This window comes from Ambystoma mexicanum, chromosome 1p, assembly GCF_040938575.1.
Source record: "Ambystoma mexicanum isolate Mex_15411 chromosome 1p, UKY_AmexF1_1, whole genome shotgun sequence".
Taxonomy (NCBI): domain Eukaryota; kingdom Metazoa; phylum Chordata; class Amphibia; order Caudata; family Ambystomatidae; genus Ambystoma; species Ambystoma mexicanum.
The window spans coordinates 450,942,820-451,086,998 of record NC_090921.1 but is presented as its reverse complement, the minus strand read 5'-3'; positions in this window follow the sequence as shown (position 1 = coordinate 451,086,998).

The window sequence follows — 144,179 nt, the reverse complement described above, 5'->3', positions numbered from 1 at the left end:
GTCAAACAGAAGGGGGACCCCTAACAAGGATATTAATGCTTGGCCATGAAGTATGACTGTACTACTCCGAAATAAAATAAAGGCATTCATGATATATGAGACCAAATGTAGAAGGGCATGTCTTGCTTGAAAACTATCATTTGCAGCAAGGTGAAAAAAAAATAATTATATATGTATGTTATTGATGACATCACTGATGACATCACATATCTGGCCCACTTGTTTTTGTTCACTGACATATCTAGGCCAGGTGGTTTTGTTCAGTGATAGTCAGAATATTAAAATTCAAAAGGTGCTATATATCTAGACGTTCACCTTGTCATATTTTCTTAAAAAACTTTCCTTAGGGTTTGGTCTCAGGTCATGGAACTCAAACATGGGGCAATAAGCAGGCCTCAAACACACAATTAATTTGTATACATGAAGATAAACTTTAATGTTATTAACATTTATTGTTATTAACATTTTCTGATGACGCAGTTTCTTTCTTTCTTCCTTACTTCAGTTTCCCTGTATGTGCCTCTGATTTGTATGCCTTGTGGGTCTTCATATGTATTGTTTGTACTAGCACAAGTGTGTAGTAAGTCTTGAATTGTTAGCTAGTTATTACATGTTTAACATTACTCAGACTCTGATAAGGTAGCATTCTTTATTGTGCTATACAAATTTACAAGATTATAAATGTAGTTGTAGAGGTGGAGCCAAGGACCCCCACCCAAAGCTCCTCCCCCGTGCTGCCTATATGTTGAGAGCCAGAGTGTGAGACACGTGCAGTACCGGAGAAAATACTGATACCGACAAGGATCTTAGAAGTAAGATTCCCATTGAGGAAGCCATATAAGCATTCACGACAATATGATTTCCAGTTGAATAAAATCCCGGAAGCAGTGTGAAAACTGAGCAAAAGAGAAGCCTGTGATGTCATACAGAGCAGTGCTGAGGCACTCAGAGGAAGAGGCTGAAGAATATAGACATTCTATAGAAACAAAGGAGGAGGTGTTAAAGATGACCAACATTTCGGGCTTGAGATGAAGATGCTCATGCTACAGAAATAGTGAAGAAGATATCAAGTCATTTTACAAGTGTACAGATGCAGTAACTCAATTAGACAAAGTATTCTTAAAGGCTGGCCCCATAGTGAATAGAATTGTGGCAATGCGCCAACGTATATTCATAGGAATACATAGACTATGGAAGATTCCACAAAGCTAGATACAGTGAAAAGAAAGGCTTTCAGTGTGTCACAGTTGGAAAAGCAATGGACATTCAGAGGTGAATCAAGAGAGCCTTAGTTGGCCCAGTAATAGGAAATGAAGGCGACAGTGAACCTGGATGTCCATGCAGTAGTTACAGAACATGTGAAAATAACAAACTCCTGTCTTGGATGAGGAGTGAGAACATTGAAGACGTTAGAGGTTCATCATTTAACAGTATTCTAAATACAGAAAGACTCTATAACATGGTCTGCAGTCACATGGATGGATGGAAATAGATACTGAATTGAGCTGTTTGAAACCAAGAGATAGAGTATGCCTATACTCCCACTTATTCTCAGGCGCAGAGACCATTTCCAAGGCCAAGTTCAAAGCCTTAATTGACTGGCAGACTGCAAGAGTGATGATTGAAGACAGGCTAATTGGTGGGAAGCTATGGTTATGACCAGCCAACGAACACCTGAATGGTAGCCTGCGTGCTGCTTGCGTAGGTGGAATATTAGAGGGATACAAGAGTGACAACCAATTATAAAGGACCACATAGTAGAAGAGCCCTATAGTTTGTATAAACAGTGGGATGTCATGTATTTGACGACGTTCATAGAAACCTGCACTAGAGGAGGGCTTAGTTGCCCCACCTGACAGTAGAGACCCAATCACCTTCCCAACAAGTATGGAACATATACCCAGATGTTCCCGTTATGCCAATCACTTTCCCAAATATGTTTTTGTAGTTTGCAACATAGATTGACGTGAATGATGACGAGTTTTTAGCATATAAGCTATATTTTCTATGAAATGTATTGAGTGAGAAGATTGAGCGCGTTCGTTGATGTTCGTTATACTCCCTGTTTTAGATCATTGATATTAAACCAGACGCACTTTGCCAACTTCTTGAGACAGTTTGATTATTGATGTTCGAGTATATTCTGCATCCCCATCTATCTCAAAGTATTGTTAACTCATATTAAAGGGCTTGTGTAGGTACACAGTTCATTGTACTTCTATGGTGCATGCTGCAGCCATTGTCTATGTTTATGTATGATTAGGTTCCTGTATTAACAACAACACTCCAATACAATGTTGTTTAGATGAGTACATTCCTTAATAGATTAAGTATTTCATGATAGGTCTCCCCATCAAACCTCACATCTTATTACCAACATTATAAACACAACCCCTTGTAGGAACTTTTCATCAAAATTAATTTCACATGTGATGTCATCAGTGATGTCATCAATTACATCTGTGTGTCATCTTTGATGTCCTGGGTGTTAGTCTTAGCAGTACACGGTGGTGGCGTGAGTTATGGTTGCTTAGCTTTCCATAACTGGCGAATTTCTGGAGGTTTTTGTTTTTCTTGCAACAATGATATCCCTTTAACAACGTTTTTTCATTGAATTTAATAGGTTTTTATTAGTGCACTTAACCATAACGTCCCTTTAACAACGTTTTTTCAGTGAATTTCATGGGTTTTTACCAGTGCATGCTTTTTTCCTACAACTTACCAATATCATACTTACCCCAATATAGCAACATTTGTGTCCAATTCACAAAGTTTCACCTTCTAGCATCATTTTTAACACTTCTATACACTTTTTACAACTTTTTCCACAGTTTTTGTGTCCATTGAATTCCGTGAACATCTGACGTCATTGCAGACCTTCTGGACAGTGCCACGTGACCATGCACTCACGCGCAGCATGGTGATGTGTCTTTGAACACGTCCGCACTTCACGATCGGGTCCGTGCTTCAAGGACAGTTTGGAACTGCATTTTCTACCGATCTAGGAACTTTCAAGCTCAAGATGTACCCTTGCACAGCTCATACACCTAAACTTACTCACTATCGATTAACAATCCAGTACAAAGCACATACTTGGAAGAATATTAGCAACACTGGTATTTATCTTAAAAATGGCATCAGCTATTGCCATCCCTCCTCCCCAAGAGCCACCACCACCAACAGCTGGAGGATCTACACAACATAAAAAGTGCAGTACATCCAAAGACAATGAAGACGACCAAGAGCATGAAGTAGAGGAAGTGCCTACCTCTAACACCCATGGAGAATAATGGGTGTGGCAGTTCTTTACCACTGTTGGGAATGTACCAAAGACTAAAGCTACCAAAGTGAAATTCACTGAGTGCAACTTTGTACTAAGTCACAGACTACCTGGACAATACTCCTATGGGACCACCTCCATGTACCGCCACACCAAATCCAACCACTGCAATGCTCTCAGAAAGGTTGTTCCTTTTTTAGCAAGTAGTAGGGTGTCTTCCTCCCCCTCATCTTCCTCAACCAATACTGCAACCACTCAGCCTACTTCTGTGGGACTTCAAATCCCATCTGCTACCTTGCAAGCAAAAAAAGAGGCTGTTGGTCCATATCTTACGAAGACAACAGTCCTCTGTATATACTGCAACACATCACTCTGCAGAGGGAAGTAATTACGAATTGCTTTGCAAACTGTAATCAAGGAACATGAGCAACACTGCCACTACCATAGAAAAAACACACACGCAACATATTTCCCTGTCCACCTGCCCCCCATATTAGTGCTTGGTGCCTCTTTCCTCCTTTCCCTCCCCAGCTTAAGTTCTAACCTCTCCTGCAAAAAAATAAAATACATCAAACAACAACAAAAGGAAGGTTCATTTAGGAACCACCTTTCACAGTTAAAAAATAGCACTAAAAAGAAATCTTATAGACTCCATCTACTTTAAATTTCTCACTAAAGTACATAGACTCAATATGATTTTCCAACATTTCCATTAGCATTTTGTGTTATGCTAATGGGAATAATGTGGCGTTCATCCCCCGTTCCAGGGACTGGAACAGGGGATAACGGCTCAGCAGCCCAAGTTATTGGTCCAGGCGAAGCGAGGGCGGACTGTTATCCCCCGTTACAGCCCCTGCAATGGGGGATGAAGACCATTAACACCCCAGGTTCCCAAAGCGGTAACCCCGGGGGCTAAAAAAGATAAAGGATTTTTCTTCGTACAGCGGGACGCCTGCAGGGTCCCGCTGTTGGAAGTAAAATCCTTTTCCAAGATGGCCACCATGGAAAGGGAAGGCGGGTCTCCCTACAGAGCCCCTCTTTCATTTCAACGGAAGCATGCAGAAGGTGAAAAGAGAACCCTATGACCATATTACCACGAGTACAATTTATTTTCACTTTCAAACCTATCCCACTTTCGAATAACTTTACCACATAGTGGCGAGTGGTGACAAAGTTATAAACCATCCAAAAACTGTTTTTCACCAACCCAGTAATGCAGAAATAGGCATAGATGTCCCCGAATATCTGAAGTGTCCACGAACATCACAGGACTGTACCGAAACATCCAGACTATTCATGGACTTTGGGGGTGAAAACATCCGTTTTTTGGCTTCTTACAGCCATATCCCAACCCATCCTCATCACCCTTCACCTCCCCAGAGATTTTTTGATAAGATAGACAAGTGCAATGTTGTGTTTTGACAAGTGCAATATGTTTTTACTGCAATATTTGAGGACACTGGCGGCGATTTCCAAAAATCTGACACACTTCACACTTTTCGCCATCCAATCAGTGGACGCGTCCGATGTACGTGGACCCCAAGTCGTCCTCCCCCAGCCAATCAGATGCCGTCCACGGACCAAACAGGGAAGTGAGTCCGCAGACCAAACCCAGATATCTCTAATTCTTTTTTACCTGCTTTTAGTCAGTTTTAAAGACAACTACTGGACAGATTTACACCCAATTTACAAATGCACGCTTTCGGGGCCAAGCCGCCACTCCTGCTGCAAATTTGGTGAAAAGCTGTGCAGCAGTTTAGGCTGTAGGCATGAGCAACATTTTATTTTCCATTGCGTCTATGGAAAAAACAATTTTTTGGGAATCCCCTATAATATGCCCCTCCTTGACAAAACCTCACCAAACCTACCCAAAAAATTCAGAGCAGGCCATACACTTGGTTTGCAAAGTTGGTAAGGATTGGTTCATGGGGAGTGAAGTTATAAGCCACCCAAATAGTGCTCTTCTTATGAGTTGAGCAACTTAACCATAACTACACGGCCACTACCACAGGCCGTGTATTATATTATTTATTGCATACTCACATACCTATGGGTTTATACAAGGTCTTATACACATACCAACAGATCGGAAGTACATCCAACTCAAGATCACGTATCACATAGATGCAAGATATCAAAAACCACGTCACAACATTTTACAATGTGATAAATTAAGTTAAAATCATTTCCATTTAAAAACTCCACCCAAAGTGATTGCATGTCAGAAATAGATCCATCATTATACTTCTTTAAAAAAACATTGCCATGGATAGTTCATACTAGTACAGTGTGTTATGTGGTGCCTTGTAGTTTCTAATAGCTGATCTCTGCATAGACTACATGATCTACTTCCCCAAGGAATACCGAGGCACTGTAAGAAAGGCATGCTATCAAAGTAAGCCAGACACAAGTGATCACAGTTCAAGGGTGTTTATTAAACTGTAAACATGGGTGAGATAAATGCTTAATCTAAATCTAAGATGGGCGCAAGCTATGACCATCAAATAATAAAACAGTCCTAGTGGAGTCTAGTCAAATAAACAGGACCTATACAAAAAGAAAAGCTATTGCCAATCCTTACCACTATGCTACAAAAGAGTATGGGATAATGTTCCCAAGAAAAGAAAGAAGTGTTCACAAAATGATAGGTCAGGATGTTATGCCTGGGTTCTCTCTACCCCGTGTTTTTAGCACGGGACAAGGCAGGACTCTTGAGCACAGCACACTGTGGGGATTCTCCGGCACGAGGTTCCAGTTCCTTTTCTCAATAACAGGACCTTCTGTGTCCAAAGTTCTTTCATGCAAAGTCTCTTGCTTCAGAGGGCCTGATATGCCATACACAACAAAACAAAAAGTTCCTTCTGCTAATCTTCACGTCGGGTGATTACTCTTCAACCTTGGATCCCCCTCAGCTGGGCTGCAATCCTTCTCTCAATGTTAGCCTCCCTCAGTCGGACTCAGACCAACCACTCTGAACATTAGCCTGCCTCAGTCAGACTCAGACCAACCATTCCCTGTGGACATCCCTCAGACCGGTTCACACTTGCCATCACAATGTTCACGGGTGTATTACTGATCACCCTAATTCGCAGGCATCCCTCAGCCGGGTTTACATTTGCCAAAATACCCAGTTTACTTGGTTCTCTCATAACGCGTGATTCACTTCTCTTGACTTTCTCCTGGCATCCCTCCATCGGGTTCACATTTGCCCCAGTAACACAGTTCACTTTGCTTCCATAACGGGTCAAAGACTTTCGACTGTAAAAGGGCTTTGGCTTGATCCTCGTATGACCACTTTGACACCTCACGCTGGCCTCCCCATGGACCTCTTCGTACTTGTAGTTTCAACAATCTCAGTTGATTACTTTCCGTGTTCAGGAGAGGGGCACCAGCCAGAGACCTTTGAATGAGCGTCCACGTGGCACTCCTCTTCTGGGCTCGGACCCTTCTCCCAAAGTTCACAAGGGTCTCCCTATGCCAGGCTCGGACCCCTCTCACAAAGTTCCCAAGGGTCTCCCTCTGTCAGGCTCAGACCCTTCTCCAAGGTTCAAAAATGGCCCACCTCTTCCGGGCATGGACCTTTCTCAAAGGTTCACAAGCGATCTCCCTCTGCCGGGCTCGGACCCCTCTCAAGACTTCACAGTTTACAAAGTAGACTACCCTCCACCGGGCTCGAGTCTCCTCTCACAATTCACAAAAAAGTTTTTGAACTTCTAGTCCCAGAATGCGCTGTCAGGATTTTGCTCCCATATCTCAGCTCCCCAAAACAGCATCTTCTGGCATTGGGGACTGCCGGCGCTAAAAGGAGATATTGTTCTGAGGTCAGGGTCTCTTCTGCTGACCCTCAGAGACCTGGGTTGGCCTAACTGGCCCAGGGGAGGAGTCTTGCTGTTGGTACCACCAGGAAACCCCAGCTGCCCCTGGTCTTGCCATCTGGAGGTACCGCTCCCGCTCCACAGTGCAGTCTCCTCTGAAATCACAGGGTCTGTGTCAGGACGGTTTTCTCCTCCTCCAGGCCCCCCATGGTCTCTACAGCTCTTGTGGTCTTATTCCAGCTTCTTGCACCTTCCAGCATCCCCATCTCACTTCAAGTTTGCTCTCCTAATCTGCCTCTTATACTTCCTGAGAGTAGTGATTGGATCCAGCTGTGCATGGGTGTGAAGGGAGGCCTGACTTTGCTTGGCCTCATTAGTGAGACAGTCTGATCTAGAAAGGGGGGAGCCTATCTTCTGTGTCCATGTTTCTCTGTCGGTAATCCTCATCCTCCCAATCTCTCTCCTCCTCGCCCCAGTGGTTTCGGGGGAAAACAATGTGGAGGGATTATGGGAGTTGTAGTTTTTCCAAAGAATATGGAAAAACCATGTGGGTTTTCGTCAAGGTGAAGGGGGTAACTGTAGTGTTGTGTACAAATGGGTTGTTGTAGGGCACAGGGTGACATATGTACTTTCTTTATCCCAGTTCTCCTATGCTTCACTTCCGGTTTGGTATCTGTTGGAATTGGGGGCCGGGGTAACGGTATGGGTACTTAAATGGTGTATGGTAACAGAGGGAATGTTGGGTAGAGAGGTGCCCCTCACGGATAGGTGTCCTTGAGAAAGTGTCCGTGACAGGAAGGGGTAGGGGTGAGTTTCTCGATGTCCTACTGGGTAGGATGGGGAATTGGTGTCATAAGGAAGGATGCACTGCGTCTCACCATCGGCTGCCCTTATCGTACTCCCCGAGGGCCCCTTACTCAGGTGATCCTCCTGCACTCGTCCACCCCCAGCCACAGGGTCTGGATCCAAGGACGATGGTCATGTCCTGGCCACCTGAGAAAGGGAGTCCCAGGGTTCAGACAGGGACACCCCCTCAGGTTTCTCACAGCACCCGCGTGACACTTACATTGATGGCAAGCAATTACATTTAATGACCAGATATTCTCTAACAGTATTACCATATCAATATGCTGTTAAATACACAGCTGCAGGGCAACAACTGCCAATGTAACTCAAAAATGCACCACTGGTTGATTTAGTTGCTAATGACACAATTTGTTGCTCTCTATCATGGGTCTCCAGTATACCTCTTAGGGCGATCTTAAATTTGCTGATGGGATACTGTAATATCCCCTCATCCAATATAACCTCTCAGCGGGGCATCTAGGGCTCCATAATCCTTGTATCAGAGTATCCTCCTCAGCTGTTACCATCTTCTTGTAAATGGCAACACCTTTTGTAAGAGCACCACTCTGCAGCTTAGCATATTGAATTCCAAGGTGACACAATCCACTGAGAGCTTTGGTTGTAACCTAAATAGTTTCCTTAGACATTTACCTTCCAGTTGAATCAGGCATGTGGGGAACCTCCCACCCCATATTTAAGCCCTGAAGGTCATTATAGATATGATTTCTATTTTGTACAACATAACTATTGACTGAAAACTGTCGTAAGGTAGGTACAAAAATAGTGATATATCTTTGGGGGCTGAGGTATAGCCTGTGGCCATAGGTAGTGACCAGATTATCCGGGTCACCATGAACCGGACAATCTAGCTACTGTCCATGACCATGAGGGACCGGCAATGGGATTAAAGTGGGCATGGCCACCAGGGACCGGCTATTTGGTCAAATCTGTCAAAATTGGAATAGATTTGAGCAGGGAAAATAATTCTGTTTGTGGCTATGCCCCCAAGTGCTGGACAGGGTTGCAGCAAACATTGGCGAGGAGCATCAGCAAGGACCTCAAGCCATGGTTTTGCATATCTGCCCTGAGTTAATTGTTTTCTAAAGTGTCAAAATGTAAGTACAAACAAAACATTGTGATATAACTTTGCTGCATGGACTGTGGGCCTGGCCCTCGGCAAGGACGAATGCCTACTCTGATTTTCTTATTGGGGAATGCGGCATGGCCGATGCCCATTCCCATGATTGTGGAGACTGACCATGGCTGTAAGCCATGAGCACTGGCCATTGGTCACATTATGAGGGTATAGTGGACACTGAACTAGGATGCAGGGTAGGTGTAGTGGATAACGGGGATAGTTTGGTGGGGCTGGGGTCAGGGTCGGGCCTCATGCCCTAGGCAATTCACCCATGACTTGCATCCCCAGCATGCGCTGCTGATAACAATACACATCAGTGTGCGTTGCAAAAAATGTTTCTTAACAGAGGTTTAAAATTATTTGATATATTTTAAAAGAGGAATTATCAATAACTTATATACAGTGATGTAACATCATGAAACATTTTCATTCATAAAACCTATGAAATTCACAGAAAAAACTTTGTCAAAGGGACGTTATGGTTAAGTTGAACTACTAAAAACCCATGAAATTCAGTGAAAAATATTTGTAAAAAGGAATGTTAGGGTTACAAGTAAAACTGAAAACCTTCAGAAATTCCTCAGTTATGGTAAGCTAAGCAACCTTAATTCTCACCACCACCGTGCACTGATAAGACTAACACCCAGGACATCAAAGATGACATCACACATGTAATTGATGACATCACTGATGACATCAAATATGAAATTAATTTTGATGAAAAGTCCCTACAAGGGTTTTGTTTATAATGTTGGTAACACGATGTCACGGGTGATTGGAGACCTATCATGAACTACTTAATGTATTAGAAAATGTGCTCATCTAAACAAAACATTATACTGGAGTGTTGTTGTTAATGCAGGAACCTAATCATACAGATAGGCAATGGCTGCAGCATGCACCATAGAAGTACAATATTTTTAATCTGGTAATTTTGGATAGTAAAATACTGAATCCTACCTTGAGTTATGTTAAGCATGGAATAAATGGCTAATAATTCAAGACTTGCTACATACTTGTGCTAGTACAAACAATTCATATGAAGACCCACAATACATACAAATCAGAGGCACATACAGGGAAACTAAAGTAAGGAAGAAAGAAACAACATCACCAGAAAATGTCAATAACATTAAAGTTCATCATCATGTATATAAATGAATTGTGTGTTTGAGGCCTGCTTATTGCCCCATATATGTGCACCATGAGCCAAGACCAAAACATAAGGAAAGTACTTTAAGAACATACAAGAAGGTCAACGTCTAGACGTATAGCATCTTTCCAATGCCTAGCGTAGATATGTAAGTGAACGAAAGCAAGTGGCCCTGATGTTATCAGTGATGTCATCAATGACATTTGTGATGTCATCTTTGATGTCCTGGGTGTTAGTCTTAGCAGTGCACAGTGGTGGCGTGAGTTATAGGTGTTTCACTTACCATAAGTGGAGAATTTCTGGGGGTTTTCGGTTTTACTTGTTACCATAACATCCCTTTAACAATGTTTTTTCACTGAATTCCATAGGTTTTAATTGGTGCAACTTAACCATGACGTCCCTTTAACAACATTTTTCACTGAATATATATATATTCACTGAAAAAATGTTATTAAAGGGACGTTATGGTTAAGTTGCGCTCCTAAACAGCTATGCAATTAAATGGAAAAACGTTGTTACAGGGACGTTATGGTTACAGGTAAAACCGAAAACCCCCAGAAATGTGCAAGTTATGGTAAGCTAAGCAACCATGACTCGAGCAACCACTGTGCACTGCAAGGACTAACACCTATGACATCAAAGATGACATCACAAATGTCATTGATGACATGACTGATGACATCACATGTGTATATAGTTTTCATACAAAGCCTCCACGAGGAATTGTCATTGTAATGTTGGCAGAAAACTATCAGACATCATTGGAAGAACTATCATGAGATAAATAGTTCATTAACAAATGTATTGCTATAAACAGCATTGCATTACACAGTTCTTTCCAGTACATGAACCCACTCCTGTAGAAACGTAGCCATTGTCTACATCATGCATCATACAGGTGCAATAATAAAAATCTTTGCATGTTGATTAGTAAAATGATCAATGCTTTCGTTTCAGAGTTTTGTGTACTGTGAAACAAGTAATAAGTAGCTAAGAATGCCTCTCTTACTACCTAATTGTACTACTATACACAAAACATAAAGCGACCACAACATATACAAATATGAGCAAACACAGGGAAAGTAAAGTAAGCAAAAAAGTAGCAGTACTAACAGAAAGGATTCATACCGTAATTGCTTATTTTCATGCACAGAAATGATTGCTGTGTTTCAGGCTTGCTTCTTCCCCTATCTATATGTATCATAGGATGTGACTCAACCCTAAGGAAGGTAGTGTCAGAACATATGAGAAGCGTAAGGTCTACAAATATAGTACCTTTAGTTCCTGACTGTTAGTGAAGAAAAGCACATGCTGTAAATATGCCCCTGAACAAAAAAAGAGGGAGCCAGACATTTGATGTCATCAGTCATGTCATCAATGACATTTGTGATGTTATCTTTGATATCATGGGTGTTAGTCTTGCATTGCACAGTGGTTGCGTGAGTTGTGGTTGCTTATCTTATCATAACTTGCGCATTTGAGGGGGCTTTCGGTTTTACCTGTAACCATAACGTCCCTGTAACAGCGTTTTTCCATTGAATTGCATAGGTTTTTAGTTGCACAACTTAACCATAACGTCCCTTTAACAACGTTATTTTAGTGAATTTCATTGATTTTTAGCAGGATACCCTTAGTTTGTAAAGATGTACTGTGCAACATAGTGAAGCTGCTGGCACCATGTTAAGGCGCACACCAGTCGCGGACTATGCGTCTAGTTGCGGACATCGGGTGGCATCCAACATGCTCAGAAAGGCAGGTGCTCTCTAACATAGTGGTACCAATCACAAAAGAACATATACAAACAGCACCATGTACAATAATTACAAGGGAAAACAGAGTAGGTGTGCAAATTGTGTAATTATGAAGCAAACAAGACAAAGGCATAGGGACTACACCATGACGGAATGCACCAAGAGAAGTGACGTCTGCCTTCAACAATCTTAACGCAATGCTACTGTACATGGGAATAAAGAACGAACGGCCAGAGTAAGGACTGGAAAGTAGTAAGACCAGAACATCACTACAATGTAGTAAGCACACTAAAGTTTGTCTGATAATTGCACAGGTGCTGCAGTATACAATAGTAGAGAAACCTAACGTTTCTTTTTTTACACAGAAATGGCAAGCACCTTAGAGTGGCTTGAAGAACATTTCCCTCATGACGCAATGACTTATGATACTAACCCCATTGGTACTGACAGTAATGTGAAGTGTAAATTATGTAATATATACAGCTGCATGTACACCAGACACATTTTCTTTTCTGTAAGAGAACATATTGGAAAGGAAAGCAAGGCAGCAAAAGTGGCACCCCTTCCACAACAGCATACGGGCATAGGAAAGGAAAGAAACTGTGCATAGAAAAATGGACAGCCTGGAACCCAAAGCAGAAAAATTGGAGAACAATTGTGCCGCCTTAAAGGTTGCGTACAAGGGTATATTATGGACAAAATAAAACAGCATGGGCAGACCTGCACGTGTACCCCTTCCCCCATGCTGCACGTGAGCTCTTATTTCAGGGACAGGAGTCGCACCCTCGAACAGTGGGAAAGTACAGGGTTGAGCAAACTATGGAGTGTTTTTTGGAAAGTACACGCTTACAGACAGATCACAATGTGCCGTTGCACATGTATGTATGGGTTGGAACAATGTAGGCCTGCTTTCTAGGTGAAAGTTGTCCACAGCAACCCTACAAAAGGGCACAAAAGGTGCTGAGCAATCAGTTTGCAGCTTTTCTGAACAAAGTAGCAGGCCACATAGGTTTTCCCTGTTAGCAATGCTGCACCAAATCTGATGTGCTACAGTGCATCTGCAACTAATAGCAACCATCTTAGTCCGGCTGAGTAAGCACAGTAATGGACAAAATTATGCCACACGCAACCGCAGCTGCGATATTCCCCTTTGTACCAATTGCATGGGTAGCTAGCGGCAAAGGGGAGTAAGCACCCATGCGTTTCCCCAAGGACGGCGAGGACCATGTCCCAATAAAGGCGAAACATTCCTTCTTCCCATTCCAGTTTCTTCCTTGCAGCACGCCGTCATTGCGTACTGTAAAAAAGGTCTACACACTTCCACCAATGACATTGAAGAGCTCTCTATGTAACAGTATCAGTTCTATACAACAGTCCTCTGCGTACACACCCCGCCCAGGAACGTTATTGCGCAGTCCTTGTGGCTCCACTTTCTCATTTCTATCGCCGCCATCCTGAAAATCCCCGGATGTGGTTTTCGTGCTGCGTGTGAGCGTGGCGGCACAACGTGCAACCAGGGTAGGGGAAGTTTGTTATAAGGGGCGGCTCATAAAAGAGCTTTTTGTTTGGTTTTTATTGTATATGCTTCTAGAGGAATACCTTTTATTTCATTTTTTGGTTGATTTTGTGTTTTCTTGTGCGGACATTGTTACAGTAAACTCTTCACTGCATCTTGTAGACGGGCAAACAAAACAGCATTACCAATGGGCGACAAAGAAATGCCATCTGGTTGGAAAAATTCTGCATTTCCCCAACTAATGAGGTCATTGTTGCAGAAGAACATCCCAGCAGCAGACATAAAAGTATTCATGCTTCTGTTGATGAGACACCTTCCTGCATCTGGCTCGGAACAACATCGATGAGCAGTGGCCCACACTCTTTGTGGTGTTATCGATGAGAACAACACCTTAACAGTGGAAAAAAGCCTCTTCATTAGCTTTAGCAACCTCTTTAGTCGACGGAACAAGCCTAAACACGACATGTAACCCATATGCATACTGCTGTAGTTGATGATGATAACATCATCACCGGAAATTGCCATCAAAGTTTTTTTCCAGGGCATACTTGTGCAGATTGAGTAGAAAGGCATAACTTATAGGCAACACAATGGGTTTTGCCATGTCAGGCAGCCTCACTACACAGTTGCATTTTTCGCTGTATAGCTCCATTGCGGTGCAGAGTTTGGGTAGAAGTGCTGGTGGCAGAGGTGCGTATGTGGATTGTCGTAGTTGGTGACATGCTGATATGCATGGTTGCATTACGTTGCAATGAATGTGTGCAAGGAGCACACCCACTGCAGCAATTCAGTTTTGACAGTGCATCAGTCACAGGGTGGTGATCTTTGGAGAAAGGTTGTAGAGCACATTGTAGACGTGCTACAGCAGAAGAAGTGAGTTAAAAAGCATGTATTGGTCATTCCATGGTTGTGGCGATAGTTGGAATATGCTACAGTATTTGGTGTACGGCAGGAGATGGTGCAGTGAGAAGTTGTGCAGTGTGGCCACAGGGTGCAGAGTTTCTATACTGTGAGTATGGAAGAGGGTATGGTTGAAGTGCACCTTACATGTGCTTAGTTACTCTGCTGTGTGCAGATTTGTTGAAGTAGGCCCAATGTTGTGAAGGTGTTGTGGTTGGGTTGGCAGTGACACAATAGCACACGTGCCACATCCTGGCATTATGAGCATGGTGGCCATGGAAATGGAACTGTGAGAATTAGGCAATCAGGTGTTTAGGATGTGGTTGACAGGAAGGGGCGGGAGCATTATTTCCCAATACTGTGTCGTGAGGTTGGTAGAGATGGAGAGACGCACAGTGCTTATTGTCGGTGATACTTTTGTGCGTCATCTGCACAGGTGTTGTGTGCAAAGAGACGTTGTTGGTAATTTGGGGTTGGAAGGAGTGCACGCTTTCTGGCGCTGTCAGTATGACTGCAGTGTCGGCGAGAGGGTTCACCTTTGCAGATATGTGCCCTCCGTCACAAACGTTGATTTTGTCGTGGTGCACTATGGAAGTCTTCATTTGGGTTACATATCGTGTGGACATTTAATCTGTCACCTCAAGAGGTTGCTGAACACAGTGATGTGGACTTTTCCTACTGCCAAGGTCGTTTTCTCATGCATAACAGCAAGAGGAGTATGGGCCCATGCCTGTGTTAATTTGTCCCCATCCACAGGTCGGAAGGTGTGTTATAAACAGAAGCAGGTGTGACTTTATGCAGACTTCCGGGAAGTTCTCCACCCACTATCAGATCATGAGGTCGCAAAATATGCAGTGGTTTCGTAGAAATGGCATTTATTTGAGCGCCATTGGCAATGCCGTTTCCTTTTACACTGTGCAAGAAGCGGTGAGCAGAATTTGGTAAAAATGTGAGGAGAGGCAAACAGAAACGCATATAAAGAGAAAAAACAAAAAAGTTGCTCGACAGCATGTAAAAGAAAAAAACCTTTTGACAGTCACAATGGAAGACCCAATCACCTACCCGGCTTTAAATTGCTTCCCCTGCCCCCCCCTGCCCCCAACCCTCACTATTATGAAAAGGTTGCAGATTCTGTGGTACTTTCAAATGCCATATCCTGGGTGGGCATGTGGATGTATGTGGATGGAGAAATCGTGCATACCTTTACTGAAATTTGTAGTGGAAGCGCTTTGGAATGGCAAGACAATTGTAGTGTGAATGTGTAACGCTACATTTGAAGTGTTGTACAGAGGTGACAGTGTTGGATGATGGCGGCTTGGATACGATTGGTGGATGCGTGTGTCACTATTCAATAGTAGTCAATGAGGTAGTGATGGAGCAACACTAGTGGAAAGGGAAGAAGGACTGCTCCTGCTTTTCTGAGGGGCGACCCTTGTGGTATTTCGGAAAGCACACGTGCCACATTCTGCTCTTCTCACCATGCTGTCCAATGGAAATGGGACCATGGGAATTGGCCAATCAGGTGCTTGGGGTGTGCATCACAGGAAAGGGTGGCAACATTTTTTCCCATTACTCTGTGCAGTGAGGGTGGCAGGCAGAGATGGACAGCCGCACTGTTTTGGTAGTCGTGATGAGTTTGTGGAACATCTGTTCCAGTATGCAGTTGAAAAAGGCTTTTATTGTGATTTGGAGTTTGGATGCAGTGGACGCTTTGTGGTGCTGTGGCAATGTGTGCAATTTCGGCGGTCTACTTGCTGAATGTCGATGAGTGGCCACTTTCGCAACTGTGTTTGCTATGGTTGTGCACTATGGAGCGTTGCATTTGGGTTCCATGGCTTCTTCCCGTGTGTACCATGAACTCAGAAGTTGATGAAAGCAGTGAAGTGCATTTTTCCCACTGCCAAGATGCTTTTCATATCTATACCACCACAAATAATGTGGGACTATTCCACTGAATGTTGTCACCAGCCAGAGGTTGGAAGGGGTCTAATCAACCAAAGCATGTGTGACTTCTTGAATGCTGCTGGGATGTTCTCCTGTGAGAATGACAACATTGGTTCTCGCTATATACACCTTTTCAAAGCAAATGGAATTTCTTTGTCGACCAGTGACAATGATATTTTGTTTTACAATATACAGGCTGCACTGAAGACCCTACTGTAAGCATGTGAGCTCAACTACAAAACACAAAAATACTTATAAAAATCGCAAAAAATTGTGTTTCTAAGGAAGCAACTTTAAACATTTTTTTTTAAAAAAAGCCTCTTTTCTGAGCTGCCACTACTGACGAGGTCCCCTAGCCTGGTTGAAATGTATTCCCCCACTCCTGCGTGCACACACCTGGAAACATCTGCAGACATCGTGTGAGTTGCAGGTGTTGCACGCGTGACATACACCCCTTTTGCAGAAGGCAGCCATAGAATTGGGCCTGTGGAGGACACGGGATTGGTCAATAAGGTTTCTGGGTGTGGATTGCACACACAGACTGTGGTACACAGTATATTTGACGAGCGAAATGCAGAGGGTGCGCTTATGGGTGTGTGTTGCACGAGCCACAGCATATGCTTTGTGGGGGAGTTCTAAATACATTGATTGACAGTGAATGGAAAACAGAGTGCTGTGGGAGCTCATTGTGGTTTGTATCATGTGGATTTGTACTCATATGGAGTACCTACAATGAAGTGAATGATTTTGGTTTGTCTGTGTGAGACTTTGGTGACGCCTGATCACAACAATATTATTGTTGTTCATTGTGGAGGTAAAATTGCACAACATGTAGCACGATTTTCAGTGCCATTTGTGCTGAAGGAGGCACTTCGACAGGTCATGAGTCTGTTTCCGATCTCCTGCATAATTTTTTATCCCATTACGCAGACACCCATGTCGCAGCGTTATTTTTCATTTGGTCCGGAAATGGAGAAAGCACGGTACATTGTGAAGAAGTCTATTTGTACCTTTTTACGACATGTGCCAATGTCGTACTTTACAAATGGGAATCTGACGTTTCACAGCACGAAGACTTTTCCCCCAAATAGCGTTCCTCTTAATAATAGTGCATTTCCGATTTCTGTACGCCCTATACAAATTGCCTTGCTGCCCATTTTGGAAGTATAGGAAGAATGTTTGTGCTAGGTGTTGTACACTTGATCTCTTGAAAACACACTGCAACACGTAAAACAATCTCTTTTAACAGCGAGCCATTTCTACCTGATTTGACTGCAGTGTTTTCCACAGTACCACGGCTACTTTTATTTAGCACACAATCTGTGGAGGGTATATCATGCGCGGCGCCCTGCCTCCCTTCATTGTCACTTACATTGTTGAACTGTGAAAGTAGCTTTCTTTACTTAAATTTTTTCATTTTCCAATTCATTTCTATTTCTTTTGGTCTTGTAACACATGCCCCCGAAGGAACGAAAGGCAAGGGCGGGTACGGAAGGGCCAGCACCTACAGGGATACTATAGGGGATGTGCAGAGAGAGGAAAATGTTGGGTGACCCTCACTTAAATATCCGCCAATCATTGTCATGCTCCCGGACGGACTCTTCCCAAGCACTTCAAAGTAGCTTCCCTCTGGAGAGTACCGTATTGCAGTACATTGCGCATTACAATGCCGTTTGGAAGGTAAGGGTCATTAGCGCAGCATATGGTCTACAAGGGTGTTTTAAAGCTCCAGTGCCATACAGGAGTGCCCCTGTTGTAGGCCGCAGCCTATGTGGAGAATGCTGTACATGAAATTACCCTACTGCATTTTTGGTAGTATCTTGCCCACTGGTCCCTTTTGCTTGCATTGCTGTTCTTGTCACATGCGGTACGGACAGTTAATGGTAGGCCATTAGCCGTTGGACTAGCATGCACAGATATGAATGATTTGTGAAATACAAGAATGCTTACAGCAAGGAGAAATGCAGCTTCAATGCATGCAGAAGGAAGATATGTATTAAGCACGAACCATGCAGCTACCGTACTGTTCTAACTACCAGTGATAGTCTTTGCTCTCCAAAGAATCTGCTGTTTGCTTACTTCTCTGAACATGCTCTACTATGTTAGTGACCAAGCCACATCAGCTTTGCCATTTTGCAGACTCAGTACAAACTGTCACACCTGCAGTTAAATGCTATCTCCAACTCTACGACCTGCAGGCGAACCCTTTACACTTTCCGGCAAACTGCTCAGTGCAGAGACAGTGTGTCTATTTCATGGGTCATGGAAAAGCAAGCAGCACATCAATCAAATTATTGTGACATTTAGCACGCCCACCGTACACTCAATGTTGCTGTTCCTTGTTTTTCAGTGGGCCTCATACAGGCAGGCATGGCACAGCGCCAAATTGGTAGGTTTGCAGGTCAACCCACGTAGACGTGAGGAGTACTTGAAATGCGGTAGCCTACCATATCAATCAGTGCTGCTGGTGACAGGGGCGCTTTTAGCAGCACACAGAGGATGCCATAAGCATGGACATAGTTGTACAACGGATAGACGTGCGCTCCCACAAGTATTTAAAAGTGCTTTAGAACTTGCGGCCATGTGGCCAGTACTGTAGTCCTATGGATACCTGCATTGTGATTGCACATACGCCGGCCAGGTGCAGTCTGCATAGGAAACCTCCACAGTGCTTACCTGCAGCTATGTCGGATAATAATGTGCAGCACAGATTCACCATGCTATGTTAACACAAAAAGAAACACCGCTAACAGTCTCACCAACACTTAACATTCACGCCTTTCATTTGTAAGATACACTGACACTATTAGTCAAGGCAAGGGGTAGCACAAATAGAAAGATACACAGGGGAATTTGGCCTTTCCACAAGTTCGTGAGGAGAGCAGACAAGCTATCAGTGACAAAACGTTCTTAACGGGATGTTATGGTTCAGTTGCGGTACCAAAAACCTATCACCTTTACACAAAACACTATGCTAAAGCAATGTTCCGGTTACAGTGCCCTACTAAAAACCTATGGAATTCACTAACAAAAACATTGTGAAAGGGACGTTATGGTTAAGTTGTGCTATTAAAAACCTATCACCTTTACTGAAAACACTATGCAAAAGCCATCATTCCGGTTACAGTGCCCTACTAAAAACCTATGAAATTCACTATCAAAAACATTGTTAAAGGGACTTTATGGTTAAGTTGCGCTACTAAAAACCTAGCCTCTTTAATCAAAAACCTAAGCTAAAGGAAGGTTCTGATTACAGTGCCCTACTAAAAACCTATCAAATGAAGTGAAAAAACTTTGGTAAACGGACGTTATGTTTCAGTTGCCCTAAGAACAACCTAGCCAATTGAGTGCAAAAACTTTTGTTACAGGGACATTACAGTTACTTTGGCCTAACAACACCCTATCCACACTCTGGTTACAAGTAAAACCAAATAAAACCAGAAATTTGCCAGTTATAGTAAGCTAAGCAACCATAACTCGCGCCACCAACGTGCACTGCTAAGACTAACACTCATGACATCAAAGATGACATCACAAATGTCATTGATGACATCACTGATACTTTTTTTAGTTCTACTTGTTAACTATGAAAGGTGGTTCCTAACGGAACATTTTTTTTTTGTTGATATTTTTTTGGCAGGAGAGCTTAGAATGAAAGGTAGGGATGGAAAAGGGGGAAGAGGCACCAATCATTAATAATGAGGGGCAGTTGGACAGGGCAAGATGTTGCACATGTGTTACTTGTAAGGTAGGGGGCAGTGTTTCTCATGCGCCTTGACTACCGCTTCAAAAGCACTTCGAAATGGTTTCCATCTGCAGAATGATGTGTTGTAGTATATACAGAGGACTGTTTTCTTAAGAAAATATGGATCAACATCATCTTTTATGGCTTGCAAGGTAGCTGGTGGGATTTTGTGTCCCACAGAAGTAGGCTGTGTGGTTACAGTATTTGTTGAGGAAGATGAGGTGGAGGAAGATAGCCTCCTACTCACTAAGAAAGCAGCAACCTTTCTGAGAGCATTACGGTCATTGCATTTGGCGTGGCAGCACATGGAGGTATTCCCAACAGAGGTAAATAACTGCCACACCCATGATTCTCTCTGGGTGCTAGAGGTAGACACTTCCTCTATGTTATCTTCTTGGTCCTCTTCATTGTCTTTCGAAGTACTGCACTTTTTTTGTTGTGAAGGTCCTCCAGCTGGTGGTGGTGGCTCATGGAGAGGAAAGATGGCAATAGGTGATGCCATTTTTAAGATAAATAGCAGTTTTGCAAATATTCTTCCAAGTATGTGCTATGTACTAGATTGTTAATGGATAATGAGTAAGAATAGGTGTAGGAGCTGCGCAAGGGAAATTTTGAAGTTGAAAGTTCCTAGATTAGTAGAAAATGCATTTCCCAACTGTCCCCAAAGCACGGATCTGATCCTGAATTTCAGACACATTCTCGGACACGTCATCATGCCGCACACCAGCGTATGGTCACGTGGCAGATGTTCTCAGACATCTACGGACACAAAATCAGTTGAAAATGTTGCAAAAAGTGTATATAAGTGTTAAAAATGATGGTAAAAGGTGGGAAATGGCAGAGATTTAAGGGGAGACTTTGTAAATTGCAAACAAATGTTGCTATATTGTGTAAGTATGATATTAGTAAGTTGGAGGAAAATATCATGCACTGGTAAAAACCCATGCAATTCACTGAAAATCTTTGTGAAAGGGAAGTTATGGTTAAGTTGCACTAATAAAAACCTATGAATTCAATGAAAAAAACATTAGAGGGACGCCACGGTTAAGTTGTACTAATAAAAAGCTATGAAATTCATTGAAAAAACTTGTTAAAGGGACTTTATGGTTACAAGTAAAACCAAAAAACCTCAGAAATTTGCCAGTTATGGTAAGCAAAGCAACCATAACTCGCACCACCACCCTGCACTGCCAAGACTAACACCCAGGACATCAAAGATGACATCACAAATGTCATTGATGATATCACAACGTCAGATATTTGGCCCACTTATTTTTGTTCACTGAAATATCTAGGACTGGTGGTTTTGTTCACTGACAGTCAGAATATAACAAACAATTCAAAAGAGTCTGCCCTTTGACTGCAAATAGTGTAATAGTATGTGTACAGAAGTGGACAAGATGTGTGGCAGGTGGCTTATTGTACTGCCCCAAGATTCTTGGGTGTATGATAGTCTGTGCAGTGGGTGCGAGTAATGTAGTAGTATGTGAACTGAAGTCGACTCGGGTTTAGGTGGATGCCTTATGTGTGTGGGTTGTGGCCACTGGGCAGATTCTTGGGAAGTTCACTGTATTATGCTGTATTGGTTGTGGGCAGTCAGTAGAGTCTTGGGTGCATGGAAAGAGACTGTCCATTGGCTGGAAGGACCTTAAAAGTATGTGTATAGGGCTTCAGGTGGCTTCTTTATTGTACCCAAGAGTCTGCTCACTGGTTGCAAGTACTGCAGTAATATGTGTACAGAAGTGGACAAGGCTTCAGGTGGCTGGCTTATGTGTGTGGGTTGTGGCCAGTGTACAGATTGTTGGGTGCATGGCTGTATTATGCTGTGCTGATTGTAGCCAGCTACTAGACTCTTTGCACCTAAGAGTCTGCCCATTGGCTACAAGTAGTGTAATAGTATGTGTACAGAAGTGGACAGGGTGTGTGGCAGCTGGCATATTGGACTGCCCCGAGGGTTGTGGCCACTGGGCAGATTCTTGGATGCATGGTTGTATTATGCTGTGATAATTGTGACAAGATACTACAGTCTTGGGTGCAAGAGTCCAAGAGTCTGCCCACTGGTTGAAGTACTGTAATAGTATCTGTAGTGAAGTACACAGGGCCTCAGGCATTTGGCTTATTGCACCCAAGAGCTTGCTGACTGGTTGGACTTACTGTAGTATTACGTGCACAGCAGTGGACAGGTCCTCAGGCAGCTGGCTTATGTGTGTGGGTTGTGGCCAGTGTACAGATTGTTAGGTGCATGGCTGTATTATGCTGTAGCGATTGTGACCAGCTACTAGACTTGTGGGGCACCCAAGAGTCTGCCCGCTGGCTGCAAGTAGTGTAATAGTGTGTGTACAGAAGTGGACAGGGTGTGTGGCAGGTGGCTTATTGGACTGTCCCAGGAATCTTGGGTGTATTATAGTCTGTACAGTGGGTGCGAGTAATGTAATAATATGTGATAAGAAGTGGACAGCGGTTTAGGTGGATGCCTTATGTGTGTGGGTTGTGGCCACTGGGCAGATTCCTGGGTAGTTCACTATATTATGCTGTATTGGTTGAGGGCAGTCAGTAGAGTCTTGGGTGCATGGCCGGAGAGTGTGTCCACTAGCTGGAAGTACTGTAATAGTATGTGTACAGAAGTGGACAGGGCCTCAGGCGGCTGGATTATGTGTGTGAGTTGTGGCCAGTGTACAGATTGTTGGGTGAATGGCTGCATTATGCTGTGGTAATTGTGGCCAGCTACTAGAGTCTTGGGTGCATGGCACCAATGATTTTGGCAGTTTGCTGGATGTAATATTGTACTATTATGGTTGCAGTTAGATGCAAGTTGGCATATTCTAACTGTTTACAGTTTCTCAGTTTCGCAGGGTATGTCTTCAAGAATGTTCATTCTTGTTGGTGGATTTAAATTTGTCACTATTTTGAAGTGCCTTTTCACTACTGTCAGTGTAGTTACATGTAGTTGCATATTTCTTGCATTGTATGGGCATTGGTAGAATGCTGTTGTCTTATTCTACCAGTTGGTCATTTCATAGGTTGTTGAGGACAGTTTGTAGACCCTATTACTCACTAGTTTTCTTTTAAAGCACTATCTGGGAAACAATATTAGTGTGTCCTTTGTACAGTTGTTGTTTCTGTGACTATGATCATTAGGTCATTGGGGAAAAAACTGAATAGCAGCGCAACTGATGTCTTCATGGGCCAGTTGGTGCTTGCGAAGTTGTTCCAGTTTCACAGGGTAGATGGTTATTTTTCTTTTGCAATTACATATGTGATGGTGGGTATTGGGCAGTTGGCTATGCTACTTTTGTAGATCAGTGAGTACATTTGGTTTCAAGAATATTAAGTAAGCATTTGCAAGATTTGCTGGTAATCTCTGATTCAGAGTAATGGAAGTATCATTGCATTCAAACCACCCACATGTCTTTTTAATGTACGCACTATAGTGACCGGCAGTGGTTGTGGCACCTGTGTGGTAGATTGTGCCTACTGTTGTGAAGGTTTTCTTGCCAAGTGAAACTTGTCCATGTGTGAATCCAGTCAGCTTGCAGGTGTTTTTGGTACCATCTGCATTGTATCGTAAAAGCATTACTATTACGTATTGCTATGTTATTGTATCTGTAAAGTGGAACGATTGTCTGAATTGCAAGTAGTACATAATATGGCATGGTTTGCATTTTGTACCAGCTGCTGAAATGTAATGGATTCACAGTTAGGTATAGATACATACACAAAGCGCTCGTTATGGAGTTGTTCCTGCACCACATGGCTGCAGAGAGTGCATGCATGATTCCACATGTATGAAATCTGGAAGTTTCATTTATAGGTATGTTTTTGCTTTCCAGTACTTGCACTAAGTACATTAGAAATTCTTGTGGATCTTCTTGTGTGTTTATAGTGAATCTCACCAATTCCCGATTTTTTGTTGCATTCCTATGAAGGAGTAGCATTTACAAACACAACTGGTCCGCGCCGTTTAAATAAATGTTTTCAACAATTGGTGGCAATTGGAATAGAACATTGATTGCTACATTTTCATAGCAAATTACACCTGTTGTGTTGGAAAATTTGAATGGAACAGACGGTTCTGTGTCTGAGTCATTTGATGGAAGTCCACGTGTTTTTCTGAAGAGGTAATATGCTGTATTGGTTGTGGGCAGTCAGTAGAGTCTTGGGTGCATGGAAAGAGTCTGTTCGCTGGCTGGAAGTACTTTAATAGTATGTGTACAGGGCCTCAGGTGGCTGCTTTATTGTACGCAAGAGTCTGCCCACTGGTTGCAAGTACTGCAATAATATGTGTACAAAAGTGGACAAGGCTTCAGGTGGCTGGTTTATGTGTGTGGGTTGTAGCCAGTGTACAGATTGTTGGGTGCATGGCTGTATTATGCTGTGGTGATTGTGGCCAGCTACTAGACTCTTTGCACCTAAGAGTCTGCCCGCTGGCTACAAGTATTGTAATAGTATGTGTACAGAAGTGGACATGGTGTGTGGCGCTGGCATATTGGACTGCCCCGAGGGTTGTGGCCACTGGGCAGATTCTTGGATGCATGGTTGTATTATGCTGTGATAATTGTGACAAGCTACTACAGTCTTGGGTGCAAGAGTCCAAGAGTCTGCCCACTGGTTGAAGTACTGTAATAGTATGTGTAAAGAAGTACACAGGGCCTCAGGCATTTGGCTTATTGTACCCAAGAGCTTGCTGACTGGTTGGATTACTGTAGTATTACGTGTACAGCAGTGGACAGGTCCTCAGACAGCTGGCTTATGTGTGTGGATTGTGGCCAGTGTACAGATTGTTAGGTGCATGGCTGTATTATGCTATAGTGATTGTGACCAGCTACTAGACTTGTGGGGCACCCAAGAGTCTGCCCACTGGATACAAGTAGTGTAATAGTATGTGTACAGAAGTGGACAGGGTGTGTGGCAGGTGGCTTATTGGACTGCCCCGAGATTCTTGGGTGTATTATAGTCTGTGCAGTGGGTGTGAGTAATGTAATAATATGTGATCAGAAGTGGACAGGGGTTTAGGTGGATGCCGTATGTGTGTGGGTTGTGGCCACTAGGCAGATTCTTGGGTAGTTCACTATATTATGTTGTATTGGTTGTGGGCAGTCAGTAGAGTCTTGGGTGCATGGCCGGAGAGTGTGTCCACTGGCTGGAAATACTGTAATAGTATTTGTACAGAAGTAGACAGGGCCTCAGGAGACTGGTTTTTTGTACCCAAGAGTCTTCTGACTGGTTTCAAGTACTGCAATAGTATGTGTACAGAAGTGAACAGGGCTTCAGGCGGCTGCATTAAGTGTGTGAGTTGTGGCCAGTGTACAGATTGTTGGGTGCATGGCTGTATTATGCTGTGGTGATTGTGGCCAGCTACTAGACTTGTGGGGCACCCAAGAGTCTGCCCACTGGCTGCAAGTAGTGTAATAGTATGTGTATAGAAGTGGACAGGATATGCGGCAGCTGGCTTAATGGACTGCTACAAGGGTTATGGCCACTGGGCAGATTCTTGGGTGCAGGGTTGTATTATGCTGTGGTAATTGTGGCCAGCTACTAGAGTCTTGGGTGCATGGCACCAATGATTTTGGCAGTTTGCTGGAAGTAATATTGTACTATTATGGTTGCAGTTAGATGCAAGTTGGCGTATTCTAACTGTTTACAGTTTCTCAGTTTCGCAGGGTATGTCTTCAAGCACGTTCATTCTTGTTGGGGGATTTAAATTTGTCACTATTTTGAAGTGCCTTTGCACTACTGTGGATGTAGTTACATGTAGTTGCATATTTCTTGCATTGTATGGGCATTGGTAGAATGCTGTTGTCTTATTCTACCAGTTGGTCATTCCATAGGTTGTTGAGGACAGTTTATAGACCCTCTTACTCAGCAGTTTTCTTTTTAAGCACTATCTGGGAAACAATATTAGTGTGTCCTTTGTACAGTTCTTGTTTCTGTGACTGTGATCATTGGGCCATTGGGGGAAAAAACTGAATAGCAGCACAACTGATATCTTCATGAGCCAGTTGGTGTATGCGAAAGTTGTTCCAGTTTCACAGAGTAGATGATTATTTTTCTTTTGTAATTACATATGTGATGGTGGGTATTGGGCAGTTGGCTATGCTACTTTTGTAGCTCAGTGAGTACATTTGGTTTCAAGAATATTAAGTAAGCATTTGCAAGATTTGCTGGTAATCTCTGATTCAGAGTAATGGAAGTATCATTGCATTCAAACCACCCACATGTCTTTTTAATGTACGCGCTATAGTGACCAGCAGTGGTTGTGGCACCCGTGTGGTAGATTATGGCTACTGTTGTGAAGGTTTTCTTGCCAAGTGAAACTTGTCCATGTGTGAATCCAGTCAGCTTGCAGCTGTTTTTGGTGCCATCTGCATTGTATTGTAAAAGCATTACTATTACGTATTGCTATGTTATTGTATCTGTAAAGTGGAACGATTGTCTGAATTGCAAGTAGCACATAATATGGCATGGTTTGCATTTTGTACCAGCTGCTGAAATGTAATGGATTCACAGTTAGGTATAGATACATACACAAAGCGCTCGCTATGGAGTTGTTCCTGCACCACATGGCTGCAGAGAGTGCATGTATGATTCCACATGTATGAAAACTGGAAGTTTCATTTATAGGCATGTTTTTGCTTTCCAGTACTTGCACTTAGTACATTAGAAATTATTGTGGATCTTCTTGTGTGTTTATAGTGAATCTCACCAATTCCTGATTGTTTGTTGCATTCTATGAAGGAGTAGCATTTACAAACACAACTGGTCCGCGCCGTTTAAATAAATGTTTTTTAACAATTGGTGGCAATTGGAATAGAACTTTGATTGCTACATTTTCATAACAATTTACACCTGTTGTGTTGGAAAATTTGAATGGACCAGACAGTTCTGTGTCTGAGTCATTTGATGGAAGTCCACGTGTTTTTCTGAAGAGGTAATATGCTGTATTGGTTGTGAGCAGTCAGTAGAGTCTTGGGTGCGTGGAAAGAGTCTGTTCACTGGCTGGAAGTACTTTAATAGTATGTGTACAGGGCCTCAGGTGGCTGCTTTATTGTACCCAAGAGTCTGCCCACTGGTTGCAAGTACTGCAGTAATATGTGTACAGAAGTGGACAAGGCTTCAGGTGGCTGACTTATGTGTGTGGGTTGTAGCCAGTGTACAGATTGTTGGGTGCATGGCTGTATTATGCTCAGGTGATTGTGGCTAGCTACTAGACTCTTTGCACCTAAGTGTCTGCCCACTGGCTACAAGTAGTGTAATAGTATGTGTACAGAAGTGGACAGGGTGTGTGGCAGCTGGCATATTGGACTGCCCCGAGGGTTGTGGCCACTGGGCAGATTCTTGGATGCATGGTTGTGTTATGCTGTGGTAATTGTGACCAGCTACTACAGTCTTGGGTGCAAGAGTCCAAGAGTCTGCCCACTGGTTGAAGTACTGTAATAGTATGTGTAGTGAAGTACACAGGGCCTCAGGCATTTGGCTTGTTGCACCCAAGAGTTTGCTGACTGGTTGGACGTACTGTAGTAGCACGTGTACAGCAGTGGACAGGTCCTCAGGCAGCTGGCTTATGTGTGTGGGTTGTGGCCAGTGTACAGATTGTTGGGTGCATGGCTGTATTATGCTGTAGTGATTGTGACCAGCTACTAGACTTGTGGGGCACCCAATAGTCTGCCCACTGGCTGCAAGTAGTGTAATAGTGTGTGTACAGAAGTGGACAGGGTGTGTGGCAGGTGGCTTATTGGACTGCCCCAGGATTCTTTGGTGTATTATAGTCTGTGCAGTGGCTGCTAGTAATGTAATAATATGTGATCAGAAGTGGACAGCGGTTTTGGTGGATGCCTTATGTGTGTGGGTTGTGGCCACTGGGCAGATTCTTGGGTAGTTCACTATATTATGCTGTATTGGTTCAGGGCAGTCAGTAGAGTCTTGGGTGCATGGCCGGAGAGTGTGTGCACTAGCTGGAAGTACTGTAATAGTATGTGTACAGAAGTGGACAGGGCCTCAGGCGGCTGGTTTCTTTGTACCCAAGAGTCTTCTGACTGGATTATGTGTGTGAGTTGTGGCCAGTGTACAGATTGTTGGGTGCATGGCTGTATTATGCTGTGGTAATTGTGGCCAGCTACTAGAGTCTTGGGTGCATGGCACCAATGATTTTGGCAGTTTGCTGGAAGTAATATTGTACTATTATGGTTGCAGTTAGATGCAAGTTGGCATATTCTAACTGTTTACAGTTTCTCAGTTTCGCAGGGTATGTCTTCAAGCACGTTCATTCTTGTTGCTGGATTGAAATTTGCCACTATTTTGAAGTGCCTTTGCACTACTGTGGGTGTAGTTACATGTAGTTGCATATTTCTTGCATTGTATGGGCATTGGTAGAATGCTGTTGTCTTATTCTACCAGTTGGTCATTTCATAGGTTGTTGAGGACAGTTTGTAGACCCTATTACTCACTAGTTTTCTTTTTAAGCACTATCTGGGAAACAATATTAGTGTGTCCTTTGTACAGTTGTTGTTTCTGTGACTGTGATCATTAGGTCATTGGGGAAAAACTGAATAGCAGCACAACTGATGTCTTCATGGGCCAGTTGGTGTATGCGAAGTTGTTCCAGTTTCACAGGTTAGATGGTTATTTTTCTTTTGCAATTGCATATGTGATGGTGGGTATTGGGCGGTTGGCTATGCTACTTTTGTAGATCAGTGAGTACATTTGGTTTCAAGAATGTTAAGGAAGCATTTGCAAGATTTGCTGGTAATCTCTGATTCAGAGTAACGGAAGTATCATTGCATTCAAACCACCCACATGTCTTTTTAATGTACGCACTATAGTGACCGGCAGTGGTTGTGGCACCCGTGTGGTAGATTATGCCTGCTGTTGTGAAGGTTTTCTTGCCAAGTGATACTTGTCCATGTGTGAATCCAGTCAGCTTGCAGCTGTTTTTGGTACCATCTGCATTGTATCGTAAAAGCATTACTATTACGTATTGCTATGTTATTGTATCTGTAAAGTGGAACGATTGTCTGAATTGCAAGTAGTACATAATATGGCATGGTTTGCATTTTGTACCAGCTGCTGAAATGTAATGGATTCACAGTTAGGCATAGATACATACACAAAGCGCGCGTTATGGAGTTGTTCCTGCACCACATGGCTGCAGAGAATGCATGTATGATTCCACATGTATGAAATCCGGAAGTTTCATTTATAGTTATGTTTTTGCTTTCCAGTACTTGCAGTAAGTACATCAGAAATTCTTGTGGATCTTCTTGTGTGCTTATAGTGAATCTCACCAATTCCAGATTGTTTGTTGCATTCCTATGAAGGAGTAGCATTTACAAACACAACTGGTCCGTGCCGTTTAAATCAATGTTTTCAACAATTGGTGGCAATTGGAATAAAACATTGATTGCTATATTTTCATAGCAATTTACACATGTTGTGTTGGACAATTTGAATGGACCAGACAGTTCTGTGTCTGAGTTATTTGATGGAAGTCCACATGTTTTTTGAAGAGGTAGTTCTCTTTGTTTGTGCAGTTGGGTATGCATTTGCCTTTTCAGTACATCCTTCTGTGGTTGTGGTAATTGATGGAGTACCAGCTGTTTTAAATTTCTTTGATGGTACTATTGGGAGATCATGTATAACTTGTGTTTGCACTAGTTGTCTTTTAAAAAGTTTTCCTTTTTGAGGAACATGGTACTTTTTGAGATGGGGTGTGTAGAGTGCACGTAGTCTGTTGTACTCTAAGATGCAAGGAATGTCAGACTTGATTTTGCTTTCATCACAATTGACTAGAAATAGTCCTTCAAGTTTACGTAGGCGTGACAGTGCTACTTAATTCATGCCTTCTTTAAAGACTGTGCTGCCAATGTCAATCAATGCTTGATCTAGGGTTAGACCTTGTGATTTATGAATAGTGACTGTGTATGCTAAAGACAGAGAAAACTGTTCTCTGCATACATATATGTCTTTGAAAAGAAGGAATCAGGCTCCTGAGCATCCTATCCTTTTAAATTCTGAAGGTTTGTCAAAGTCGATGTTGACAAATGGAATGCCGTTGTCACGTGGGTATGTCTGGAAGCCAACAACTGTACCAAATGCTCCATTATCTAAACCTTGCTCCACGTCAAGGTTACACTGTAGCATTACTCTACAGTTTAAACAGAATGTTAAAATGTTCTCCAAACCAGCTGAGTGGGAGTTTTCTAAAAGTATTTAGTCGTGCTGAGGCTTGTTGACACATAGCTACTGTCATGCCATGCACGCTCAGTTTATCTGTGGAGTAAATTTGCTCTATTGGTTGCATTTCTTTTTTCAACATTGTTTCATTGAATTGTGCAAAGCTTGCTAGGCTTTGTATTAAGGACATACAGTTTACATTTTTGTGTGCTAATTATTCCATGACATCAGTAGCACATGTCTTATGCCCCGTATAGCTCATGGATGCGCAGCTATTTAAGATAGGCTGTGCTTCCTTAGAAAGCACACCAATCCGAATGCTTTTCAAAATGTTAGCATATGTGAGGTCTGCAGACTGACGCATGTTTTCAGTTAGTTCTCTGTATTGGAAATGATGCTGCCAGAGATTTACATTTCCTAAGATGCCAAGTGTCTTACGCCAAAGTTTGTGTCCCAAGGTCTTAAAAATAGGTTCAACTTTCACTGGTGTTAATTGAAGAAGATCTCCAAAAACAATAACGTGTTTTCCTCCAAAGAGTTCTTCGTAGTCTCTTTTAAGAACCTCTTGCAATCTGAGGTGAATCAAAGCCAGCATTAGGTTGGAGACCATGCTCACCTCATCTATTAGGAGCATTTTCGTTTGTTTTGAAACTCTGCATAGCTCCATAGCAGCTTCTGCTGAAAGTTTGTAGTAGTCTAATTCATTTTGGTGTTCTATTGGAAGGACTAGCAATCAGTGTAAAGTAACACCACCTATGTTGTAGGCAGCTAAATCTGTGGGGGCAGTTACAGCAGCTGAAAGCTTGTTGTTTATAAATTGTTGGAGGAACATGCTGATCATTTTTTATTAAGAATGTTTTGCCTGAACCAGCTTGACCACTTACATACAGGAGTATAGGTTTATAGTTTTGACACGTACAAGTTTTAGTTTCGTGCTTCACACCATGTTCCATGTTTTTATTTTTTTTATTTTTTTCAAATTGCTCATACTGACACATGATGTTTTCTACTTCAGTCATGGCTAATTCTGCCTCATTTGCTACGAGTGGCTGTCTATGAGGTTCTTGCCTTCCTTTAAGAGAAGGTTGACTGCTCTCAGGAGTGTCTACATTTAGTTGTGCTTGAAGTTCTTCTTCCTGTTGGCATTCATTGTCCAACATGTTTTTGTACTGTGTAAAGTTTATATCTGTTATAGTCCTTTCACTTGAAGTGAATCAATGACATTTGTGATGTCATCTTTGATGTCATGGGTGATAGTCTTAGCACTGCACAGTGGTGGCACGAGTTATGATTGCTTGAATTTCTGGGGTTTTTCGGTTTTACTTATAACCATAATATGGATAAGTTGTTATTAGTACAAGGTAACTATAACGTCCCTTTAACACAGTTTCTGCACTGAATTTGATAGGTTTTTATTAGGGCAACGGAACCATAATGTCCCCTTAACAACGTTTATTCACTGAATTTGAAAGGTTTTTATTGCGCAACTTAACCATAACGTCCCTTTAACAAAGTTTTTCACTGAATATATATATAGATAGATAGATAGATAGATAGATAGATAGATAGATAGATAGATATGAGAGAGAGAGCGAGAAAATGGGTCTATGCAAATGTTTGCCTTTCCTGGCACACACAGAGTAAAATTTGAGTTATGAATATGTAATTTTGGAAGGGTTAGAACTTTGGTCCCAATGGACTGAACTATATGAAACTTTCCCAAAGGAAAATTATTGAAAGTTTCATGACATTTCATCACCAGTGGACATGATTATTTGGAAAGAACCCAAAAAGACCATTTCACATGTATCCTAGGCCTCCATAGACAGAACGGCATGAAACCTTCCACAGAAAATGGATACAACTTACTGTAATACATTTGGGAAAGTTTTGTGAAATTCTGTCAAGGTCCAATTCAAATTCCCATAACACATTTTTGATAAAGCGTAGTACAAAAAACACTATTTTATGACACTCTTGGAAGATAAGATAGAATCACTTTGCCTGGGGAATGGCTAAATGTCATGATCAGCTGACACTGTAGGTATGGTGCCTGCGCAACATGACCACAAAAGCTTTGCACAGTGGACAATGGGCTATGCCCATGGTGGAAGGGCTGTTATGGTTGTGGGTTAATGCAACAAATCTCAAATGTTACAGGTTACGGTAGCTATACAATCTTAACTCCTGGGCTCCCATTATCATGTACATGATTATCCATGATGTCTCATGCAACATTATAAATGGCATCACTGATGATAGCACATATGGCAAACTATCTGAATAAGGCTGTGCAACAACATATCAAATCACAAATACCACCAAATGTATCCCTCATGACATTAGAGGTGGCCTAGCCACAAAATTTGTAAGGTGAGCTGAGTCAATTTCAAGCCATTGTTCCTTTGAGAAATGGCATAATACAAGATCGTATTCAGATGATATGCCCCTCGGAGGTGGGCCGACCTTGTTGGCAACGACCCACAGCCCAAGTTAAGGACCTGAGTGAAGTGAGGGTCCTTTAACGAGGGCAGCTGTGCCATTGCCGAATGGGTCAGCTCACCGCTGAGTGGAATATTGCCATTTGCAACCATGTAGTTATCTACACGGTTGCTAATGGACTTTTTTTTGTTTAAACATACCTTTGCCTCGCTGCCCAGTGCCACGCAGTGCTGTCATCAACAAAGTCTGTTTTCAATGTTGATGATGTCGGATGTCATCAACATTGAAAACAGACTTCCTAAATGACAGCATTGCGCAGCACTGGGCCGCACAGCAAAGGTATATTTCTTTTTGTTTAAAAAAGATAAACACACTGTTATCACCTGCAAAGGAACCTACGCAGGCGCTAAGAGGTGAGGGGTTGTGGGAGAGAGGAAGGGAAGAGGGCACTGGCTATCCAGGCGGCTCAGAACACAGGCTTGCACCATAAAATACAGCATGCGTTCAGCGCATCCAGATTGGCTACCAACCCCTCCCAGGGTGCTAATGTTACTGTGATTCTAATAGGCAACACAATTATTCTGTGAAGCATTGTTTAGAACTGTTTGCCTCAATATAATGTTAAGCACTATATTTTCACAACATTTTGGGAACACTTCAATGGTCTTACATTATTTCTAATGAACTTGCAGACATTCCATCACCTCCTACTCATGAAGCAGATCCTCCTCGAGTTTACCAGATCCTTGGTCTACGTTAGAAGATGTAGTCAATTCATTGATTTCTTGCTCAAGTAGCTTTGTCCATAGGATTGATTAGAATGTCAATATCCTGAGTAGTGCTTCTTCTCTTGACTAGCATTTTCCAGAGTGCTTCCTGACATACAATCAACATGGTATGCCCCTTTTCTCAGTATTGAATACTCATCACAAATGTCCCCAATTTTCCTGTGTCTCATATAAACCTTAAAGTAATTAGATTATTCCATGCCTCCCTATGCTGTATACATGTATGTTCAAAGTAATCTGTCCAATTCATATTCTATTTAGTTCTGCATCACTTTGTCTCAGTGCATTATTAAATGTTTTTATAATGCTCTCCTTTTCGTGTCTCGGGAGGATAGCTCAGGGGCAACGCCCTCGCCTTGGAAGCAAAACAACGTGGATCAACATGGTTTGATCACCTGGTCCGTGCTTAGAAATCTCTGGGTATTAAGCGCATTATAAATAACCCATTAAAATTATGAAAATGCTCTTATCCCACTTTTATTGACTGTCTTCCTTTTCATAATGTTTCTATAATGTTTCTAATGTCTCATTTTTAACTTTAGGTATTTCAATATCAATCCTTTCTCTTGACAGAGCCAACTTGTCTGTTGTAATTACACATCTCGTTTCCAGTATTCCAGAGTGACCTGGTATCCAGAGTATTTCAATTTTCAAACCTAGCTTTTTACTTTTGAAATGCCACGGAATGATACCCAGAATACTATTAAATGTTTCACCCTTGTAATTCTGTATTATATAAACCCCACTTAAAGAAGCAGTACAAATAACACTGGGCATCATTTTACAGTGTGCCGGAAATGTGTTACTCTCTAGTTACAACCACCTTTTACGCTCTGCAGGACTTTCACTTATTTGGCAGACAGAGTTTGACAGCAGAGTGCATTGTACACGGCGCCTGCTCTTCCAGGTCCACCTTCTGAATCTGCTCGGTTCTATGCCAGGATGTATTTTCGTGCTGGCAGCACCATTAGATTCCTTTTGAATCTGGTAAAAGCTGGTTGATTCCAAATGAATCAATTGGAAATGCCTTCCGCAATGGTTAATTGATGGAGTGATTTGCACTTTTCATCACACGTAGTGGAAAAGTTAAGACTAACTCGCCTGTGTTTAACTTTTTTGCTTTTTCACTGCATGTTGAAAAAAGAAAGTGATGTGGGGGGGTCCGTTTTGCTTGAAAGTGCAACTGGAGTCAGCTCCCTCCATGCAATTGAAATGTAGGGGACAATAATGGGCCTCATTATGAGTTTGGTGGTATTTGGGCAGTAAATCTGATGCAATTAAACGAATTGCAAGGAGTATTGTTAAGAGCGATATCATGGGAGTGCTGCGTACCTGTTTGTTTTGCAGAAGATCTTGGATTGGAAGCCAGACTGTCTGTATTTCACCGAGGTAAGTGTGACGCGAGAAATCAGCCCAAACCTCAACCCAAGATTTAAACAGGGCGGAGGGTGAACCGACTCCCAACGTCACGGTGAGCTCACCCCTGATTTTCGTGACGTCAGGACAGTGCAAGCACTGGCAGGGGGAGCGTGAAGATGTCAGTCCCTCAGTAGCTGTAGTAGTTCCGAGGCAAATCCAACTGAGAAGGGAAGCTGAAGAGTCTTGTCCACGGTGGGAAGCAAATCCGGAGTAGGTAGCTGAAGGGAAGGTTCCACAAGGAAATCCAGCAGGCTGGAGAGGAGAGGGAGGCAGGACCCAGAAGACAGGCAGGAGAAGTGGAACACGAACAGAAGGCAAGGAGGAACCAGAGAAGGCAGGGAGGAAGGGAACCAAGGGCAGGCAGGACTGAAGACCACCCCGGGAACAGAAAAGGAACCAGACAGGGAACCAAGGGACCCAGAGAAGGACCAAGAGCAGGGAAGGCAACGGCAGAAAACAGGAAGCAATAACGGAGCGGGAACCCGATCAGAAACGAACCGTGTTGAGACGCAATCAGCTGCTGCTCATCGCTCCTCTTATAGCGCCGCCAGCACCAGAGAGGCCTGGAACGCAAGCCGCCTCGTTCCCAAGCGCTGGCGGGCCCAAAACGAGGCCTGAGAAGCAAGCTCTCATAACTCTGAGTGCCCAATCCAACGCGCATGCGCGGAAGCGTGGACACGGTCGCCCGCACATGCGCAGAGGAGCCTGATTCCAAACAGTGGAACCCCAAGCGCGGAAGCGCGAGTAGACCCGCCAAGAAGGTGTTGGTCGAAAGGAAGAGGAAAACCCCGGTCTCTGGGCAAGTGGCGTGACACTATGACCCCTCCCAGAAAGACCCAGAGCCCCAGGCTTCCAAGGGAACATACGGTAGAACTCGCAAACAAGACGGGGAGCGTGCGCATTATTGAATGGTTCCCAAGTGCGATCGCAAGCTGGATACCCTTTCCAATCCACCAAAAAGTGAAGCACTCCCCGACGTATGCGCAAGTCACAAATCTCCTGGACCTAAAATTCAGGAACCCCTCGTACCTGGACGGAGGCCATCGAGGACAGGCACGCCCGAAATTGTCAACCACATAGGGCTTCAAAAGGGAAACATGAAAAACAGGGTGGACCCGTCAAGAAAGGGGTAGGTGGAGGCGGAAGGCCACAGGGGACAGACACTGAATGACTTTAAATGGACCAAAATAACGAGGAGCCAGTTTGACAGGTAAGCTACGGACTGGCAGGTTCTTGAAGGATAACCAGACCCGATCTCCCACCCGAAAGCCAGGTTCCAAAGTCCGACCCCTGTCCGCCTGCCTCCTCATGCGTTCCTTAGCCTCAGCCAAGATTCCACGTGCCAGCTCGTGTTGTCTCTGTATGGTTGCCACCAGTTGATCAGCAGACGGAACCGCACTGGGCGGTACTGGACGAAAAGGCATTAACTTGGGATGTTGTCCTGCAGAACAATAAAACGGACTTACTCCAATGGAGGCATGAATGGTGTTGTTGTAGGAGACCTCAGCCAGGTCCAGATGTGATTTCCAATCGGATTGAGTGGCATTCGCATAGAATCGAAGATAGTCCTCCAGGGTTTGGTTTGTTCTCTCAGTTTGGCTGTTGGACTGCGGATGGTAACCAGAACTCAAAGCCCTTCGAATGCCAAGATGATCACACAACTTGCTCCAAAAAGAAGAAAGGAACTGAGTCCCTCTATCTGAAATGATCTTCTCAGGTAAACCATGCAGTCGATACACCTCGTGTAGAAAGGCTAAAGCCATCTGGGAGGCAGTAAGTATCTTGCAGAACAGAATGAAATGGGCATACTTGGTGAAGCAATCCACTACCACCATAATGCAGGTATAGCCTTCAGAGGGAGGTAATTCGACTATGAAGTCGGTGGCTATGGTGTGCCAAGGATAAGGCGGTATTTCAGTGGGTCTCAACAGCCCCAAAGGTCGTCTCCTGGGAGCCTTGACTCGAGCGCAGACCGGACAGCTGTCCACATAAACCTTGACATCTCTAGCCCAGCCGGGCCACCAAAACTGTCTGGACACCAGGTCCCGAGTGGCTCGAACGCCACGATGACCACCGACGTGCGAGTCATGGAAACCATGTAGTATGTTCTTGCGGAGAGTATCCCCGGGAATGTAAAGCCTCTTCTGAAAGAAAAGCAGTCCGTCTTTTTCCGTGACAAATGCTCGTCTGAGAAGAGCCATTCTTTCAGGGTCAGCCCCGGTCTCCCTTTGAATGTACTGAAGATGGGAAGACAGCGTCAACAAAAAATGATCAGGTGAGATCAAAGGTGAGTCTTGATTGAGATTCCCCTCCTCCTTTTCCAAAGAGCGAGACAAAGCATCGGCTTTCAGATTGGAAGTACAAGTATGTTATGTTGAATACATAAGGAGAGAAGAAGAAGGCCCACCGGGCTAGACGTGGTGTCCGACATTGCAAAGAGCATAAGTACTGCAGATTACGACGGCCGGTTCGTACTTCCACCGGAAAGCGGCCTCCAAGCAAATGGTGTCTCCACTCCTCAAAAGCCGTCTTAATGGCCAACAACTGCCTTTCAATTACTGCGTAATTCCTTTCACTGGGAGTCAATTTTCGGGAGTAGTAGGCCACCGGATGTTCAACGGCGGCGTCCCGATCCTTTTGCAAAAGAACGGCCCCCACAGCAAAATCTGAAGCATCTGCCTCCACAATATAAGGTAGCTCGTCCTGAGGATGGCATAGAATGGGAGCTGTACAAAAGGCAGTTTTCAGCGAGGAAAAAGCTACAGCGGCGTGTGAACCCCACACATATGGTACCTTATTGCTTGTTAATCTAGTAAGAGGAGCCGTGACATGGGGAAAATGTGGGATAAAACGCCGATAAAAGTTAGCAAACCCCAAAAATCGCTGAATAGACTTGACATCATGAGGCAGCTTCCACTCCTGATTCACTTGGACCTTTTTGGAATCCATCTGAACGCCCGTGCTACTGATCACGTAACCCAAGAATTCCATATTGTCTTGGTAGAATGAACACTTCTGCGCCTTGGCGAACAGCCGGTTCTGTGACAAGCGATGGAGAACCTCCCTGACGTGTCTGATATGTTCATCCAACGAGCAAGAAAACATCAATATATCGTCCAGATAAACACAGACAGAAAGGCCTATCAGGTCGCCAAAGATGTTATCCATTAGACGCTGAAAGACTGCTGGGGCATTGCACAGGCCACAGGGCATAACCCTATACTCATAATGCCCGAAAGGTGTCTTGAATGCCGTCTTCCATTCATCACCGTTTTTGATCCGGACCAGATGATAGGCTCCCCGCAGATCTAATTTGGTAAAAATCCGGGCAGAATGTAGTGTTTCCAGAATACTACGGATCAAAGGTAATGGATAGCGATCCTTCACAGTAATGTCATTCAGCTGTCGATAATCAATACAAGGACGTAGTGATCCTTCCATCTTCTTGACAAAAAACTACGGAAATCCTGCGGATGATTTGGAAGGAACTATGTATCCTTTTTTCATGCAATGGGCCAAGTAATCGTGCAAAACTTGTCTTTCGGTCTGAGTTAAAGCGTACACTTTACCATGGGGAATGTCGGTACCAGGAATTAGGTCTATGGCACAGTCAAAAGACTGATGTGGTGGCAAAGGAATGTCAACCGGCTCAGAAAATACGTGTTCAAAGTCAACGTATGCCTGTGGAATCTGAGACACAGAATTTAAACCAGACGTATTGCCATTGGATTCCAGAGAGGTGGTTATATTGGATTTTTGAGACAAGACAGTTAGATTGCAATGCTGAAGACAGAAGGCTGAAGTAAAAGTCAAGGTACAGGTTTCCCAATTGATCACTGGATTATGACGTTGAAGCCAAGACAATCCCAAGACCACTTTGTACGTGGGAGATTTAATCACGTCCAGAGCTATACATTCCTTGTGTTCAGCGACCTGGAGAGATAGTTCCATGGTGTGTAAACGGATGGGTCCAGAGGACAAGGGTGCTCCGTCGATTACTTCTACCGGTAAAGCAGTCCCTCTGGAGAAAAGCGGTATCTTATTTGTGGTAGCGAACACCTCATTGATATAGTTCCCCGAGGCTCCACAATCCAACAACCCATGGACCTCCAGAGATCGGTCAGGCCATTGTAAGTGGATCCTCATGGTCATCAAGATGTCTGGTTGCATAGGCTGGAGTACAGAACAGGAGTGGGAAAGGACTGAAAGAGGAGTTTCACCTGTCGTTGCCCTTCCATTGAACAACAGGTCCTCTAGTTTCCCGCCTTCTTTTGAGGATGAAGAGGGCATGTACCCAAATAATGACCGGCAGCCCCACAGTACAGGTATAAACGCAGGTTTCTTCTGCGTTTCCTTTCTTCCTCGGACAAAGGACCTCTCATGGCCCCCAGCTGCATAGGTTCGGGTCCAGGATCCGAGGAACCAAACGTACCAGTAGGCACACTAGACGTTCTGGGATTTGATCTCTCAAACGGACTCTCTCAGCCTTCCGTTCACCCAATCTTTGGTCAATCCGAAGTACTTGCTCAATGAGACGTTGGAAGGTATCCGGCTCCGGAATGTGTAGAAGCTCGTCTTTGTACTCTTCCCTCAGACCCCAGCGAAACAATGTTTTCTGGGTTATTTCTGGCCATTGTGAATCGGTTGCAAGTTGCCTGAAGCGACTTATGTATGATATAACATCTGCGTTCCCCTGTTTTATGTCCATCAATTGGTTTTGCGCGGCTGAGGCCAAATTGGGAGTTTGAAAGACCTCCAAAAATGCCTTTTCAAAAGCCACAAAGTCATTTAGTATGGGACTGTTGGTGGCTACCAAAGGAGTTGCCCAAGCCAAGGCATTTCCAGCTAGGTTTCCCAAGATGTACCCGATCTTGGCCTTGTCGTTGTTGAAATGAGTTGATCTGAAGAGAAAATGAATCCGACAATGATTGCAGAATTCGGTCACACGCCGCGGGTCTCCATCAAACTTGATTGGTGCTGAATGGGCTAAAGTATTTTCGGCTGAAGAGGCTCCCACAGTCCCCTGCGATACCAATTGCCGTAATGTTTGATTTTCTTGATGTAATACTGTCATTCAGCTCTAAGGGCACACAACTCCTCACGATGATCGTCCTCCATCTCGAAATCGGAAGGCAGGCGTCTCAATCTGTTAAGAGCGATATCACGGGAGTGCTGCATACCTGTTTGTCTTGCAGAAGATCTTGGATTGGAAGCCAGACTTTCTGTATTTCACCGAGGTAAGTGTGACGCGAGAAATCAGCCCAAACCTCAACCCAAGATTTAAACAGGGCGGAGGGTGAACCGACTCCCAATGGCACGGTGAGCTCACCACTGATTTTCGTGACATCAGGACAGTGCAAGCACTGGCAGGGGGAGTGTGAAGATGTCAGTCCTTCAGTAGCTGTAGTAGTTCTGAGGCAAATCCAACTGAGAAGGGAACCTGAAGAGTCTTGCCCATGGTGGGAAGCAAATCCGGAGTAGGTAGCTGAAGGGAAGGTTCCACAAGGAAATCCAGCAGGCTGGAGAGGAGAGGGAGGCAGGACACAGAAGGCAGGCAGGAGAAGTGGAACACGAACAGAGGGCAAGGAGGAACCAGAGAAGGCAGGGAGGAAGGGAACCAAGGGCAGGCAGGACTGAAAACCACCCTGGGAACAGAACAGGAACCAGACAGGGAACCAAGGGACCCAGAGAAGGACCAAGAGCAGGGAAGGCAACGGCAGAAAACAGGAAGCAATAACGGAGCGGGAACACGATCAGAAACTAACCGCGTTGAGATGCAATCAGCTGCTGCTCATCGCTCCTCTTATAGCGCTGCCAGCACCAGAGAGGCCTGGAACGCAAGCCGCCTCGTTCCCAAGCGCTGGCGGGCCCAAAACGAGGCCTGAGAAGCAAGCTCTCGTAACTCTGAGTGCCCAATCCAACGTGCATGCACGGAAGCGTGGACACGGTCGCACGCACATGCGCAGAGGATCCTGATTCCGAACAGTGGAACCCCAAGCGCTGAAGCGCGAGTAGACCCTCCAAGAAGGTGTTGGTCGAAAGGAAGAGGAAAACCCCGGTCTCTGGGCAAGTGGCGTGACAAGTATAAATAAATCAAAAATAATAAAAGATGTTTTAATTTTTCCTGCATTTAAGGTCAGACTTCCCAAAAGGATATTAGGTAGATTTAAAGGAATAGAAATTAAAAAAAATGTGTTGAAGGAAGTTCCATATCTGGTTTCAAAAAACGTTCACCGAAGAATATTCAAAAACATATGTCTAAAAGAACCGACTCATCATCGAAATCTTTAAAATAAACAGTTTCTCAGAAGTAATAAAGGGCCCATTCATGAAGTAATACAGAGTTTGAGTTAGGTTAGCAGAGACAGATACCATCTTAATCTTAGTCCAAATCATAGACCACATTCCATCTTCAAAATGTGTCCCACAGTTTTCTTCCCACTGCAATTCTGATGACCATTTAACATTAGCAGGCCTTTTTCCTTTTAAAATGTTCTAGAAATTAGAAGCTTTAAAAACATCAAGGGAGTCCATGAAGCGCAATCTAATAGGATCAACAACCATGTTATACGTATCATTTCTGCTCATGGAGTCCAAACATGCATTTATTAAATTAAAATATTGATTTAGGGGAAATCTTGCTAAAGAAAATGTGGTTTTAAATTCCTCTGCAGTGAGGATATCACCTACAGTAATAATCTGATTCCTTAACCAACTCTTTTGTTAACCCAAGTTTTCTTGAAGATAGGTCTATTCATTATAGTTATTTTTTTGTGCACTTTTCAGGTTTATTAGTTTGATGAAAAAAGTTATCCCTCAAGTAACAAATTGTGAGATTTACAGGCCGATTCATGGAATTAATGTGCGATGAAAATCGCAGCGCAAGCGTGCGAAACCGTGCAAATCGCAGCGCAAACGCGAAAATCGCAGCGCAAGCATGCGAAAGCCGCGCACATCGATTCATGGAAGTGCGTGCGCGTGTAAATCCTGGGATGTGCGCTAAAACTGTACGTGGCGCATGCAGGCGCACACGTCATCAACGCCGTGCGCAAAAGCGCACATAGTGCAGCGCACACAACAAAAGTGGGCGTAACGCGGGGCGTAACACGCGGAATGGGGAACAATGCGTGAAAATGTGGGCGTTACGGGGGAAGTACAGGAGGTAAATGCTCGCAACGCCCACACGCGTGCCTACAACACGTATTAATGGAATCGAACAGGAGAAACGCATGCGCCAAAAAAGACGCGCTATCCGGAAACACGTACGCCAGCAGGAAGCAGGTGTACGCGGCCCCGCACAGCATAAAACTGCGCGCAAACAACAAACAAGCTCAGACGCTACGATGAATATAGCGTTCCTCGCAGCAGTGGTCGTGGGACACCGCAGAAAGAGGAGGAGGAGGAGGAGGAGGATAGCCAGGCCCTGAATTTTTACACCCAGGACCAGCCTTTTTGGGATGCCTGATGACCAGCTGTATGGGAGGTACAGGTTTCCACCACACATAATACTCGACCTGGTGAGTGAGTGGGAGGATGACCTCACATCACCCACCCTGTGCTCCCAAGCACTGAGCCCCTTGGAAAAAGTGCTCAATGTACTGAACTTCTTGGCCACTGGTTCATTTCAGCAGACAAGTGCCATAGTGGGGGGGGTGTCACAGGCCATGCAGTCACGCTGCCTACACCAGGTGTTGGCCATCATGACTGCACGCCCCTCAGTCCGCAGTCCCTCAGTCCGCAGGCACATATACATGTCCAGAACACCTGCAGAAAGGCAGGCTGCCGTCCAGGACTTTTACTTCCCCAAAGTGCTAGGTGCCATTGATTGCACCCATATGGCTCTACGTCCTCCCAGGGCAACTGAGCACATCTATAGAAACCGCAAGCACTGGCATTCCATCAACGTGCTGGTAGTATGTGATGCCAAGGGAATCATAACCTCAGTATATGCCAACTATCCAGGATCCACCCATTATAGTTTCATTTTCAGAATGTCACACCTAAACCGGGACCTAGAAGCTGGGCGGCATGGCGATACATGGCTGCTTGGTGAGTATAAATGCCTCTGCACATGCATGCATGTCAGATACTGAGTAATGTCACAACCCCACTAATGATACCCATCATCACCTCCCCAGGGGACAGTGCCTACCCTCTGAGCACCCACATGATGATGCCAATTCGGAACCCCACCACACCACCCGAGGTAAGATACAACACAGCCCATATTGCATAGTGGAGCGCACATTCGGAGTGCTCAAGTCACGCTTTCGCTCCCTTGACTGCTCTGGTGGGCAGCTGCTATACGCGCCCCCAGTAGTGTGCCGGATCATAGTGGCAGCATGTGACCTGCACACCGTTGCAACCCGCCGGGGCCTGCTGGTGGACATGGTGATGCCCCCACATCCCCAACCACATGCACGGCTGCTGCGCATGGGAGGGGAAAGGGCACGTGGTGAGGCAGCCTGGACCCAGCTGGTGGCTAATTACTTCAAATAAAATCCTACCCCTGTGGAGTGCACACAGCCCTGGCACATACCAGCTGACAATCAATGATGATGACATAAGGGACAGTCAACTGTCACAACCATACCAGCCTGAGATTGGTCTCTGGAAATGTTACATTGTGTGCAGCCCTACCTACTTAAAGACAACCAATGCTGTGTGACAAAAAGACACACATTCATGCTGCATGAATGACTACCCCCTTGCAAAATACAACATGAAAATAGTGCCATGTCACCCAACCCCTCCCCATCTCAGCTACCCAACACACCATGGCATGTCATGCAATGTGAAAGCAACCAAATGAATGCACAACACATGACACAAGTGTCACAAAGTGCACTGTCCCAAATGGAAACAGGCCACAGACAATATGCTCCCAGTAATCAATAAGAAACAGCACACATGAACAAATACTTACCAGCAACACAAAACAGCAACACAGGATGAAACAGTGGCAAAATATGACAGTACAAAATCAAAGTAGTGCAAGTCTCACAACCTGAATAAGCCAGCACATCGACCCCTTCCAACTGCAGAGTGTTGCTGTCAGGCATATTGCTCAGTGTACTGCATACAACATGAACTGCATCTGCAAAGGAGATGGCCTTCTGAAAACATGAAGAAGGTACATGTGAATAAGGAGAAAGACATTGATGCACAAGCACATATCAATACACCATTCAGTGTTCATTCCAACAACAATCCCCACTAGGGATGAACACACAGTTTAGACTACAGACTGCCCACACAGCTCATGGGAGCCCAATGTCACTGTGTAAGTTACTGTCACTTGGTAACACCCTTTGCAAGCCCATGGAAAGGGGAAGCAGGAGGGGTGTGTGTGTCAGGAACCCACGCATCTAACCCAAAGACAGGACAAGCCTGCATGTGCCCAGCTGGAATACACAGTGGATGCACACGAGAGCCACACAAGGCAACACACTGTAAAAAAAAAATAATAATAAAATGGCCATGTGTGGACCGGGGGGGGCACCCAGGAGGTTCGAGGATAGGGTGAACACCAACACCCACATGCATGGATGTTGCGAAAAATAAAATACCTCCATGGGCTCATGGCCTGCATGGCTACGCTATTGTAGGAGAACTGCTGTCGCTCTCTTCACCCTCTGCTGCTACATCAGGAGGTGGCCGTGCTATGGGAGGCAGCCCACGCAAAGCCCTGGTATGGTCCTCCATGGCAGCAAGCATGCGGGCGTGGAAGGTTTCGTTCTGGAGGATGATGGTGCGGAGATCCCCATGCAGCACCTCACGGGTAGCCTGCATATCTGCCAGCATGGCCTCGCGTGATGCCCGGAACTCCACACGGGTTGCCTGGAGCTCTGCTGAGAGTGAACGTGTGAGCTGCTCCAGCTGCTGTTCTGACCTAAAATTTCGGGAAGCCTCAAGTTCACCCAGAGTCTCCCTGAGGAAATGGAGTTCTAACCTCAGGGCTTCCATTTGGCCCTGTGACTCTACAGATATGACTTCGCGCAGAGTCTCCAGTGCCCCCCGTCGGTCCCTGTTGGACGCCAACATGTCTTCCCTGTGTGATTGGCAAATGGAGTCTGTTGCCTGCTGTTGGAGCTCCATCTGCCTTTCAGGGGGGAGAATGGAAGTGGCCACCCTATCCATTACCTGAGCCATCATTTCAACCAATGCTCCCTGTTGTGCTGCTATACTGTACATGGAGTTTTCCCATACAATATTGCCTGGTGGCGTACGGCCACCGCGTCGGCAGGCACCACACCTGTTTGGGGCAAGGCGATCTGCACCCTGCTCTGCTGGCACTTCCTGAGGCTACAGGACTGCATTCCCCCTCTGATCTGCTGGCCCAGGAACAGGATCAGATGTTGTGCAGTGTGACCCTGCATCTGTAACCACCAAAGGCGGAGTAACCAACACTGACATCCCCATAGAGGGGTCTACCCCCGGTGCAGGTGGGTTGGACAGAACAGCATCCCTGCCAGAAACACTCACCTGCGACGACACATAAGTCCCACTGTCCCATTCAGCACCTGAATCATAGCGGTCTGGGGAGGTGCACCCAGAGACACCCGTGGACAGTATGGTCTGCAGGAGGATAGGGTTTTCAGCCACCACCACCCCACGTCCTCCACTGGTGCCGGGTCGTGGCTGAGATTCCTCCTGGGTCTGCACCATCTCCTCCACTTCAACAGCATCAAGTGCGTCATCACCTGCAAAAACATGAAAGACAACAAATGGAAACAGGCATGTGCACCATAGCACACACATAGGCCTGACAAGCCAGATATCCAGTACATGATTTACACATGTCCCACATGACTATAACCCTGGCATGCATGCACTGTCAATGAGTTGGAAGGGGAGGCAAAAAGCAGACACTGAGGACACCAAGATGGAAAAGCAACACATTGGCTGCATGCTAGATAGCACTGGCATCACACATTAGCCTGTGAGTGGCATGTCCAATACACATACATGACACATGCCAACACACAGATGGCATGTAGCATAGCCATGGTACATTTGACAAGTACAGCCATATGTTAGTGAATGAGTACTGTCACCCATCCATGTGAGCAGGACATGAAGAGATGAAAAATGCAAAATAGTGTGACAAAATATGCATGTGCCACACACTGCAACACATCCAGTGTACAATAATACAGTGATGGCAGTCAGATGCACACATCAATGGTTGGTCACTTCAACATGACAGGAAACAACAATCATGTTCCACATTCAAAGAGGCCCCAAAAATTAATGTGAGCTGGCCCTTATTCAATCAGCCTGAATGGTCAAATCATTCCCATAACAAGGTAATACATGTGGGCCAATGTGGGGTGTAATCTATGACAGAAGGATGTCACATATGTGGCATTAGGGCAGAAAAATGTGTTGCAAAAATGGGAGGATTGAAACAATCAGGCGGAATGAACACTGAAAATTCAGAACAATGTTGTTGCAAGATGACAGTTCAAGGGCAACTGCAGTAATGTGGCGCTAATTGGCTACTGTGGTCAGAAGGGATACTGTCATACCCAAATCCAAGGCCGGTGAATGGTTTGGAGGAAGCACATGGGTGACCCATACCACTCAGGAGTACACACCCTCACCTGACACTCAATCATTACACATCACCCAAGAAACATACACATGGATTACACACACTTGCATGGGCACTCACCGGACAATGCTTCATAATCTGCTAGGTCTCCCTCGCCTTGGATCTGTTCCTCTGTGACGAAGGTTCCAGCAACGGACTCATGTGCAGTGAGTTGGTCATCATCTGGGGAAGACCCACCCCCAGTCACCAGAGTAGAGGCATGATTGGAAGCCAGCTTGTTCTTTGCTCTGCGTTTAAGGTCATTCCACCGCTTGTAGTAATCATCAGCTGTGCGCCTCACAAATCCAAGGGCACTAATGTGGTCCGCGATGGTCTGCCAGTGGGCCCTACGTTGAGCAGGTGTAGTCTTACAGCCTGCAGTCACCACCATTTCACCGCTATGTGCCATCCCATAGGCCACAAGTGCATCTAGTTCGGCGTCATTGAAGCTAGGCTTTCTTGACGTGCCGGAGTGTGTAGGTGTGTCTGGGGTCTCAGCCTGTAGTGCAAGAGCACCATTATTCTTCTTCTTCGAAGGTGGTGCGGATCCTGAGTGGCTAACGCCGCTCTGGTCAGTCGGGGCAGAAGCGCAGGTGGACTGGGTACTTCAAGACTGTAAAGGCACAATGACCAAAGGTCTTGGTGCAGGCATTGGCTGCAGGGTGATGTTGGCAGGGCCAACGTCGGTGTGATGGACCTGGACCGACACTGTCCCGGCTGGGAGACTCGGAGCTGGGGTGGATTGAGCTGCAGCTGCCCCTGCAGCCTCCCCACCCTGGCCACTTGGGGCAGCAGATGACATTGCTGCCCCAGATCCACGTGGCCTGGTGACAGCAACTTTCACCGCCACACGTGGCTTAGACTTGTTGACCTGGAAGTCAGCCTGGGAGTCATCCTGTGCCAGTTCAGTTGACAAAATGGGCCGGTCCAACAAGGGCTGAGCTGGAATGGTGTCAGCTACAATTCCCACAACCATTGGGGGGGCATAGGTGGCCCCGATTGGTCCTCCACACACTGGGCTCTAGGGGCACCCTGCAAATCCTGGCCACGTCCCCTACCGCACCCAACTTTGCCTCCCTTACTGCTTGGTCACCTCCCAACCATGGCACTGATGTTGTTGTGCGTATGGGAGTTGCAGTAAACAATTGTCCTGGGCAATTGGGGTGAAAGGGGTAGGGTACTAGATGGAAGACCCCTGGGGGAAGATGACGGGTCACGCAACGTACAGGCACCCAAAAAACAAAAGTACACGTGCACGCAACCCCTGGCAGACTGGAAAAATTAACCCGCACTACGCTGTGGCACCCAGAAACACAAAAATAACTGAAGGGGTACACGACACACGGAACACAGTTGGAAAATAAGTGCACGACTCACCGTCTGCCGTCTGCCTTGAAAAAGAATGTGAAAAATATGCGCATGTGCGCGTTGGCAACGCCTCCGCCAAAAGAAGAAAAGAACGCAGTTTGAGGAAACAGGGAGTACGAACTGGAAATGTTGTGAAGTAATCACTTGTGAACCGAAAAGAAGTACAAGAATCACCCGCTCGCTCTCCACAAAAAGCACGTACAAGTAAATAGCGTCATACTTGTACCTTTTAAGCCAGCCCACACGTGCAACGTCACTTACGCGCTTATGCGCTAAGGCCCTTTCCTCGGATTTCACGCTGACGTGCAATTTTTTCACGTGCCAAATCACTCCGTATCAAGCTGGCCACGCGAAAACACACGGAAGACTACACTCCTGCCCAAAAGGCCATTTTCCTGCCCCCGAGAGCCCCGAGCACACTCCCACCAGCCATCTGCTGCTGCCTGTCTGCTGCCCACGTGCCCTGCTATTTGGTGCCTGCACGTCAGCCATCTGCAGGGGTCCAGTTGCTGTGTCCACCCCTGCTGGAACAGAAGACTCCCGACTGGGATACCATCGCTCCACAGCCAAGCCCCAGGACCCAGTTGCCCACCCACGCCTGCCTCAGAGGTCGCCATGTCGGGGCAAACACCATCCGAGACCACTGGCGACCCCCAGCCAGAGAGGCAGAGGGCCACCAGCTTCAGTGAGAAGGAAGTTGGTGTCCTGGTGGAGCATGTCCTGGGGCATTATGATGCCCTCTTCACACCATCGTGCGCCGACAAGGAAGGACGGAGGAGGATCTGGATGGACATCGTGGGTGCCATCAACGCAGAGGGTTTGGCACCCCGAGACCTGAGACACGTCCAGAAGCGCTGGGAGGATTACAAGTCCAGGACCCTCAGGGGCCAGCTTACCAACCAGCAGATGAGGGTCCTGGAGCACATTCGCCCAGTGCTTCACCGCCAGATCCTCAGGATGCAGGCCCGTCTGGAGTTGAGCGGTAAGTGGCCATGCATTGCTGTGTGAAACAGGGCATGTTGCAGTGTGCTGGTAGTCAGCTACTTGCCTGTATGTGTGTGATCCGGGACATCATGGTAGTGCATGTGAGACCAGTAATGCGTAAACCACATGGATGGTACATGTGTTCCAATGAGACATGGGGAGCTGCATGCGAAATGCACACATGAATGCATGCCAGCCCCTCTTCTTGGACATGGGTGGTGGGTGAGAGAAGGGTGCTGCTCTCATGTACTTGTATGGTGTGCATGTCTGTGTGTCTTAGAAGCGTGTGTGTGACTTTGAAACGCCATGGATGCATGACCCTCCGGTGATGTGTGTGCATGGGGTCAGTATGAGTCATGATGCATGTGAGTTAGAATGCAACACTTAGGTTAACAGAGGCCCTTGTACATGGATGCTGATGTTGATTGCATGCGCCGTGCCTGTTTCTGCATGTATGTTGTGTGCATTGACCCATGTGTTGTGGAGGGACAGGATGGAAGTGACGTCTGGCAGTGCCACTCATGTATTATGGCTTCCTGTATAGGGGACTATTGTACAGTACCCTGATGCTTGTGTTCTATGTCTCCCTCTACGCAGCGTCGAGTGAAGAAGAGGGCAGAGACAGCGCTGTGAAGCTAAGCGGTGGTGATGCCTCCACTGGGCGGCGATGCAAGGTCCACCCACCCTCCCAGGAATTGCCATCATTCGGGAGCGAGGGGACTGGTGCCGCGTCTGCCATTACGGCTATAGCGGAAGGGATGGGTGAGCCCCCACAGGGGCTTGCAATGGCAGAAGACGGTGCAGAGACATCCAGGTTGGTGGTCTCCACTGAGGAGCAGGAACCCGCTACTGAGCCGCACATGGGGCCTGGTGGGGTAGTACCACTGGTGCAAGTGGTGCAGTCCAGGGCCAGGAGGCAGCACAGGGCACCGCGGAGGGGCCTGTGCATGTCGCTGTCCCTGACCCTGTGACTGAACTACCATGCACGAGCATGGATGCCTCGTCCCAGGCCCATCCGCAGGTAGGGGGGAGGCCCATGTCATCTGCCTCTCCACTACCTGCGGACGCGGAGACCCATGACCGTATGGGCTCCGTCCTGATTGGTGTTGCGTTGCGCATGCGTGTCATTTGTGATGACGTGCGTGCTTCCTGGGGGAGCACGCATGCCATCACGAAGAGCAGCGTCGCGACGTGGCACTGTTGGGAGGGGCCCTGGTCGGTGGGTTCCTACATGTGTCGTGCATTCTGGCGGACCTCTCCTCCTCTGTGGAGACTATGCGCCAGTCGTTCTCCCTCCCATCTTCCGGTCCAGATTCCACCAGGGCCCCCTTTGGACCAGGCCTGACCAACACAGCCAGCTTGGTGGAGATCCCATCCCTGCCACAGTCGGGAGTCGGCGGTCCAGCAGGGGTGAACACCCCAACAACTGGAGAGCAGCAGATGGAGGATATGCAGGCATCATCGGACAGGGCACATGTGCAGCAGCAGAAGCAAGCTCTAGGTGGGAGCAATGATGGCTCGGGACCATCGACATCAGAGGGGCAGGCATCGGCCAGAGGGCAGGAGGACCCTGGAATGGGTGTGTCTTCCGTGTGGCTGCGGTTGGGCCAGTGTATAGATGCGGAGCGGCGGCGGGCGGAAGAGGCACGGCTCACAATGGTCAGGGCGGAGAACTCCATGCGGAGGGCACTGAGGCAGGCCGAGTGCCTCGAGGCTATTCGCAGGGAGTTGGAGTCCAACATGGCATCGTCCTTGCAAACCCTCGGGGCCATGGAAGAGGACCGCCTCCAGGACATTGAGCAGGAGTTCGATGATGCCCTGGCCCGGGACATCGGAAAGTGAGCCGTCGGACTAGCCTGCCTCCATTGTAAATAGTTTTTAGTGTTAGGTTTCATTTTCGTTTTCATTTCTTTTGGTGTGATTGGACTATGCCCCACACTTTTGTATATAGTTATTTCTTATTTAGTTTCTTAGATAGGTTTCAGTTCTTTTGTTGGGCTCATGGACCCTTTCAAAATTCTTTGTACATAGTTGGACGTTGGATTTATGTGCACATTTTCTTTGGATTTCACCATGGGGCAATGGATTTTGATTTTTACGTTTCCTTTGGCTTTGTTTTTGTGGACAGGGAATTTGGACAATTTTTCTTCAGGATTTATTTGGATTCTTTTTACATTTCATTTTTCATATTTTTGGCCATGCATTTAATTTCATGTTTGTTTTATTTTTTTGCCTTTCATTTCTTTACATTGATTTTGTTTATAATACATTTTGATATTTTAATTCCATGTGTGGGATTCTCTCATTGGGTTCATGCATGTAAAATTGTGGTTTTACACATCTATGGCAAACAGTGTGTGTGTGTGACGGACTTGTGTTGATGTACATGGTTGACTTTTGATTTTTGTACTGACATAGGCATGTCGGTGGGGGGTGGATTGGTGAAATCATTGCATGTTAAGACTGGGGTGGCGTGCAGTGGTATTTTGGTGCACATGAGGCCCATGATTTTGCAGCTTCCTTTCGTATTGCAAGGGGACATGAGTCGGGCCCTGACTCTCAATGCTTGGTTGGTGGGGGTGCTGGGGGACATGAGTCGGGGCCTGCTGGCAGGTGACCCTCAATGCTGGGTGGGTGGGTGGGGTTGCTGGGGGACATGAGTCTGGCCCTGACCCTCAATGCTGGGTGGGTGAGGGTGCTGGGGGACATGAGCTGGGGCCTGCTGGCAGGTGACCCTCAATGCTGGGTGGGTGGGGGTGCTGGGGGACATGATTCCGGCCCTGACCCTCAATGCTGGGTGGGTGGGGGTGCTGGGGGACATGAGTCGGGCCCTGACCCTCAATGCTGGGTGGGTGGGGGTGCTGGGGGACCTGAGTCGGGGCCTGCTGGCAGGTGCCCGTCAATGCTGGGTGGGTGGGGGTGCTGGGGGACATGAGTCGGGGCCTGCTGGCAGGTGCCCGTCAATGCTGGGTGGGTGGGGTTGCTGGGGGACATGAGTCGGGGCCTGCTGGCAGGTGACCCTCAATGCTGGGTGGGTGGGGTTGCTGGAGGACATGAGTCAGTGCTCACTTGTGCATGGTGACATGTGGGCTGGCTGGGGGGCTTCGCCAGGGTGAATGGGCTGCCTGTGGGGCATGGCCAGGGGTGCAGTGTGTACCCCTGTGTTGGGGTCTGCCTGCAGGCCCTGGGGAGTGGGGAGAGGGCACACCTGGGAGGACACACACTGGCAATTCGTTGGGGCACCCCTGAAATACATGTACCCCGCTCGCACAGGCCCAATTGCGTGTTAAATTTCCCTGCAGCCCCGAAATACATGTACTCCGCCTGCGCAGGGCCAATCGCGTGTAAAACTTTCCCCGCACCCCCGAAATACACATACCCTGCTCGCACAGGCGCAATCACGTGTTAAACTTTCCCCGCACCCCCAAAATACACGTACCCCGCTCGCACAGGGCCAATCGCATGTAAAACTTTCCCAGCACCCCCGAAATACAAGTACCCCGCTCGCACAGAGCCAATCGCGTGTAAAACTTCCCGCGCACCCCTGAAATACACGTACCCCGCTCGCACACGGCCAATCGCGTGTAAAACTTTCCCTGCACCCCCGAAATACATGTACCCCGCAAGCACAGGCCCAATCGCGTGTTAAACTTTCCTCGCACCCCCGAAATACACGTACCCCGCTCGCACAGGGCCAATCCCGTGTTAAACTTCCCGCGCACCCCTGAAATACACGTACCCCGCTCGCACAGGGCCAATCGCGTGTAAAACTTTCCCCGAACCCCCGAAATACACGTACCCCGCTCGCACAGGGCCAATCGCACGTAAAACTTCCCGCGCACCCCTGAAATACACGTACCCCGCTCGCACAGGGCCAATTGCTTGTAAAACTTTCCCCGCCCCCCCGAAATACATGTACCCCGCTCGCACAGGGCCAATCGCGTGTTAAACTTTCCCCGCACCCCCGAAATACACGTACCCCACTCGCACAGGCCCAATTGCATGTTAAACTTTCCCTGCACCCCCGAAATACACGTACCCCGCTCTCACAGGCCCAATCGCGTGTTAAACTTTCCCCGCACCCCCAAAATACACGTATCCCGCTCGCACAGGCCCAATTGCGTGTTAAACTTTCCCAGCACCCCCGAAATACACGTACCCCACTCGCACTGGGCCAATTGTGTGTTAAACTTTCCCCGCACCCCGGAAATACACGTACCCTGCACGCACAGGGCCAATCGCATGTAAAAGTTCCTGCACACCCCCGAAATACACTTACCCCGCTCATACAGGCCCAATCGCGTGTTAAACTTTCCCCACACCCCCGAAATACATGTACCCCACTCGCACAGGGCCAATCGCATGTAAAACTTCCCGTGTACCCCTGAAATACACGTACCCCGCTCGCACAGGCCAAATCACGTGTTAAACTTTCCCCGCACCCCCGAAATACACTTACCCTGCTCGCACAGGGCCAATCGCGTGTAAAAGTTCCCACGCACCCCCGAAATACACATACCCTGCTTGCACAGGCCCAATCGTGTGTTAAACTTTCCCCGCACCCCAGAAATACACGTACCCCGCTCGCACAGGGCCAATCGCGTGTAAAACTTCCCACGTAGCCCTCGAAATACACGTACCGCGCTCCGACAGGCCCAATCGCATGTAAAAATTCCTGAGCACCCCCGAAATACACGTACCCCGCTCGCACAGGCCCAATCGCATGTTAAACTTTCCCTGCACCCCAGAAATACACGTACCTGCTTGCACTGGGCCAATCGCGTGTTAAACTTTCCCTGCACCCCCGAAATACATGTACCCCGCTCGCACAGGGCCAATCGTGTGAAAAACTTCCCGCGCACCCCCGAAATACACGTACCCCGCTTGCACAGGCCCAATCGCGTGTTAAACCTTCCCAGCACCCCCGAAATACACGTACCCCGCTCGCACAAGGCCAATCGCGTGTAGAACATCCCACGCACCCCCGAAATACACGTACCCCGCTCGCACAGGCCCAATTGCGTGTTAAACTTTCCCCGCAACCCTGAAATACATGTACCCCGCTCGCACAGGGCCAATCGCGTGTTAAACTTTCCCTGCACCCTCGAAAAGCACGTACCCCGCTTGCACAGGGCCAATTGCGTGTAAAACGTCCAGTGCACCCCAGAAATACACGTACCCCGCTCGCACAGGCCCAATCGCGTGTTAAACTTTCCCTGCACCCCCGAAATACATGTACCCCGCTCGCACAGGGCCAATCGCGTGTAAATCTTTCCCTGCAACCCCGAAATACACATACCCCGCTCGCACATGCCCAATCGCGTGTTAAACTTTCCTCACACCCCGAAATACACGTACCCCGCTCGCACAGGGCCAATCGCATGTTAAACTTCCCGCGCCCCCCGAAATACACATACCCCGCTCGCACAGGCCCAATCGTGTGTTAAACTTTCCCCGCACCCCCGAAATACACGTACTCCGCTCGCACAGGGCCAATCGCGTGTTAAACTTTCCCCGCACTCCCGAAATACACATACCCCGCTCGCACAGGGCCAATCGCGTGTAAAATTTCCCGCGCACCCCCGAAATACTCGTACCCCGCTCGCACAGGCCCAATCGTGTGTTAAACTTTCCCTGCACCCCCGAAATACACCTACCCCGCTCGCACAGGGCCAATCGTGTGTAAAACTTCCTGCGCACCCCCGAAATAAACGTACCCCGCTCGCACAGGCCCAATGGCATGTAAAACTTCCCACGCACCCCCGAAATACACGTACCCCACTCGCACAGGCCCAATCGCCTGTTAAACTTTCCCCGCACCCGCAAAATACACGTACCCCACTCGCACAGGGCCCATCGCGTGAAAAACATCCTGCGCGCCCCCGAAATACACGTAGCCCGCTTGCACAGGCCCAATCGCGTGTTAAACTTTCCCCACATCCCCGAAATACACGTACCCCGTTTGCACTGGGCCAATCGCATGTTAAACTTTCCCTGCACCCCCGAAATACACGTACCCCGCTCGCACAGGGCCCATCGCGTGAAAAACTTCCTGCACGCCCCCGAAATACACGTAGCCCACTTGCACAGGCCCAATCGCATGTTAAACTTTCCCTGCACTCCCGAAATACATGTACCCCGCTCGCACAGGGCCAATCGCGTGTAAAACTTCCCACGCACCCCCGAAATACATGTACCCCGCTCACACAGGCCCAATCGCGTGTTAAACTTTCAACGCACCCCCGAAATATACGTACCCCACTCGCACAGGGCCAATTGCGTGTTAAACTTTCCCCTCAGCCCCGAAATACATGTACCCCGCTCGCACAGGGCCAATCGCATGTAAAACTTCCTGCGCACCCCCGAAATACACGTCCCCCGCTTGCACAGGGACAATCGCGTGTTAAACTTTCCCCGCATCCCCGAAATACATGTATCCTGCTCGCACAGGGCCAATCGTGTGTAATACTTCCCACGCACCCCCGAAATACACGTACCCCACTCGCACATGCCCAATCGCGTGTTAAACTTTCCTCGCACCCCCGAAATACACATCCCCGCTCGCACTGGGCCAATCGCGTGTTAAACTTTCCCCACACCCCCAAAATACACGTACCCCGCTCACACAGGGCCAATCGCATGTAAAACTTCCTGCACACCCCCAAAATACACATATCCCGCTCGCACAGGCCCAATCGCGTGTTAAACTATCCCCGCACCCCCAAAATACACGTACCCCACTCGCACATGCCCAATCTGGTGTAAAACTTCCCCACACAGCGGTGTACGTGTATTCGGAGGAGTGAGCAGGGAGTTTTACGGACGTTTTCGTGGTTGGGGGGCTGTATGCTGGTCCACTGGCCTGTGAGCCATGTATGGGATTTGTGCGCTGTTCATTGCCCACAGGGAGGGGTTTGGGGCGTAACTGGTGCTGCTGCAGGGTCGCTGCGCTACTCTGCACCGCGGCTGGTTATGGATGTTGAAATCCATGAATACGCTGTGCGCGGAAATTTATTTTGGCGCACGCGGCTGGCACAGATTGCTGCACGCGCACACTGTGCGCCAGCCGCGTGCGCCACTTCTGCACTGAATTCTATGAATCACCCCCATATTGTTTTGGAAAAATCTGCCTTAGATCCATAAAACAGATAAACTGTGTCCTTAATGTCAAACAGTAACACGAGACATTTTGCACTCATCAACCAAGAAGGTAGGTTTATCTTCTCATTAGGAAGAATCCCATTTTTGGCTTGCTTCAGAACAAAGGCTCTATGATTCTTCTTAAATCCAGGAAACCAATACCACCACAAGCATATGAGTTTTAAGCTTACTTCACGCAATTCTTTTCTTTTTCTTAAGAACCCATTGTAAATCAATAAGTATCGTAAATGGTGTAATATTACCGGTGTGAACATCATTTTGTTGGACACCATCTGAGGCCTAAATGATTTAAATCTTGCATCATACAGAAAACATTAATTGGAAGCATCTCAGATTTGTCTTTGTTCAACTTTTACCCCAAGAAATTGGAGAAAAAATAAATCATAGCTAGTAAATTAGGGAGTGTTGTGTTTGTATTTTCTAAAAAGATCAGTATGTCATCAGCATATGCAGCAAGTTTGATTTCAGAATTACAACTATTTAATACCTAAAATAACGTTATTTATTTGTATTAGCCTAGTAAGGTTTCAAGGGCCAAAACAAAAAAATAGGGGACAGGGGACAGCCTTGTCTTGTACCTCTATGACTTGAAAATCAAGGAGGAAAATTGACCATTGATAAATATAGATGCCTTTGGATTGGAATATAAAAGCTTCACCGATTGAATATAACCATCACCAATACCATGCCACTTCAAAGCTTGAAATAAAAAATCCCATTCTACGCGATCAAATGCTTTTTCAGCATCAAGTCCTATTGCCATGTAGCTTTTTGTTGGATGATTCTTTTTATTTATACAATGAAGACAATTCTTAAATAGTCTAGAATTAGCTGAAATAATTCTTCCTTTAACAAATCCTACTTCATCAGGTTTAACTAATTTATGAATTAAGCATTCTATTCTATTGGCTGGAGGAGGGATAGCTCATGGGCAACACGTTTGTCTTGGCAGCACAGCACAGGTTTGAATCCTGATCCTGCACTTAGAAACCACTTAACCTCTTGTTGATATTAAGCGTGTTGTAAAAGAACAATTATAATTGACTAGAATCTTTGCAAAAGTTTTCCAATCAGAATTAATGAATGAAATTACCCTACAAATTTTAGGTAGTTCATTATTTTTATTATGTTTGGGGGAATCAGAAGAGCTTCAGTAAACCTACCAATCTTAGCATAACAATTTTAAAGGAATCCCATTTTGGCATGAGGGTAGAAGGAAAATGTGTGAAACAAACCATTGAAAACCCATCAGGTGCAGGGGCTTTACCCTTCTTAAGGTTTTTAATGGCTTTGGATATTTCATTAACATGAATAGGCTCATTGAGGCTACTTAAATCAGCGTCCACTGGAAGATTCTGTTTTAAACAATCAAAACAATCATTAACATCAATATTAGAGTGTAAGTGTTCTGAGGAGTATAATTTCGGGTAGAAATTGGCAGACATTCAGAATATACAAATCAGAGTATACTACTTCTTCTAATTCATTCTTGATAGCAGATATTTTAGATCTATTTTCTTTTTTGACTTTTAGATATGAGGCTAGAGCTTTACTTGCCTTATTAGATGTTTGATACGTTTTAGACTTGAACTTCAGTCACACTCTGTCAATTTGATATCAATAGAGAAGCGAAGAGCAAGGATTTGTCTAAGAAGAATATCATTCCCTTTTGCATTGTATTTCTTCATTAAATCATGCAGTTGGTTGTAAAGAATATCCAGATCTTTTTTTAACCTCCTTCTTTTTCTTAGATACATATGAAATAAAAAGGTCCTGAAAGGCACATTTATACATATCCCACTTATTGACCGGAGAAGTTTCATCATCTTTATTAATTTGAAAGAAAAATTGGTGAGAATCATGATAAGACTTTTGAAAATAAATGTCCTCCAGTAGTGAGTTATTAAATCTCCATCTATTTATGCAATTTCTAAAGCTTCCCAATTCCAAATTTGTATTAAAGAGGGATAATCTGAAATTACTGGACATTCTATGGTGGAATCAATTATTGCAGCTAATAAGTATTTGGCAATACATATGTAATCAATGCGAGATAATGAATTATGTAATTATGTGGGAGGGAATAAAGGTGAAATCCAAGCATATACAGTGCGAAAACCTCCATGAATCAACAACACCAATTTCTAACAAACATCTTGTAAATTCAGTATTTGACTAGCTTTTTTCAAATTGACAGGAAGACCTTCTATCTAGAAATGATCTAACATGTTATTAAAGTCTGCACAGAGTACCAAATTAGGGAGGACTGACTGTAACATCTTTTGCTTCCAGTAGTCCAAAAGTTAGGGTCACGGTTAGTGGGTCCATAAACATAAAACATTGACAAAATCTGAGCATCATTGGATAATTTAGCTAAAATCCATCTACCTTTAATATGTGTATCTTTATATAGGATCTGATAGTTAACATCTTTTTTAATTGATATTGCCACACCATTATGTTTATCGTGTCATTGGCTAACCAATACATCACCCACCCAAAACCTTTTCAATTTCATGTCTTCTTGTAACGCTAAATGAGTTTCCTGTAAGAAAACAATAGTTGGTTTAACACTAATATTGTGTGCCAAAACCTTTTGTCACTTTATTGGATTGTTAAGACCTTTAACATTCCATGTCTTACACCTTAAGGTCATAGTCTAGGAAAAAACTGAAAAATAATCTTATCAATGAATAGAAACTTGAAACCCTGTCTCCAGTCAAGGTAATTCCTATACAGCTGATAACTAACATACAATCAAGCAAAAACATTCTTGCTTAGTTTGCCAAACAGTAGCAAAAATGGGGAGAGAAAACAAATAAAAGAAGGAAGAACAAACACTGAAAAACCTGAAAACAAAGTGTTAATATTCGGAAATATCTGACGTAACAACGATCAAGACATCCACATTCAAAACTTACATGAAAGGGAATTCTAACAAAGATAAAAAGTATAAGTATAATGTCATGTGCCAAAAAGTTGGATGGGCGTATCCCATAAAAGGATGACACAGCAGGTAAAACAAGCACCTGCCCACTCCTTATAGTCTCTGAATATAACTCTTCCAGAGGGTAACTTCATTAAAAATGACAATGGATCAAGCGGGAGACACACAAAAAAGTGAGAAAAAGCCTATATGGCTGGTAATTCCAGTGTCCATTGTCTCCATCTTTTGTAGTCTTTTGACATTCTTAAGGTCAGATGGATCCTCAAAGGAAGATGTTTTACCATTGATGGTAACTCTAAAAGTGCAGGGAAGAACCAGGCCATATCTTGCATTTAATTGGTTGACCACAGGATGATAGAGAGCAATTCTTTTCTCCGTTGGACACAGCTTGCGTAATAAAAATCCTGTGACCATTCCATACCAAATGCTCAATTCCTTTTGCCTCCTGCATAATCAGCTGAAGTTGCTAATACTCAAGAAGCAGAAACATTATCATTTTTGGAGCAGTTCTCGCGTGACTCTGCTTTTTTAAACCCCACTCTGTGTACCCTTTCTATTAAAGGCAGTGGAAGAGTGTAAATTAAGAATACTAGGTGAGGTTTTCTTGGGAAAGAGAGCAACGTCATCACCCCAACTCCATCTGCAATATGTGCAGATTATTTCTACTATTCCTATTTCCCAGATCTTAATTTTGCTTCTGAAGCGTATGCATAGATTTTTCCAGATGAACAAATCCAGTAGCAACATCTTCAGCCTCGCTAACTCTTCTCTCTTCCTCCTCAATTCTATTTTTACAATTCACCCATCGCTCGTCCAATTGTTGGATCTTAACGTTTGTAGTTTCCATGAAGTGTTTAAGTGCTTGTATTTCTAATAACATGGTCTCTACATTAGTCTCTATCAGTGCCTGAGTAGGAGGAAGGGAGTCATGTTTTGGCCTTCTTAAATTGGCCACTGCTGGCACCGAAGCTTCTGTATTTCCTAACCCTTTTGCTTGACCTTTTAGAGATTGCATAGTGAGATGTGAGTCTGATTAACCGAAAATCACTCCTGATTTACTGAATGACCTCCCCACCACCTCTTGCTTTTATTGTCATTAGTTCTTTACAAGAGAACAGCACACAGCTGAAATACTGCCTGGAAATGTAGCCAGACCAGTCTTGAGATATAACATTATCTCAGCACTTTTCAAAATGTACCTTAAATAGTTTAATTTCCTTGAAAAGCTCATATATTGACAAATAGCCATTGTTGTTGGAAAAATGTAACCTCCAAGGAAAGGAATGCATCAAACAACAGACGCGATCTGACATTGCTGACAGGAAATGTGGAGGCAGTTGTCACTTTTCATAATCCTAATAAACAGAATGTTGAAACAAGATTTATTTTCCACTTGCAGTCATTAATTAATAATTGGTCACAGTCCAGTTGAGTATATAGCATTAAATAAGTGAAGTACTCTCTGTAATATTCCTTGTCTCAGCAGCAAATATCTTGACAAAACACCCTATGGTGAAAGATGGTACTATACATTCCTGCAAATGATGTTTAAATGTGATGAAAAGTACCTTAAATGGTTTAATTCCCTTGAAAAGCTCATATACTGACAAATAGCCAATGTTGTTGTGGGAAACATGGAACCTCCAAGAATGTGACCGTGGCAAACAACAGACACAATCTGACATTGCTGACAGGAAATGCAGAGTCAGCTGTCTCGACGTCTCGATGTCGGGTCCCGAAGTCGCCTCACTAGGAAGTTGCTGAAAGAAGTCAAGAGTGGCTCCGTCATCTGCCAGGACACTGCAGTGAACAGGTAACACGAGGAAAGGTATAATTTTCCTTATAAAGCTCCTTAAAAAAAAGCAAAATGGAGCAGGAGCAAAGATTTAACCTGTCATTTCGTGCTGCGCCAGACCAGTCCCCCCACTGAATGGATATGTGTATATTGTGTATATATATATATATTGAAAAACCTTTGTTAAAAGGGACGTTATGGTTAAGTTGCGCTACTAAAAACCTATCAAATTCAGTAAAAAAAACTTTGTTAAAGGGACGTTACGGTTCAAAGTAAAACCAAAAAAACCCTGAAATTCGGCAGTTATGGTAAGATAAGCAACCAAAAGCAAAACATTTTTTTTTTTTGCAGATGCTTGACAGACACCTGTTATTTTGTATTTTTTTGTATTTTTTTTTCTTACTTTACTCCTAAATCTTCGCATAACCTTCTCCAAAGCAACCCGTACATTCCAAAACAGAATGGCATTTCCCATAAAAGATAAGGAAATGCCATCTTCTTTAAAATAAACAGCATTACTGGATGTTTATTACTGCTTGAACCAATTGTTCCAAATCTGCCAACAAAGTAGGGGCACTGACATAGCCCAAATGGAAAGCACCATAGTGCAAAACTACCACATGGGGACTGTTGATCCTGCCCATATCTTCACAAACTGTACAATTCCCTGTACATTGCAATCAGGCACAGTGCTCCACACCACCTCCACTCCTTTAACATCAAAATTCTTTGCAACATGCCTGCATTGAGCATACTGTTCTAAACCATGCACAAGCATATCTCCAAGCACCAACACCCTGACTTTCTCCACTTCTGCCATCTTCACTACACACAGTCTCTTTGAACACAAATCCACAACCTCAACATCTGATTGGCTGATCCCTACAGTCTTCTTTCCATGCTGGATTTGCTGGAAAGCCCCGGGTGTAGCACGCCCTGTCCGCGGACCGCATAACTTTTAGACAGCCCTTCTACCATTTCCACTTCATTCTCTGTGCCATTCCCTCATTGGATACAGCTAAGCAGGCACACAATACGGAGAACGTCCTCAGAACACCCCCATTTCAGGACACCGCAAGTGTTCTTGGAACACATTCAACTTGCCAGAGAACAATACGGACAACGTCCTCAGAACACCCCTATTTTTTCTTTATGTACGAACATTTCAGGACACCGCAAGTGTTCTTAGAACACTTTCAGCTTGACAACGAACAATACAGACAACGTCTTCAGGACACCCCCTGCGAACATTCCAGGACCCCACGAGTCTTCTTAGAACACTTTCAACTTGACACTGAATCCATTCTGTTTATTTACGAACATTTCAGAACAGCCGTGTTGTCCGCAGGAAAATCAAACACAACAAAAGTGTCTAGCACATAAAAAAAACATAACATTGAACCTATCTCATACTCCCCCACCCTCCCCAAACACTCTTACACACCAACACACTCCACTAAATACAATTTTTAATCCAGGTTTCACTGCGCTGTCCGCGGTCGTCCGCGAATGCAAGATGGCGGGTGCCACAGAAAATCTGACGCACTTCACGCACCACGCTGTCCAATCAGCGAACACGTCGCATGTCCGCAGACATCACGCAAGCCGCTCGGCCAATCAGGGCACTGTCCGCGGAGCGAACCGGGAAGTCCGTCCGCGGAGCGAACGGAGATATCACTAATTTTTTTGCGTTACATTTTGGTCATTTTTTTAAAAAGTACTGGACGGATTTACACCAAATTTGCAAAAGCACACTTTCGGGACCAAGCCCCTGCTCCTGCCACAAATCTGGTGTAAATACGTCAAGCGGTTTGGGCTGTAGGCGTGCGCAAAGTTTTTTCTCATTATGTCTATGGGAAAAAACAAAAGTTTTGGGACCCGCCCTATAACTTTGCCCCCCCTGGACCAAACCTCTCCAAACTTTGCAAGAAAATTCAGAGTGGGCCATATACTTTTTTTTGCAAAGTTTGGTGACGATTTGTCAAGAGGGAGCAAAGTTATAAGCCACCCAAAAAATGCCCTTCCTATGGAAACACCAACTTAACCATAACTACATGGACGCTACCGCGTCCATGTAATATATATATATATATATATGTGTGGTGAAAAAGAGGAGAGGGGCGCACTCCAGTTCCCTGCACAGTAAACCTTCTCAGCCACTGGTGTTCTCCTCCTACCGGTTTCTGTGCTCTTCACATCGTCAGGGAGGCAGTCTTAACTTGCAGCTCACAGCAAGTGCAGGTGTTAACAATCAGTGATGCTTCTGCTGCAAGGACTTCTGGTAGCTGTAGTAATCAGGTTTGCAAGGAACAATAAGATCTGTGCTTCGTGGACAGTTTGGAACTACATTTTCTACTGATGTAGGAACTTTCAACTTCAACATTTCCCTAGCAACAACCTAGTACACAGTACATACTTTTACCAAAACTGCTATTTATCTTAAAATGACATCAGCTAAGGCCATCCCTCCTCCCCAAGAGACACCACCACTACTGTAATCAAGCAGCATGAGAAACACTGCCCCCTAAACTGGCCAACTCATTGATAGTCTGTCTCGGGACACTTGGCCACAAGGCGGTGATGACGTCACTTCATTCACGTTTGACCCGCCTCTCTTTGATTTTTTTTTTTAATGGCTCTTAATTCCTGGCTTAATTTAAATACAAATGCTTTGTCCTGGGGAGGTGATGGTCACGTTTTTTAACTGCAAACATGACCATCACAACCCCAGTAACAAAGCATTACAATTTTAATTAAGGCAGGTATCCGAGCGTTACAGCTCGACCTGTAGGCTCAAAAGGATCCAGGCGTGCAGAGGCGCCCAGAGAAAGAAAACAGCAGGTGGCAGCGCCGTACTGAGCAGATGGCCACTTCAGTTTGCAGAGTGGCTGTGCTGGAGGCAGGTTGTCCGATGCAAGTCGGGACAACCTACGTCCCGCACAGCCACTTTGCTAACCGCGGGACGGAGTCCCTAATTGTGAGACAATCCCGCGAAATCGGGGATACTTGGCCACGCTAATATCCCCTACCTTAGAAATAATACACTCACAACATTTCCCCCTTTTCCATCTGCCACTCCATATTAGTGTTTGGTACCTCTTCCCTCATTTCCGTCCCCACCTTTCATTCTTAGCTCTCCTGCCAAAAAAAATCCATCCAAAAACAAAATAAATGTTCCTTTAGGAACCACCTTTCACAGTTAAAAAATAGAAGTAAAAAAAAAACGCTTTGACTCCATCTACTTTGTATTACTCCGTAAAATACATAGACGCAATAAGATTTTCCAACATTTCCATTTGCTTTTTTTGATATAGTAATGTGAATATTGTAGCGTTCATGTGCCGTTTCAGGGACTGGAATGGTGGATAACGGCCCAGTAGCCCTAGTAACCAGCCCAGGCGAAGCGAGATTGGATAACGAGGTCTCTGGACCATTACCGCCCCATTTCAGCCCCTAAAATGGGAGATGAACGCCATTACCAGCCTAGGTTTCCAAAGAAGTAACCCATGCTACTATAAAATAGGATTTCTCCTCCTATATTGGGACGCGGCGTCCTGGTTTAGGTTTAGAAATAAAATCCTTTTCCAAGATGGCCAGCATGGAAAGGGAAAGCGCCAGTTCCATACAGGGCCCATCTTCCCTTTCCATGGCAGCCTCCAAAAAGCAAAAAAAAAATCCTCTAACCATATTAGCATAAGCACATTTTTCTTCCCTTTCAAATCTATCCTAATTGCGAATAACTTTACGACAAAGCCAGTCCCAGGTGGACATGACCACTTTAATAATGTTTGTCCCTTCTGGTCATGGCCAGTAGCAACATTGTCCGGATCTTGACCTTATACAATGAGCCTGACATTCAGGCCACTGCCCATGACTACAGCCTACCCCTCAGGCACTAAAAAAACCATGCTTCTCGATCCTTGCCAATGACCCTTACGCAAAATTGCTGTAAATCCACCCATGGTTTATTTTTTCAAAACTGTCAAAATAATACACAAATCAATCATCATATAAACTATTTACAAAATTCCAACAAACTTTGTAAACTCATTCGAAATTACGTCTCAAATATTCCAACCATGATCATCATGCAAGTAGTAGCTTTGTAGCATAGCAGTCATTTCTGTGCATGAAGATAATCAGTAAGGTTATGAAGATTGTCGGGTAATGCTGTTTTTTTGTTTACTTCACTTTCCCTGTATATGCTCCATTTGTATGTGTTGTTGTGTGTTTGTGTTTTGTGTGCAGTAATGCCATAATGTAGTAAGTGGGTTTGATTCAGTACTTACTAAATGTTTCACAGTATGCAAGACTCTAATAAGAAAGCATTTATAATTTTATTATTTAACATGGCAAGATTATTAATATTGCATCTTCATCATGTCTGCTGCACACTATGCCTATGTTACTATATGTGTACCTTAGTATATTGGAAAAAATGTCATAATACAATGCTATTTGGATTAATGCATTACTTAATGCACTACATACCTCATGATATGTATTCCATTGATCCTTGACACTTTTTTATTAACATTACAATAAGAATCCCTTGTACAGACTTTTCATGGAAGGTAAATGAACATTTGATGTCATCAGTGATGTCATCAATGACATTTGTGATGTCATCTTTGATGTCCTGGGTGTTAGTCTTAGCAATGCACGGTGGTGGCTTAGCTTACCATAACTAGCGAATTTCAGGGGTTTTTCGGTTTTACTTTGAACCATAACGTCCCTTTAACAAAGTTTTTTCAATGAATTTCATAGGTTTTTAGTAGCGCAACTTAACCATAATGTCTACAAACATCTGACTTCATTGCACACCTTCCGGAAATGCCACATGACCATATGCTGGCGCACTGCATGATGACGTGTCCGAGAACCCGTATGCACTTCACAATAAGATATGTGCTTCGTGGACAGTTTGGAACTACATTTTCTACTGATGTAGGAACTTTCAACTTCAACATTTCCCTTGCACAGCTCCGACACCTATTCCTACTCATCCATTAACAACCTAGTATACAGTACATACTTTTACCAAAACTGCTATTTATCTTAAAATGACATCAGCTAAGGCCATCCCTCCTCCCCAAGAGACACCACCACTACTGTAATCCAGCAGCATGAGAAACACTGCCCCCTAAACTGGCCAACTCTTTGATAGTCTGTCGCGGGACGCTTGGCCACCCTACTATCCCCTACCTTAGAAATAATACACGCACAACAGTTCCCCCTTTTCCATCTGCCCCTCCATATTAGTGTTTGGTGCCTCTTCCCTCATTTCCCTCCCCACCTTTCGTTCTTATCTCTCCTGCCAAATAAAATCCATCCAAAAACAAAATAAATGTTCCTTTAGGAACCATCTTTCACAGTAAAAAAATAGAAGTAAAAAAAAGCATAGACTCCATCTACTGTGTATTTCTCAGTAAAATACATAGACGCAATAAGATTTTCCAACATTTCCATTTGCATTTTTTGTCATAGTAATGTGAATATTGTAGCGTTCATGCACCGGTTCAGGGTCTGGAATGGTGGATAATGGCCCAGTAGCCCTAGTAATCATCCCAAGAAAAGCAAGGGTGGATAACGAGGTCTCTGGACCATTACCGCCCCATTTCAGCCCCTAAAATGGGGGATGAATGCCATTACCAGCCTAGGTTTCCAAACCGGTAATCCGTGCTGCTAAGAAATAGGATTTCTCATCCTATATTGGGACGCGGCGTCCCGGTTTAGGAATAATATCCTTTTCCAAGATGGCCACCATGGAAAGGGAAAGCGCCAGTTCCATACAGGGCCCATCTTCCCTTTCCATAGCAGCCTCCAAAAGGCAAAAAAGAATCCTCTAACCATATCAACATAAGCACATTTTTCTTCCCTTTCAAATCTATCCTAATTGCGAATAACTTTACAACAAAGCCAGCCCCAGGTGGACATGACCACTTTAATAATGTTTGTCCCTTCTGGTCATGGCCAGTAGCCACATTGTCCGGATCTTGACCTTATACCATGACCCCGACATTCGGGCCACTGCCCATGACTACAGCCTACCCCTCAGGCACTTAAAAAACCATGCTTCTCGATTCTTGCCAATGACCCTTACGCAAATTTGCTGTAAATCCACCCACGGTTTATTTTTTCAAAACTGTCAAAATAATACACAAATCAATCGTCATATAAGCTGTGTACAAAATTCCAAGAAACTTTGTAAACTCATTCTAAATTACGTCTCAAATATTCCAGCCATTATCATCACCCTTCACCTCCCCAAACATTATTGCATAAGTTTCACAAGTGCAATGCTCACAAAATATTATTGTCCCGAGGGTTTGACCATGTATTTTTGTACATACGTTGATTTATCGCAAACATTTTGACATGAGGTTACCGCATTTGTCCCCTTTGAGAAACGCACGAAATCTGGCAACAGAGCGCGTCCATCTTGTGCTATTGTTAACCATTGCTGCATCCGCCTAAGGTAAACTGGCCGGATGTCACTAAATCATATGCCCCACCCCTGACCCTCACATAACCAACCCTAGTGATAATGAACACCTTTCTTGTTTCTACGTTCCTCTTCAGCGTAGCTAAATGCGACCATAACCACCTACGTGACGTGACGCAGAACCCAAAAATCAACACACAGCAACTAACAACATACCACGTCACAATTCAAATTTTTAAACCGCTCTTTAAAAGAAAACAATAACAGTATATAATTCGTAAAGTACTTTTATTTCACAATAAACTCTCTGAGAACATCCGACTGTTCCCATATTCAATCAAATTGCAAATTTGTTTCTTCACTCATGATCGAAAATGTTAATTGTGAGACACACGTTCTTCTTTTTCCATAAACAAAGTGTTCATTTATGATGAAGGAACCGCTTCGGTCCCACAGTAAATTCCAGGGCGTCTGCATCAACTGACACCTAGACCACCATAAAAGATGTTATGTTACTCCTAATCGCTAGTGCAGCGTACGGACACATGGGCCCTGGCCGATCGTCCCAAAAAACAGTCACAGTAATCCACCTGTTCACGACTATGTGGACCTGATGAATGAAGAAACCATCAGTTGGCATCTGGAATCCATGGCAATCACAGTAAGGCAGCATGGAGCTATTTGGAAAACATAACAGAAAATATGTATCAATACCCGACCTTTATTACACTTTATTGCAATATATGTATTATTTTCTCAATTCGGCATAGAGTTTAAACTAACGATTAGCACACACATTAAACAATCTCAAAAAATACAAAAAGAACCTAGAAACTGATACACAATTCCATATAAGCATACATGACATTTTAAAGAAATATTAGCGTTGAACCTGGGTGAATCTAGTTATAGTCGACAAACGCCTACATTCTGCACTTCCCATGACATCATTAACAAAAACAACCACACAGAAAAGTAGTACTTGAGTTACATTTCCAAAATTAATTTTCAGAGAATAATATGTTAAAGCTTGTTCCGGTATACAGTCGTCAAAACCAAACTTACTTAATATTCACTGTCTCCATTGTATTTGCGAAAATGTGTCAGTAATGCTCAATCCGCTTGCATGAAAGAATCTTCATGAACAGAATTGACATGTTCCGTAGAAACTTTTGGAATGCATAACCTTATCAAATGTTCTTTATTACAAACCTCCTCTCACTGACTTTTCAAGAAAAAATCAATTTCTCTCAAGGTCAAAAAACAATTGACCCTTCTACTTTCTGTCCCATGCGTAGGGTGCCTCAGTTTGCAACCAAAAAATCAATGCAACTGACCTTCACTCAGAATCTAAATACATTCTCACTTTGGAACAACACGCTCAACGTACCCATGAGAACTTGTATTGTCATACACGTGCACGGCCGCTGTTTCCATCAAACACTGGAGGTGGCTGCCTCAGATGCTAAACTCTAGGGGGCACCAATCTGACGCCAATATTATTTTACATACATTGTAACACAGACACATTACTCCTTCACCAGTAGTTTACGCACAATATATTGAGCAATACCTCCAAAATGGGGTGGCCAACTTTGTCACATCCCTTTGCGGGACAAAAGGTGGTGATGACGTCACAGCGTCATTCACCTGACAGAATGAATGCATTGTACCCAAAGCTACTGACATGACCGGCCTGCAAGCCTGTCACATCAGTAGCTGCGGTTGCAATGCAATACAATAAGATTCTTCTTTACAGATTAGCTGCCACTTGCCAGCCACTGTTATTCCCATTCACGGGAAATGTATGTATATGACCCCCCTCCCCGCTCGGCCCCAATGCTCAGCATGACTAATTGTGACTCCTAACTTACTCTGTTAGATCACAAATTGCGCGACCATCCCGCAAATTACAGGACAGTTCCTCACCCTACCTCCAAATATACCGTATGACTTTCGTGACAAAAAAACACCACTTTTTTTGCTTCTTGCTGCCACATCCCATCCCATCCTCATCAACCCTCACCTCCCCAGACAGTATTTGATAAGTTTAACAAGTGCAATGTTGTGGGTTTTTATACGCTTTTGCAGCGATGTCCGCGGACATCAAAACACGGATCAAAGATGGAGGGCGCAAATCGGAACAAACTGACGCACTTGACATCCTTCACCATCCAATGAGCGAACATATCACATGTCCACGGACATGACGCCCCTGATTAGCTAATCGTTATCTTGTCTGCGGAGCGAACAGGGAAGTGTGTCCGTGGAGCGGACATAGATATCACTAATCTTTTGAGACCTACTTTTTCATTGTTTAAAAAAAACTACTGGATGGATTTTCACCAAATTTACAAAAGCAAGCTTTCGGAATCAAACCGCTGCTCCCGCCGCAAATTTGGTGAAAATCCATCCAGCGGTTTGATCTGTAGCTGTGCGCAAAGTTTTTCCCCCATTCAGTCATGGGAAACCAGGTGTTTTTGTTCACTGACAGAATATGAAAATTCAAAAGGTGCTATATATCTCGACGTCAACCTTGTCGTATGTTCTTAAAGTAGTTTCCTTAGAGTCTGATCTCATCTCATGGTGCTCATACACGGGGCAATAAGCAGGCCTCAAACACACAATTCATTTGTATACATGACGATAAACTTTAATGTTATTGACATTTTCTGGTGGTGTTGTTTCTTTCTTCCTTATTTTAGTTTCCCTGTATGTGCCTCTAATTTGTATGCCCTGTGGGTCTTCATAAGCATTGTTTGTACTAACACAAGTGTGTAGTAAGTCTTGAATTGTTAGCTATTTATTCCATGTTTCACATTACTCAAAACTCTGATAAGGTAGCATTCATTTTTTTACTATCCAAAATTACTAGATTAAAAATACTGTACTTCTGTTGTGCATGCTGCAGCATTTGTCTATGTGTATGTATGATTAGGTTCCTGTATTAACAACAACACTCCAATATACAGCCTCATCATGAGTTGGGTGGTATCCCATAAATGTGGCGGTAACGCTATTGCTGCTGTATTTAAGGGCTGGCCCGATCAGGAGTTGGGTGAAATGTTTGGAGTTTTACATCTGGCTTTTTGCTGGAGGTAAAAATCTCCACATTCTGCCCATTTTTGGCACTATTAGCACGGCATGAACAGCTAATTTCTCTGGCACTAACAGTGCAGAATAACTCCATTGGTCCCAATTGACCCAATGGGTAATGGGGCTTAACCGCCTTACTGATCCTCATGATCAGGCGCAAATTGCACCTGACCGAGTAGCAGTAACGCTATTTGCGTTGGCAGTATCCCGGCAGTATTACCGCTGGGATACCGCCAAGCTTGTGATAGGGCCCAATGGCATTTGTGATGTTATCTTTGATGTCCAGGGTGTTATTCTTGTTATTCTTAGCAGTGCACACTGGTGGTGCAAGTTATAGTTGCTTCGCTTACCATAACTGGTGAATTTCTGGGGTTTTTGGTTTTACTTGCAACAATAAGCCCCCTTTAACAACGTTTTTTTCACTGAATTTCCTAGGTTTTTACTAGTGCAACTTCACTATAAAGTCCCTCTAACCAAGTTTTTTCTGTGAATTTCATAGGTTTTTATGAGTGAAAATGTTTCATGATGTTACATCACTGTATAAAAGATATTAATAATTCCTCTTTAAACATATATGGAAGAACTGTAAATCTCATTTAAGAAACTTATTTTTTGCAACAAATACTGATGTGTGTCGTTAGCAGCGCATGCTGGGGATGCAAGTCATGGTTGAATTGCTTAGGGCATGAGGCTCGGTCATGACTCCAGCCCCACCAAACCACCCCCGCTATCCACTGCACCTACCATGCATCCTAGCTCAGCATCCACTATACCCTCATAAAGTGACCAATGGTCAGTATGCATGGCTTGCAGCCATGACCAGTCTCCACAATCCATGAGGCATGGCCAATAGGCAATTCAGAGTAGACATTTGTCCTCGCCGAGGGCCAGGCCCACTATCCAGACAGTAAAGTTATATCACTTTATTTTGTACTTACTTTTTTACACTTTGAAAAGAATAAAACACAGGGCAGATTTGCAAAAGCATGCTTTCAGGTCCTTGCTGATGCATCTCGTGCAGGTTTGCTGCAATCCCGTCTAGCACGTCAGGCTGCAGCCGCAAGCAGAATTATTTTTCTCCATTTAAACATAGTGCTTCGGCCATGCTGCATGTCCCAATAACTCAATCATAGTAGGCATTCGTCCTTGCCGAAGGCCAGGCCCACTGTCCATTCACCGGAGTTATATCACTATTTGTTTGTACTTAAATGTTGACACTTTGAAAAAAGTAAAACACAAGACAGATTTGCAAAAGCATGCTTTCGGCTCCTTGATGATAATCCTTGCGCAGTGTTGTTGTAATCCAGTCCAGCACTTCACGTTGTAGCCACAAGCAGATTATTTGTGTCCCATTCCCATTCAAACATAGGGCTTCGGCCATGCCACACACCCCAATAAGCAAATCAAAGTACACATTTTTCCTTCCTAAGCGCCAGGCCCATTGCCCAGGCACCAAGTTACATCACAATTGTTTGTACGTACATTTTGACACTTAAAAAAAAAACATGGCAACATTTGCAAAGCCATGCTTTTGGGTCCTTGCCAATGCTCCTTGCAGGGGTTTGCTGCAAATCCGTCCATGTTTTATTTTTTGAAAATGTCAAAATGAATGTCCAAAAAATGGTCATATAATTTAGACACCACATGACAAAATCCATTCAGACATTGCACAAACATTCAAGGTTGGGTATATATTCTTTCTGAAAACAACATTATAAGTCATCTAAAAATGTTGATACCCCCCTCTAATTTTGCCACCTCTTGACAAAATCCCACCTAACTTTGCAAAAACATCCAAATCTGTGTCTAACCTTTGTGCAGATTCGTCAAACGGCACCACATTTATAAGCCTTTTAAATAATTTGGGACCCCCCTCTAATTTTCCCCCCACTTGGCGAAACAGCACCTAACTTTGCAGGACCATTCCAGGCCATGTCTATAATGATAATGCAATATTTCATGCAGTTTCATTGAGCAGTGCCAAAGTTATAAGCTATCCAAAAACTGCTTTTCACCTACCCTGTAATGTAGAAATATGTATGACAGGAATATCCCTGAACATCTGAGATGTCCGTGGACATAAATGAAAAACACCAGATTTATGGCTTTTTATGGCCATGTAACATCCCATTCTCATCACCCCTCGATCCCCCAGAGATAGTTTCATTAGTTTGACAAGTGCAATGTTGTGTTTTTTAATAAGTGTTTACCTCGATGTCCGTGGACTACAGGCGCTGTTCGCGAATCAAAGATGGCATCTGTTTCAAAAGCTTTGACCCACCTCATATTTTTTATTGACCAATCAACGAGATAGTATTATGTCTGCGAACATCACGCTGATCTCTGATTGGTCCAGAGGCATCCGCGGACTCCGAATCAGGAAATGAGTCTGCTGACCGGAACCCAATATCACTAATTGTTTTTACCTACAACTTGGCCATTTAAAAAAAAAAAAACTACTGGACGGATTTACAAAAACATGGTTTTGCGACCAGCCGACTGCTCCTGGTGCAAATTTGGTAAAAATCAGTCCAGCGGTTTGGGCTGTTGGCTCAAGTAAAATCTTTTTTCCATTGCTTCTATCAGGTTTTCCCCAAATTTTGGGACCACCCCTATAACTTTTCCCCCCTCTGGACAGAACAACACCGAACTTTGAATAATCATTGCGAGGGGGCCACACATTTTTTGTAAAGTTTGACCCCCCGGATTTGTCCGGGGGGACATAGTTATAGGCCACTGAAAAAGTGCTCTTTCCATGAATTGAGCAACTTAACCATAACTACAGGCCCTGAAATATAGGATATCTGCCAAATGGCGCATTGAAGTATAATCACAAAACCTGTCATATGGTGAGATTAGCTGAATATACCAACATTTCGAAAATGACATGATCCTCCTAGACTTGTAGTGGTGTGATTACCCATGGATATATTGCCAGCAACTTGCAAATAGTGGCAATGCCTTGTGTATGATGCATCTATAAGGGCAAGTTATCAAAATGTGTGGATTTCTGGCATCTGAGAGCAAAAACTAGCATTTGTTTGTGAGTATGTTGCTATACAATAGCATTCCCTGTTGTATGATGTGAATAGGTGAACATATGACAATATCCGGCAAATGAGGGTAACATGGTCATACAATCACATCTGTGCAAATTGTGTTGGTACCTAGGCCTGTGAAGTTTATACCTGGCAACAAACAAAACATTTTCGCAGTACACAATTAAAACTGTTGGCTTTGTTAATGCTTGTTTGCTACATGTGCATATAGACGGTTTCACAGTGAATAGCACACTTGCACGTGTGCACACAAACACACACACACACGCACAGAATTGCAGACTAATGTCTACAAGATGGTACAGGGGCAGTTATTCCCTTAAGAACAACCACTCGAATGTTCCAGTGTTTCCAACTCCTTGGCCCTTTACCTAAAATTTGAACAGCAGCAACACACATACTGGGTGCAAATATGTATTTGTTCATCTTGTTTACACAAACAACATTATTTCTCGATACCATTTAAGGTGGGCAGGTGACGGCTTAAGGTGGGCTGGTAGATCTAGTATAACTCCTTGTGGTGTCCTGTTCAACCCATTTTTTCATGGCATTTTTTATGAGGGGGAAAGCCCCCTAAAACCTCCTTCTATGACCTCCACTCCTCCTTCACCTATTACTACCCTTAAATCCATATACAACTATAACCTTACTTCACACCCACCTAAAAGATGCAGCAAAAAAACTATCAAACTAGCACACCTGTTTTTCAGCTATAAGCTCTCATCTAACAATTCAATGCATATTGGTGGTTGTAATTTTTGTTGGTTTCCGTGGACTTAACCTACCAGATAAGTGGTATTCTTATGACACTGAGTTTCGCTTCTAATCACTCTAAAAAAGCAAACTCAATGGGCCTCATTACGACCCAGGCGGTAAGTTACCGCCTGGGTCGTACCTTTACCACCATGGCGTAAACTACGTTTACGCCATGGTGGTTGGCAGACTTACCGCCCCATTCCGAGGTTGGCGGGGCGGTAAGTCCCCAATCCCCATTTACCCTTCCCCATTCCCATTTTTGCCCCATAGGGCATAATGGAAGTGGGGAAGGCGTTAATTACGCCACCGTAAATTACGGTGGCGTAATTAACATCAAGGTCCCTTAGCGCCATGGATTTTAACACCTGCTAAAAGCAGGTGTTAAAACTTCCATGGCGCTAAGGGACCTCGGAATCAGGCGGTAAGGGTCGGCGCTGATTACGCCGCCGTAAACCCCTTACCGCCTGAGTCGTAATGAGGCCCAATATAAGATAAGTCTGGTCACCTGCTTCAAGGCCATACATACATGCAAATCTCATATAATATGCTGTTCATTGGCCCATCACTTCATCTCATCCCCTGGACTCTAGCCCTCTGCCCTTCATGCAAGCTAGGAACAAAAAGCAGAACATGTCATTATGCACGCCCGTACTATCCTCCTGCTTCCTTCGCACACTCCCTACCCCCTCACTCAGCCTGCTTTCTCACTCGAGTTGTCTGCCCTTCTCTAATTTTATTCGTGTTTGTTGGCAGCTTTTTCCTGCCTCCATCTCCCCCTCTGCAAGACCTTAAAACTCAAAAATGGCGAGCAAGGGTCTCTAGGAGGATATTGTCACACATTGGCTGAGGTAGACAATGTTGCAGATATTTAGTTTCACACAGAGATGCAAATTTCCGGGAGATAAGCTGCCTCTAAAATGCTGAGCAGAGCAGTTAAAGATTTGGTTGCACCATGTGGAGCAAAAAAGCAAGCTTTTCAGCTAATTTGCATACCCATGATGCTTTGATGTGTGGCTCTGATATGGAAGTGAACTTCCAGTAATGGGTACTAGGCGGCGTGTATCAGTAGATCTTATTAGCTGAAATCTTCTATTCTGCTTTCACGTTACAGATAGAATGTGTTTTCCTTTTACCGTAAACATTTTAGTGTTTTGTCTGTATATAGACTCAGAACTGTGTAGTTAAGATTGAGACTTTACATAGGAAAATGAAACAAACATTTGCAAAGCCCACAGTGTTAGCTTTTGTGCAGGCATATAAAATGAGAATTTTCCCCTGGTCAATGCACATGCAACGCCACATCGCCAACCCATGAGATCCCTAGACCAACCTAGGCTACCATAAGGACACCCATTCCGCAACACACCAATTCACGGAACACTCAAATTCACAACACACCGAGCAACGGGGTCAATTTAGCCCCTGAAATACTCCCAAAATCTCTTAACACATCCGCCACAGCCTCTACACAGAAGAGGTGGAACACAACAAAGAATAATTGCAATGGTTATGTCACTGAGCGACAACATTTTCAGTTCCCATGTTGGAAATCAATTAAATGCAATGCTAATAAAAATACCATACAATGCTAAAAATGTAACTATCATCAACAAGTCCAACCGACCCACGAGTCCTTTAGTGGACCAACAACCCACTTGTCCAAACCCACCCGTGAGTCGGACCAACAAGCCACTGTTCCAAACCCACCGCGAGTCCAGGTCAATCAGACCAATCCGACCCCACCTGTAAAAGGAAGCAATGTTTAAATGTTTAAAATAGTGCATTACACCATGCTAGAACCCGCAACCCACAATCCAGGTACCCACTGATTAAACCCACCTCCAAGAAAAATAGGTTAATGAAAAAAATGCATTAACATACAATAGCACGTTTCCACATGCAACACACACGGGCCAAGACACACACACACACGCACAAGCACATTCATACTGCCCCAACTCTCACTCACAGGGTCACTACCCAACAAGCCACAACACTAAGACAAGACTCCTCACATATCGACCTCACACACAACATGTTGGCTCACTAAGATACCGCTAAAGCGCCACAGACCTCCTCCTCCTGTGGCGCTGCTGCCAAAACGAAACTAGACACCTCCTCAGTTCCACATCCGACACGGCAGCAGCCACGGAGTGACAGGTATAAATGCCCGTCGGATAGTTCGAGGACCCCAACAGCAGATACAGATAGCAGGTCCTGTTAATTTCACACGTCCTCCTCACTAGTTCAGGCGTAATATGCTCTGAAACAATATCATCCAAAACAACATCAACAAGTCCACGAAGGAAGGACCTCCTTGTCTTGAACATGACTCCCAAACACGCTCCATGAACCTGCGCTGTACACGCAGCGCTCTTGAATCCTCTTCCGCGTTCCAGCTCTGCATGCTGGAACGCTTCATGATGACCCCTTGATGTTATCATTATGCTACAGACGCTGTAGCAGGCACATCTACGACACTCAGGTCCCAGGAGACCCGCTGACTGTCTATGGCATCGGATAACTGCCTCAGCAATGCCCTCCATAGTCATGGACATGCTGTGCCAATAGACATCCCGCTTGATGCTCCTTGGGCGCAGTCAACGCCACAGATGGCTGCTCTATCACCATCTGCCCAGAACGGGGCTGCCGCAGACCGGACCGCCCAGCCTCCAGTCACTGCAGCAGCAACAGATGTCCGCTCAATCAGCCGCTGCCTGGGACGCACCTCCCGCTGACCGGACCACCCAGTCTCCAGTCAGTCTCTCCAGCAGGCAAGAACCCGACAGCTCTCCTCACCTCTTCTCCCTCAATTGCCGTAGGGATGTGCTTAATCCCTCACCAGACCGAATAATGTCACAAGCCTCCTCCGACCGCAAAGCTCCTTGTCCTTCTATGCGCTGCCCATCCTGACCTCCTCAGCTAACAGGCCACTGGCCAGGATAAAGACAGAAGACAACCACTGGGCCCTTGTCACCCGGACACACAGCTGTGCAAATGTCAACACAGCGCCGAGGTATAAATATGTTCTTTCAGCACCACCTGGCCTGCTGAAGACACACCCAGCACCCCGATTGGACAACTGGAGTTAAAACTTGCTGGCACCTTCAACACGTGATGTGAACTCAATGGAGGGCGATGTTCCTGGCTCTGCACTGTCCCCTCCTCGACACAATCCCATCCTCGTCGCCAGTGAAATAACTTGGTACCTGAAGTAACACCCAGAGCAGCAGGTAAGTTATTTGTAGGTTTATTGGTAAGTATATTCCAGGAAGACACTGGCACGTCCCTTCATGCCAGCTTACATCGCCAACTGTAACTCGTAGAACAGTACTTCAGAAAATAACACCTCAACACTCCACGCTCACTGACATCACCACATTCCACCCTCAGTGATGCCACCCACACTAAGAGACAAACTACAACACAATTCCTGGTCATAAGATTACAGCAGTTGGAAAAAGGTGTGAGAACCTGGACATTTGGTAGCTGTAGACCCTCCTGAGTGGGCACTTTTCCATAGAACCGGTCATTTGGCTGTGTTCGTTCTGGGTAGAGGGGCTCCCTGACCTGTTTGTGTATATGGTACCCTTGTCTTAGAAACTCAGAATAATACACTCAAAATAATACACTTGGAATAACAGATGCCAAATACAATTAATCACAATAGCAATCTAGAAGATACACTGCATGCAATCCTGCACCATTAGCACACCCTGACCAACAGAATATTACATTTCCAATAATATGCTTGGAATAAGTGAAATACTGCAATATAAAAGAAGAAATCAGTGAAAAAAGATCTGAAAAAATGTGCCTTATATACCTATAAAAAGATAAAATAGACATTGTGAATATCAATGTTAAGGTACCAACGGTCTGTTCAAATTAAGTATTTCCGAAATACAAAGTCTGCCACACTACAAATAAAGTTAGAGTGCACCACCAGTTCACAACACCCCTTTTAAATATTCAGTAGCTAACATCCATGCTAGAATTGAAGTGGGTCTGAAGAATTTTGAGATATGCTTCCTCCAATCGTGTTTTTCGAGTGTCTACAGAGCGCTCGAGGCAAAAAACACCTTTTCTCCAAGGTTCGTTTTCTACCTGAAAGCGTTTAGGAAACTTCTCCAACTTTCGCATGAGTGTTTGGATGTAGTCAAATCAGTTGCTTGCTAAATGTGATGGGATGGCCTTTCATCGATGAAGTCAAACGTTCTCATTGTCCTATGCATCGTGTTGTGTGACCTTAACTATAATGCTCTAGACCTGGACAGACTACACAATAAACAGAAACCCGTACAACCACAGGCGGGGGATGTTTGTTCCACACCAGTTGTGTAATGCAAATTTGAGAAGTAGCAGAGGGACTTTAGAATTACATGTTTGAAGTGCAATTCATTTAGATGTTTTAATAAGGAAAAGGCTAGAAACGAAAATACATATTTGAAAATAGCATAAACTAAAAAAAGGACAAGACATTTGGTGAAAGGAAGCATGCAGTTTGTTCATGCTTAAGGGTTAGTGGGGAGTACCCAAGTATTTGAACCTTACCCCAGTGCATTGGCATCACTAGAAATCAGTAATGGGGTGGCAGAACCAGGCGGCACAAATACAACAAGGGGGAGGGCAGAGTGGTGACACATCATGTAAGGGTAGGTTGACCAGACGTCCCGGAATTGAGCCCTCTGTCCCCCGGCCCCATGAGATTTTTGACTTTGAAAAAGTGGTCCCGGATTTAGGGAAAAGGAAGGTGACAGTCCCGAATTTTGGGTATGCGGGGCGGGGGACAACTTCACGAGTAAGAATAATAAACTAAATGAACATCATAAAACTATCAGAATTCTGACACTGCTTGATGGGCTCGAACCCCCGAACAACATTTCAGGTAACAACCACACACGTTTACTGATTGTGCCACAGAGACCGGCTTAGAAACAAATGAACAGCAAGGCCTGTAAAATCATTTAGAGCACAAGCTCATTTTTGATTAACATTTGTATTTATTGTGCTTATATAGTGCTTTACACCAAAGCGCTTGACATTTATGCATAAACTGCACAATTTACATTGTACTTTATTTATATAGAGAGGTAGTGCAGGAAATAGTTTGGGTTGGGGCCGTGCTGCGGCTGTTGGGGGAGGGGCTGTCATGGGTGAGTGGGAGGGGGTCTTTTTATATTGTTGTCTGTCTCGGTTTTACGTCTTCAAATTAAATTACCTTCTGCCTCAGTCCTTATATTTGTTTCCCAGTGCCGCAGCTCTTGTGTAGCCCAAACAGGACCAGGAACCAAAGCGTTTTTCCTGGTTCCTGCACATGCACACAACAGCCAGAGCGCTCATGACGAAGCACCCCGCTCCATGTGTATGTTCGGAAAGGTGCAGGAGTGCCACGTCACAAATGCAAACATGCAGTTCCCCGGCCATCATCCCCAATGGCCGTGCAAGGTTGGCGAAGCAAAACACCCTGGATTTGCATGGCCCATTGGATATATGCGGATGCGAAACGGAACTGCGTTTCCCTTTGACAATTCAAGCCTGGCTCCTCGGTTCCTACATAATGGGTGAGCGTGCCCGTTGGTCGTCATCACCCCCTTGCCCACTATGGACATGGTGCCACTGGGATACCCTCAATGAATCTATGCTCAGAGGCAGTGTGGCTGTAGATGAAAAATTGTTGACTTTGAAGTCATGGACATGAACTGAACTGTTGGTAATGCAGCAATTTTGAGTACATTGAGAAATCCATAGACACGTCCTGTTGTAGGCCCGGCATGGCCCCAGACCAAACATACATGACACAAAAAAGAGGGTGGTGTTGTAACTACCCACTTCCAGAACAGGCAACACCTTTTATTCAGGGATTCACATCACGTCCGCCTTACGTTGCAGTACGTAGGGGCGGACGATTTTACATCCCTTACCAACCTCATAACAAACAACATAATACAAACATTAGGTACTGAACTTCAGTATTATAGAACATGTTTTTCATTTGAACCCTTCTAAATAGTCATTTTCTCCAATCTTGCCGGCATCCTTCTATGTTCTCGTCGTGGGTATCTCTGCACCTGGCAACTATCTTCTTCTCACATCTCAACTCCTGATCTCCTTGTCTTGTGTTATCCTCGGCTACAACCTCCGGAAAGTGTAATTCCTCCCCTTTGCTGTTGTGGGCATCAGGCCCTTCATCAGCCTCACTCCTGGTGATCCCCGTCGCGAACCTCAGGATCACCTTCTTAAACCAACTGGAGTTTCGCGTTGCCTTTTCACTACCTTCCTGCCAATGACCATAGACCCTTTCTTCCTAGTGATTGTCCATGGGGCATTTTCATGAAGCAGATCTAACTTCTGAGTGATCTTTATGTTCTGCAGCAATGCAGTATCCCCACTTGGACCGTGGATGGCACTAGATGCCTGCGTCTGGATTCTCGGTCATTGTTCTCTCGCTGTGTCTCTGTTACTCCACTCACATCCAGCTTTCCCGCTACTCAGGACCAATATTCAGGAATCGTTGACTTCACCTTGCGATGGGGAAATACCTAAGGAAGTACCTATGTCCGGTCCGATAGCACAGCGAGTAGAGCACTTTTTTTGACATCTGTGCAGAGCCTGCTGACGCAGGTTCAAATCCCTGCAGGCCAAACTCATCCTTTCATCTTTCCGAGGTAAATAAATGATCACCACACACCGTAGGTAATAATAAGCAGCGCTCAGCTACCTGAGGGTTTGTAGCACTATATAAATGCTAAATTATTATTATTATTATGAGGTGCCGTCCTATATGCCATCATAAAAGTAGTCAGCGACTTCTCGAGAGTTATGCCTTCTTCCACCGCAATCCTGAACATCTCTGTGGAGTTGTGCATGAACCACTATACATCACCATTGGCCTGCGGCCAACATGGAGTAAATGCGCTTATGCTCCACATCCAGCAATTCCTTAAACCCTATTTCCTGGAACGGCGGACCATTGTCCGTCCTCACTGAACGCGTCAGTGCATGTGTTGCAAAGATATTCTCAAGGACAGGAATCACCAACTCTGCCAATTTTGAGCTAACGAATCGCACAGATCAGGGAAACAAACCTTATCCCGGAGGCTTGCCTTGGTCTTGTCCGCTCCATGGTGATCTATGTGTGCCTTTTTCAGGATGTCCGGGATCAGGGCTGGGGGAAATACTATCCTTGTGTTTCATAGCAGCACCCCTTCAGCTCCCACAGAGAGTTCAGCTCTCACTCTCCAGAGTCCTTTCATAAACGCCTGGGTTTCCGGTGTGCATTGGCCCACATCAGCCAGCAGCGTCTTCCACTATCCTCTACATAGTTGGTCTACTACCAGCTGCATTCCTCTATGCCTGCTTGTTGCTGCTGCGATCCCCTCAAGTAACAATGAGTTGTTCATTGCAGCCTTGTAACCATGTTAACCAGATCCTCAGACTCCAATGCCTGGACATCCTCGTTCAGATCCATAATCAGCAGATGTCTCAAAAGGTAACCAGCAGTATTTGACACCCTCGCCTCAAAATGTAGCGTGACTCCATTATCCTGCAGTTGCAGCATCCACCTCTCCAATCTCACTAGCAGGCACAGGGCAAAGGTATGCAGTATAGGCAGCAATGGTTTGTTGTCCGGAGTCACAGTGACAGGCCACCCATAAACATAATATAAACATGAAAATGCTGGCAGCCCCACGGCACGACCAGTGCATCACGCTCAATTTTTGAGTATCTTCTCTTCGTATCCATGAGCACCTGTTGTGAAGTTGCTTATTCAGAGTAGTAATGCATGATAAGCATGAATTAGAATGCTATGTTAATCTGGTTCACTCTGCTCTGTGATGTCATAGAACCAGCCTGCAAGTTTCTACGTTGTTCTCAAATGTTCTATGTTTGGCAGTTGGTGTCTCTGGACTGAAGCAGAAAGGTCCTCAGTTGTGGGGGGTCTTTTCATCCTGTTACTTAAATAAACAACCTATATGAAGACTTACCTGAGTCCCATTCGTCTTCATAACAATGGCGACGAGGATGGGATGACAGGAGACCTCCCACGACCTGTCTCCAGAGCGTAAGTCGCTCCGCTTCATCTAGCGTTGTAGCGACCTCCGAGGGAGCGAAGAACCGCCGTGCCCTCTCCTGCTGACTCCGGTTGACTGGTGCTCCGGGCCGCCCGACCTCTTGGCTGTGCAGGAGCGGGCCCTTGAACAAATTAATCGGACGCCGTTCCCCAGCGTGAGCTCCTGCTGCCCACTCCCAAGTAAGTGCTGCGCGCATTGCCCTGCCAGCGCCGTCGGAGGCCCGCAGCGCAGCCCCATTGATCCGAGAGCTTACCGGGCCAGTCGCGGTTGTTTCCCGTGCTGTACATTACGGGGAGGAGTGCGCGGGTCCCAGCAGCACTGCATCGCTCCGAGGTGTAGAGGCAAAGGAGTAGTTCACCCGCGTGAGACGAGGAGGCTCACAGCGTCGGTGTGTGGCAACGACTCTGCGTTTTGGACTTTCATACGCTGAGTTGGTTGACGGGCAGGCAGTGGGCAGGACACAGTTGAGAGCAATACCGTATTTATGGTAAAGCGCGCACGGCACAATTGAAAAAAAAAATATAAAATAAAATCGCACGGCCCAGCGGTCACACATGAGCAGTGCAACCTACCGTATGGACTAGTGAAGGTTCGGCATGCAGAAGAAAATGATGGTGGTCCATTGATACTCGGTGAATTCTTTATCAGTGCAAAATTTTTTTCTGTTGCAAAACTAGGAACTGTAATTTTACTGGGTACCTACTGCAACTATACGAGTGTGGAGAGTCGGCCAAGAGTTTTTTTTCTTCTCACAAGCCAAGAGGTGTTCATTGAAACTGTCTACTGTTCCAGCTAGGAGCGGTGCTCAGCAGCATGGCAGGATTACCGGGCATCGCAGGTCCACCAATTTTTATGCCAATTCCAGGACCTGTTAAAATTTTATGGGCCCAATGGCGCAAGGGGTTCTTGCACTATTTGAGAGCAGCTGGGGGAACATCTTACTCAAGTGAGAGAAAATTAGCTTTGTTACTGCATTTCTTGGGGTATGAGGGTCAGAGAGTATACGAGACGCTCCCACAACCCCATGGTGATGGCTCTGGAGATGACATGAACGAATTCGAAGTGGCTTTGATGAAGATGGATAAGCACTTCAACCCAAAGACCAGCACTATATTGGAGCGTTATAACTTTCGCATGCGTGTGCAGGCATCTGGAGAATCGGTGGAAGAATATGTAACGGCATTGAGACATCTTGCCTTGTCTTGCAAATTTCAAGAGAAATTTGATGAACACATACGTGATCAGTTTATGACACATTGCAGGGCAAACAAAATTCGAGAGGAGATATGGCTGAGAGATGAGCCTAATTTAGATGAAGTGTTGGACATTGCAAGAAGAGTGGAACATTCCTTAGCGTGTGTAGCCAAGTTATCTAAGAATGAGATGGGAGATCCAAAAGAGAACAAATCCGAAGTCTTAAGTGTGACTGATGGGAAGCCAAAGAAAAAGTCCAGGACTCGGCAGTCAAGTCGTGGAGTTGTGGAGGAGAAAAGAGGTCAAGAGACAGTGCAGAAGACTGAGAAGAAGGAGGAAAGACTATGTTTCCGTTGTGCTAGCAACACACATTTTGCATCGTCTGTTGTATGCCCGGGTCGCAGGGCTACATGTGCTAGGTGTAAAAGGAAGGGGCATTATGCGAATTGCTGTAAAAACTTTCAATTTGGACAGACTAATCAAAGGAAAGTCTTATATGTGAATGAAGAAGAAGATGGAAGATCGTCTGAGGAGGAAATGTCCATTCCATTGCAGAGTGTTGTTATTAATACTGTTAATGTTGTGTCGGAGAGCGAAAACATGGATGATTGTGAGCGTCCGTACGCGTTAGTTAAAGTGAATGGGCATGAGATATCCATGATGGCAGATTCTGGGTCCAAAATTACCTTAGTGCCTAAAAGTGTGTTTGAGAAGGACATGCAAGGAGAAGTGTCCAGCTTATCTAAACCTGATATAAATCCAGGTGGTTATAATCAAGATAAGATTGACTTATTGGGGTATGTCTGGAGCGAATTTGAGTTCAAGGGACGCAAGTGTAATGGCAAGGTTCACATAACAAAAAGGGGTCAGACCTTATTAGGATGGAGGGAGCAGAAAAATCTTGCCATCAGGCTAGATCCCAACAAAGTTGAGCAGGTTTTCCAGGTGTCGGAACCATGTGTAGGGTCATGCAAATATGCAGAAGAGCACAGAGGTGTGTTCAATGGGAATATGGGGAAAGTGAAAGGTTTTATACACCAAATTGTACTAAAGCGAAATAGTACAACCGTAGCTGCGAAACTCAAGCCAGTACCATTGTCCTTAAGGGAAGGGGTCAAAAAGGAGTTGATGAAGTTGTTACAGTTGGGTGTAATTGAGAAGGCAGGAGGTGTTGAATGGGTGTCCCCGGTAGTTGTTGTTAAAAAGAGTTCAGGGGATCTAAGATTGTGCATAGACATGCGTGAACTCAACAAATGCGTCATGGTGGACAGGCACCCTTTGCCTAACATGTGTGAAATGTTAATCATGGTTGGGCGGGGAAATTTTTTTTCAAAATTGGATATGGCCTCAGCTTATCACCAGATTGAGTTGGAGGAGGGATGTAGAAAATATACTGCTTTCATCACTCACGAGGGAGTTTTTCAGTTTAGAAGGATGCCTTTTGGATTAGCATCGGCCTCGTCGGTTTTTCAAAAAGTGATGGATCGGTTGCTCAGATGTGTGAAAGGGGTATTTTGTTTTCAAGATGATGTTTTAGTATGTGGGGAAACGCTGGAAGAACATGACAAAAGATTGCTCGAGGTGTTGAGAATCTTTGAGGAGAGAGGGATCACGTTGAGGCAGGAAAAGTGTAAATTTGCTGTTTCCAAAGTTGATTACTTAGGCCATGAAGTTTCACATGAAGGGGTGAAACCCAAGGAGAGCATTGTAAATTCGATAAAGGTGATTGAAAAGCCAACCAATAAAAGTGAACTGCGGTCATTTTTGGGCATGACGGAATTCTATCAAAAGTTCGTCATGAATTATGCATCCAAGGTGTTGGAAATGAGGAAGATTCTAAAAAAGGGTGCTGAGTTCATATGGAACAAAAAGTGTGATATGGAGTTTGCAAGGATCAAACAAGATATTGATATGGCCCGGCCGTTAGGATGTTTTGACACAAGGAGGTGTTCCATCATCACTGTAGATGCCAGCGAGGGTGGTCTGGGTGCAGTACTTTCGCAGAAACAGGATGATGGTTCAGAAGAAGTGATAGCACATGCATCACGTGGGTTGAAAGGTGCACAGTTGAGGTATTCCGTGCTTGAGAAGGAAGCTCTAGCATGCTTTTGGGCAGTTGAGAGGTTCAGGAATTTTGTGTGGGGTATGGAATTTATTTTACGCACGGATCATAAACCCCTAAAGGTTATTTTCGAAAGTAAAGGTTTGGATAAGGTGTCATGCAGGGTAGCCGGGTGGGTTACCAGGATGCAAGCGCACACATTTTCTATGGAGGTCATTCCCGGGAAGGAGAACATGTTAGCTGATAATCTTTCAAGGGTGAAAGTTGCAACCCAGGAAGGGTTAATTGAGGAGATGGAAATGGAAATGGTGTTTGTGAACACAGAAGGAATCGTGTCTAAGGAAGAGTGGTTGGCGGAGATTGGAAGGGACGAAATTATTAGCAAGGTAATCACTTATGTATTGACATCTGTCTGGCCCAACAAATCTGAATTGGTCGAGGAGGAAAGACCTTATTGGGAGGTTAGGGATGAATTGTCTGTTAACGATGGTGTGTTGTTCAGGTGGGAGAGAGCAGTTGTTCCGGCAGGGATACGGAAAAGGATTATTGACCTAGCTCATACTGGTCATATTGGTATTACCAAAACCAAGGGGGTTTTGAGATCGGATTATTGGTGGCCGGGATTTGACAAAGAGGTTGAGAATCGACTGGCAGAATGTCATTTTTGCATCAAGAGTGGGAAGGGGGTGGAGGCTAGAAAACAACCTCTTATTGATGTAGGTGTCCCAACCAAGGTTTGGAGTGAAATAGCAATGGACATTTTAGGTCCGGTTGATCTAGGATATGGACGAGGAAAGTATGTGGTTCTGGTGGTTGATTTATTTTCCAGGTGGGTAGAATTCAAGGTTGTCCGTGAAATATCAGGAGAAAACATGGTAAAGGTGTTGCAGGAAATTTTTGCGAATGAAGGTTTACCCGAAAGCGTTCTCACGGATAATGGAACTCAATTTGTGGGAGGTGTATTTCCTGCATATTTAAAGAAGTGTGGAGTAGCCCATAAGAGGGCAGCATTATATCATCCTGAAACTAACGGAATGGTAGAAAGGTTAAATAGATGTGTGATGGAGAGTGTGCGAATGGGTGAACAGTGTGGTTTCGACAAGTTGTAACCATTCAAAATAGAATGTGGGCTTTGCGCATGGCACCTCACACAACTACTGGATTATGTCCTTTTGAACTAATGAGGGGTCGAAAACCGTCCTCTATAGCATGTCCTCCATGGTTAGGGAGGAGCAGAGATTCGGATGTGGTTATTGATCAAGTAAGGCATGTTTTGAAGAAAAAGAAGAGTGAGTGGGTCATGCGGGAAAACAAGAAGAGAGGAAGAAAGGAATTGCATGTGGAACGAGGTGACTGGGTAAGGATAAAAAAAGGTGTGGTAAAGAGGAAGGGAGAGCCATTATATTCTGACCCAGTTAGGGTAATTGCAGTTATGAAGGGTGCAGTGCGAGTAGATGGTGGTCAGGTTTGGAACAAATGTAGAGTTGCCACTGTGAAGAGAGGTCTGAGGTGAGGAGAGTCAGTGGTGAGGAAATGGGGTAATGCATACACATACATTTAAAAAAAAAAAAGGGGGAGATGTGTTGTGAAGTTGCTTATTCAGAGTAGTAATGCATGATAAGCATGAATTAGAATGCTATGTTAATCTGGTTCACTCTGCTCTGTGATGTCATAGAACCAGCCTGCAAGTTTCTACGTTGTTCTCAAATGTTCTATGTTTGGCAGTTGGTGCCTCTGGACTGAAGCAGAAAGGTCCTCAGTTGTGGGGGGTCTTTTCATCCTGTTACTTAAATAAACAACCTATATGAAGACTTACCTGAGTCCCATTCGTCTTCATAACAGCACCTTACTGTCAAATGCAATGGGCTCTTCAAACACCTTCAGCATCTACCTGTGGCAGCACTGCCCCCAGTCCAGCTCGACTTGCATCAACCAAAATTTCTGATTGGCAATCGGAGTTGAAGAATGTAATTGTCGTGTCCTCCGCAAGGGCTGCTTTGGCCTTCTGAAATGCTATCGGAGTGGTCGCATTCCACTCCCTTCACTGCGGATAGGATTCCTCAGAGGTTTTGTGATTGTAGCCAAATTGAGAATGAAAACTATGCCACCCAGCACATGCTTGCGTAGGGGTTCCTCTTGCCATATCGTCCATATCGTCTTCCCATTGCCTAATAATACTGAGGATGTCGGAGTGGTCCACCACACTGGTCATATTATGATTTCACTGGATCTTGATGTCCTTGTTGTGGTGGAGGGGTTTCTCCATCCTTCTTCTCTTGCTCAGCCTAGGGGACGTAGACTTGATCGCATGCACCTGTTCGATCTTCATACCCTTCATTGCATTTTCAATGTGTGATGCCCACATTGAAAGAGACATAGAGAGAGAGAAAGAGACAGAGAAAGGGACAGAGATAAAGAAAGAACGAGAGTGCAGAAAGAGAGACAGAGAGAGCGTGAGAAGGGCAGAGAGAGACAGAGAGAGAGAGAGAGAGAGAGAGAGAGAGAGAGAGAGAGATGCGGACATGTTACAAAGAATGCAGTTTTGCAGCAGTTCAGTGCTTACAGACTATAACACGTATATTTGAGTGGTTCCAGTGAACTGACGTGTTTCGCGATTAACCCTTTTCACCCACACTCTGATCCGCCGGAGCTCCACTGTCTGCGTTGCGTGATTTAGGCAGCGTGCTTTGTTTGAATGGCGCCCTCTAGGATAGAAATGAGTTAAGAGCTTATACTGTATATATCACATTATGCTGCAACGTGCTGAGCGAAAAGGTTTGCATTTGTGTTCTGGCCACTCCTTCTAAGATTGCATGGACTGTTGGTAAGTGGCGCTCTGGCAATGTTTTCAATTGGGTGGGCCCAGGGTGAGAGTCTTTGAGTGCAAGAATTGCTCATACTTGTAATAACTGCACTGGCAGTGAAACAGTTAACCGGTTGCAAGACGCTTCTATTCTCTACCAAGCTTGATTGATGGTGAGCCCATCACCTTTTAAGCATTAATTAAGGAGGCAAATAGGAAACTGTGTTTCCCGGTTTCCTTGAGCAGTCTGAACATCTGGGGATGTCATTGCACCGTTGCATTGCAAAGCCTGTGCTTTTGCAGTGAGTGTATTTATATTCTCAAAGACCTCAATGATATTGTCTCGCAAATATATTCTGATTCTGGGAGCCATTTTACCAGAACGGCTTTCAGTCTGGATTACACCCTCCCCCACCCTCCGCAAAAAGCGAATCCACATTTTCTGACTTCATTCTGACGACTTTCCATATCCAGCATACATACATACATGTAGTTGGTATGGAAAGGTAATTAAAAGTGGGAAAAAGAGGAAAGAAATAAAGCGTTAAAAAGTAAGAACTGAAAGGGGGAGCATATGCATAGGGGCTATGGGGTGGATACGGGTCATGGAATCTCCCGTCTAAAAGGTGCAAGTGGTATTTTTGACATGCAACCATAAGAAAATGCGCAAATCATCAAAGAAGTGGGCCTACATATAGCAACATCCATACTTAACACCAGGTAAATATTTGTTTTGTTAATACAGCGGGGGGGGGAGGGGGTTGAGTGCAACTCTGATATGCATCTGCTGTTGCTATGAATCAAAACCAAATGAATCATGGTCTGGGCGTATAACAAATGCAATACATAAATAAATAAATAAATAAATAAATAAATAAATCATGAAATCATCAAATTATCATCATGAATCATCAAATAATAGTGGACCGGGGAGTCACCTGTAGATGGGAAAAGGCACTCACTGGAGGTCATTTTGTAGAAAAACGTAATTGCCAGTAGCGGACCCATTATGTTTACAGTGGCTCCTCTGTCTATGTGTCTGTTTTCAGGTGGGTGCGGCTCCATGTTAGTTCTCGGGACTAGCGGGAATCTCTCAGACTGCCATGCACCATACTGTTTTGAAGGTTTGAAGTACATTGCTGTCACAGTTGACGGTGTCTTGGGTGCTTCCATCACTGCAGCTTACAAATCCACACGCTCATATACTCAAGCTAAGTCAATGATTTCTGAAAGCGGGAGGGGCTTTTTGAGTAGATGCTTACGGAAGCTGGAGGACGTGCAGCCTCCTGAGTCTGATCGCTTCTTCGTCAGAAAACGTGTCAAATTGGCAGGGGCCCACTTGTTACTGTTGTGTTTGAACGTACTCACTCATCAACTCCTCCGATCTCTGAGAGCACTGGTTAAATGGGAACCTTTTATAGTCCCTGTTGTGTTGCGCCACAAACTTGTTGAGAGCAGCAATCAGCGTTGGATATGATACTTTGTCAGCAAGTTGTAATGTTTTCACTACAGACCTTAATTCTCTTCCCGCCAGATTCATGAATATGTTTGCCATATCCACTACCTCCATGTCTCCTAAAGCAGTAATACAAGTCTTTGAAATCTTCTTTCCAGTCCGTCCACCTCGAACCACAGTCCACAGGAATGATGCTCAATATGCTTGTGGAGCCCCTTGGGCGTGTGCACCATCTCCCTGTATTATATGCGGGGGTGGTGTGCTGATTTCAGCGAGACTCTTAAGTGTTTTCTTTTTTTGAAATGCGCCTCCCTTTGGTTGGCGTGTGTAAGGGACGTCATTTCACCAAAACGCTTGGGGGATGGAAGTGAAATCATATGACCCTTGACCTCTGCTGACATAACCGGAAGTGATATATTTTGACCCCACCCTGAAGTGACATCACAGGAAGCGATGGAACACAACCTTTTACCCCTTGACAAAACCGGAAGTGGCATCACATAGCATTGTTCCTAAGTACACTATGAAAAATATGGTTACAATATCACTGTAAAGTGATAAACATTTCATACAAGAATGGATCACCATATGTATCAGCAGAAAAACAACATACTATAACTGCAACTTGCAAAAAGCAAAATTCATAGTCCGAAAATGGATGCTTATTCTACTCTAAATGCTTTTTGGGGGGTTTTGTCTGCATTGTGAATTTTTGAGGTGTTTAAGAATAGACTAAATCAGTGACTCACCTCCTGAAGAATGCCTGAAATTAACCTTTAATGAGTCTAGCAATTTTTGTATAGAATTCCAAAAAAGACAAATCATTGTTATTCCAATTCTTTCTTGTTTAGGGTCACTGCTCAAAGTGTTCCACTTGTGAAACCCACAGTTTATTTTAAGAAGCCTGAACAAGAAAGCCAGCCACTCTAGAAACAAAGAGCCACATGGTTCTGGCCACAGCCCAGGAGCTTCAATTTGTTTAAAAAAAAAAAAACACACAAAAAATGTTTAGGGGTAGCAAGGGGGACCACAGGGTTAGTAAGGGAGAACTCCCAGCGACCCCTAAATGGCATCCCTTGAGTGTGAGTACGTGGATTCTGTGCTTCCACTCCCCTTTTATTTTGCAGTGTACTTAGGGGATTCGGGGTTCCTTACTTGCTTGTGGAGTGGTAGCTCAAAGGCCACAATTTCGGTGTGGTCCTCCCATGTGCGGGATATCTAGGAACCTGGTGGAAAAGGCTTTGTGGTTAGAGGAGGGCATGGACGCGTTGGAATGATCGCTCCTCACGCGCTGCATGTGCTGGACCCCTGTGGGGTTGGGGTTCATTCAGACGGCCGTTTGCAGCGGCAGGGCAGGCACGAGAAGGCGTGTCCAGATGATATGGATGGGCCCTGGGACACCAGAGGTGGTGTAGAACTGGTTGGGGGTGACCGGGGGCTACGAGGAGCCGTTGGTTTCACAACTGTCGTGCGCTCACCAGCCGTCAGCTTGTGCATGGGAGTTGGCAGCAGATATGGTGCGAGCACAGGTGTCAGGCATGGAAGGCAGGAGCATGTGGATGGGCACGCTGATGAGCTACTCCCTTGCGGCCAGCTAGGAGGTGGTGTGGAGCAGGATGGAAAGCTCCTGTGGGGGCAATTAGCCTTTACAGGGACGTGGGATCGTTGATCCACCCGTCGTGTTGATGTTCTGGCCCTTATGCCCAGACAGATGACACTAGCCGAGGTAATACATGACCTTTGCTTTAATCCTCCTCTTACAACAATCCCGTCCCTCCCCTGCCACTGTGCTGCTTCTCTTAGGAAGTGAGCTCAGCATTTCTGCATAGCTCACTCCATTCCTCCCTCACACTGGGACTCCCACGACTTGGGCAGATCAATAGATTCAAGTGTTGGTCAACGTTAAAATGATGCCACATAAAGGGCTTAGTTCGACCACTGAGTGCCTTTATATGGGATATACTCAATATAATACGCGGACTTGAAAGCTTGTACCTCTTTACTTAATTTTTTTATCCTCCTACATGTGACTGTTATCACTAATCTTGACGTCATTGTAGTAATCCAAAAATAACGATTAAACAAAAGGAAAGATGAATGTGCTTACAGTAATGACGTGTGTACAAGTGACACAAATGAAGCTATCAAACGAGGAGATCTGAGCTTTTCTAATACCAGTTGTACTGTTTCAACAAATTGTGTGATTCTGAGAAATTCACTTTAGCTGTCTTTTCCTTAGTTCTCGTATCTGCCAAACATTCCCCAGAATTAAACAATTTATATTAACAAATAATACCTGAACATTTACAAATGTTGATCCCAGTAGATTGAAAGGCTAAGCCTACTTTATAGGGTCTCTTACACAAAACTCATAGGTGATGCCTGCGTTAGTTGAGTTGTCTGCGTTAAAAAACGGCATGATGTGGCTAGGGTGAAATTCATATTTTTGTTCCACTTATTAGAGCTGATAAAAATGACTTCAAAGACATCCCTTTTGAGAATACAAAGGTGTTAGGAACATTAATGTAATTAAACGCTTTGAGCTGCACGATCACCATTCAGTATAGGCCAAGGGTACATTTAAATATTTTGGCTTTCCCAGATCTCTCTTATTCTGTACGGGCCGCAATCATCTCGTCTGGGAAATCTCTCTGTCTGCCATGTAATTATTCGGGTGGAGTTACAATGAAAGGAATGCGTTTGACTAGCTTTTGAGAAATATACATGTTTGATATTTATATAGCGCTATTGCCAAAGCACTGCACAAAGAACATTTACATATAATGATATAGACCAAATTAGACTTTGGAAGGATGAAAGGGTCATCTGGCTTTTTGTCAGGGTTTGAACCTGTAACCACTAAAATGACACGCAGATCTCAGCAGCCAGCACTTAACCCACTGAGCTCTCTTACTAGACCTTCCTTCTGTTGTCGGAGCAGATCCGTAGCAGAAGAAAAATCGGATTTGCATATAGAAACTGGTCCACGAAGTATTCACCCTTGACTACTTTGCTCTAGGATGAAATCTTTCTGTGCATGGGGAGAAGACTTCAAACACGCCGGCTAACTTATATGGTACATTCTGTAGCCACTCCATTGAAAAGAAAATACATAGATATATTGTGCCATACTTACATAATCTTTCCTTCCCATGATGCACCCCAGATTTACATGGGACGGGATTGATCAGAATGAATTATTTTCCGTATGACACCTCGATTTGCCATCATTATTAATATTATTATTTTTATTATTATTATTATTATTATTATTATTATTATTATTATTATTATTATTGTATTTATTGAGGGCAGACCTAGCTTCGAGAAGCATTGGAGCACTTTGCAGAGGTACACGACAATACAGATACATAATGGAGTGCTTTACTGAGGTATACAACAGTACAGATGCTTAGCAGAGCGCTTTTTAGAGGTAACAAACGATATACACCAGGGGTGGGATACAGAGGGGCACAGCTTTACCTCGGGGGGGAGGGGAGTGGCGGCCGGTGTCTAGCATAGCAAGTCAAGTAGCGCGAGGGGCAAAGTGATGGCCTAAGGGTTGAGGAGGAGAGATTCCTTGAAGAGGTGGGTCATCGATTTTGCAAAAAATCGTGCTAAGGTCAAAAGCAATAGCATGACGCAATACTACATTCGTCTCTCTCTTTGCTTACTCTAAATCTGGGCTCCTCTCAGCACCTCTTCTACAATTCGCAAATATGAGGGAAACGTTTCCAGAAAATAAGCTGTATCCATGGTATCCTCACATTGAAGTACTGGAGCGCTCCGAATGATTCATACTTACAAATACTTTAGTGGTAGGGGGAGCTTTGTGAAAAATAAAATAATGTCCCAGCGCTGTGCACATTATGGAATTAGGGATTCCAGCATGCAGCTCTTTCATCGCAGACATATTTGTCAAATATAAAGAGCTGCAGTAATTCTTAAGATCCAAAAAAGCTACTTGGTTTTATGCAAAGCGGCCAGGGACCCTCATTGCTACTGTATGTCCTCTCCCCTTTCATAGTAGGTATTTTGAAAGTGTTTGTGTGCATTTGTGTTTATTTGAAGAACAGGGATGTCAATTTCATTAGAAATGAATTGCAATAACACATTTATAGATGGCGTTCCCACAAAGGGTACCTCTACAATATCACAATTATGAGAACAAGTGGCGATCCAGTTTATAAGGGTGTACAAAAGTGGCATATATTAGCTAAGGTCCGCTTCAGCACTTCTCAAGTTTGTCACACCACCGCTAACCAACTAACTACATCTAGTAACATGCTTTGTCTGTTCTAGATATTGCCATCACAAAAAACTGTGCTCTAAACCGAGCTGCACACTCCTTAGTTCTACACTCATGCTTACTAATAGCGTATCACAGTTGAGAAACACAATCCCTACTTCAACAACCATATCTCCTCCCACTCACCCCAATTGTTATTCTCTCTGGTTTTGATCATCCCTCTGCCTAAATTCTCTTTCCTATCACTTCGACAGTCTACGGTCCGGGGACACCCTGGCAGGGTGACTACATGCCACCTTTCGGACAATGCCAGGAGCTGTAAAACTACTACAGTGGTGATGGAAGCAGTATAAATATTGAATAACATAACATTTATCAGGGACAAAGCAAAACAAACAGAAAAAATGTATATAAGAAAACCAGATGATTTTAACCTAAGTACTATATAAGAAGTTGCTTTATGAAGTGTCACCGGAGTGAGTGGTGGGGTCAAGTAGGGAGCTGGAGGAGAGGGCAGGGGGAGCTCCCACTTTAGCAAGTCAGTGAAACTTAAGCTGAGTTTTGAAGAGATCGTAGTTGGGCTAGCTTTGACTGTGATTATCAGCGGAATCAAGTAGAGCGAGGCGATTAGGGAGAAAGACCAGAAGCGAAAGGAAGGCCTGGGGAGGGTATGGGACAGTGAGGTTGAGTGCAGAGGTAGTTTGGAGGAAACAAGACGGTGAGTAAGCAGATATACAATCAGACAGGTCCTGAGGAGCAAGGCCATGGATAGTTTTGTAGATGAGGAGAACAAACTTGAAAAGGTGGCGGGTGTGCATTGAGAGCCAATGAGTATGTTGTTGGTAGGTGGAAGTGGGGGAGGTTCTGGGTAGGTTTTAGAGGGTGTGAGTAGCAAAGTAGAGGACTTTGTATTGGGGGAGAAAGGAGCAGAGCATCAGGCCAAGGAATGGTCTTGAGAAATAGTCGAATTTGCTGAGCACAAGAGTGGAGATTGGAGTTTTTGTAGAGTGGTTTGTAAGAAAAGGATGATAATAGTGATGAATTGTTGCAGTCAGCGATCGCTATTAAAGAGGCCCCCAAGTTGGCAAGCCTTGTGCAAGGGAGCAAGAAGCCCAGATGGGAAAGAGGTAGAATGTAAGAGAGGGAAGGGGGAGGGATGGCATTAGAAGCCGGGAGAAAGGTGACTCCCGTGTTTTGGAAAATTACACATGAGGCAGCATAGAGCCATTCAGTGACAAATTGCAGTGAGAAAGTTTGCAATCCATTCTGCCATGGCTGGGGTGCAGGGGGGAAAGGAGAAAACATGAGAGTGTCAAGTGTGAAGGTGACAGTGAAAGTCAAAGGATGAGATAAATGTTCCTAGGGCAGAGGTATATAAGGTGGAGAGCAGTGGGCTAAGGACTGATCCTTGGGGGATGCCATCAGTCAAAGATTGCGGTCAGATGTTTGCGGGTTGAAGGAGATTTTCTGGACTGACCTTCCAGTTAGGAGGCAATCCAGGCACGAAACGCTATGCGAACCTAAGGTACTCGATACTGAGAAAGAGACATGAATTGTTGGAGTGGTGAGCAACAGAGTGAAAGTTGGAGACATGCATGTGTACCATTTTGGTAGAGTGCTTCCTTCGGATGCCAGATTGAAGTGGATCTCCAAGGCCATTATCCTCAAGACCACCCGCTCAAGGACCTTTGAGTATTGAGGAAGGAGGGAAAGTGGGCGATAGTTTGGTGGGATGTTTGAGCCAGCAGAGGGTTTCTTTAATATGGATGAGACAGTTGCAGATTTGAAGAAGGCAGGGAAGAGTCCAGCGGAGAGAGAGAGGTTGAAGAGCTCAGATAGATAAGTGCAAGTGATTGAGACTAAGTCTTTGACCATTTGGGGAGCAAAGGGGTTGATAGGAGCATAAAATGGGTTAGTGCTGTGAAGGATGAGTTCTAATTCAATAGGAGGGCTGTAAGAGTGTCACACATTTTTGAGATTTTGGAGGAGAGGTAGTGAGAAACGTCATTATCAGAAACGGGGGAGATGAAGGATATTTGCTTGGGAAGTGTGAGTAGGGTAGATGACAGTTTGCGGGGATGATTGCGAAGGGAGAAGATTACGTTTGTAAAGTAGGATGATTTGGAAGAGTCCAGTGCAAAGGTGACGGCATTAAGGGAAATGTTGTAGTCTAGAAGTAGGGTAGTGGGCCATAATGTGTGCAAGCGTTGGAGGCCACGGTGCATGTTTATTTTGAATGTCTGAATTACGTAGGTGATCCAAGGCTGAGGACGGTTGTGGGAAGGTGTGAATGTGTGAGTGGGATAGCTTTGATCAAATAGAGTCATAAGTGCCTAGTAAAAGTCTGCAATTGAATGTGCATGACTAGGGGAAGGGACAGGAGAGAGGCCCTCACATCATCAAGGTAAGGGACAAGAGAGTCCTACCTGAATTTCCTCTTTGACATTCAAGAGGTGCGCTGAGGAGTAGTAGGTGTTGGGACCGAGATGTTAAGTGAAAAATTGAGTGATCAGAAGGAGAGATATCAATGGAGAGGTGAGAGGAGGAAAGTGAATTAGAGAGAAAGCCAAGGTCAAGAGAGTTCCCAGCAGAGTGGGTAGGTTGGTCATGCAGGGAGTAGAAGGAGTGAGCAGATAGGAGAGATTTAAGTTTATGACAGATGGCTGTAGAGCGCTTGGGAAGGTTAAAGTCCCCCTGCAAGACAATCGGGTAGGAAGTGATAAGGAAATTGTTCAGATCACGGTAAAGGATTTGAGATGACCAGGGGATAGAAGGGAGGATTTAAATAGTGGCATACAGTTGATGTCAGACCTGGATAGAGGGGCAGTGTTTATGGCCTTACTGATAGGTAACAACCCCACTGCCACTCTTCCCAACACTGTCAGGGAGAGTGCGAGAATGTAGATGTGTCAGTGTGGAGAGCCACTAGTGTAGCAGAGTCATGAGGGAAGATGCAGGTTTGTGTGATTGCAAGAAGGGAAACTTATGGGTGATAGAAGCCGAAGTGATTAGTGATGTAGGAAGACTTGTTGCACAGAGATTGTGCATTCCAGAGGCCAATTGACTCAGTGATAGAAGGTGGAGGAGAGGAGCAGGTATTGTGAGGTAGGCTAGAGGGATAGATGAGGTAGGATATCCTGGGAGAATGGGAGCATCTTGTTTCCAAAACATCAGGCTGAAGTTAGACCAAGTTGAAGCTGAAGGCTACGAGAGAAACAAAGGAGAAGAGTGGATGGAAGGGTAAATGTGAAGTCAAGATGCATGATGAAGTGTGGAAGAACTAGGCCAGTGAAGACAATGAAGAAAAGATGCAGCACAAAAGAGAGCGAGGGCAGGTGGGTGAACAGAAGGGGAAGGAGTGAATGGTTGACTGACGATAAGCAGATATATGTTCTGAGATGGGCTTGAATGGAACTATAAGTAACCAAAAGACAGTTACAGGTCCAAAACAGTAATGTTTCTTGATCATGAGAGGTAACAGGAGCTCTGAGGTAAATGAATAGTCAATGGGTTGGAGGAACCCTATGGGTGGAAACAGGAGTCAGGTAATGGGTGAGCTCGGAAAAGTCCTGGCTTGGCAGGGTTTCTGGCCCCAGGTCTTTTACAACCGTAACAGGCCTAAGCAGGTACTTGTCCTTTGCTTCTTTTGTCCCTTGGCTGCAGACCTCCTGGATGTTATAGGCTTATAGAGCTTCGTTTTTCAGGCAGGACCCTCAGATGATGCAGAAGGCCACCTGGTAAAGCAGGATGTGGCCAAGAAAACAAAATGGAAACAAACTTCCAATCTGTCACATGACGCTCTTAGTGTCCATTCCTGGCAATGGGCATTGCTTAATAAGACAAGTGCAACTTTCGTGTGACAATAGATACTGGAAGTGATCATTAGAAATGAACCATGTCCAATTTTAAAAGGAACCTGCAACCGGGTCCTCTGGCCCCTTACAAGGTCTATCAGAACTGCAGCACCCTTCCCCCACAGAGCCTATTTCCATTGACCTCACCCCCTCCCGTATGGGCAATGCACAGTGTGATGGCAATATTCTTGCAGGAAACACACATAAGAGAGAGGGCGAGAACCAGAGAGAGTGACAGTGAACCAGACTGGATTGGCAGAGCGCGAGAAAACAGAGAGGATGTGCCAACTCATCTCTCGCCAAGAGAGAGAGCACCGGATTGGCATAAATTACACAAGATACAGTTAGATATAACACATTTAGCAATATTGCAAAGACCTTTTTCTCCTTTAGAGTTATTAAGGAGCGCTTACAGCTTTCTACACCAGCCCTTCCAATGTTGCAGTCAGGCTTTGAGCAGAAGAGGCATGCCGATCAACCAGGAAATATAAACTATGGGACAATATGGAGATTCTAAGGCAGGCCTATGGTCTCTGTAATCCCTTACTTATAGTGGCCAGGTGGCTCATGACCAACAGATTGTTCTTTTTAAGAGAGGGCCATAGCAAGCTTTAAGAATGGAATTGTTTACCTATAGTTGCTATCCTATGTTTAGAATAAACAACAACCTCAGGGACAATCTAGGTCTTTTGACACCTCTAGTGGCAGATGCCAAAAATTACATAGGTGTCTGATCTTCTCAGAGCCACCTGCAAGCGCTGGTCCAAATAATAACAGCCTGGTACTGCAAATCATAACAGTTCAACATATGCCGGAGGACAGCGCTATTTTTATGCATGCAAGTCACAAGGCAGGGTTCCAGTGGCGTAGCAGAATTTCCCTACAGGATGGACCTGCACTGTGTATACACTGGCATAAGACATGGGTCCATATAGAAGAAGGTAGTTGCATTAATTTGATCAGAGTGCTTTCTTTTGCATACTCACAGGGACCAGTCCTGAGTTTGAGCTTTTATGTGCTATCTTCATTGCACTGTAAATACCAGATGTTGGTACCAATCCACAAAATGGCACTCATTGTATGACTGTTAGGAAGAAAGGCCAATAAGGCCATGATGAATTCAAACATATCCATGTCGGTCCACAACGATCTGTGCAAATGTGATTACATGTGACTCAGCACCCATGTAGTGAACTTTCTTAATTGGTCTCCACACCCCTGTCTCTCCCTGTTTTTCTCTATATATATTATTCCCCTTTGTATTACAATTCATTGCTTCCTAGCTATATCACACTACATACACATCATACATATGTCTTTATATATTTTGTCACTTGTAAAAAACCTGCTCAGTGTGAACCTTCTAAAACTATTAGCAGAGACAAACCAATGCTCTCTTTCCCCACCCATTTACTTCATTCACACTCTTGGTTCCTAAAAATATGCCGAACAAGAATTCGCAAATCATGTTCTGTAAGTCCATTAATTGGAAGTAAGTTATTTTATTTTATGTTTTGGTTTAATTAGATGCAAGCTCTGAAGAGAACTGCTTCAAGGCACCATTTTGCATTCCGACACGGGATATAAATAGAGGTTTACAAAACCCAGAATGTAATATGTGAGCCTAAAAGCCAAGACTGCTTGATTATCATACATGTGGAATGGGATAACCTGAGATCCTGCCAAAGAATTACACCACTTTCAAGACATAGACACCCCTCAGAGGAGCTTGTGTAAAACAGTGACATGCTTGAGGTCATTTTTGACATGGGTAAATCACTTGATCTGATGCATAACGTGAAGAACCCTTAAAGTTCTTCAAAGAATTTGCAGGATTTTGTGCATCAAATAATCAAATATATGCCCTCGCCAATTGTCAGGAACAGCTCTGAACACAGCTGTGCTGTTGCCAGATTGGCAGGTATGGCCCTGGGGTGATGAGGCAGGGCACCGCCCCATCATGCCACAGACTGTCAATGCCACTACATGAGTCAGAGATTCCAGAGCCTACATTCCTTCAACATGGATACTCACTGGTCTCACAATCACCGAAATTAAACGCAGCTCCAATCAATTTAATCGCCAGGATTCTCAATACTTTAAGGGAAACATTCTTGAAACTCAGAATGATTTTTTTTTTTATTAAAATGAGATAGTTTAAATGTAAAATTTTCATTTATAATCATTTATACAGATTTGTAAAATGTATCTTGGTATGTCTAGGTTCTATAGCATTGTTGTTAATGAGACTTTTTGCAGATGTTTATCCAGTTCCAGAATGTGGAGGATGTACTGTGCAATGGTGTGAATTAGTTTGTTGTTGGAGCCATGCAGTAGCGTAGTCCATCTTGTTTCCATGTCGAGTTGCGTATCAGCGATCTTGAAAAAGGCTCCAAAGAGATTTCTCAGGGGTGCCAGAGCAGTACATATCATAATGAGAGGATGTAGCATTTCAGGAGTTTCCAAATATTGGCAGAATTGACAAAATTGGTCAGCTATAGGAATTTGTCTGGTTTTTGCTAGTCGATATTGCGTAGGTATTAGGTTCACTCGAATTTTCATGAACAGTTTGCGAATACCGTGGTCTGGGAAGAGTTGCAGATATCGCGGTAGCTCATTCATTCTTCGTATATCAGTGTCACAATGCAAGTTCATAGAATACTTTGTTATTTCATTTGTAGTTGAAATTTAGTCATTTTGGTGTACCCTTGCTTTGGCGTGTTGCAGGCAATTTATTAGCATTTCAGATGATATGACTTCCTTTATCATCTTTTGTTCAATATCCTTTTTCCATGCTGTTAAGATGGTGTTAGTCATTGCTTTCGGGATGCACTGTGATATTTGTATGGCCGGGGTTTTGTCATTGTTTGTTAACTTGCGACGGAGGTCCAGTTGTTTCCACAGTACAATCGAATTTAATGACTGGATCGCTACTTCAAATCGTATCCTGGCCATAGGAAAGTTGTTAGGGAGTTTTAGGATTTTTCTCCAAAAGGAAGCTTCAAAGCACGACCAGTTTGTAAGAGCTACGTTGACCATTGCTTCGCTTCCATAGGTGATGATGGGAATCACTTTTTGGTGGTAAAACACTATGATAGGTTAGAAGGATAACTTTCCATATTGTTTATGTAGCAGACATCCTTGTCTGGCTAAGGATAGCATCTTCCCTTATATGATTATTGTCTACTCTTTTTTGGACCAGGATTGATTTATGATAATTCCCGGATATTTAAAGGAATTTACTTCTGTTAATTCCTTCTTCTCGACACTATAGGTCGCTTTTCTATTGGATTTGGATGCAGTTTTTGTTAGTTTCATGATCTTCGTTTTTTTCACATTGATTTGCAGTTCGTTTGATTGCATGTAATCTCCCATCATTCACAAGATGTTCTGAAGGCCGACAGGTGTTTTATCCAATAGCACAATATCATCCGCTTACATCAGAGCCAGAATCTATACAGAGTTGATCTTTGGAGGGTTTAATAAACAGGTTTGTAAATAGTATTGAAAGTCAGCTATAAAGAGATTATAGAGCATTGCTGCAAAGCGACATCCTTGCTTGAGCCCATTCCATATCTTAATTTGTGAGGATGTTGCTCCCTCTTTTGAAAGTCTGATCATCACTGCAGTATTAGAATATAGTATTTTTATCGGGATAATGATCTCGGATGGACATCTCCATGCCGTTAGTTTGGCCCACAATTTTCCTCTGTTTATGGCATCAAAAGCCATGTGTAGATCCACGAAAGCTGCATATACTTGGCTTTTGTTCCGTATTGCTTCATGCTTTACCAGATTTAGAAGTAGGAGATTTACAGTGGTTCCCACATTTGGTGTGAATCCTGTTTGTCGGATATCAAATCTGTTTTCTTTGGTTGCCCAACTTGTGAGTTTTTCAAAAGATAGGTGGCAAAGAGTTTGCCAAGCGGGTCTAGGAGGGCAATAGGTCGATAATTTGATGGATCATTCCGTCCACCTTGTTTGAAAACCGGTACAAGTGTTAGGTATCTGTGCTAAGTATCTGATTAAGTTTACTGATTAGAGTAAGTAAATGGTCCATCAGATTTCCCCAGGTGTTTGGGGAGGATTTGATGATGGCATTAGAGAGACCATCTGAGCCTGGAGCATGAGAAGCATTGAGTTGTTTGATCATGACCAGAAAATCTTGTTTGGTCCAGACAAGAGTCCATTTCGTGTCAAGAGCTGTAGCAGTCATAGTTTGATCTGATGATCGGGTTTGTATAAAGTTGAGAAGTGTTCAATCCATTTGTTTTCTGTTACGTTTGACTCCAGTTGTTGTTGTTGCGAGTTGTTATTAAGCAAGTTCCACAACTCTCTCAGATTGTGTTTTTTTAGTGTTGATAGGATAGTCTCTGCGTCAGTTTGTTGTAAAGTCATAGTATGTTTTTTTCCAATTTCTATGGGCTTGTTTAGAGTGTTTGATTTTTTTGATATTTTCTTCCAAATGTTTTTCCTTAGAAAGCATTGATTTTTCTGTATGATCTTTTTTTTCTCCTAATATAGGGTTATAGGAGTGTTTGTGGATCGTTTTTGGTCTGAGGCTCCGGTTGTCGGTATACGGAATCAGGAGCCAGTTGTAGTTCAATTTCTGTATGCCTTTCAAAGAGGCTTGTTCAAAGAGCTTCGGGAGCTGAATAATTTGGCTTGTAGTTAGCTTAAGCCTTGCATTTTTTCCTGTAATTTCGAGTACGGGGGCAGGTTTGTTTTTTTCCTGCTCAAAGACACCAAGTCCACGTAGTGTTACAATATGTTGGTCACTTCTTGTGGTTTTAATCGTGCACGCTTGTTTTACAGTTGTGCTCAAGCCAGCTGAGATATATATGTAATCTATTATTGCAGCCACGTTCCCTCTGGACCATGTCGGAATCAGGTGGTTAAGGGCATCAATGGGCTGTCCTGTTAATATCAAGTTTCTGATGGTTATTTCCATTTTCCACCTACGGGCTTGTTGGGAAAGTTTGTGATGGGCTAAGGGCTCGCCGTTGCTGTAAACATGTGGATATTTAGATCTCCACATATTATGAATTCAGTATTTTGGTATTTTGCTGCTGTGCTGTCTATGGTCATCAATACGCCATCTAAAAAGTTGTTATCGTTGATGGTGACAGGGTTCCAGTAGAGGTTAAGGATCGCTATAAATCCAGACCAGGGTAAACATGCAGAGAGTTGATTGCATTGATTGGCATCATTTTTCCTCTCTATTATCATCATTTGGATCCAAGGATTGGGGTTTCCAGTTTCTACCACACTCCAATTTTGGTCTATTTTGATCAGAGGATGGTCTGCCTTTGTTTCTTTGTATAGCAGGGTTTAAAAGTGTAATGAATCCATCACAGTATGGAGATTTTGTGAGCCATGTTTCTTGTAGGCATAGAATTTGGAAAGATTCAAGTTCTGGCGCAGGCAGGTCGAATAAGTGAGTGTGGCCGCACGTGTTCTATGAGCAGAGCGATCATCTGGAGTTTTGTTTCTGCTGCCACACATGACAAGTGCAAATTCTGCCTTTCTCTTCCACATTCTCCTATTACCCCCTCCTACCGGCTCAAACAGATCCACATACTCCTCTCTTTACACATCCCAATTTCACTATACCTTGCAAAGTGATTGTCTTTGAATAACATATTTTTGAAGATGTTGTAACGCTTTAGTCCATCCCTACTATTCTACTACAATATGGCTGAACATCTCCTTCTTTCAATGTAACGCTCTCAGCAGCTTAGTATTAGCCCCCTGTAACCCTATAAAACCAGCAGGTGGTGTGGAGGGAGTGGGTAGTGTAGTCCTGAACTTAACCAAATACGAATACACAACTTGAATTTGATGGTTAGTAGTCCAGGTGAAAAACCAGGGCTGGATTCTGTAGAGGCAAAGCAACTTTTGCATATAAATGGATACAGTTACTGCTACCATATATGTACAGCCCAAGGTTCACAAGAACTTAGAAAACTCCCCAGGCTTTGCAATTGTGATGGGAATGAACCCAGCCATAAAATTGTGTCCATATATTTGGACTTTATTTTGAGGCCTAGGTGACTGAAAAGTATTCCTCAGAGAGTGTACCCTAAAGATCAACATTATCAACGGCATGACTTTGGATCCAGGGAGGTAGAATCTAGTAACTTAGGACCGGAGTCACCATTCTCGGACATCCTACAAGATAGCGTCTTCAGGGTTATTTGATTGTTGCTCAACAACAGGAAAACCCTGATTATAGTTCCCACTCATTTCCTATTTGATTTGGTCTCATGAAAGCAAGATTTCTGTCTGTACAAGATCCTTTTATGATAATGGGTGTCACCTTTGTGCCTAGTGCAGCAAATTTGATATGCACTGGATTGATTCGGATGAGAAGTTAGACACACATCTACTTTGCCTTCACTGACAATACAGTACATTGATGTACATTTGAACAGATATGACTGATAAACCTCTTCAAGTTTTTTTATACGCAGCTAAACTCAGAAGGCTACTATAGAATTTCACTTTACAGAAACACAACAATTTGGCATACAGCTGGTTTCTTAGGTTACAGAGAAATGTTTCACACAAGTCCATGGCTACTCATCTTTGATTGTGAGAAGGGCCAGCACAAAGATATCACTCTATTTCCCTAGGTCAAAGCTACTAACCATCAGACAGAGAGACCTGTCACAACTCATTGTGTAGTCTGATTTCCAACTCCCTGGAGGAGGACACATCAAAAATATTTTGCGCTTGGTGGAACAATTTATCAGCCCTGGGACAACCCTCTTTTTTCTTTAAGCAGAGACTACAATTTACGAATACTCTTGGTGAAAACATAGAGCGATTAACTGGAATCTGGGACACGCTCCATTCTCTGAAGACTTCTTCAGCGTTGAACACACATAGGGGTGTTAAATGGATATTGTGTTCCTTCTCCATCATCAGAATCTCAGTAAAACAGATAAGAAATTAATGTTTGATTTACCTAATAATAATAAGGTAGTACGAAGAAAGCAGAAACGTTAGGGACAATAGTCCTAATGAATAGACACGATTATATTCTGCATTGTGAAAAATTACACAATGATGTCGGCAGCTATTTGGATTTAGATTATGGCCCTATAGAATCTCTCCAAGAAGTCTTACAATCTTCTGTAGACTGAAGCGTATTGTATCGTGCTAAGCTTTTAGAGTGTGATCTTTCTATATGTATGGATTATTACACATTGAATATTAGGAAGCATCTTGATTTTTTACATATGTTCTCTCCCTCCTTCCTAATACCATTTTTTCGTTTTACTTTCTATTTGTATGGCACAGAGTATTTTCTTTATATGTAAAAGCAATGTTTGTATTTTGCCTACCAAATGTTGAACTGCTGCAAGCAACCATTTAGTTAATGTTTGTCCAAATATCTGTCGGGTTTATTTTGGTCACTGTTGACTGATGGACATAACTTGTGATCTGCTTGACAATTGTAACTAATGACAGTTTGGTGCCCGTTAAAGTTACAATTTTAACGGGCACCTAACTGTCATTATTCCTAGACTTATATGTATCTATTTTAGTTACTGGACTTTCAGAAGCAGCAGCTTATTTGGGAAATCTCCATCATTTGGTTCTATCTGATGATATCTGTGATATAAATACAGTTTGTAAAATAATATGTATTTCCTGATGTCCAAAAGTGCTTCCCACATATTGTAGGACTGGGTTAATTCATTAATCAAACTAATGGATGTTATCAGTGGACCACCATATTTCCATATTGGCCAACTACTGCCCTAGCTCTACTACACCCTTCCATGGGAAACTCCTGGAGAAGTTGGTCTTCGCAAGTCTTGACTCTAACTACTGTTTTGATTCATCTTGACCTCTTTCCCGCCTTTGACACAGTCAACCACTCTATCCTCATTAAGTGGCTCCAAGATACTCTGGGTATCTCAGACCGGGCACTGAATTGGTTGACCTCCTTCCTCATTCTCCTCCTCAATGACTCACTCCACCTCTGGTGTTCCCCAGGGCTCTATCCTATCGCCTCCCTTTTCAACATCTACCTTGCACCTCTTGCTCACATGATCTCTGCCTTCTCTCCTCATTTTCAGTGTTACGCAGATGATACACAACTCAACTCAAATTCAAGACCCTCTGCATCATCCACAAGGCTGTCTGGGGCCTGGGGCCATGCTACCTGCAACTTTCTCGCACTAAATACTCTCCTTCCGATCCCTTCAATCTTCAAGCTCCAACTCTCCGCTGATCAAACGCTTCTCCAAGAAGAGAGCTGGGGCAGATCTCTTTCCCCAGCTGGCTCTCTCCTATGGAACAGCCTCCCTCTCTCTCTCCGATTTGTACTGGAACACCTCAAGTTAAGCAAACAACTCAAGACCTTTCTCTTCTTCTCCTCCTCCTTCCCTCTCCCCTCTCATGCGAACCATCCCCTCTGTCACTGAGATTGTCAGCCTGGTCCTTCAAGAGTTCAATAGGGTCCTGGCCTTCTTCAAAATCGCCCCCCTGTCCCCGTCTGCACTGTACGCTGGGCCCACACCCACCTGTCGAGTAGTTTTCCTCCGCTCTGCACTTACCTGTGGCGGTAGACCTCCATCTTCACCTGGGATGTCTCCACCCATGCACTTACCTGTTGCCTCCCAAAGGGCACCTCTTGCACTTCCACCCCCAGGGGACCCTAATAGTACTTACTCCCACCCACCAACTCCCCCCTTTTTTCACTGCACCTGCAGGCTCCGAATGTCACAAGGCCTTGTAGCACTGCTGTCTGTTTCTATCTCTTCATTGTCAATTTAATTGTTTATTTGCTCCCTTGTTCCCTCCCCTTGTGCCTTGTGGCACTTTGAAACACTGTCTTGCTGTATAAGCGCCTTATAAATAACCAATACAATATATATATATATATATATATATATATATATATATATATATATATATATATATATATATATATAAATATATATATATATATATTCACTACAAAAAAACTTGTTGAGGGGACGTTATGGTTAAGATGCCCTAAAAAAACCTGTACACTTCACTAAAAAAAAACTTTCCTCCTCCCCTTTATACTTCAAATTAAAACCAAAAAACCCCTAAAATTCGACAGTTATGGTAAACTAATCCCCCAACCCTGCCACCACCCCTATGTACTACTAACACTGACACAAAGACCATGAAAGATGTCATCTCAAATGTCAATGATGACATCAATGACAACATCACTTGTTTAGCCCCTTTCTTTTCCTTCCCTGCCATACATATATATGTACATTCAGTAAAAACATGCCACTAAAGGAATGTTATACTTCACGGTGCAACCAAACACCACTGCACATTCCCCCATTATAGTAAGCTAATAATAACACGCACCGTCTACGTGCTTTGCTAAGACTAACACCCAGGACATCAAAGATGACATCACAAATATCATTGATGACATCACTGATGACATCACATGTGGAAATAATCCACATTGCTTGGAGCAATGTTATCGTGGCTGCAAAAAAACATACCAGCTTGTAGCATGAATGCACGCATGCCACGATTGATGATACACCTTCTGATGCTTTGATCTGGACAGAAAACAGAAGTGCTGTTCCATTGTACTCTTGGGAGTAAAGCAGAAAAAATTATTTTTGTTGTTGGGAAGATGGTCATGAGTGCTTCAACCAACTGTGCCAAATCTTCCAACAAAGTACGTGAAGTCACGTACCCCAAATGGCAAGCACCGTAGTGCAAAATTACCACACGAGGAGTGGTCATTCTACGCATGTCTCTACAAACTTGCAGAACTGCCGCAGCATTGGCATCAGTGTCAGCGCTCCACACCACCTCCACTCCTCTCACATCGAAATGGTGTGCCACATGCCTACTCTCGGCACAGTGTTGTAAGTCTTGCACAAAAATGTCTCCAAGCATCAAAACCCTGACCCCCTCCACCTCTGCCATCTTCAGTGTGCGCACCGTCTTGGGACACAAAAGACTAATGTGAACATCTGATTGGCTGATGCCTACAGTCGCCTTTCCATGCAGGATTTGCTGTAGAAACCCGTATGTGACACGCCCTACCAGCGGACAAGCGTTGCCTATGTCCGGCACGTAACTCTTACCCAGTCCTTCCACCCTTTCTACAGTAGTACCAAAGCGAGTCCCTCATTGGACACAACTAAGCCGTCGCACAATCATCCACCAATTACATAGAACATTGCTAATTTTAACTCGACATCAACATTGCGCACTTCAAAATTACTGTCGATGATTCTGAATGGAAATCGCATAACATTGCAAAGCACCTACTTCACAAGCTGCTGTGCAAGGATTGCAAATTTCTACACACAGCTCCATGCATGTCCACATGTATAGAGTATAGAGTACAGGTATGTATATTTTAATCAGAGAACATGTGAAAGGCTTATGATATAATTTAGACAAAATAATGCTGCTATATGTCCATAGGGAATACATAACAGCGCTCCCCCTTTAAAGTGCAAGATTTCCGATTTGTCATTCACAAATCGCACGACTGCTTACTGTCTTCCTCATACCCTGTACATACGTTGCAAGCATGCCTATTTAGGGTTGTGTACTCTGTACGGCCTACAGTAATGCTACTTGCAATGTGATCATATGAGAATAGTAAGCGCTCCCGATTGTGGTGGTGACATTTCCTTCTGAGGGTCTCGCGATTTTTCAACATCGTGCTTTTCATTTACAAGTTGAAAATGTTTCCCCATCTAGTACTATGCCCTATCGCTTACAAACCTCTCTCCTATGCATAGTAAACTTTGTAAACAACAAGGCATTTCCATACCCTTAAAAGTTTTAGTTATTTTGAAGGACTTTCAAGTACCATATTGCAAGTACTATGCAAAGACTGCACAGAGTGAAGTGAAATGTACACGTGCACTGGGTTGAAATATGAAAGTTGAATGCTCTGACGAAAGAAGCACAAATAATGCCTGCAGTATCATCACTGCTGCAAACACACAAAGTAATTGATTTTGTTTTTTAATTCGCAGTGAAGACTACTCTCCTGAGAATCAACAGCATCTACACTGCAGACGACATAGCCGAAGAAACCTGGTCATCTTGCAGATAAAAGTAAGTACAGTACAACCTTTATATTGTAACTACTCCTCAAAGAGGCTGCGTGGGTTATTTGTTTCTTTTGGGCACCAAAGCAAGCATTGATTTGTAAACCATTCTACCTACAAATATCCATTTATTGAACAAAGAATAGCAGGCAGAATGGCTGACAAATCCCTGTGTGTTTGGTACTCAAATAACATACGTAATCCTTAGAAGGTTAGATTGTGAAAATAAGTTGCTGTAGCAAGCTTTTGGCATTTTGGTTATTAATAATGGTTCTCGTCACAAGTAGGGAACTTTATACTCCCATCTGAAGCACATTGTAGTGGTATACAAACAGTAAAGTAGCCTTACCAAATCATTGCTAGAGTTCACTGCACGTTGACATACCATGACAAAGAGCTTCCCCATCAGACTTATGCACACATGCACACTGCACAAATACATTGGACAACAGACCAAAGTATATATTTTTTTCTCAACAGACACCAAAGAATGCCTACCAAAAAGCAACTCCGTAGAAAGGAACGCAGAATTAGAGCAAATAAAAATAAAGGTGCCCAATGTAAGCATCCACCTGTTGTAGAGTTTGTAGAGAATATTGGTACAAACCAGCTAATGCAGTTAGGTAACAAAATAAAGGAAGTATGGATCAAAGGTGCACCTAAATTTGGGCACGACAGTGATAGCAGTTTATCCAAAAATATGTCACATGTGAAATCCCTTCACAACAGACACATAGTAAGCTGTATGGGCAGATTTTACAATTTCAAAGACACAAATGTGGCAAATATTGTCACAGCAAATACAAAAACAAAGGTAAATACTGCACCAAATGCCGCTTTTGTTCCCTAGACCAGTTACAGAAACAGGTGAAGTAAACAACTTCATGTCTTCAGTTCGACATAGTGTTAAAGGTAAATCACATAAAAACACGTATTACATAAAAAGAAGGGAAGAATCAAAATATATCAATGATTACAATGCAATCATTGCCCTGTTATGGAATGCAAACATAGATGTGCAGTACATTGCAGACAATTCAACTGCTGTTGCACGATATGTTGCAACCTACTTAACAAAAGCAGAAAAAACAGAGCTTCAAGACCTCTGGGATGACCTAGTATCAGACAAAACATTATCACAGAAATTGTACAGCGTAGACAAAAAAATGTTCTCTCATAGAGAATGTGGGGTCTAAGAAGCAGCAGATCGTTTAACCAGCACTGATTTGTATGGAAAATCAGACAACATAGTATGGCTCAGTCGTGGTCCTGCAAAATCTAGAAAAAGAGTGCTAAAATCATTTGAGGACATAGAAACAATTGCCAGAAATGATCCCAACAGCCAAGACATTCTAAAAAACAATTTACTGGACACATACTATCCGAACATGAGTACCACTCTGGAAAGCATGTGTCTGTACCACATAGCTCAAAACTTTGCATACAAAAATAATGTAAAACCCGATGAAAGCAAACGCAGATATAGAGTGACCGATTGTGAAGGGAGATTAGTGAAACTTAACAAACAAAGCTTAATTAATCATATGAAATTGTCATTAAAAACTCCTCAAGAGAAAGAACTATATTACATGTCTCTGTTACAACTTTTCAAACCATGGAGAAAAGAGGAAGACATACTAGATAATTATGAGAAAGCAAATGAAAGCACTATCACTGATGTGAACTTTCCGCAGTACAAAACAATGTTACACAAAGAGCAGCAACAGGAAGAAGAACTTCAGGCACAACAAGATAAAGACAGTAGTCAACCTTCTGTAACAGGAAGTCAAGAACCATTAGGACAACCACTAATAGCAAATGAGGCTGAAGTAGCTATGGCAGAAGTAGAAAACACCATGTATCAGTATCACGAAGATACAGAAGACTTAACTGTACAACAAGCAAAACTTAACAATGATCAGCGCACCATTTTTGAAGACGTACCAAAACAAATTGCACATGGTGTACAACACGAAAATAAAGAATGTACCTGCCAAAATTACAAACATATACTGCTGTACATCAGTGGTGACGCTGGATCAGGGAAAACATTCTTAATCAAAATCATCAGCAAGTTCCTTCAACAATTGACAAACAACAAACTGTCAGCTGTTGTAATGGCCCCCACAGGTTTAGCTGCCTACAACATAGGCAGTGTGACTTTACACCGATTACTACTGCTTCCAGTAGAGCATCAAAATAAAGTAGACTACTACAAACTTTCTGCAGAAGCTGCAATGGAATTACATAGAGTATTGAAACAAATGAAAATGCTACTAATAGACGAAGTGAGCATGGTCTCCAACCTAATGTTGGCTTTGATTCATCTCAGATTGCAAGAAGTACTTAAAAATAATAACAAAGAACTCTTTGCAGGGAAACACATTATCATTTTCGGAGATCTTCTACAATTGACACCAGTGAAAGGTGAACCGATTTTTCAAACCTTAGGCCACAAAATCTGCTGGAAAACTGTTGGTAGCATAGGTAATGTTAACCTTTGGCAACATTTCCAATACAGAGAATTAACTGAGAACATGCGGCAATCTGCAGATCTCACTTATGCCAACATCTTAAAAAGTATTAGAGTTGGTGTATTATCGCAAGAAGCACATCTTGTATTGAAAAACCGGCATATACATGCACTTTATGGCGATAATGCATGTGCAACTGATGTTATGGAACAAATAGTGCACAAAAATGTCAATTGTATGGCCTTAATGCCAACTCTTGCAAGCTGTTTCAAATTCAATGAAACAATGTTAAAGAAAGAAATGCAACCAATAATAGAAATTAGCACCACAGACAAACTAGAAGTACATGGTATGACAGTACCCATGTGTGAGGAAGCCACAACAAGACTAAATAGTTTAGAAAATTCAATCTCCAACTCAGCTGGGTTGGAAAAAATATTGAAATTATCCTTAAATTGTAGAGTAACGCTTAAACGTAACCTTGACGTAGAGCAAGGGCTAGTTAATGGAGCAGTGGGCACAGTTTTTGGCTTTCAATCATACCCACGTGATAGCAACATTCAGTTTGTAAATATTCGCTTTGATAAAGTTTCAGAAGTGAAAAGGATAGGGCGCTCAATTGCTTGATTCCTTCTCTTCAAAGTCATGTATGTACGTAGAGAGCAATTTTCTCTAACTCTTGCATATGCAGTTACCATTCATAAATTCCAAGGTCTATCTCTAGACAAAGCATTGATAGATATAGGAAACACAGTGTTTAAGGAAGGCATGAGTTACGTAGCATTATCACGCTTACGTACACTTGACGGTCTATTGCTAATAAACTTTGATTCAAGTAAAGTCAAAGCTGATATTCCTTGCATTCTAGAATACAATAGATTGCGTTCACTGTACACCCCTCATCTGAAACAATACCCTGTTCCAGATAAAGTGAAATGTGGTAAAAGAAAAGTAAATGAAACAGAAATGCAACAGAATGCAACAGCAAATTCTGCAAAGAAAAGAAAAGAAGCTAAAGTTTCATCAATTGCTGCAAACATAGAAGAACCTATTAGGGAATGTAAACCAGGGACGTCTGCAAAGAAGCAACAGAAAAACCAAAAAATGCACTCAGATACAGAACTTGCTGGCCCATTCAAATTTGCAAATGTAAGTGGGGTAAGTTGCTATGCAAATGTAGCAATGAATATTCTATTTCAATTGCCACCAATTGTTAACAATATTTACCTTCATAGTACAGACCAATTGTATTTGCAAATGTTAGTGCAGCATAGAAATGCAACAAGCAATCCTGACAACACATATAGCTGTATGTCTGTAGAACTTACATGAGATGGGTGTGCACTGTCTTCCATGTCTAGTACTTACCACTTTGTTCTTGGTTGCATTCGGCCATGCACCCAAGACTGCACGCACTCCCCACAACTTGCCAATGAAAACGCAACACTACGGGTGTATGCATGGGTGGCACATGCGGCGGTGGTTGTGGCCAGGGCCTACAGTCTTGGAAGTAAGGCCTTCAGCCTTCGGCCGACGGCCATGCATCCAAGACTGTAGGCCCTGGCCACAACCACTGTAGCATTTGACACCCATGGTGGCGTACTAATGTATATAATAATAGCCACTGGAAAAAATAACTGCAGGGACTGAAGTGCTATCGTTATTACACCCCACATTTACTGTGCGTACAAGGTGTCCATAGAAATTACATCATGACGACCGACCCCCAGAACAAATGCATTGATCACCCATGTCTTACTGTCTGAACCTTTCCCAATGCTCTGTGACACAGCAAAATAGTTTCATGAAAAGAGCATGTGTACGCTGGTTGTTGCTCTGCTTTTGCCGGATCCAAGATGTCGGGCGCAATCAAACAATCTGACGCAGAACATGTCTCTCAGCAGCCAATGGGCAGAGACGTTGTGTGTCCGCGGTCATGACGCCAGCCCCTAGTGCCAATCGGTATCTTGTTCGTCGACCGAACAGGGAAGTGTGACCGCGGAGTGAACGTAGATATCACTCATTTTTTCAGACCTACTTTTTGATCATTATAAAGAAAGATACTGCACGGATGGTGACCAAATTTACAAAAGCATGCTTTCAGGACCAAGCCCCTGTACCTGCCGCAGATTTCATCCAAATCCGTCCAGCGGTTTGACCTGTAGCCGTGCAAAGTTTTTCCCCCATTCAGTCTATGGGAAAAAAAGACGTTTTGGGACCCCCCTGGACCAAACATCTCCAAACTTTGCAAAACAATTCAAAGTGACCCATATACTTTTTTTTTGCAAAGTTTGGTGAGGATTCGTCCAGGGGGAGCAGAGTAATAAGCCGCCCAAAAAGTGTTCTTCCTATGGATACAGCAACTTAACCATAACTACTACACGGCCACTACCGTGGCTGTGTAATATATATTTATGGGATTGGGTGTGAGTCTGTTCCTTGCAAACCTGATGACTACAGCTACCAGAAGTCCTTGCAGCAGAATTATCACTAAGTGTTAACACCTGCACTTGCTGTGAGCTGCAAGTTAAGACAGCCTCCCTGATGACGTGTATTGGCACAGAAACCGGTCGGAGGAGAACACCTGTGGCTGAGAAGGTTTACTGTGCAGGGAACTGGAGTGCGCCCCTCTCCTCTTTTTTCAACACATTTGCAAGTTTTCTGAAGGGTGGAATCTTCAGAAATCTTATAGGGTGCTGCACCGGGGTAATTTATGCCCAACTTTGGAGTGCCTCACTGTAGGCTACTCCCCCCCCCTTTCCCCATTTATGGGATTGGGTGTGAGTCTGTTCCTTGCAAACCTGATGACTACAGCTACCAGAAGTCCTTGCAGCAGAATTATCACTAAGTGTTAACACCTGCACTTGCTGTGAGCTGCAAGTTAAGACAGCCTCCCTGATGACGTGTATTGGCACAGAAACCGGTCGGAGGAGAACACCTGTGGCTGAGAAGGTTTACTGTGCAGGGAACTGGAGTGCGCCCCTCTCCTCTTTTTTCAACACATTTGCAAGTTTTCTGAAGGGTGGAATCTTCAGAAATCTTATAGGGTGCTGCACCGGGGTAATTTATGCCCAACTTTGGAGTGCCTCACTGTAGGCTACTCCCCCCCCCTTTCCCCATTTATGGGATTGGGTGTGAGTCTGTTCCTTGCAAACCTGATGACTACAGCTACCAGAAGTCCTTGCAGCAGAATTATCACTAAGTGTTAACACCTGCACTTGCTGTGAGCTGCAAGTTAAGACAGCCTCCCTGATGACGTGTATTGGCACAGAAACCGGTCGGAGGAGAACACCTGTGGCTGAGAAGGTTTACTGTGCAGGGAACTGGAGTGCGCCCCTCTCCTCTTTTTTCAACACATTTGCAAGTTTTCTGAAGGGTGGAATCTTCAGAAATCTTATAGGGTGCTGCACCGGGGTAATTTATGCCCAACTTTGGAGTGCCTCACTGTAGGCTACTCCCCCCCCCTTTCCCCATTTATGGGATTGGGTGTGAGTCTGTTCCTTGCAAACCTGATGACTACAGCTACCAGAAGTCCTTGCAGCAGAATTATCACTAAGTGTTAACACCTGCACTTGCTGTGAGCTGCAAGTTAAGACAGCCTCCCTGATGACGTGTATTGGCACAGAAACCGGTCGGAGGAGAACACCTGTGGCTGAGAAGGTTTACTGTGCAGGGAACTGGAGTGCGCCCCTCTCCTCTTTTTTCAACACATTTGCAAGTTTTCTGAAGGGTGGAATCTTCAGAAATCTTATAGGGTGCTGCACCGGGGTAATTTATGCCCAACTTTGGAGTGCCTCACTGTAGGCTACTCCCCCCCCCTTTCCCCATTTATGGGATTGGGTGTGAGTCTGTTCCTTGCAAACCTGATGACTACAGCTACCAGAAGTCCTTGCAGCAGAATTATCACTAAGTGTTAACACCTGCACTTGCTGTGAGCTGCAAGTTAAGACAGCCTCCCTGATGACGTGTATTGGCACAGAAACCGGTCGGAGGAGAACACCTGTGGCTGAGAAGGTTTACTGTGCAGGGAACTGGAGTGCGCCCCTCTCCTCTTTTTTCAACACATTTGCAAGTTTTCTGAAGGGTGGAATCTTCAGAAATCTTATAGGGTGCTGCACCGGGGTAATTTATGCCCAACTTTGGAGTGCCTCACTGTAGGCTACTCCCCCCCCCTTTCCCCATTTATGGGATTGGGTGTGAGTCTGTTCCTTGCAAACCTGATGACTACAGCTACCAGAAGTCCTTGCAGCAGAATTATCACTAAGTGTTAACACCTGCACTTGCTGTGAGCTGCAAGTTAAGACAGCCTCCCTGATGACGTGTATTGGCACAGAAACCGGTCGGAGGAGAACACCTGTGGCTGAGAAGGTTTACTGTGCAGGGAACTGGAGTGCGCCCCTCTCCTCTTTTTTCAACATATATATATATATATATATATATATATATATATATATATCACATGGCCTGCGGTAGCGGCCATGTAGTTATGGTTAAGTTGCAAAACCCATAGGAAGAACACTTTTTGGGCGGCTTATAACTTCGCTCCCCCTAGACGAATCCTCACCAAACCAAAAGTATATGGCCCACTCTGAATTTTTTTTCAAAGTTATGTGAGGTTTGGTCATGGGTGGGGGCAAAGTTATAGGGGGGTCCCAACATTTCTTTTTTTCACAAATTTCTGTCGCGTCTACAGCCCAAACCGCTGGACGGATTTTAACCAAATTTGTGGCAAGAGCGGCAGCTTGGTCCTGAAAGAGTGCTTTTGTTAATTTGGTGCACATCCGTCCAGTAGTTTTTATTTAAATGACCAAACGTAAGGTAAACACATTTGTGATATCTATGTCCGCTCTGCGGACACTTCCCCCAAATAATAATAAGGTAGTACGAAGAAAGCAGAAACGTTAGGGACAATAGTCCTAATGAATAGACACGATTATATTCTGCATTGTGAAAAATTACACAATGATGTCGGCAGCTATTTGGATTTAGATTATGGCCCTATAGAATCTCTCCAAGAAGTCTTACAATCTTCTGTAGACTGAAGCGTATTGTATCGTGCTAAGCTTTTAGAGTGTGATCTTTCTATATGTATGGATTATTACACATTGAATATTAGGAAGCATCTTGATTTTTTACATATGTTCTCTCCCTCCTTCCTAATACCATTTTTTCGTTTTACTTTCTATTTGTATGGCACAGAGTATTTTCTTTATATGTAAAAGCAATGTTTGTATTTTGCCTACCAAATGTTGAACTGCTGCAAGCAACCATTTAGTTAATGTTTGTCCAAATATCTGTCGGGTTTATTTTGGTCACTGTTGACTGATGGACATAACTTGTGATCTGCTTGACAATTGTAACTAATGACAGTTTGGTGCCCGTTAAAGTTACAATTTTAACGGGCACCTAACTGTCATTATTCCTAGACTTATATGTATCTATTTTAGTTACTGGACTTTCAGAAGCAGCAGCTTATTTGGGAAATCTCCATCATTTGGTTCTATCTGATGATATCTGTGATATAAATACAGTTTGTAAAATAATATGTATTTCCTGATGTCCAAAAGTGCTTCTCACATATTGTAGGACTGGGTTAATTCATTAATCAAACTAATGGATGTTATCAGTGGACCACCATATTTCCATATTGGCCAACTACTGCCCTAGCTCTACTACACCCTTCCATGGGAAACTCCTGGAGAAGTTGGTCTTCGCAAGTCTTGACTCTAACTGCTGTTTTGATTCATCTTGACCTCTTTCCCGCCTTTGACACAGTCAACCACTCTATCCTCATTAAGTGGCTCCAAGATACTCTGGGTATCTCAGACCGGGCACTGAATTGGTTGACCTCCTTCCTCATTCTCCTCCTCAATGACTCACTCCACCTCTGGTGTTCCCCAGGGCTCTATCCTATCGCCTCCCTTTTCAACATCTACCTTGCACCTCTTGCTCACATGATCTCTGCCTTCTCTCCTCATTTTCAGTGTTACGCAGATGATACACAACTCAACTCAAATTCAAGACCCTCTGCTTCATCCACAAGGCTGTCTGGGGCCTGGGGCCATGCTACCTGCAACTTTCTCGCACTAAATACTCTCCTTCCGATCCCTTCAATCTTCAAGCTCCAACTCTCCGCTGATCAAACGCTTCTCCAAGAAGAGAGCTGGGGCAGATCTCTTTCCCCAGCTGGCTCTCTCCTATGGAACAGCCTCCCTCTCTCTCTCCGATTTGTACTGGAACACCTCAAGTTAAGCAAACAACTCAAGACCTTTCTCTTCTTCTCCTCCTCCTTCCCTCTCCCCTCTCATGCGAACCATCCCCTCTGTCACTGAGATTGTCAGCCTGGTCCTTCAAGAGTTCAATAGGGTCCTGGCCTTCTTCAAAATCGCCCCCCTGTCCCCGTCTGCACTGTATGCTGGGCCCACACCCACCTGTCGAGTAGTTTTCCTCCGCTCTGTACTTACCTGTGGCGGTAGACCTCCATCTTCACCTGGGATGTCTCCACCCATGCACTTACCTGTTGCCTCCCAAAGGGCACCTCTTGCACTTCCACCCCCAGGGGACCCTAATAGTACTTACTCCCACCCACCAACTCCCCCCTTTTTTCACTGCACTTGCAGGCTCCGAATGTCACAAGGCCTTGTAGCACTGCTGTCTGTTTCTATCTCTTCATTGTCAATTTAATTGTTTATTTGCTCCCTTGTTCCCTCCCCTTGTGCCTTGTGGCGCTTTGAAACACTGTCTTGGTGTATAAGCGCCTTATAAATAACCAATACAATATATATATATATATATATTCACTACAAAAAAACTTGTTGAGGGGACGTTATGGTTAAGATGCCCTAAAAAAACCTGTACACTTCACTAAAAAAAACTTTCCTCCTCCCCTTTATACTTCAAATTAAAACCAAAAAACCCCTAAAATTCGACAGTTATGGTAAACTAATCCCCCCAACCTGCCACAACCCCTATGCACTAACACTGACACAAAGACCATGAAAGATGTCATCTCAAATGTCAATGATGACATCAATGACAACATCACTTGTTTAGCCCCTTTCTTTTCCTTCCCTGCCATACATATATATGTACATTCAGTAAAAACATGCCACTAAAGGAATGTTATACTTCACCACTGCACATTCCCCCATTATAGTAAGCTAAGCAACCATAACACGGACCATCTACGTGCTTTGCTAAGACTAACACCCAGGACATCAAAGATGACATCACAAATATCATTGATGACATCACTGATGACATCACATGTGAAAATAATCCACATTGTTTGGAGCAATGTTATCGTGGCTGCAAAAAAACATACCAGCTTGTAGCATGAATGCACGCATGCCACGATTGATGATACACCTTCTGATGCTTTGATCTGGACAGAAAACAGAAGTGCTGTTCCATTGTACTCTTGGGAGTAAAGCAGAAAAAATTATTTTTGTTGTTGGGAAGATGGTCATGAGTGCTTCAACCAACTTTGCCAAATCTTCCAACAAAGTACGTGAAGTCACGTACCCCAAATGGCAAGCACCGTAGTGCAAAATTACCACATGAGGAGTGGTCATTCTACGCATGTCTCTACAAACTTGCAGAACTGCCGCAGCATTGGCATCAGTGTCAGCGCTCCACACCACCTCCACTCCTCTCACATCGAAATGGTGTGCCACATGCCTACTCTCGGCACAGTGTTGTAAGTCTTGCACAAAAATGTCTCCAAGCATCAAAACCCTGACCCCCTCCACCTCTGCCATCTTCAGTGTGCGCACCGTCTTGGGACACAAAAGACTAATGTGAACATCTGATTGGCTGATGCCTACAGTCGCCTTTCCATGCAGGATTTGCTGTAGAGACCCGTATGTGACACGCCCTACCAGCGGACAAGCGTTGCCTATGTGCGGCACGTAACTCTTACCCAGTCCTTCCACCCTTTCTACAGTAGTACCAAAGCGAGTCCCTCATTGGACACAACTAAGCCGTCGCACAATCATCCACCAATTACATAGAACATTGCTAATTTTAACTCGACATCAACATTGCGCACTTCAAAATTACTGTCGATGATTCTGAATGGAAATCGCATAACATTGCAAAGCACCTACTTCACAAGCTGCTGTGCAAGGATTGCAAATTTCTACACACAGCTCCATGCATGTCCATATGTATAGAGTATAGAGTACAGGTATGTATATTTTAATCAGAGAACATGTGAAAGGCTTATGATATAATTTAGACAAAATAATGCTGCTATATGTCCATAGGGAATACATAACAACGCTCCCCCTTTAAAGTGCAAGATTTCCGATTTGTCATTCACAAATCGCACGACTGCTTACTGTCTTCCTCATACCCTGTACATACGTTGCAAGCATGCCTATTTAGGGTTGTGTACTCTGTACGGCCTACAGTAATGCTACTTGCAATGTGATCATATGAGAATAGTAAGCGCTCCCGATTGTGGTGGTGACATTTCCTTCTGAGGGTCTCGCGATTTTTCAATATCGTGCTTTTCATTTACAAGTCGAAAATGTTTCCCCATCTAGTACTATGCCCTATCGCTTACAAACCTCTCTCCTATGCATAGTAAACTTTGTAAACAACAAGGCATTTCCATACCCTTAAAAGTTTTAGTTATTTTGAAGGACTTTCAAGTACCATATTGCAAGTACTATGCAAAGACTGCACAGAGTGAAGTGAAATGTACACGTGCACTGGGTTGAAATATGAAAGTTGAATGCTCTGACGAAAGAAGCACAAATAATGCCTGCAGTATCATCACTGCTGCAAACACACAAAGTAATTGATTTTGTTTTTTAATTCGCAGTGAAGACTACTCTCCTGAGAATCAACAGCATCTACACTGCAGACGACATAGCCGAAGAAACCTGGTCATCTTGCAGATAAAAGTAAGTACAGTACAACCTTTATATTGTAACTACTCCTCAAAGAGGCTGCGTGGGTTATTTGTTTCTTTTGGGCACCAAAGCAAGCATTGATTTGTAAACCATTCTACCTACAAATATCCATTTATTGAACAAAGAATAGCAGGCAGAATGGCTGACAAATCCCTGTGTGTTTGGTACTCAAATAACATACGTAATCCTTAGAAGGTTAGATTGTGAAAATAAGTTGCTGTAGCAAGCTTTTGGCATTTTGGTTATTAATAATGGTTCTCGTCACAGGTAGGGCACTTTATACTCCCATCTGAAGCACATTGTAGTGGTATACAAACAGTAAAGTAGCCTTACCAAATCATTGCTAGAGTTCACTGCACGTTGACATACCATGACAAAGAGCTTCCCCATCAGACTTATGCACACATGCACACTGCACACATACATTGGACAACAGACCAAAGTATATATTTTTTTCTCAACAGACACCAAAGAATGCCTACCAAAAAGCAACTCCGTAGAAAGGAACGCAGAATTAGAGCAAATAAAAATAAAGGTGCCCAATGTAAGCATCCACCTGTTGTAGAGTTTGTAGAGAATATTGGTACAAACCAGCTAATGCAGTTAGGTAACAAAATAAAGGAAGTATGGATCAAAGGTGCACCTAAATTTGGGCACGACAGTGATAGCAGTTTATCCAAAAATATGTCACATGTGAAATCCCTTCACAACAGACACATAGTAAGCCGTATGGGCAGATTTTACAATTTCAAAGACACAAATGTGGCAAATATTGTCACAGCAAATACAAAAACAAAGGTAAATACTGCACCAAATGCCGCTTTTGTTCCCTAGACCAGTTACAGAAACAGGTGAAGTAAACAACTTCATGTCTTCAGTTCGACATAGTGTTAAAGGTAAATCACATAAAAACACGTATTACATAAAAAGAAGGGAAGAATCAAAATATATCAATGATTACAATGCAATCATTGCCCTGTTATGGAATGCAAACATAGATGTGCAGTACATTGCAGACAATTCAACTGCTGTTGCACGATATGTTGCAACCTACTTAACAAAAGCAGAAAAAACAGAGCTTCAAGACCTCTGGGATGACCTAGTATCAGACAAAACATTATCACAGAAATTGTACAGCGTAGACAAAAAAATGTTCTCTCATAGAGAATGTGGGGCCTAAGAAGCAGCAGATCGTTTAACCGGCACTGATTTGTATGGAAAATCAGACAACATAGTATGGCTCAGTCGTGGTCCTGCAAAATCTAGAAAAAGAGTGCTAAAATCATATGAGGACATAGAAACAATTGCCAGAAATGATCCCAACAGCCAAGACATTCTAAAAAACAATTTACTGGACACATACTATCCGAACATGAGTACCACTCTGGAAAGCATGTGTCTGTACCACATAGCTCAAAACTTTGCATACAAAAATAATGTAAAACCCGATGAAAGCAAACGCAGATATAGAGTGACCGATTGTGAAGGGAGCTTAGTGAAACTTAACAAACAAAGCTTAATTAATCATATGAAATTGTCATTAAAAACTCCTCAAGAGAAAGAACTATATTACATGTCTCTGTTACAACTTTTCAAACCATGGAGAAAAGAGGAAGACATACTAGATAATTATGAGAAAGCAAATGAAAGCACTATCACTGATGTGAACTTTCCGCAGTACAAAACAATGTTACACAAAGAGCAGCAACAGGAAGAAGAACTTCAGGCACAACAAGATAAAGACAGTAGTCAACCTTCTGTAACAGGAAGTCAAGAACCATTAGGACAACCACTAATAGCAAATGAGGCTGAAGTAGCTATGGCAGAAGTAGAAAACACCATGTATCAGTATCACGAAGATACAGAAGACTTAACTGTACAACAAGCAAAACTTAACAATGATCAGCGCACCATTTTTGAAGACGTACCAAAACAAATTGTACATGGTGTACAACACGAAAATAAAGAATGTACCTGCCAAAATTACAAACATATACTGCTGTACATCAGTGGTGAAGCTGGATCAGGGAAAACATTCTTAATCAAAATCATCAGCAAGTTCCTTCAACAATTGACAAACAGCAAACTGTCAGCTGTTGTAACGGCCCCCACAGGTTTAGCTGCCTACAACATAGGCAGTGTGACTTTACACCGATTACTACTGCTTCCAGTAGAGCATCAAAATAAAGTAGACTACTACAAACTTTCTGCAGAAGCTGCAATGGAATTACATAGAGTATTGAAACAAATGGAAATGCTACTAATAGACGAAGTGAGCATGGTCTCCAACCTAATGTTGGCTTTGATTCATCTCAGATTGCAAGAAGTACTTAAAAATAATAACAATGTTTGCAGGGAAACACATTATCATTTTCGGAGATCTTCTTCAATTGACACCAGTGAAAGGTGAACCGATTTTTCAAACCTTAGGCCACAAAATCTGCTGGAAAACTGTTGGTAGCATAGGTAATGTTAACCTTTGGCAACATTTCCAATACAGAGAATTAACAGAGAACATGCGGCAATCTGCAGATCTCACTTATGCCAACATCTTAAAAAGTATTATAGTTGGTGTATTATCGCAAGAAGCACATCTTGTATTGAAAAACCGGCATATACATGCACTTTATGGCGATAATGCATGTGCAACTGATGTTATGGAACAAATAGTGCACAAAAATGTCAATTGTATGGCCTTAATGCCAACTCTTGCAAGCTGTTTCAAATTCAATGAAACAATGTTAAAGAAAGAAATGCAACCAATAATAGAAATTAGCACCACAGACAAACTAGAAGTACATGGTATGACAGTACCCATGTGTGAGGAAGCCACAACAAGACTAAATAGTTTAGAAAATTCAATCTCCAACACAGCTGGGTTGGAAAAAATATTGAAATTATCCTTAAATTGTAGAGTAACGCTTAAACGTAACCTTGACGTAGAGCAAGGGCTAGTTAATGGAGCAGTGGGCACAGTTTTTGGCTTTCAATCATACCCACGTGATAGCAACATTCAGTTTGTAAATATTCGCTTTGATAAAGTTTTAGAAGTGAAAAGGATAGGGCGCTCAATTGCTTGATTCCTTCTCTTCAAAGACATGTATGTACGTAGAGAGCAATTTTCTCTAACTCTTGCATATGCAGTTACCATTCATAAATTCCAAGGTCTAACTCTAGACAAAGCATTGATAGATATAGGAAACACAGTGTTTAAGGAAGGCATGAGTTACGTAGCATTATCACGCTTACGTACACTTGACGGTCTATTGCTAATAAACTTTGATTCAAGTAAAGTCAAAGCTGATATTCCTTGCATTCTAGAATACAATAGATTGCGTTCACTGTACACCCCTCATCTGAAACAATACCCTGTTCCAGATAAAGTAAAATGTGGTAAAAGAAAAGTAAATGAAACAGAAATGCAACAGAATGCAACAGCAAATTCTGCAAAGAAAAGAAAAGAAGCTAAAGTTTCATCAATTGCTGCAAACATAGAAGAACCTATTAGGGAATGTAAACCAGGGACGTCTGCAAAGAAGCAACAGAAAAACCGAAAAATGCACTCAGATACAGAACTTGCTGGCCCATTCAAATTTGCAAATGTAAGTGGGGTAAGTTGCTATGCAAATGTAGCAATGAATATTCTATTTCAATTGCCACCAATTGTTAACAATATTTACCTTCATAGTACAGACCAATTGTGTTTGCAAATGTTAGTGCAGCATAGAAATGCAACAAGCAATCCTGACAACACATATAGCTGTATGTCTGTAGAACTTACATGAGATGGGTGTGCACTGTCTTCCATGTCTAGTACTTACCACTTTGTTCTTGGTTGCATTCGGCCATGCACCCAAGACTGCACGCACTCCCCACAACTTGCCAATGAAAACGCAACACTACGGGTGTATGCATGGGTGGCACATGCGGCGGTGGTTGTGGCCAGGGCCTACAGTCTTGGAAGTAAGGCCTTCAGCCTTCGGCCGACGGCCATGCATCCAAGACTGTAGGCCCTGGCCACAACCACTGTAGCATTTGACACCCATGGTGGCGTACTAATGTATATAATAATAGCCACTGGAAAAAATAACTGCAGGGACTGAAGTGCTATCGTTATTACACCCCACATTTACTGTGCATACAAGGTGTCCATAGAAATTACATCATGACGACCGACCCCCAGAACAAATGCATTGATCACCCATGTCTTACTGTCTGAACCTTTCCCAATGCTCTGTGACACAGCAAAATAGTTTCATGAAAAGAGCATGTGTACGCTGGTTGTTGCTCTGCTTTTGCCAGATCCAAGATGTCGGGCGCAATCAAACAATCTGACGCAGAACATGTCTCTCAGCAGCCAATGGGCAGAGACGTTGTGTGTCCGCGGTCATGACGCCAGCCCCTAGCGCCAATCGGTATCTTGTTCGTCGACCGAACAGGGAAGTGTGACCGCGGAGTGAACGTAGATATCACTCATTTTTTCAGACCTACTTTTTGATCATTATAAAGAAAGATACTGCACGGATGGTGACCAAATTTACAAAAGCATGCTTTCTGGACCAAGCCCCTGTACCTGCCGCAGATTTCATCCAAATCCGTCCAGCGGTTTGACCTGTAGCCATGCAAAGTTTTTCCCCCATTCAGTCTATGGGAAAAAAAGACGTTTTGGGACCCCCCTGGACCAAACATCTCCAAACTTTGCAAAACAATTCAAAGTGACCCATATACTTTTTTTTTGCAAAGTTTGGTGAGGATTCGTCCAGGGGGAGCAGAGTAATAAGCCGCCCAAAAAGTGTTCTTCCTATGGATACAGCAACTTAACCATAACTACTACACGGCCACTACCGTGGCTGTGTAATATATATATATATATATATATATATATATATATATATATATATATATATATCACATGGCCTGCGGTAGCGGCCATGTAGTTATGGTTAAGTTGCAAAACCCATAGGAAGAACACTTTTTGGGCGGCTTATAACTTCGCTCCCCCTAGACGAATCCTCACCAAACCAAAAGTATATGGCCCACTCTGAATTTTTTTTCAAAGTTATGTGAGGTTTGGTCATGGGTGGGGGCAAAGTTATAGGGGGGTCCCAACATTTCTTTTTTTCACAAATTTCTGTCGCGTCTACAGCCCAAACCGCTGGACGGATTTTAACCAAATTTGTGGCAAGAGCGGCAGCTTGGTCCTGAAAGAGTGCTTTTGTTAATTTGGTGCACATCCGTCCAGTAGTTTTTATTTAAATGACCAAACATAAGGCAAACACATTTGTGATATCTATGTCCGCTCTGCGGACACACTTCCCTGTTCGCTCTGCAGACAGGACACCAATGGGATAATCGGTTTGTGTCGTGTCTGCGGACATGCAACGTGTTCTCTAATTGGCTGGGATGAGGTGCGTCAAATTGTTTTGGTGCGCCTGCCATATTGGATGCGCGGACATGCGTTGGAAGAGAGCATAAATCCAATTTTGGGGAGTGTGTTGGTGTGGATGAGTTCTTGGAGAGGGTGGGGAGTAAGAGATTGGTCAAATGCTGTATTTGTTTAGGTCAGAGAAGGCTGGGATGTGTTCACGGTGTTCACGGACATAATGAACACTGGGCGCACTACTGGCTATTTTAGTTTACTATGATGTTGGTTTTGGGTCGTTAGAAGAGTATTGGGTGAAGAGGGTATGTATTGAAGAGTTTCTACGTTGGTTGTAATTATTTTTTTGAATGTTAATGGAAGTGGGTAGGTTTTGAGGTGGATGTATTATGTTTTTGGGTTGTGGTCATTTGGTAGGTGTTTGTTTTTATGGGTGTGTTTTGCTATGGTGGTTGTGGGAAAGGGCCTAGAGTCTTGGGTGCATGGCCAAAGTGCCATAGGCCTTCGGCCATGCACCCAAGACTCTAGGCCCTGGCTACAACCACCGCAGCATAACACACCCATGTTACCAAAGATTTTGACTGTGGTATGTGGGCTGCTTAGGGGATATGTTTTTAAAAATGTGTGTACTGATTGGTAGTAGTGTAATAACTGATTGGTAGTAGTGTAATAGTGTTTATAGGACAGTGATATGATGTGTCTTAGTTGGTTTGATGGAATGTGTTCAGAATGTTGGTATTGAAGACTCTAGGCATTTTGGGTTGTATTTATTGGTGCAGTGTTCGTTTGCATGGCTGTGTTATGTTGTGGTGGTGGTGAGTTTAATTATTATATTGTTAGTGTTTCTTTTGGTGAGGCTGTATGAAGAGTTTTGGCCAGGGCATGCAGTCAAGATTGTAGTGTTTGAAAACAAGCGCTGCAGCATAAGATACCCATGGAAGCAAACCTTTTGGATTGTGGTGTATGGTCAGGTGTTTGCTTGAATGGGTGTATTATGCTGTGGTGTTTGTGAGTCCAATTATTATAACTTACTGTTTGACTTTTTGTGGTTGTATGCATTTTTTTCATGCAAATTACCAAGAGGGTTTCTGGGAGCCCCTCAGCTAGACATTAGTCCTGGTTACGAGAGACTTATTCAGAGTCTTCATCTCACTACCTTCCACAGAGAAGAAATATCCCAAACATATCAGTCTTTGTCCTGCCATGGGGCAGTCCAGCACCAGAATGCTAGGCAATTTTCCTCTGAAGAAGAGTACCAATAGCAATCCCAGGACATCCCTTGTTTTTTGCATATTTAAGTAACTTTGGGTCTCACCCTAAGTTACTGGGGTAAGCCAGATGTTGACCCCTTGGTCACTATTATTAGAGAGGCACAGCTCCACCCTACTGATGAGGTGCAACCAGAACGAAACACGTGTCTGGGTTGCTGTTGGTACTCTTGTTGGGAGTACAATTGTCTAGCTTTTAGGTGCTGGACTGCCTCTGAGCAGGGCAAAGAGTGATATGATTGGGATATTTCTCCTCTGTGAAAGATAGTGAGCTAAAGAATCTGGGTAAGGCTCTCGAACCCAGGACTAATGTGTGGCAGAGAGACTCCCAGGATCCCCCTTGTTGTTTGCATATTAACATAACTTTGGGTCCTACCCTAAGTTACTAGGGTAATGCAGATATTAATATTACGTATTTACTATGTGTTTGTGTTTGTAAGGTGGTAAGACCCCCACACAGTTCACCTCGCTAGTGACACAAATTGGGATAGTACAAACACACGTGTGCACATTATAGGACATTCTCGTACAAGCACATTTCATCAGGGCTCGAGATTTGCTCCTTTGTGAAAAATGTTCACGTGATTTGGCATGTGAATAGGAGATGGGCTGAGGTGACAGGTGGTCTGGCCTGCCTGTGGACGTCCCTGGGAGAGTGCGAAGTTCTGCATAGGAACAAAGTAAATCCGTAGAAATGGCGCCCGCATTGGTGAATGGTAGGAAAAAAATCATATCTGTTTAAAAAAGAAATTCTAATGCACTACGTTCTGAAGGGCTATTGGCTGCCATTGTGAGTGAAGGTCAGCAGCGTTGAATTTTTGTTTCCCAGCTGAGGAAACCCACACATCGTACACAGTATAAGGTTCAATTATTTTTTGTCCTTGAACCAAAGCTAACATTTGAAAAGGAATGTATGAAGGGAGGAATGTAACACTGCCAAATATGATAAGGTTCACCATTCCAAAACTGGACAAAGGAACTTTATGAAAATGTGTTGCCCTGAACGGAGTGTCAGCTTTATGCTGACAGAATGGAAATGCCAAATATTATGTAAGTTTCACTTTCGACGATTTTAAAGACCAACTAGTCAACTTATCATTCGCTGACCGTTATTGCTGCCTTACATTGTACTCGGATGTTGTTTGTGTCATATTGCAACGAAACGCAAATACAGCGTGTGTGTGTAGTGGCCTTTGTGTCGCCCACATGGGCAATTCAGTATCGAGATGCGTGTAGTCCACTTGTGGGTTCCCACACGTTCCACAAACGTGTAATTGAACGCTAATATTTAATTAAAATTCCATCTGTAGAGGAGGTCCCAAATAAAGCCTGCACTTCAATCGTCCATTTTGAAGTACCAGGAACGTTCACAATGAGATATGTGACATACGACGAGCAAATAAACAAGCAGAGAGCCGCAGTACTGCTCTACCCAGTACCCGTTAGAAGAACAGCACCTATTGACGTACCTATACCAAGAACACCATGGACAGTAAGGTATCCATTAAGAAAACCCTACCAGCAAATATGACAAAATGAAGATTGCTTAAGTACGTCCCGGAAGAACCCAAAAAGGCCTTAATGGAAGACAAATGGTGACATCACGAAGGCCCAGACTTGAAGATAGAAGAAATGACGACCAGAGAATGATGCAAAGAGACGAAACACCACAAATAAAGATATTGTGAACCTAAAAGAGAACGATGTTGAAACATGAAGGAGCTTAAGCTGTAAGCAAGAATGAAGATATCCAACTATTTAACGCCTGTACATATGCTTGGAACGCAAGAAAGCTAAGAAAACAGTATGGCTTGCTATGCTTAGTAGAAGAATAAAGCAGCATGTTTACATAATGTACCTCAAAACAAAGCACAGTATTATAAGTGCGAGTCCATTTTCCATTAAAAGCAGAATCAAGTAAGGTTACTATAGGCCAAGCACGACAAGCTTCGTATTCTAGCAAAACGAGGATAAACGGCTGAACCGAAACTCAGCAGATGCAGCTCATGCCAAAGGAGCCATGGTCATACCAATAGAAGAAGCGAACAGTAGCTACATCTAATTGAAACTTAAGAACAGAATATCCTGCCTCTGAAAGGTCAAGATAAGGAAGCGTAGGCAGGTGGCAAGCCGAATAAGAATTAAATGCACAAATAGAGAGAAACTAGGCAAATTCACGGTGTCTGCATCACGTGATCATCCGAGCGAGGAAAAGCACGAGTTCACAGCTACGCGTGGCATCCGCCCAGGAGAAGATAGCGGAACTTTCTCAGTCAGAAGAAACAGTTTCGAGGCCAACCACAGTAGCATTATTGACACATTGTTGTAGAAGCGATGATTGATTGTAACCTTAATTGGAGGAAGGCTGGGTGGATGGGAGGAGTGCCCTGCACCTGGCTGACCATTCTGTGTGCTGCTAAGCAAAGTGGAAGAATATGCATGGGGTTGGTGCCAACCCAATCACAGTGGACCAAATAATCTAGGGTCTTATAGTTAGTAGAACCAATGGGATGTCATACTATTAGTGATGGCGACAGCAGTCATTTTGAAGGAAGGGCTTAGATGCCCACCTGACAGTGTTTTACCCAATCACCTTACTTCGTTACCATATACAGATATAGCACCTATATTAAAGTTACCTTTTCTGAACCAATAGAAATGCTTATTAACTTTGGAGTGTTATACGTCAGCTATGACGAGTTTATAGTATAAATGATGTTGTTTTTATGAAGTTCTTTGGAGTTCAAGCGAGATGGACGATCACATCACTGCTGATTTCCATGACTCCCCGTTTTTTGTACTTGTCATTAAACGGGTCCCTTTGCCAAACCATTGAGTCGTCCTTATTGATTGGTGTTGGAGTAATAAATCTGCACCCCCATCCATCTCAAAGGTGCAGCTATCTCCTCTTAAAGTACTTCGGAGCAAACCCCGACTCTATGGGCCCAGCTGGGAGACTCCACAGTACATGTCTATGTGTTCTTCTTTCCTTTACCTTGCTCCCTGATTGTAGCGTCAGTGTCCGCATCCCATTTCGAATTCAACATACTCCATAGCACTAACCTCTGAAGCAAATTGTAGACTACTTTCCACATTGTTTTTTCTGTGTTCCCATTGTTTTGACATCCGATCATTGATCCGAAATCATTGATTTTAAAACGGCCAAACTAATGGGTAAAATGATAAACTTTACTAAAGATGGGCTACTGAGACACATTTCTGTTATCGTTTTATAAACAGCTACATCTTGCCTTTTTGCGATTTTCATTGATTCCAGTTACCAACTGACAGGTTTTTCAACCGCTAGCTGCAGGTACACCTGAAAGGCTGCATAACAATTACTCTTTTTTGGGACGATCGCCACTTATGCTGTACCAGTGATAAGGAGCAACCTGACATTGTTTACAGTGGCCTAGCGCCAAGCTGATGCCAAAGCCTTGCGTTTCACAGTGCTTCTAACACGCTTTTTATACCCAAAAGGAACACCATGTGACTCACTATAAACATTTGTGGATCGAGAACGAAAAAAAAATTACGCATTTGGGTGCGTTTGGCTACGCTGCCCAGTAACGTCCTGGAGATAGACGGAGAATATCACTAGGTTTGGTGATGTCAGCCTCAGTAGCGGGGCATATGAATTAGTGCCACCAGGGCAGTCTACCTTGGGTGATGCGGCAATGGATAAATTTATCACAAGAAGGCCGCGCCCTGCTGTCTGATTTCGCCTGTGTAAAAAAGAGGAAAACTACGGTAAGGTGCATACGAAATGTTTGTACGTTCGATCAACGTACGTTTAGAAACACATGCCCGACCCCTCGGAACAATATTATTTCTGAGCGCACTATTCGTTTAATAGATCAATTTTTTGCTCCATTCGCTGCTGATGATTTTCTAAGGTCTCTGTTTCTGTATTATTTTTAATGTTTGTATGGTGTGTTTAAAAAATAAATGCGGTAAGTACACATAAATTAATGGGTAATAATTGGTTTATATAGAGAAGTATAGTGTCTACCATTAGTATCACTGTTTTCACTCATGTCTCAATATGGTTAAGTGTGCTACTAAAAACCTATGAAATTCGGTGAAAAAAACTTTGTTAAAGAGACGTTATGGTTATGTTGCGCTACTAAAAACCTATGAAATTCAGTGGAAAAAACGTTGTTACAGGGTTGTTATGGTTCCAAGTGAAACCGGAAAACCCCTGGAATTCACCAGTTATGGTAACCTAAGCAACCATAACTCGCGCCACCACCGTGCACTGCTAAGACTAACACCCAGGACATCAATGATGACATCACAAATGTCATTGGTGACATCACTGATGACAACACATGGGCATTTACTTTTCATGAAAAGTCTGTTCAAGGGATTCTTATTGTAGTGTTGATAAAAAGTGTCAAGGATCATTGAAATAAATGTCATGAGGTACATAGTGCATTAAGCAATGCATTGATATAAATGGCATTCTATTATGAAGTTCTTTCCAGTATACTAAGCTACTCATGTAGAAACGTAGGCATTGTGTGCAGCATACATGATGGAGGTGCAACATTAAAAATCTTGCCGTGTTGAACAGTGAAATGATAAATGCTTTCTTATTAAAGTTTTGCGTACTGTGAAACATTTAATAAGTACCTAATAAAACCCACTTACTACATAATTGCATTATTGCAAACAAAACACAAACAGACAACAACACATACACATATGAGCATATACAGGGAGAATTAAGTAAACAAAAAAACAGCAGTATTACCAGACAATCTTCATAACCTAACTGATTATCTTCATGCATAGAAATGATTGCTCTGCTTCAAAGCTACTACTTCCCTATATCACATAATGTGAGTAGACCCTAAGGAAAGTAGTGTGAGTACAATGTATACAAATATGAGCATATCCAGGGAAAGTACATTCATAGAAAAACAGCAGAACTATGAGAAAGTGTTGATAACCTTACTGATCATCTTCATACATAGAAAGCATTGCTGTCTTACAAGTCTGTGTTTCCGCTATGTATATGTTTCATATGCTGTGAGTGAACCCCAAGTGAATTACTGTAAGAACTTATTTGAAGTATAAGTCTACAAATATAGTACTTTGAATTTTTAGTTCCTGGCTGTTACTGGCCTAGATATGTCAGTAAAGGAAAAAAGAGGGAGCCAGACATGTGATATCATCAGTGATGTCATCAATGGCATTTGTGATGTCATCTTTGATGTTCTGGGTGTTAGTCTTAGCAGTGCACGGTGGTGATGCAAGTTATGGTTGCTTAGGTTACCATAACTGGCAAATTTCAGGGGTTTTTCGGTTTTACTTGGGACCATAACATCCCTGTAACAAAGTTTTGTCCACTGAATTTCATAGGTTTTTAGTAGTGCAACTTAACCATAACACCCCTTTAACAAAGTTTTTTTCATTGTCACAAATGCAAACAGACCTGCTCATTGGCTCCATGTCATCAGGATTGCCTTCTGTCAGTCATGGGTTTGTAGTCAACAGCACTTTGCTTCCCTAGTCAAGGGGATTTTCTCACTTGACATTTCTCAAGCACTTACCAAGCATTTTGAATGTGTAATAACGAGTTAATGGGCCTCATTACACGGTAGGCGGAGGACCAAGGTGCTATTAGCACCTTGGTCCATGCCGGTAAAATACCGGCACCGCCTTGGTGGAAAGGGGAATTACCGCCCTATTCCAAGGTTGGTGGGGCGGTAATTCCCCCTTGCCCCATTGCCCTTCCCCATTCCCATTTTTGCCCCATAGGGCTCTATTTCAGTACCGTAATTAGCACCCTGGTCCCTTTGCGGGTTGGTTTTTAAAGCCTGCTAAACAGCAGGCGTTAAAGTACCTACCCGCAAAGGGACCTCGTAGTAAGGCGGTAAGCGTTAACGGTCACCGGTACCATTACCGGTGACCGTTAACCCTTACCGCCTTCCGTGTAATGAGGCCCAATGTATTTTCTAAGCATTGACTAAACTGCTTAGACAATGCTCCTGAACTGTTTATTTAGCTAATGTATATGTTTTTGCCCTATATATGCCTAGGTAGGGCTTAATACATTCTTAAATAAGGCATCAAACAGTTTGCTTGTTTATTCAGAGCATTAGAAATGCCTTTCATTTTGACTAGAGCCAAGAGTTGTAGTTTAGCTCTTTTCGACAACATCATTGACCTATAATTCCCATCAGACAGGCCACTAGTTGATAAAGAGCCAGGACTGAATAGCCAGTCCATCTATATCGCTTGAAAGCGCACAGTTGTGAATGGAATCGTATCGTGGAGGTAGAAGGTGCTCCCGATAACGTGGGGTCATTCGGAAATTCTAGTGATTCCTAAACATGATTTATTCTATAAAGGACGTTATATAAATCAACGTAGTACATCCATACATCATCAAATACATACCAGGGTAGCTAAGCGTGCAGAAGTAGCCACGCCAAGAGCAGAGTTCTCTGCCTTCCTACATTGCTTGTTTGAGCTTGAGCTGGAAGAATGCAGTTTTTTCCAGCCTCGCTGCGTTCTCCCATCCCCCTCCTTTCAGCAGAGCCGATCTCTGCTCCTTTATGGCGCGATTTGGCATGCTGCCAGCTCCGTCTCTTCGTTCTAAGCGATGTTCGCAAACAGAATGTAGCAGCACAACAGCTTAGAATTGAGCAGGAATTTAAGGGGGTCTGACAATCCCATGCAATTTAAGTATGTGTGCAATGGACGAATGGAGGGTAGGGGCTGTACTGACCTAAAATACCAATGATGTTTAAATCACCCGGAAGGGAATAATCCTAATGCTACTGGCATGCACTTTTCAGCAGAATGTTGCAGCTAGAACCAGAGCTATTGATATGAGCCAGGGGAGCGTGGAGTTTAGGGGTGGGGCGAGGGAGGCTCAGGAGTTCTGTCGCTATAACCTTGTGTGTATGGCTCTAGGACTCAGGGAGGGACTTGAGGTGTATTACACATGTGAGACAAACTAAAGGCTGGGAGTTTCGGGCAAGAAAGAAAAGCGCCGACCAGCCATACTGGAACATTCCTTTCGTTTCCCCTATCCCCACATGTCCAGTTAATCTTAAAATACACGACAACATGGTTAAAAAAACATGACCTGAAATGGAGGGGGGCTGGTGGAAAGGAGAGTGCGCGTCAGCTGCAGGTGGCGCAAGCGAGCACGTTACATTGCATTCGTGATCACAGTTATGATATGATAGGTTCTTTATAACGCACTTAATACCCAGAGGTTTCTAAGCGCGGACCCAATATGTTATTTATAACGCGCTTAATACCCAGAGGTTTCTAAGCGCGGACGCAGGGATCGAATCTGTGTTGCTCCGTGTGGTCTTGTTTCCAAGTCGAGTCGCTGCCGCTGAGCTATCCTCCTGGGAAGCAGAAGCAGAGGTGTGTGAAGTATGTGGGGCCAGTAGAGCTTCCATGGAAAGGGGTCATGCAAATAAGCTCAAACCCACCCCACGTTGCATGTAAAAGTGCGTGGTGAGAGCAAGCTCCACCCTCTCTAGGTTTAGTGGTATGTAGGCGATGCCCGTCTAAGCATAAAAGGGTACGTGCTTCATTTTACTGCACATTCTGCAAATATACGGACTGAAAAGCCAAATGTTTACATACGCCTCTACAGCAGAAGGAGTAAAATATTGCAACGTTCTAGTATCCACCAACGTACCCAGGTGCACTACTTCTCAATAACAGCAACCCATATGTTTGCATATAAGAAAAGCATGTCCCCTTTGCAATACCCCGAATGCACAACTGGCGAATATATGACAGGGAAAGCAGTGCCGTATTGCTGAAGGGTGTACACTAGATATACAGATCACATCAATGTGAAATACTGTGCCAGGACTGTAACACCCGCTCGTTTCCCACCATAAGGTACATGCCCTCCACAATATTTACTTGAGGATATCAAATTGATGCCAACTAATCCGAACTTGCCCATCATAGATCACAGGTTCTAGGATATTAGGGTCATACGACCCTAATATCCAAGGGTCCAGCTGATATTATGATCCTCAATTGAGCCAGCCTGCCTCCGTCCCACTCCATTATGGCAGAGTGCAGGTCAATGCTGACGCTGAAATGGGTCCAGGGTCCCTGATTGTGTCAGCAGGGCTTGGCACTATGCCACGGATGCTATAGGTTCCAGGGATGCTGCTCAGGGAGAGGGAGCTTGCCATGATGGTGCATGTTACTTATTCGTTTTTTCAATGTTTTGATTGACCAGATTCAGGACTCGGATCTGATAGAGGTGTGCATTATTTCCGTGTGCACATATGCATTGCTTACTTCTTTCTCACACATATGCAAGGCTAAAAAGTACTGTGTCAGTTTCCAGATTTTGATGCACGCTACTTCCCCCCACACACCACATGCCTCGAAAAAGCAGCATTGCCCCTTTCAACATCCACATTGCTGCTAAGCACATACGGTACCGTTGCCCATGTCAGGATCAACTTTACCCCCAAGTATGTAAATTATATTTGCCCCTCTTATCAACCACATTGCCCCCCAGTTAGGATAAGCCCCATAGACAATGCAACTTTCACATTGCCACCAGGTATTTAAAGCACTATTGCCCCGGTCAGCCTCTATGTTGCCCACAAGTATGTAAACCAACATTCACAATGCCAGCTTACACATTGCCCCATGTATGTTGTAATCACATACCTTACATTGTCACATTGACACACGGAAGACATTCCAATTGCCTTCCGGTATGTAAAGCTCAATTGCACATTTCACAATCCACAATGCCCCAGGTATGTAAAGCATTATTGCACATTTCATAATCGACAGTGCCCCAGGTATGTAAAACATTGTTGCCAATATCAACATTCACATTTCTCTAGGTATGTTAAACACCATAGCATATCTCAACATTTACGTTTACCCTGGTATATGTAGATCACTAAACCCCATGCCGACATACACATTGGCACCAGGTGCCTAAAGCACAATTACCCATGTCACCATTCACATTGCCCCAGGTACATAAACCCCATTTCACACCTACCAACAATCATCAACCCAAATGAGGGTGACAGTCACGTGACCCATGGACCCACTCAACTCATCATGGTAGGTCAAGCTTGTTTTCCCTTTGGCATTATGGGGCAACTAGCATCCTTTCGATCTTGAAATGACTAAACTGTCTTTGGTCATGGGCATTGAGATTTCCCTGCCAGGAACGTTTGGGAAAATTTGTAGAAAATAGTGTTTTTAAGCATAGTAGTTGTGAAGAGTTGACTTCTGCCCTGCAGGAGTACAAGGATGTGAAGATGCTAAAGTGCCTACTCAGCCCTCACACTTCTACAACCCAAGAGCCAACACTATCATGAAGGTGAAACAAGCACAGTTAACTTTTGCCTTTTATGCTAAAGTGGGCCAAGGGAAGACAATGCTCTCAAGAGTAATGTGAATGTGTTTCAGTAGTGACCCCAACAGCAAAGTATAAGAGTACACAATAAAGGAATGTCCGTTCAAAGTTCTATAAAGATATATGTCCTTTAATGAAACACACCAGGTAGAATAACTAACTAGAAAAACACTACACGAAACCCACCCCTGAGCAAAGAACACAGAATAAGCAAAGATAGCAAGATGCCGCACTCGGAGTAATGAATCAGGGGTCTAAGGCAAGTAATAACCACAATGTTCTTTATAAGGGTATGTTATTGGGGGCAAAAGGGATAAAAGTGACCTGATCAGCCTCAAGGGCCTGGCATTGGATCAAGGGGGGCAGTTAGCAGTCACAGGTAGCTTTTTGCAGTACTTGGTGATCCGGCAGCACAGCCTCAGACTTGTTGGTGATGTGAGAGCAATTCGAAGATCAGAAGAGTATTAAAGGCAGCACTGGAGCGTCCTGGTGGTTCAAATGTGTCGGACGTTTCTTGAAAACAGCGACAGGCAGTTCAACTGCAAAACACTAGAATCCCAGCTGTCCTTGCTCTCAGGGTGCTTTGAGTTCCAATCCAGGGGCTCAGGGACAAGATGAATCCTTTTCTCCAGTTCCCAGACATGGGAGAGGCCGGCACATAATTGTAAGGGTCCTTTAACATGGTAAGGTCCTGGGTACCGGCGTGTCTGGCAGACAGTCAGGTCTTGCTCCAGCAACAGGTCACTCCTCATGTTACTGTGAGTCCCAATTCAGTGGCTCTGGGACAATATGAGTCCTTTTCTGGTGCTCCCAAATAATGGGGAGGCAGGCACACAACTGCAGGGGTCATTTGACATGGGGAGGTAGCGCTGTGGCTAGCAGAGGAAGGCCTTGTTCCAGATGCAGCTTCACCCACAGGGTCCTTGGGAAAGATTAGGGGATATAGCTCACCTTGGAACACCTGCCTTCACCTTGCAACTGGAGGTCTCTGGAAAGCAATGCTCTCCTAGAAGGGTCCAAACAAAATCTTCTTCAAGGGTGGGAGTATAAAAGATGATTCCAAGATAATTCCAAGAAGTGATGTGAAACCCCGTCATTTATAGGTTAAAACCCACAGGTGATTGAATTAAAGCTAGCCTGCCTTAGTGGTCCAATCGCTGTTCTTAAAAGAAGTGGACTTTGCCCTTCTGACATAACACCCAAAGTGCTTTGCTCTGGAGGAAGTGGAGGGGACAGGAAGGAGAGAGAGAAGTAGAAAGAAACAAGATGGTGGAAGTCTTCCCCAACTGTATAGAGCTCTCCTGTCTCCTCCAGCCCCCTCCCGTCTCACTGTGATGAAAGGCCTTTAAGGAATGCAGCACCCTGGTGTGATGCTACTCCCTTTGAATGGGTGTGCTCCTTTGATGCCTTGGCCCACGCCAGTTGCCTGTTGTGCGGCTGTCTCCAGAGGAGGGCTTAACCGACCCTCAAAAAGAGATGAAAGAGAAGGCATGGCAATTCAGGTGTCTGCTCTGTCACTTTGGTACGATCAGCCTGTCTGGCCAATATACACATTGCCTTCTACAGCTGAACTGGCTCACAGGAGCTGACGCATGTGTGATATCAAATTGGATGTGGCTGCAATGAATATAGTGCAATGCACCATGCCTTAATACGGGCCTGGTTTATTTTATAGTTTACCTTACCACCAGCATGGGCTACCTATGATCATTCTAGTTTTGGTACAGGGGTGCATATCAAATGCAGCCACTGTGCTGCAGAGACTTGACTGTTACTGCAGCTGTCAAATAGGATAGGCACCTGTGACCTTACACACACTATGCTTTTGGCATGGAGCTTATGAAAGGGGAACATGATCAGCAGATCACTCTTTCAGAGATGGAATTACCAGCATCATTTTATTGTTTAGTAACAATATTAAAAAGCCATGTCTTTCACACCCTTGCCAGATGGCAATTCATCACAGTATAAATGCTAGTTTCTCTTTTCCAGTGATCACAACAAGGCCAGTTCCTACTGCACCCAATAAGCACCCACGTCAAAAATGTATTAGTCCGAGTTAGCACATCATGGCTATATTGAATTATACACAGTTATCAGATCATAGTTTCAGGGGTGACACTCCAACCTAGGGCTCTAAAGACAAACAAACAAGGCATACCAAACAGACAGCAAACAATGGTGCATACAATATCCTCGTGGAGAGGGGTGCACATCTGAGGCTATTTGGCCCCCAGAAAAGTCTCTTCACTCCCACAGACTGAACTAGATTTGACATTTAATCACTTCCAGGCCACAATCCCGCTGAAGCACCCAGTCTCAAAAGAAAAGGTGGCTTGGAAAAAGAATATATATACAACTATGTAATGAGCTACCTTGTATGCAGTACCCATAGGGAGCCATCAGCCAAAGCTAACCGATCTTTGGCGGAATAGAGGCAAGATGGGCCAAATACCAGGTAGCTCCTGATTGATAAACCTGGTGAGTCCTTAAGACAGAAGCCGGCCGCATGTCTCTGCCTCATCATCACACATGCATTCGCCTGTGGCATTCCTTCCTCCCTCGCAAGATGACTGGTCAGATTTTGAGCCACCTTCTCTAGTCAACTTCCTCATTTATGCGCATACGCTCAAGCCATTGCTTTCTTACATTGAAGGTAGAAAACATATATAATTATGGTTTCCTTTTACATTTTTTGTACTTTCAAATATATAAATACTAATAAATATTTGACAAGACAATATTTATTCATCGCCAGATTTCATGATGCCTCATTCATCATTGAGCGTTCTTATCATGTTTGTTTATCGCATTTTAGCATTCCAGGGCCATGCTACAACAAGCCTAGTTAGCACAGCACAGCGGGTTTTGGTTTCCACTGAGGACACTAAGCACTTGATGCAAATTGTCACAGAATGGCTATATTCCAGTGTTTACAGTTAGAACATCATATTTCCTTAGTCCCAGGTACAGCAACTCAAAATGTAGAGATTACATTATTTCAAGTAAGTGCAAAATTGTATTATTATACTATGGCGAGTTAGCACTTCCTGGCCAGATTCTATTAGACCTATTTATCAGAGCATGGCTGGTTCAAAGGGATGACATGAAGGCTTCCTGTTCTGCATTTCTTGTTTTATTTCCTAGCAGCAAGAAAAGTTTTTTTTTAACTACAACTATCACTCCCCGATTTCTAAATGTTTAACCCCTTCCCATATGTCCTGGTTTGATTCCTGTAAAATGACCTTGCGTATATGATATTGTCCACCAATATCTCTGAGTTTCTTGCTGCGCCCAAATCTGATAGGTTCTTATGAGATAATATATTGTGTATTTGGTTACTTACATGTAGTTACATATGCATACTGTTAACATTTTGAAGAGAGCGAATGCGTCTCGAGTGCTTGTAGTCATTTAAAATGCGTGATATGCTCAATTTAATAGTGGATACAGTTTTGCTGTTAGTTTTAAGCCTCTTCACACCTGCAGCAATGTTTTTGCACCATAGATATTCTATGTGGCAAGCTTGGGATCTGAAGCGATCATGAGCGTGCTTGCTAGGATGCACAGAGGAGGTCCTGCATACGCTCTTTAGAATATAGGATATTCAGAAGAGGACACTCCTTCCTCCTCATATTCAGACAGACTCAGAGGCATGAATGCTAGCTTTGCTGTGTTAAACGGATGGCAGGCAATGGAAATGGGTAGCAACCTGTGCAAAGAAAAGCATAGGACACGCTGGATGATGTTACTGAGGAGGATTGGCAATGGAAGGAAAACCTTGATCTTTCATTGACTTTTCCATAGATAAAGCCATGCATACGTCGTTTGCATCGCCAATGAATATATTATCGCACATGTTTGGCAAGACTGGAACACATGCAGCCTCAATGCATCTCTCATGTGAATAGTATGGTCATTCCTGCCCTAGGGCAGAAGAATGGAAAAAGAGGTGTGGGTTTGAACAGGTGTATGTCTAGCCCAGGAAAAAACTGAAACAAGTGGTCTCTCTGGATAAGAGCAGTGGTATTTCCTATCAGCCCAGACACCCTTGTCTTGGACAGGTGACAATATGCCACCACATAGATACTCTGGTCGTCGGGAAGTTGAACAAAAGTCCTAGACACATCACCTTCTAGTGAGCTGTGAAGCTTTCCAGGGATATCATGCTAGTAGACAATACCATTCTTCCATTGCGTTCTGTACTTACACATGTAGACCTGGATCCAGACACACTGGGCAAGTGTACTGAAGGCCCAAGTGATCTCAAGGGCTTGCCAGTGTTTAATTCTTCACATCTATCTAACCACAACACTACTGAATAGTACCCATTGCCACGTGTAGACAATGTTGCACCATTTTGTCTTAGAAAGAAACTTGACACAGAAAGTAGAAAAATAATTAAGTTCAAGTATCCACGTCCTGTGATGAGAGGGAAGTTGCATGGTATTTTTTCATTGTATGGCAAAGATGTCTCTTAAGAAATTGATTGGGACTGGAAATGCGTCCAAGCCTGAATGCAGACTACAACGAGGCCCCTAATGCATATTTAGATATGGCTGAAACAGCCAAAGAAACTGAAGAACCCTTGATCCCGCACTTGGATATTGCAAACTGTGCAGGGAGTCCAGATGGAGTTTGCATCAAAACAACATTACTTCAGTTTGAAGTTTCAGGAATACTAAAAAAAAAGAACCTATAGAAGAAATAGAACATTCCCCCAAACAACATTTACAGCAACATCTTCCTGCGGCAGAAGAAAGGCAAGGGGTCCTTTCCCCACATTCAACCTCTAGTTCCTCAGCCGATTTTTTTCTCTATCGCCATTTCAAGACTGGGATCATTGTGTGGTCACAAGATGCTTTGAGTCCAGATGATTATTTAGTTCACCTCGATCGAAAAGATGCGTGTTTTAGCGTTCCAATAGTATGTCACAACGGGCAGTTTTTATGTTTTCGATAGCAACATAGAATATTTCAGTTATTTTTCTTTTCCTTTCTGACCATCTTGAGCACCTTGGTGATTTACAAAACTTCTACTTCCAACGGCAGGCTCCCTCAGGTCAAGAGGGATGAGCTTACGTATTTACCTGGATGGTATTTTGATTATGTCCACAGTCCCAAAGAGACATCAACCAAAGGTGATTTCCCTGAGCTAGTGTTTGTGAGTCATCAACAAAGCTTCTAACTCCAACTTCCAACATCAAAGATCTCATTATTAAAGACAAAAGTGACCATAATGATACGAAGAGCCTCATTACGACCCTGGCGCTAAGTGTTTAACGGCACCGTAAAAGGCTGCGGCACGTTAAACACTTAGCGCCTTACTACGAGGTCCCTTTGCGGGACCCGACCTTAACGGCTGGTCTACACCAGCTGTTAAAGTAGGGACCCGCAAAGGGACCTTGGTGCTAAGTACGGTACCGCAATTTGCGGTACCGTACTTAGCGCTTCCCCATACCCATAGAGCCCTATGGGGTAAAAATGGGAATAGGGAAGGGCCATGGTTTAATGGGGAATTACCGCCCCGCCAACCTTGGAATGGGGTGGTAATTCCCCATTGAACCATGGCGGACCCGTTACAACACCGGCACCAACCATGGTGCTAATAGCGCCATGGTTTAGCGCTGGTGTTGTAATGAGGGCCGAAGTATAGCAATGTCACTTAGACATGATGATACTGGTTAGGATGATGGACCTTGTGCAAGTTCCAGTAATTGATACGTTGTTTGCAAGAAGTCTTTTGCTGCACATTCCTCACACATTTTTCAAATCGAATTGTATGAAAATTGACAATCTCTGAGTGCCCCGAAGTTCTGGGGTTTCACAAAATCAGCTCAAGCCACAACTACAAGGCAAGGCAGGGCAGGAGAAGGCATAGAGCAGACAGAGGACTCTTCAGACCCCCTGCCTGCGTTGGAATACCCGAAATTGAAGCACTCGTGCAGAGCCTGAGTGTTTCCATTCATTTTGTGCATCTCTCCCGGGAAACAGGAGATATGAAACATGCATTACAAGGGGTGGGCCTTTTTAGCCCAGTCTCATGGAATGCTCACCCTCCGCCTATGGTGGAGTGCTGACCTGAGTCCTACATTCACATGGGTGCAGTGCCCAATGGCACTATACCCTAGTGTTTTCTCAAAAATCCATGTGGACTTCATGTAGCTCCACCCACTGGGCCCCAAATTCAAAACCCTTTTCTGAATGTTCCAGGTTTGGAGTTGGAAAAGTAATTTATCCCCTCCTATAAACTTTACAGGGAAAGAAATAACATATCTCCCGCATTTTCTATTTGCTCTTTTCACTTCAGTTTTAGAAACAGTTTAAACATTCTAAAATTCGGTCACGATATGCCACTAGGGTACCTAGTCCCTCATGTCACCAATGAGAGCAAATGTAGATAATGTGCTCTGCCAATGCGCCCGACACTCATCAAAGCAAGGGAGGAATGGGCGCTTGCACTCACAGCCCGTGAAACCATCTACACCCAGATTCCCACCATATGTCAGAAGACCTGCAACCAGTACCTGCGACGAGCACTTTTGCATGTAACATGTTTGCTTCGTTTGCAGCATACAACAGGTAATGTGGATGTCGGAAGCAGCGGTAACGTTTCTTCGTGCCGTGCAGCTTGACATCCACTAACGTCCATTGCTAGTCTAGGTCGTTTTTTCTAATTGGCGTGATCCTGCAGGTGTGTTGGCTGCAATTTGGTGCAGCTCCTCCGCGCAGGTCGCGGTCTCCAGTGTCGACAGCGTTGGGATATGATGTCCAGCACTGGGATTCCTTCTGCCTGTGTGCTTCCCAGTCGTTGCTTCTAATTTGCCCTGAGCTGGTGAGCCGGTGAGTACCTGAAAGGCACGTTACTCAGGCTGCTGGGGAAGAAAAGACACATAGCGCTATTTATATCCTTGTTGTGCTTGGTTTTGCATTCCCCGTTTGGCTGTTAGGCTTAGGAAGCTCAGGTCAGCCATAGTGGTGCTTTCAATAGTGGTAGGTGTGCAGTCTTGGATATGGATATAGTTTTCCCTGGAGAGAGGGGCCGCATACATGCCTAGTTGCACCTCGCCCCGCTTACACATTGTTTAATAACAACTTGTGTAATGAATAGCATACATTATGGCCACTTGTAAAAAAGGGGGTGTCTACAGGTTATGTTCAAGGGCCCAGGAGCAGTTACTTCATACCCCTGGTTCGTGTGATAAGATTATCACAAGACAGATGGAAATGGAAATGGGACAGGCAGGCCGGATCTCATGGCCAGTATTGCCAAAGAGCTTCTGCTATTCACGAGCCCTTTTGATCTGGGCTTTTTAGTGGATTCACTAAGGAAATTGGTTGTGGATCCATGTTCATTAAGCAAATATATGGCCTCACAAACAAATGAATCCTTTAGTCCAACTGATGGGACCCAGCCATGTAACTTGGACAAGGCCTGTCAAGTCAACTTTCAAAAAAAGGTGCTAGACAAGGCTTCACAATCTGATCCTTGTAGCAGGGAAGTCCCAGCCCTTGATAGGCCCCCTCTGACTATTAACAGGAGCATTATAACCACCAAGCATAACACTGTCAGTTCCACCCGGGAACCATCTGTTTCCACTCCAGCATCCGCGCAGAAATCGGGCCAAGAGGCGTACAAACTTTCTACACAGATGAACTTCCTCCTCAAGTTGGGATCTTCTCAAAACTTATGTGTAAGAAAGAGTCATATGCTCAAAATTGAAGACATGAGCACTCAGGATTTTGTTTCCGACCAGAGAATCGTTATTATTACTAATATCAGCAAGGTTAATGGTCAGGAACCCAAAGAAACCTTGCGGTTTATTGTCCTAGCCTGGCTAGAGAACTGGGCCGG